The sequence below is a fragment of the Podarcis liolepis genome (genome assembly GCF_965112155.1).
Source record: "Podarcis liolepis genome assembly, chromosome: 13".
NCBI classification, from domain to species: Eukaryota; Metazoa; Chordata; class Lepidosauria; order Squamata; family Lacertidae; genus Podarcis; species Podarcis liolepis.
Genome location: NC_139573.1, coordinates 57,688,952 through 57,827,737, shown reverse-complemented (window position 1 = coordinate 57,827,737; position 138,786 = coordinate 57,688,952). Strand labels below are relative to the sequence as shown.

Here is a 138,786-nt window from a genome sequence, read left to right as displayed (position 1 = left end):
TGATCCTCTGTGAGCTAGGATCTTCAAGCAGCTCTGACAGACAGATTTTGCTCATCTCTTCCTGGAAGTGCTTAAATTTGGTGAGACCACCCTCAGAGCAAATGATAGATTTTTGGGCGCCTGCATCTCATTGGATGATTTTCTCTTGTTTAGGACCAAAATATTCATCCGTTTCCCAAGAACTCTGTTTGCCACAGAAGATGCCTTTGAATTCAGAAAAAATCGGCTAGGTATGTAATTTGCCCACTTTTGATCTTGCAAATCCCCCAAAGTCATTTTTAACTGAATATTTTGATGCCACCTTGTTTCTGTGAGGGTTTGCGCTAGGCGGCATCTGAGAAGACCACAGCCTTGCAGTTCACATGGCCTGCAGGAAATTTAGGATTTTGCAACTAGGAATGGAGGAGAATTTTATTTGGTCTGCAGCTTTACATGAGCTGATTTAATTTGCACAGATTCGAATGTAAACATCCTCCAGATTTTGCACTTCTTTGGATTTTTCAGTACAGCTCTTGGCTAAAGATATAAACAAAAATCCACTTAAAATGCATTTTTAGGATAAAGTGTGTTTAGAAATACATACCTTGACATACAATCCTTGTTTAGATAGGTATTTTGCAATGGAATATGTAAATTGATTTTTTTGTGCAGATTTTTTAGAAAGGAAATTTGTAGATTACTGCAGAAATTTATGGGGGTGTCTGTTCAAATCAGAGGCAGCAGCAGTGGAAGAGATGGGACCTTCATGGAGTCTAATGCTTTGAACACCTCCATCATAGGCTCAGGTTGCGTATATGTGTAAATTAACCATATATCATAAAGACAGCACAGTCTCTGCTGGGACTCATTGTCCAAAACGAAACACAGACCCGGCTAAGTGCCTGGAACTCCCTGGCATCCTGCTCTGCTGTGGAAATTGGAGATGGTGTGTGACAGTCTTCGTCTATCTACCAACTAATTGTGTGTGTGTGTTTCTTTGTGGCCGATTAGCTGTTCTCCCTGTGCAAAGGTCAGAGGGGGCAGGGTTTCTGTTGAGGAAGGTGATTAGCTGTGGGAGGAGCTTATCAGAGGTAGCAGGGCAGCAGTTGAAGAAGGAGCAAAAAGGGTTTTCTTGTGTGTGTGTTTCTTTGTGGCTGATTAGCTGTTCTCCCTGTGCAAAGGTCAGAGGGGGCAGGGTTTCTGTTGAGGCAGGTGATTAGCTGTGGGAGGAGCTTATCAGAGCTTGCAGGGCAGCAGTTTGATCCATCTTTTAGATTTAGGGGCGCTAGTCTCAAACGTTTGTTGGGGGAGACCTAGGTTTTTTGTGGGGGGAGTTATTTGTCCTCTCTTCACGCTTTTTATGATGGAGGACCGCTGTAGCCACCCCAACGACGTTCTTAAGATGGAGGGGGAGGGAACAGCTGCAGTCGCCTGCGGTTCCTGCGCAATGTTTGCCATCTTGCCAAAGGTTGCAGGCAGCTTTACCTGCAGCAATTGCATGTTGATTGCCCTCTTAAAAGACAAAGTCCAGCAACTGGAGGAACGTGTAGCTACGCTCCAAAGAATTAGAGATCTGGAGCTCTTCTTGGAAGCAACAGAGCACACCATCTCCACCAAGGAGGAGACAGGGGACTCCCCTGAGAAGGAGGCTAGTTCATCAACACAGGAGCCAGATATATGGAGAAACGTGACTCAAAGAAGTAGGAGGCCCAGGGTTCGTTCTGATTGTTTAGAAATACACAATCGCTTTGAGGTCCTCTCCCCTAGCATGGAAGACGAAGAGCAGACTCCATTTGAGGATCTCTCCCTCATTTCAGTCAATCAGGTATATGAAGACGAGCAGCAAAGTCAGTCCTCAGGGAATGTGCAGGCGACCTTGGAACGGACAGCTCATGGAAGAACCCCAACCAAACCTAAGAGGAGGCGTGTAGTGGTGATAGGGGATTCCCTACTGAGGGGAACAGAAGCAGTGATCTGTGGGCCTGACAAGATGTCTCGGGAGGTGTGCTGTCTCCCCGGGGCTAAGATCCAAGATGTAACTGAACGACTGCAAGGAATCATAAAACCCACTGACAAATACCCCTTCCTCTTGGTTCATGTGGGAACCAATGACACTGCAAGCAATAGCCTCCAGAAGATCAAAAGAGACTACGAGGCTCTGGGCAGGAAATTGAAGCAATTAAATGCACAAATTGTCATCTCATCTGTCCTCCCAGTTGAATGACGTGGCCCAGGGAGAGAGGGAAAAATAGTGGAAGTGAACAGCTGGCTTCGCAAATGGTGTAAACAGGAACGGTTTGGATTCTTAGATCACGGACTCCAGTTTCTTGAAGATGGACTTCTGGCAAGCGATGGGCTGCACCTCACAACGGTTGGGAGAAATGTTTTTGCCCAAAATCTCAGAAACCTCATCAGGAGGGCTTTAAACTGACTAATGTGGGGGAGGGAGACAGTGCTCCTGAAGGTAGGAGTCTATCAATTGATGAAGATGATCATCCAAATGTCATAGACCAAATGGAGCAAACAGCACGCAGACCTAGTGGTGGGAGGAAAAAATCCTTAAATAAGAGACACGGGGGAATGATTAATGGACTTCAATGTCTGTACACTAATGCGCAAAGCATGGGAAATAAACAAGATGAGCTTGAGCTCTTGGTACAGCAAACTAAATATGACATAATAGGCATCACTGAAACCTGGTGGGATAAGTCCCACGATTGGAATGTAATAATGGGGGGATACAATCTATTTCGGAGAAACAGACCAGACAAGAAAGGAGGAGGAGTGGCGTTATATGTCAGGGATGTGTATACCTGTGAAGAAATCCAAGATTTAGAACCTCAAAGCCAAAGTGAGAGCATTTGGGTCAAAATTAAGGGAGAGAAGAGTAACAGAGACCTCATTGTGGGAGTTTACTATAGATCCCCAAGCCAAACGGAGGACATAGATGATGCCTTCCTGGAACAGATGGCCAAGCATGCAAAAGGAAGGGAGATAGTAGTAATGGGGGACTTCAATTACCCGGATATTTGTTGGAGGTCAAACTCAGCCAAGAGCATAAGGTCAAACAGATTCCTCACTGGCCTTGCAGACAACTTCATTGTCCAGAAAGTGGGAGAAGCAACAAGAGGAACAGCCATTTTAGATCTGGTCCTAACCAATGTTGATGACCTGGTTAATGGGGTAGAAGTGGAAGGATCATTAGGCGCGAGTGATCATGCTCTTCTGAAGTTTACTATACAGCGGAAAGGAGCAGCCAAGCATACTAGGACTCAATTTCTTGACTTTAAGAAAGCCGACTTCATAAAACTTAGGGAAGTGCTGGGTGAGATCCCATGGACAGTAATACTAAAAGGAAAGGGAGTTCATGATGGCTGGGAGTTTGTTAAGAGGGAGATAGTAAAAGCACAACATCAGGCAATACCAATGAGACGGAAAATGGAAGGTGCCTAAAGAAGCCAGGGTGGCTATCTAAAGAACTTTTAACTGAGTTAAGATTAAAAAAGGATGTGTACAAAAAATGGAAAAGGGGGGAAACCACCAAAGAGGAATTCAAACAAATAGCCAGCACGTGTAGACACAAAGTCAGAAAAGCTAAAGCACAGAATGAACTCAGGCTTGCTAGAGAGGTTAAAAGCAACAAAAAAGGCTTTTATGGGTATGTTCGTAGCAAAAGGAAGAACAAAGAAACAGTGGGGTCACTCAGAGGAGAAGATGGTGAAATGCAAACAGGGGACACAGAAAGGGCTGAACTCCTCAATGCCTTCTTTGCCTCAGTCTTCTCCGATAAAGAAAACAATGCCCGACCTGAAGAATTTGGAGCAAATGATCCAGCAAAGGAAACACAGCCCAGAATAACTAAGGAGATAGTACAAGAATACTTGGCTAGTTTAGATGTATTCAAGTCTCCAGGGCCAGATGAACTGCATCCAAGAGTATTAAAAGAACTGGCAGATGTGATCTCAGAACCACTGGCAGTCATCTTTGAGAATTCCTGGAGAACAGGTGAAGTCCCAGCAGACTGGAGGAGGGCAAATGTTGTCCCTATTTTCAAAAAGGGGAAAAGAGAGGACCCAAATAATTACCGCCCAGTCAGTCTGACATCAATACCAGGGAAGATTCTGGAGCAGATCATTAAGCAAACAGTCTGTGAGCACCTAGAAAGGAATGCTGTGATCACCAACAGTCAGCATGGATTTCTGAAAAATAAGTCATGTCAGACTAACCTGATCTCGTTTTTTGACAGAATTACAAGCCTGGTAGATGAAGGGAACGCAGTGGATGTAGCCTACCTTGATTTCAGCAAGGCATTTGACAAGGTGCCCCATGATATTCTTGTAAAGAAGCTGGTAAAATGCGGTCTTGACTATGCTACCACTCAGTGGATTTGTAACTGGCTGACTGACCGAACCCAAAGGGTGCTCATCAATGGTTCCTCTTCATCCTGGAGAAGAGTGACTAGTGGGGTGCCACAGGGTTCTGTCTTGGGCCCGGTCTTATTCAACATCTTTATCAACGACTTGGATGATGGACTCAAGGGCATCCTGATCAAATTTGCAGATGACACCAAACTGGGAGGGGTGGCTAACACCCCAGAGGACAGGATCACACTTCAAAACGACCTTGACAGATTAGAGAACTGGGCAAAAGCAAACAAGATGAATTTTAACAGGGAGAAATGTAAAGTATTGCACTTGGGCAAAAAAAATGAGAGGCACAAATACAAGATGGGTGACACCTGGCTTGAGAGCAGTACATGTGAAAAGGATCTAGGAGTCTTGGTTGACCACAAACTTGACATGAGCCAACAGTGTGACGCGGCAGCTAAAAAAGCCAATGCAATTCTGGGCTGCATCAATAGGAGCATAGCATCTAGATCAAGGGAAGTAATAGTGCCACTGTATTCTGCTCTGGTCAGACCTCACCTGGAATACTGTGTCCAGTTCTGGGCACCACAATTCAAGAAGGACACTGACAAACTGGAACGTGTCCAGAGGAGGGCAACCAAAATGGTCAAAGGCCTGGAAACAATGCCTTATGAGGAACGGCTAAGGGAGCTGGGCATGTTTAGCCTGGAGAAGAGGAGGTTAAGGGGTGATATGATAGCCATGTTCAAATATATAAAAGGATGTCACATAGAGGAGGGAGAACGGTTGTTTTCTGCTGCTCCAGAGAAGCGGACACGGAGCAATGGATCCAAACTACAAGAAAGAAGATTCCACCTAAACATTAGGAAGAACTTCCTGACAGTAAGAGCTGTTCGACAGTGGAATTTGCTGCCAAGGAGTGTGGTGGAATCTCCTACTTTGGAGGTCTTTAAGCAGAGGCTTGACAACCATATGTCAGGAGTGCTCTGATGGTGTTTCCTGCTTGGCAGGGGGTTGGACTTGATGGCCCTTGTGGTCTCTTCCAACTCTATGATTCTATGATTCTATGATTCTAATTGTTTTGTTCACCTCCTCAGCCTTGCATTGGCATAGCCAACCTTGTGCCCACCAGAAGCATTTTAGCCTTCTGCCCTTCAGGGGTGGGAAGCGAGTGGCTGGACTCCTGCTCTCATCCTGCCCCTGACCATTGTCTGCGCTGGCTGCCAGGGCGGAGGGGAGATGGGAGCCCAGCAGCATCTGAGCGGCCGTAGCAGGTTGCCTGTCCCAGGTTTAAAGCTAGACTTGGAATGTGGACTTTCACCTCACAAATATATTTTCAGGGAAATTTAAGCTCTGGATTCCTGCGGAAGGTGGCAGACTCTCCTTCCTTGGAGGACGGCCAATGGATGGCCACCTGTGATGGATTCTTTAGCTGAGGTTCCTGCATTGCAGGCGGCTGGACTAGATGACTCTTGGGGATCCCTTCCAACTCTACCATTCTCTAATTCCCAGTTGCTTTTCCTTTTCAGTTTCCAGAATACAAGCCAAATACAAAGGATGCTTAGGGAAGCGTGAGTTCCAAAAGATGAGGGAAGCAGGTAAGTAGCAGATCTTGGCTGCAAAAACCCCAGGGGGACCTTGCTTGGTTTTGTACTAATTCAGGATTTTTAAATAAAAAATGCATCATTTGGAATTGAGACCCAAAACGTCTTTATTTCAAATGCTGGTTTCTAACATTCAGCTTCTTGCTGCAATTCTGGATGTTACTAACGAACATTAAATTGCTGCATATTTATTGATTTGGTGTAAACAATGGTTAGCCCCCTCTTCAGCTAGAAAGTGTCCCAGACTGCAGAGGCGTAGCAAGGTCAAGTGGTACCCAGCGTGGATTTTTTTTTATCACGCCCCCCCCCCATTGATGGCTCGGGCGTTGTGGGTGGGTGGCACACCGAGAGTCACCCCCCTCAGCGATAACACCCAGGGGGTCCGCCTCCCGCGCCCCCTTCCTATGCCTCTGCTAGAATGTAGCAGAAACAAGGTGGTCCCTGCTCTCAGGCTTACAGTTTAATAAAATAAAACTTGGGCCTCTGTTCTTAGTTACAAGTTCTTTTAGTGCCTAGATGGATTGGAAACGGGTCAAGGAGGGGGTGGGTAACTTTCCTTTCCTTTACAGATTCCCATTTCAGCTGGGACATGAGCACTGGAGAACATACTTGAGGTCTATTCTCCTGAATTAATTTCTTTCTTCAGCTTCTCTGTCTCCTAGATTTCAGAATAGTGCAGCTGAACAAAGAAATTAATTCAGTGTTTACTTGGGTCTTCAGCAAGAACAGCGCATTGTTGCCCTCTGCTGTCTGTTCTCTGCCACAATTATGTGACATTATTATTCATTGATATAACTTACAAGCAGCTTCACAATAAAATATTTAAAACTATAAGATAACTGTTATGTTGAAGTGGGAAGGGAGGAACCTTTGGCCCTCCAGGCAGTGGCATAGGAAGGGGGGAGCGGTGGGGGTGGGCTGCCCCAGGTTTCATCACTGAGGCGGGTGACAAAATGGCAAAAATATATGTTTCTAAAATAAATAAAATTTGGGCTCCCAACACTTTTTTTTTGAAAAAATAACTCCTGCACCCCACTTCCTACGCCACTGGTAGCCAGGTGAGGCGGGGGCACTGGGCTTCCTACCACGGGGCCTGCAGCGTGCCTGAGCCAGGCATCTCTCCTGAGGGGGAGGCGGTGGGCGGACTACCTGCAATCTGCACGCTGCTTTTTTGAGCAGCGTGGGGCTTGCGTCTGCCCACCCCCTCAGCCGCCCTACAGCTGATGGGGAGGCTGCGGAGAGGCTCCACGCAGCGCACCCTCCCTTGGCTTGCCCCACCCCCATGGGCAGCTTGCCCTGCCCCTGGCTGCAGGATGCGTGCATCGCACCCGAGCAGCTAAGCTATGCTGCTGCCTCCAGGGGTTTCTGAACCGTGCCTCCCAGCATGGGGACTCCAAAACCCTGATGTTGGCCCTCGCACGTACTTCAGAAAACTTTATTTTTTAGAAAAGATAGGGGGAAAGCAGGCAGAAGGTTGAAGTGGACCTCACAATGAACCAGAGCACTGTGGCTCTAAAGCTGGACTAAACGTAGCCTGATAGTAGATAGGTAGCCGTGTTGGTCTGCCATAGTCAAAATAAAAAATTCCTTCCAGTAGCACCTTAAAGACCAACTAAGTTAGTTCTTGGTATGAGCTTTCGTGTGCATGCACACTTCTTCAGATACACAGAAGTGTGTATCTGAAGAAGTGTGCATGCACACGAAAGCTCATACCAAGAACTAACTTAGTTGGTCTTTAAGGTGCTACTGGAAGGAATTTTTTATTTAAACGTAGCCTATTTGCCACACTGTGGTTGTTTGGTTTACTTACAAGTAGTCAACAAGGATGGTCAATTTTATAGAAAGTCCAGTCTGGATCCCTGATGGTGGGAAGGCAGCTCAGCCTTTTAAAGTCTCTCTCCTGGGAGGGAGTGACTTCTGTCCCTTCCTGACCCGTGAGAACTGGAGTCAGTGCTCAGGTCCCTCCGTCTCTCAGGTACTTATGACCCCTCTTTGGCTTGGGATGAGGAAAAAAGGATCGTATTTTTCTGTGTATAAGACTATGGTTTTTTAATTGGAAATATATGTTAAAAATGGGGGGTCGTCTTGCACACGGATAGTGCAGAAGGGGGATGGGTGATTGTTGGCAGCTGTGAGCCGCAAGGCCTGCTGTTGATTGGCTGCTGCAGCAATTGGGCGGTCATTTAGTGTTTGCTGGTGGCGAGCGGACAGATGATTGGTGGGTTCGGCAAGGCATGCGATTGGCAGTGGTGTTCAGGAGGGTGAGCAATTGTCGGCAATCCCCCCCACAAAGCTTAACCATTCTGGGCAATCTCCCCCCATTTCCTTAATTTGGAGTCCCCAAAAATAGTGGTCGTGGCAGCTTGACTTGGAGGAATCATGGGGCAGGTCAGGGCTTTCGCATCCCTCTTGGCAGCCCCTCTTTCTTCTTGCTCTGGCCTTGTGCAAAAGGGTCCTCTTCCCCTCCATGGTGACTCTCTCTGTTTCGCAGCCATTAAACTGGAGTCCTGCTGGAGAGGAGTCCTGGCCCGGAAGCTGGCCAAAAAGAGGATGTGGGCAGCCCAGACCATCCGGAAGTAAGCTGGCTTGTTTGTTTGTTTGTTTCATTCAATTTACATTGGATTGCTGAATTGTAAAGCAAAGCAGAACCTCAGAGTGGTTTACAAGAAGACTAAAACAGTGAAATTATCAGTAAAATGGACCACTCCTGTAGGTACATCAGAGGCTTCATCCACCGGAAGCAACCCTTGAACCGCAATAACAAGGACTTTGTGAGGCTTGTGCAGTACACCTACCTTATGAAACTCAGAGATCACGTCCCAAAGAACGTCCTGGACAAAAGCTGGCTTAAGCCTCCAGAGATCATGCAAGAGGTGAGAGCTGTTAGAACCTCCGTGTTCAGAGCTACTGTACCTGTGAATGCCGGTTGCTGGGGAACAAGAGTGGGAGGGGGGCAGCTGCCTTTCAAGCCCTGCTTGCAGGTGTCCTGCAGTGCCTGGCTGGCCACTCTGAGGTGCTGGGCAAGAGGGGCCTTTGGTCTGATCCAGCCCTTCTCGTGTTAGCTGAGGGCACTGATGAGGGGCAGGAATTTGAACCAAAGCTCAGCTGTCCTTTGGAATCCGCACTTCTCCAAAGCCAAGGCACATGTAGGGAAATAGGCATATGCTAAAGTTTGGTGTACACAAAGATGCCTCTCTCACTGAAAATAGCACCCCATATTATGTTAGATGTGTATGTGTGTATGTATATATATTTAACAGAAAACACGATATGTACATATTTTGGCCAAATTGCTTGTATATGTTGGGAGAAATTTGCACTAAAATGCCGAGGGATTGTCACAAGGACTTTCCTGGAAGGAATGTCACACGCTGAGGAGGGAAAGAGGAGAGTGGCTGGGAAAATGCAAAACAGAGAAACCAAGATTGGCAGATTTGCCCATTCTCAGGGCAGGCTGAGACCAAGCTGAAGGGCCTTGCGGAGCTGAAATTCAGTGCTCTTTGCAGTCCCAATATGGCATGGAAGGTCACAGGTCCCCCATCGCTGCTAAAAGCTTGCCTTATCCCCATCTTGCCTGGTGCCACCTGCTCTGACTGGCAGCTGCTCTCTCAAGCTGAAGTCTTCACTAGCCAGAAACCAGGACTCGAACCTGAGGCCTTCTGCATGCTGCGTTAAGGCCCCTTCCCAAACATTCACCTTGTCCCACTTCAAATGACAGATTACACTCCCCCCCCTCTCAACCTAGACATCTGAGTTCCTGAGAAAGATCTGCACAAGAAACCTTGTCCGGAAATATTGCCGTGGCATCACAGCACAGAAGAAGGCACAGGTAAAGTCTGGGCTTTTGAGTTTTTGTGGAGCTCAATTCTTAAAATGAACGGTTTTGGGAGCTGGAATCTGCCCTGGGTACGTCCCCCTGGCTCCTAGTTGCATCTACTGTTGTTGTGCTGACAGTGCACTCTGCAAAGGCTCAGAGGTCCGGAGGCTTGGGAGCTCTCAGAAGGGCCAAAGACCTCTACTGCAGCTCTCTCACATCATCATCATCATCATAATTTATTTATACATACATACATACATACATACATACATACATACATACATACCCATCTGGCTGGGTTTACCCAGCCATTCTGGGTGGCTTCCAACAAAATATAAAAAATACAATAAAACATCAGACATTAAAAACTTCCCTCAACGGGGCTTCCTTCAGGTATCTTCTAAAAGTCAGATGGTCGTTTATTTCCTTGACATCTGATGGGAGGGCGTTCCACAGTGCGGGCACCACTACCGAAAAGGCCCTCTGCTTGGTTCCCTGTAACTTAGCTTCTCACAGTGAGGGAACCACCAGAAGGCCCTGGTTTCCTTGTGGGGAAAGACCAGGACAGTTAAAGGCAATTCTGTTCATGGAAAATCAAATACACTTGTGACGAGAGCTGCCTATATAACGCTCATTCCTAAGCAAGGGATGGATTTACAGCAGGGGTCAGCAAACCTTTTTTGGAGGGGGCTGGTTCACCGTCCCCCTGACTTAGTGGTGGGCCGGAGTGCGCACACGCGGCGGAGGGGGCTTCTCTCTCTCCCCTGCCCTGCCTACCGCCTCTGCTGCTCTGCCTGTGCTTGGAGGCCGGCGGCAGCGGCACCTCTCCTTTTCGGGCCAGCTTTCCCGGGCGCCAGGCTTCCTATTAAAGCCCAACCCCCTTCCTCCCCAGGACGGGGAGAAGCCAGGAAGAGGGAGGGAGGAGGGAGGCCACCATAGTGAGGGAGGGAGGGCAAAAAAATGGCGCCCAATTTTTTTTTGAAAAAAAATGGTGATCGTGTCCATCCAAGCGGTGATTGCAGAACCGTTCACGGGCCAGATTCAGAGGGCAATTGGGCCGAATCTGGCCCGTGAACCTTAGTTTGCCGACCCCTGATTTAAAACTTTCCGCCAATTTCATTACTTAATAGCGACTACAAGATCATTGTGGATATCTTAGCAGAAAGACTAAAAAAGATTCTGAAGGAAATAATACACGAAGATCAGGCTGGTTGCCAAATGCAAAGTTATATAAGAAACATCATTAACATCTTAGAATACTTGCAATCCAGAAACAATAGGCAAGCAGCATTAATGCTGGTTGACACAGAAAAGGCGTTCAATAATATTTCCTGGAGGTCAATGGGTTTTGGAGAAACCTTTGTCAGGGGAATACTGTAGAGGCAGTATATTCTGGAAAACAGTCCAGACTTACAATAAACGGAAGGGAAGTAGACAAGGGTTTCCTTTTAAAAAAATAATAATATATTTATTACTTTTATAGATTACAAAAAGGGAAAAGAAAAACAGAAAAGAAGACAAAGGAGGAAAAACAAAAAGGGAAAAAAACAATACAATACAGTATATAGACAATGCAAAACACAACCTAAACTCAAGACTAAACACATTAAACTAAACTAAACAAACCCCACTCCCTAACCTTAACCCTAAATAAAACAAAACAAAAGCAATTTAAAAACATACATCATCCCTTTTCCGTACTCTATCTTTCATTCCCTTGTTTCCTCAACCTCCTCTCACCTCCCTTTTTGTATTCCATTTCTATTAATTGTTTCAGCAAATCCTTACCATCTTTCTCCATTTTCTATCATATTGTAAATAACGTATTTTTTAACCTTATTTTCCATTAAAACTAAAATACTTATATATGCTTAACTCCTTATAACATTTCTGCTAAGCCCATAAAAAAATCATTCCACCATTTTTCTATCACTCATTAGTTTTACCATATGTCTATATATAAACTTTAAATTTTCCAATCTTCTTCCACCATCTCCTCTCCCTGGTTTCGGATTCTGCCAGTCCTTTCCGTCAAGTCCATAAAGTCCATCAACCTGGTGATCTTATGTCCGAGGCTCTTAACTCTTTTCCAAGAGGCTGCAGGGCAGAGTTGAAGAAGGAGCAAAAAGGGTTTTCTTGTGTGTGTGTGTTTCTTTGTGGCTGATTAGCTGTTTTCCCTGTGTAAAGGTCAGAGGGGGCAGGGTTATACCCATCTTTTAGATTTAGGGGAGCTAGTCTCAAACGTTTGTGGGGGAGACCTAGGTGTTTTTTGTGTGTGTGTGTGTGGAGGGGAAGTTATTTGTCCTGTCCTCAAGCTTTTTATGATGGAGGACCTCTGTAGCCACCTCCAACGACACGATCTCAAGATGGAAGGGGAGGGAACAGCTGCAGTCGCCTGCGATTCCTGCGCAATGTTTGCCATCTTGCCAAAGGTTGCAGGCAGCTTTACCTGCAGCAATTGCATGTTGATTGCCCTTTTAAAAGACAAAGTTCAGCAACTGGAGGAACGTGTAGCTACGCTCCAAAGAATTAGAGAGCTGGAGCTCTTCTTGGAAGCAACAGAGCACACCGTCTCCACCAGAGAGGAGACAGGGGACTCCCCTGAGAAGGAGGATAGTTCAGCAACACAGGAGCCAGATATATGGAGAAACGTGACTCAAAGAAGTAGGAGGCCCAGGGTTCACTCTGATTGTTTAGAAATACACAATCGCTTTGAGGTCCTCTCCCCTAGCATGGAAGACGAAGAGCAGACTCCATTTGAGGATCTCTCCCTCATTACAGTCGATCAGGTATATGAAGACGAGCAGCAAAGTCAGTCCTCAGGGAATGTGCAGGCGACCTTGGAACAGACAGCTCACAGAAGAACCCCGACCAAACCCAAGAGGAGGCGTGTAGTGGTGATAGGGGATTCCCTACTGAGGGGAACAGAAGCAGTGATCTGTGGGCCTGACAAGATGTCTCGGGAAGTGTGCTGTCTCCCCGGGGCTAAGATCCAAGATGTAACTGAACGACTGCAAAAAATCATAAAACCCACTGACGAATACCCCTTCCTCTTGGTTCATGTGGGAACCAATGACACTGCAAACAATAGCCTCCAGAAGATCAAAAGAGACTACGAGGCTCTCGGCAGGAAATTGAAGCAACTAAATGCACAAATTGTCATCTCGTCTGTCCTCCCAGTTGAACGACGTGGCCCAGGGAGAGAGGGGAAAATAGTGGAAGTGAACAGCTGGCTTCGCAAATGGTGTAAACAGGAACGGTTTGGATTCTTAGATCACGGACTGCAGTTTCTTGAAGATGGACTTCTGGCAAGTGATGGGCTGCACCTCACAACGGTTGGGAGAAATGTTTTTGCCAAAAATCTCAGAAACCTCATCAGGAGGGCTTTAAACTGACTAATGTGGGGGAGGGAGACAGTGCTCCTGAAGGTAGGAGTCTATCAATTAATGAAGATGATCATCCAAATGTCATAGACCAAATGGAGCAAACAGCACGCGGACCTAGTGGAGGGAGGAAAAAATCCTTAAATAAGAGACACGGGGGAATGATTAATGGACTTCAATGTCTGTACACTAATGCGCAAAGCATGGGAAATAAACAAGATGAGCTTGAGCTCTTGGTACAGCAAACTAAATATGACATAATAGGCATCACTGAAACCTGGTGGGATAAGTCCCACGATTGGAATGTAATAATGGGGGGATACAATCTATTTCAGAGAAACAGACCAGACAAGAAAGGAGGAGGAGTGGCGTTATATGTCAGGGATGTGTATACCTGTGAAGAGATCCAAGATTTAGAACCTCAAAGCCAAAGTGAGAGCATTTGGGTCAAAATTAAGGGAGAGAAGAATAACAGAGACCTCATTGTGGGAGTTTACTATAGATCCCCAAGCCAAACGGAGGACATAGATGCTGCCTTCCTGGAACAGATGGCCAAGCATGCAAAAGGAAGGGAGATAGTAGTAATGGGGGACTTCAATTACCCGGATATTTGTTGGACGTCAAACTCAGCCAAGAGCATAAGGTCAAACAGATTCCTCACTGGCCTTGCAGACAACTTCATTGTCCAGAAAGTGGGAGAAGCAACAAGAGGAACAGCCATTTTAGATCTGGTCCTAACCAATGTTGATGACCTGGTTAGTGGGGTAGATGTGGAAGGATCATTAGGCGCGAGTGATCATGCTCTTCTGAAGTTTACTATACAGCGGAAAGTAGCAGCCAAGCATACTAGGACTCAATTTCTTGACTTTAAGAAAGCCGACTTCATAAAACTTAGGGAAGTGCTGGGTGAGATCCCATGGACAGCAATACTAAAAGGAAAGGGAGTTCATGATGGCTGGGAGTTTGTTAAGAGGGAGATAGTAAAAGCACAACGTCAGGCAATACCAATGAGACGAAAACATGGAAGGTGCCTAAAGAAACCAGGGTGGCTATCTAAAGAACTTTTAACTGAATTAAGATTAAAAAAGGATGTGTACAAAAAATGGAAAAGGGGGGAAACCACCAAAGAGGAATTCAAACAAATAGCCAGCACGTGTAGACACAAAGTCAGAAAAGCTAAAGCACAGAATGAACTCAGGCTTGCTAGAGAGGTTAAAAGCAACAAAAAAGGCTTTTATGGGTATGTTCGTAGCAAAAGGAAGAACAAAGAAACAGTGGGGTCACTCAGAGGAGAAGATGGTGAAATGCAAACAGGGGACACAGAAAGGGCTGAACTCCTCAATGCCTTCTTTGCCTCAGTCTTCTCCGATAAAGAAAACAATGCCCGACCTGAAGAATTTGGAGCAAATGATTCAGCAAAGGAAACACAGCCCAGAATAACTAAGGAGATAGTACAAGAATATTTGGCTAGATTAGATGTATTCAAGTCTCCAGGGCCAGATGAACTGCATCCAAGAGTATTAAAAGAACTGGCAGATGTGATCTCAGAACCACTGGCAGTCATCTTTGAGAATTCCTGGAGAACAGGCGAAGTCCCGGCAGACTGGAGGAGGGCAAATGTTGTCCCTATTTTCAAAAAGGGGAAAAGAGAGGACCCAAATAATTACCGCCCAGTCAGTCTGACATCAATAGCAGGGAAGATTCTGGAACAGATCATTAAGCAAACAGTCTGTGAGCACCTAGAAAGGAATGCTGTGATCACCAATAGTCAGCATGGATTTCTGAAAAATAAGTCATGTCAGACTAACCTGATCTCGTTTTTTGACAGAATTACAAGCCTGGTAGATGAAGGGAACGCAGTGGATGTAGCCTACCTTGATTTCAGCAAGGCATTTGACAAGGTGCCCCATGATATTCTTGTAAAGAAGCTGGTAAAATGCGGTCTTGACTATGCTACCACTCAGTGGATTTGTAACTGGCTGACTGACCGAACCCAAAGGGTGCTCATCAATGGTTCCTCTTCATCCTGGAGAAAAGTGACTAGTGGGGTGCCACAGGGTTCTGTCTTGGGCCCGGTCTTATTCAACATCTTTATCAATGACTTGGATGATGGACTCAAGGGCATCCTGATCAAATTTGCAGATGACACCAAACTGGGAGGGGTGGCTAACACCCCAGAGGACAGGATCACACTTCAAAACGACCTTGACAGATTAGAGAACTGGGCAAAAGCAAACAAGATGAATTTTAACAGGGAGAAATGTAAAGTATTGCACTTGGGCAAAAAAAATGAGAGGCACAAATACAAGATGGGTGACACCTGGCTTGAGAGCAGTACATGTGAAAAGGATCTAGGAGTCTTGGTTGACCACAAACTTGACATGAGCCAACAGTGTGACGCGGCAGCTAAAAAAGCCAATGCAATTCTGGGCTGCATCAATAGGAGTATAGCATCTAGATCAAGGGAAGTAATAGTGCCACTGTATTCTGCTCTGGTCAGACCACACCTGGAGTACTGTGTCCAGTTCTGGGCACCACAATTCAAGAAGGACACTGACAAACTGGAACTTGTCCAGAGGAGGGCAACCAAAATGGTCAAAGGCCTGGAAACGATGCCTTATGAGGAACGGCTAAGGGAGCTGGGCATGTTTAGCCTGGAGAAGAGGAGGTTAAGGGGTGATATGATAGCCATGTTCAAATATATAAAAGGATGTCACATAGAGGAGGGAGAAAGGTTGTTTTCTGCTGCTCCAGAGAAGCGGACACGGAGCAATGGATCCAAACTACAAGAAAGAAGATTCCACCTAAACATTAGGAAGAACTTCCTGACAGTAAGAGCTGTTCGACAGTGGAATTTGCTGCCAAGGAGTGTGGTGGAGTCTCCTACTTTGGAGGTCTTTAAGCAGAGGCTTGACAACCATATGTCAGGAGTGCTCTGATGGTGTTTCCTGTTTGGCAGGGGGTTGGACTCGATGGCCCTTGGGGTCTCTTCCAAATCTATGATTCTATGATTCTATGATTCTATGATTCTAAGTCCCTTCTGCAGGTCTTCTTCATTTTCTTTAATGCTAAAGAGCAAATCTCGGGGAAACTCCAACCTATCAATACTTTTCTTCCTTCTGAACAGATCAGCCAAATTTCCATAGTTGAAGCTACAGTCCATAAAGTATTTCAGGGCATATTTCAAGATTCCTCCAAATCCAAAGGCCCCCAAAACTTCAATCTCCTCCAAGCCCAAGTCCATGTCCCAAATGTCAGTTAATCCCTGCATAGAGGGATCTTTCCAACTTTCCTTCTTTAGTCCATTCCTCAAAGTCTGACTTTTCCTAGATTCAATCATAAAAGGCCTCAACTTATAGTCCTCAATTTGCTTCTGTAAAGCCACGGATCCCGCTTGTATTACTTTATGTTCAACAACAGCAGCTTTCTCCTTCTCCTTCTCCTCCTTCTCCTCCACCATTTGTTCTGCAAAAATGGATTCCTGTACCAAGTCCTGAATTATTTCTGTGTTGGTGTTCGCTTTTTGACTCAAATTAGTCACTTTCTGTTCCAAATTATCAACTTTAAAAGTCATGTCATCCATCTTCTTGTGAAGCTGTCCCAGCGAACAGCTTATCTTACATAAAACAGTCACAATGGCCTCTCCTGTCAACATTTTTAAATGGTCCAAGGTCAATCTCTGGTTCTCAGAATCCTTATCCGCAGCTGGAAATCCCCCAGTTACACTCCTGTAACAGTTTCAAAAGCTCCCTCTAGAGGGAAACAGTCTCCACTTGTATCAGTTGTTTCAGGCACAACTCAAGCATTAAAGATATTTTCAATTTTCAGTTACTTTTCCTCCTTTATAAACGCAGAAGAGGACAATGGAAACAGTATCTTGCTCTTATTTAGCTAGCTGTCAAATCCGTTCTGTCAATGCACTCTCTCCAAATGTCATCTGGCAGCCCGTTCCCAGGTTCAGAGCAGTGGTAATTTGATTTTTCACTCTCTCCTGCAGGCTCACTAGGTCCAAAATTTCCCCCTCTTCTCCTGCTTCCAAGGGGGGCTTTGTATTTTAAACTGATGGAAATTTAATCCTTTGCCAAGAGCTTTCAAAGACTTTAGCTTGTAACGTCTTTGCTTCAGTCTATTTACAAAGCGGAAGGCGGACTTCCTGTTTATGACCTTCCCGCTTCAGTGCCAAATTAAGGTATTTAAAAATCCAATTTTCCGTTCTACTCACGGGTAATTGTTTAAAATCCAATTGTCCACAGGAAAAAGTCAGCGCTCTCCGGCAACAGCAATGCGGCTTCACTCCGTGAAAGAAGCAGTCGATTCAAAGCACCGCGCCACTCACCCCACGTCACTCCGGATCCCCAAAACAGGGTTTTCCCGTGAGTAGGGGAGGCGCAAAAGGTGCCAGCCGAATCCCAGGTTCACAAGCTTCTCCCGCTTGTGATTTCAATGGGTCTCCACCTTCGCCGTGGCGGTCAGACCCTGTTTTTCATTGAGCAAGTTCCTCCCGAACGGAGGAGCTCCGCCATTGCCGGAGGCGCCAACCCGAAAGTCCCTAGACAAGGGTTTTCTCTATCCCCATAACTATGTATCTTGGTGTTGGAAATTCTGAACAGGAAAATAAGGAATGATGTAGGTATAAGAGGTATAGTATTGGGAGGAAAATCTTACAAATTGAGAGCCTACGCTGATGACCCTATTGTTACTATGGAAAATCCCAAAGAAAGTTTTCCGAAAGTGATTGAAGTTGATGAAAGAATTTGGACAGGTGGCTGGTTTTAAAATTAACTGTAAAAAAACAAATTTGTTAGTTAAAAATATGGAGTTACAGGGGAAAAAATGAAATTTAAAAAATCACTGGATTAGAGGTGAAGAAGAAAGTCAAGTGCTTAGGGATTTGGCTAACGGCAAAGAATATCAACCTATATGAGGGAAATTACATAAAGACTTGGAATGAGATAAAAAGAAATTTGGAAATTTGGGATAGACTACAAATTTCTTTTGGGGGAAGAATCTCCACAATTAAGATGAATGTCCTTCCGATAATTATTATTTTTTGTTTCAGACTATTCTGGTGTTAGGGGGAATACACTGCTTTAAGGACTGGCAACGAGACATTTCGAAATTCATATGGCAAAGGAAAAGACCTAGGATTAAGCATGAACTATTAATTGATGTTAAGGGGAGAGGGTTTTTCCCCCTTACCTGATCTCAAATTGTATCACGATGCAGCGTGCCTAACTTGGATTCGTGAATGGGTAGTACTGCAAAACACAGACCTGTTGGACATAGAGGGGTTTGACAACCGTTATGGTTGGCACGTATATCTGGTTTATGACAGGGTGAAAGTCCACAAGGGTTCTTTGAATCATATGATAAGAGAATCCCTTTATAAAGTATAGGCTAAATATAAAGATTTACTCAAACCGAAAACCCCTTGGTGGCTTTCCCCTACAGAAGCTTTCACAGTTAAGGAAAAAAAATCTGGGACATTATATATAATGAACTTTAAAAAATCTTTATATGTTCATTTCAAAAAACCCCAGAAGTCTTCCTGTTGGGAATCATGTTTAATGAAATCCCGAAAATGTTTAGAAGAATTTTCATGTAGGCAACAATGGTGGCTAGAATTTTGATAGCAAAAAATTGGAAAGGAGAAGTGATACCCACCAAATTAGACTGGCAGGTGAAGATGACAGAATATATAGAACTAGCCAAAATGACTGGCAGCTTAAGAGCTGATTCAAAACAGAGCTTAAATAAAGAATGGAATGTCTTTAAAGAATATTGTCAGGTGGTGGTGTGGTTGCTCGAGAGCAAACAAGCAAGACTCCAACCCTTCTTTTCCAGGCTTTATTATTAATACAAACTATTTACAGTGCAGAGCATCGCAAGTCCATGTACCTCCCCCAGCATAACAGTTGTGTGACCCCCATCCTTCTCCTCCCCTCTGTGCCCAAACCTACTGCGCAGAGGACTTCCGGGTTAGCGCCTCCGGCAATGGCGGATTTCCTCTGATCGGGAGGAATCCGCTTCGTGGAAATTAGGGTCTGGACCGCCACGGCGAGGCGGAGACCCATCAAAAACCACAGGCGGGAGAAGCCTGTGGACGTGGGATTCGGCAGGCACCTTTTGCGCCTCCCCTACTCGCGGGGAAACCCGGTTTTGGGGATCCGGAGCGACGTGGGGTGAGCGGCGCGGTGCTTCAAATCGACTGCTCTTTTCACGGAGTGAAGCCGCATTGCTGTTGCCGGAGAGTGCTGACTTTTTCCTGTGGACAATTGGACTTTAAACAACTACCCGTGAGTAGAACGGAAAATTGGACTATGAAACATCTTAATTTGGCACCGAAGCGGGAAGGCTCTAAACAGGAAGTCCGCCTTCCGCTTTTGTAAATAGATTGAAGCAAAGACATTGCAAGCTAAAGTCTGGAAAGACTTTTGTAAATAACTAAATCTCCATCGGCTGAAACTACTAAACCCCCCTTGGAAGCAGGAGAAGAGGGGGGAAATCTTAGATTGTTCAAGCCTGCAGGAGAGAGAGAGTAAAGAAAGATAAATTTCCACCGCCTTGAACCTGGGAACGGGTTGCTAGGAAGACAGACGTTTTGGGACATCCATTGACTGTGAATAAAACGTTTGCTGATAGATAGTTTAAAAAGAGAAACATATTGATTCCAATGTTTCCTTTTGCATTTAAAAGGAACAAAATATTTGAAAAACGAAAGTAATTTTGTTGCTGGATCTGCTTTTAAAAGGACGGATACAAACAGAAATTGTTTCCCCTAGAGGGAGCTTTGAAAACTGTTGTTGGAGTCGATCTGGGGAATTCTCCAGCTGTAGAGATTAAAGATTGTGAGAACCAGACATTGTAGGTTGGAGTCTCCCCGAGATCTACTCCTCAGCGATAAAGGAAGGAAACTAAGAACAAGATCAGCAGAAGACAAAGTAAGGTGCAGGTATAAATAAATAAAGACCTGCAGAAGGGACATGGAAAAGAGTTAAGAGCCTCGGATAGAAGATTACCAGGTTGATGGACTAAATGGAATGGATAGAAAGGACTGACAGAACCCGAGACCAGGAAGAAGAGACGGTGGATGAAGATTGGAAGAAAGTTTAAAAATTCATTTAGAGAAATATTGTAAAATTAATGAGTGTTATAAAAAATGTTGGAATGAAACTATTTGGCTTTAGTAGAAATGCTATAAGGAGTTATGTACAAATAAGTTTTAAGCTTTGGGGCTTTTTATGGCAAGATAAGGTTAAAATAAATTAAGATAATTTAATGACAGAACATAGTGAAAGATGGAAAGGATTTGCTGAGATAATTAATAACTAGAATACAAAAAAGGGAGGTGTGAGGAGGTCGATGAAACAAGATAACGAAAGATAAAGATTTGGGAATATTGGATTTGTTTTTAATTTTTTGTTTGCCTTTGTTTTTGGCTCTGATGTATTGTGTGTTTTGCTCTCTTTTTTCTTTTTATTGACTTGTATTGTTTAATTTCTTTTTTTTCTTTTTTCTTTTTCTTTTTTCTCTCTGTAATTTTAAATTCTCAATAAATATCATTAAAAAAAACAAAAACAAACCTACTGCGCAGAAGGGGCGCTGGCAAAGGGGGACTTGCCTCCCCTCCGCTTGGCTCAGGCTCAGTTTTGGGGCTCTCCCTAGCATCTCCTGGTCCCTGCACCCCCTCCCACTGGAGGCGGGGCTTTCCTCCTCGCCAGAGGAGGAACTGCTTCGTCAGGCTCCCTGTAACACAACTGCCCTTCCACCTCTCGCCTCTGAGCTGATGGTAGTTCCCTGACAAATATTTACAGCTACATTGTAAAAATGCTTTGACGAGTCTAGGCTGAACCTTGCTGGACAATTTGAAACATGAATAAATTAAGTGATAATTAAAATTAAGTGATAATACAAAGTGTGAAATCGAAAGGGAAGCCTAGAAAACATAGTGGGATGAATGGAGTCAAAGGAATATGTGATGCTTTTTCTTGTTTGTTTGTTCTTTAGTGTTGTTACTGTTGTGTTTTGTGGTTTGTTTTTAAAGTATTGTTTCAATAAAGTATTAAAACAACAACAACAAACAAATGAATGCATCACCTGGAGTGCTGGATAGCTTCCTGCCGGTGCGTTTGCACCACGCTGGTCTTCACATCCCCTTGCCCCGCTGCCTACAACGGGAAGTCAGTGGTGCCGGTGATACTGTGGACTTAGGTCAGCTACCTGAGAGACCCCGTTCCTCATGCAAACCTGCCTGGGCTCAGATCTTTGGGGGAGGCCCATCTCTCAGTCCTGCCCCCCTGACAGCCCCGCTTGGTGGATGGAGGTGTGGGAGAGGGTCTTCTCTGGGGGGGCTGCTCCCAGACTCTGGAACGCCTCCCTGGAGAAGCCAGAATGGCTTCCTCCTGGCTGTCCTTTTGACAGCTGGTGAAGAACTGGATGTTTTTGAGGAAAGGGCTGGTGCTGTGATTTGTTGTTGTGATAATTATCTGTATTTTTAATAGATCTTTTATATTATTTTAAATCTATTTGTGTTTAATTGCATCTTAATGATTTTATTTTCTGTTTTTAGCTTGTTCAATATATCTGTGTAAGTCACCTTGAGGCAGGATATTATTGTTGTTGTTGTTGTTGTTGTTGTTAACAACAACAACAACAACAACAACAACAAATACATGAATGAATGAATAAAACTGAGCCCATGGCTTGCAGGAGGGATCTTATGCCTCTTAGTAACATAAGTACAACTCCCCACATCAGCCTGAAGTAAGAGTTTTAATGTGGTTTCCTTCTTGCAAAATACTGGTCTAGTCTCTTTCTTTTGCTCCAAAACAGATGGAGGAAAAAGTGATTGCTAGTGGCATCTTCTGCGGTAAGAAGGCTGGCTATGCCCAGAGCCTGAATGAACCGTTTCTTGAGACCAGGCTAAGTGAGTAGACCAGAAAGGGCAAGGCTGGTTGAGGATTTGGTTCACAGGAGGCACAAGGCCTGACACACACATTGTGGGCTCCTCCTTTGCAAGGAAATGCAAATATGTAAGGCTACACAAGCAGAGGAGAATGAAAGCTTAAAAGCCTGATTTCCCAACCAAACTTTTGCATAGCTAAGGCATCTCTTAGGAAGAGTCGCCCTGGAAACAGAAGAGAACTTGGAGCTAGCCTACCTGAGCAGACAAACCCCAAATCACACACTTACCAAGGAGACGACGATATGGCTGTACAATATCTGAGCAGGGAGGTAATCCAGGGGTTCCAGGCACTTTCCCAGGGTCCAGGGTCCTTGGAATGAAGGTTGGCAGAGACTGGTGTCTTTAGAATCATAGAATCATAGAATCATAGAATCATAGAGTTGGAAGAGACCACAAGGACCATCGAGTCCAACCCCCTGCCAAGCAGGAAACACCATCAGAGCACTCCTGACATATGGTTGTCAAGCCTCTGCTTAAAGACCTCCAAAGTAGGAGACTCCACCACACTCCTTGGCAGCAAATTCCACTGTCGAACAGCTCTTACTGTCAGGAAGTTCTTCCTAATGTTTAGGCTATATGGTTTAGGCTATATGGTTTTATTTGCCCATATATACAACCCGATCAGAGGATGGAGGGGCTCCCAGCATTAACACCCTAACAGATCTTGCTTCCCCATTAGTCACAGCTTGGGGTCCAGCACAGAGCAAGCAGGTCTCTGTGTCTCCAAACGGCTTCCGGCTCTCCCACACAACTCTGCCTTTTGTTCTCCTCCCTAGCAGTTTGTGGGGCAGAGGAAAGACCCACCCATTTGTTTGATGGCACGGAGCAACTTATTTGGTTGTGCTTCACATTTTCTTCACATGTAGTCAGCCACAACCACTGCCTAGGCAGAGGGACTGGTTTAGCAGGCTTGCTCTTATACCTTCTACCCCCACAGATACAGAACCCAAAACATCAGTCTAGCTGGGTTACAGACATTTAACTTTAACTGGTACACAATTAAAGTGTTTGATACATATTTTAAAAGCTTTATATGTACAGTGGTACTTAATTCGTTCCGGAGGTCCGTTCTTAACCTGAAACTGTTCTTAACCTGAAGCACCACTTTAGCTAATGGGGCCTCCTGCCGCCGCCGTGCGATTTCTGTTCTCATCCTGAAGCAAAGTTCGTAAGCCGAAGTAATATTTTTGGGTTAGCGGAGTCTGTAACCTGAAGCGTTTGTAACCTGAAGCATATGTAACCCGAGGTACCACTGTAATAAGATTAATGTAACAAAGAATATCACAAGCATAAATGTGTCAACAATCATTGACTTAATAGGTTTGTGGGCTCTTGTATTTCAGCCCCTTACTTGAACCGTGCATTTTAATTGTGCCAGGGGAGGGTTGAGGGGATGCTGAATTCAGAGATGGAGCAGCTGATCAAGGCGCAAGTTGTTTTGTCACTGAGGCAAAAATTAATCCCAGAAGCACCTCTCCTTCCTGCCTTCAGCAGTATAAATATTACAATATGTAAATAAATAGCAATTTCTGCCCTTCCATAACAATCAAGATCAACAGCCTCCTCACTTTGCCTAATGGTAGAGCTGGTACTGACTGGGATATGTGTTTTGTTGTGCCAGAGGCAGCCTAAAATCTCTCCCCGAGATCAGTTTCCTTTTGTGCATGTCTCCTTGGGGCTCCCCACTTTTGTGTCGGGATGTGACCCTTGCTCTTTCCTGTGTTCCTAGATGAGAGCGAGTTGAGCCCCAAAGTCCTGCAGCTGATCCGCCACGAGAGAGTGAAGGTGAGGGCTGGGGTGCGTGGGGCAAGGGCAGGCCAACCTGCCCAGTGGTCCTTGAATGGTGTGTGGGTAAAGCTGCGACTCCCAGGCGAAGCTGCCTCTGCTTCTAAGACTCGCCTCGTGGTTGGTTTTCAGTATGTGACGCCGGTGGTGAAGTATGACCGGAATGGCTTCAAGCCCCGAGAGCGGCTGCTGGTTCTGACGCGTGTGGCCGCTTATGTGGTGGAGATGGCCAAGATCAAGCAGAGGATTGAGTACGCCACCCTCAGAGGTAACATCCCTGCTGTCCGTGGGCAACCCTTTCCCTTCCCAGGCATCCAGCCAAGTGAGATGGGGAGAGACCCACCCATTTGCCTCCTTGGCAACAGAGCAACCTGTTTGGATAGCCTAAATGGCCTGGTCAGCCAAGGCCATCCCTCTGGCAAAGGAACTGGTTGGGCTGGTTCAGCAGTCTCTTCTAGCAAAGAGCCTGAAAGGGACCCAGGTTGACCGCCCCTCCCCCACCTCAAAACAGTCCTTTCTTGCAGTCTGTCAAATGGCCCATGTGAGGGAGAGGAAGCAGTAAAGTATGAAACTCAGTTCTGCAACCAAGCACACAATAAAATCTATCTGCCAGGCTTCTTTGCAGCTTGGCAAAGAAAGGCAGTCCTTCTTAATTTTTCTAGTAAGTGACTTTGTTTTGCATTCTTTTTCCAAGGCCTTTCTGCCAGCAGCTTGGGCGACCATATCTTAGTCATCCATGTTTCAGAAGACAGCAAACAAGAGAAGGTAGCAGTTTTCCTTTACCCGCCCATGATGTGTGTTTGCGTGTGTGAAATGCATGGAAATAAAACAAGCTAAGGAGCAAAAGGAACGCCTTACTTTCAGACAATGGATGCCTGTGATATAGCTAATCATTATCAGAAGAGAAAGGCATGACTTTGAATAAGTGTGGGGAGAGCACTCGCGTCTTGCTCTTATTATTATCAGGGGGGCCACTGTGAAAACAAGATGCTGGGCTAGAGGGGGCCCCTTTGGCCTAATTCAGCCCAGGCCTCCTCTTCTGTACTTGTGAAAAGTTGGCTTACCAGTTTTTATTTTCCTTAGTGGTAGGATATGGGGCTGCACAGCAAACCCCATGAGATTAATGAATTGTTTAAGATAGCTAGGAAAAATGGCTTTGCAGAACAAAAGTATGTTTTCCAAAGTCCTATTAGATACAAATATAAAAGTATTATAAAAAATGTACAAACTGCTGTTGGAGCGAGAAACTAAAGAGGAATTTGTGAAATCGAGCATGATTAAATGGACCCAAGATGTGGGTCACAGTATTGATTATGAATTATGGGGAAAGTTGTGGAAAATAAATATGAATTTTATGGCATGTTATGTGCTAAAAGAAAATGTGATGAAAATGTCCCACAGGTGGTATTTAACACCCATCAGATTGGCAGAACTGTCTAAAAAAGAAGAAGGTATTGTTGAAGTGTAATGAAATTGAGGGATCTTTTTTCACATGTGGTGGTCCTGTAAAATAATTAAAGAATATTGGGGAACTATGTAATGAATTTAAAAAGATACTTAAAAAACTTTTCCCCAAACACCTGAGATTTTCCTCTTGAGGATGGTAAAAAAAAAGCAAGAGCGTTTACTACTCAACACGACGGCTGCAGCTAGAATCTTATTGGCACAAAGGGGGAGAACAAGTCTAGTACCCACTAAGGAAGAAAATGTTTGAATGTGCTGAACTGGTTGGTCTGACAAACAGGATAAGAGAAAACAAAGATCAGGAATAGAAGGAGGAATGGATAAAGTTTATTGACTATTTCAAAAACCAGTATAGACAAATGCATAGTTTGCAGGTCTCTAGTAAATCCAGCAGATTTGAAATAGAGTATTTGACAGATAACAAATTGGATGATTAAAAATATGTGGATTACACGGAGTAGTAGAAAAGCAAAAGGAACCAGGAAAAGTGTGGAAGAGAAGTCATATGGTATATGTATAAATGTGGTATTTAGTACGAAGTTGTAAGTGGGACGGGGGGCGGGGCGGCGTTAAATATGCTCTATGTTCCTGTTTTAGAAAATGCAAAAAATAAAAATAAAATAAAAGAATTTTCCTGCCACACCCTTTGAGAACCACTGGTATAGAGTCTACATGTTTAGCCCAAGTGCATTTTTTTATTTTATATTTTGCTTTTGAAAAGTGTTATTAACCTCTTTGTATTCAATTTTCAAATGCAGCTGTCTGATCATAACACAGTGGTGAAAAGGGTGTTTCTCTGTGAATGGAGAGCCCTGCCTGACTCCGTTTCTTGCTTCCAGGGAGACGCCATTCTGCAGTGTGAGCACTTTTTTGAGACGGCCACAAAACTCTGCATTCTGGCCCACAAGAAGAATGTCTCGGTGGTCCAGGGAAGGTGGGTCCCTCACTCTTCTGAGGCCTTTGCATTTGCAAATGAATGAAATCATGGGATTGATGGTTCTTAAGCATCACCCACATCTGATGACATAGGAAGCACAGGCCTGCTTATCAGCCTGAATTTCACACTCCATGTATTTAAAGCAAAAACCCAGGGGACTATTTTGAAGAGGCTGTTCTGATGCCACATTGGGAAGGATACACCACTGAATTGGGAAGGGCAGGAGAGGCCTGGCGCCTTCACAGTCTGTAAGTGGGCTTCTGGGAAACATCTGAACAGCCACTGGGGGGATTCTGGCCTGATGCCTCTGACATCCTTGTCCCAGTGCAGTTGGCTCAGAAAACCACTTGGGTCCCAAATGAAATATCTGAGACTGCCTCCTTCCCTTGAGGCCCTTTCGGGTCCCTCTTGGTAGTTCTGCTGCCCTCAGAACTGCAAGGGAGGGGGTTGCAACCCCAGGAGAGGGCCTTTTCTGTGTCAGCCCCCAAACTGCAGAACTCCCATCCCATTGAAGTGCAACTGGTCCCTTAATTGTACAGCTTTCCATGACTGTTGAAGACACACCTGTGTTTTTGGGACCCACTTCAATTCCTGTGGCTGTCATTTCTTTTAACTGTTTTTTAATACTGAACTTTGAATTGCTGTGACCTGCCTGAGACCTGCTGCTGAAGGACAGGTAATGAGTTTAATAACAAAAGCAACAACCACCACCACCATCATCATCATAATCACCTAGGAACAGTCCAATTGCAACCAGTGAGCAGTTGTGATTTCATCTTTATGCACTTAAAGTCTGGCCAGCTGAAATGACACAAATCAAATGTGCAGAAGGTGGAAAGCTTAAAAGCTCTTTTTGCGCCAGGGTTTTCCTGGCATCAAAAGAGCTTTTAAGCTCTCACTTGCTTACTGGGCTCTGGGAGCCTCTTGCAGGAACACCGACAGCCACACGAGAGCCTGGAAAGCACAGCGGACAGCTTAGAAACACTCTGCTTTGCCTGGGGTGGGGGTAGGATCTGGTGGGCTTGCTGGCTTCAGAAGGTAAGATTGCTCGCATGAGGATGGTTCAACTATATACATTTTTGCATATATGTGCCATTCCAGGAATGTAACCCCCAGGTGGTTGCTTCCAGCCAACTAAGACACATGTTGGTGCTGGTATTGAAATGCCTCCCAAAGCCTGAGTGAAGGGCCAGGGATTCAACTGGCTTGTAAAGGTTTAAAAGAGTTGGCAACATCTCCCTCAGGGATTGGAGTTCCTAAACTGGGGCACTATTATTCATTTATTATTGGTCTGTCCAACTGGCAGTGGTTCTCCAGGGACTTCACTATCAGCCTTCTTATTTCTGCATGGAGAGCAGGTCTTCTTTCCCTGAGTTCCCGGACCCTTCCCTAGAGGCCAGGATGGTGGTTTTGCACCTAAGCCTGGTGGGCTTGTGAATGTCATTGCTGGTGTTTCTTTTTGTAGCCTCCAGTTCCAAATCAGTTCAGGGAAAGAAGGAACAATGGTTTTCACCACCGGGCAGGATGCTCAGGTCTACAAAGCCAAAAATGGACAACTGACAGTGGTAAGTCCTTTGCAATGACTGTGGCCCTTTTTCTACAGGCAAAGAACTGGATGCTGAAGGAATGACTGGCAGAGCAGATTTAGGGGCCTAAATGTTGTAGCTGGAGTGAGGTTTTTGCAGGTAACTTGGGGTGGTGAGCAGACCAGTGTAGGAACATTGCAAGTGAGTGTCTAGATAACCAAGAGGAATCCAATTAAACCCAGGTATAGTGTCAGACCAGACTATCATGAAGCCAAGCAAACTTTCAAAAGTCCCTTGGGTATGTTTAAGTTGGCCTTGCTTGAATAATTGCATGTGAAGCTGCCCCCTAGGCCAGATGGTGAGGCTGCTTGTCCACCTAGCCTAGGCGACAAGGGCTGGAAATGTCAGGTGCTGAGCCTTCTACCTCCCAGGCAGGTGTGCTGCCCCCTTATTTCTCTATATTGATAATCTGTTTGTGATTTTCCATGCTGATGAGCTGTAACCTTTGTGCCCATCCCTCTTTGGAGTCTGAGGCTCAAACTACAGCTTCTTCCCTTGAAGAAGGGAACAGCTTCTCTTTCTCTCACCCCACTGTTTTGCTGGACATCCAGCAAAGCTGAATGTTGGAAGATTTAGGAGACAGTTAAAAGAAAGGACTTCTACATGCAGCACATAGTTAGACTGGGTCAAATTCTTGGAGTAGAGGGCTATCAATAGCCATGAATCATGATGTCTGCGCACTATGTCCAGAATCAGAGGGGACAGTCCTCTGAATGCCAGTTGCTGGGGGTCGTCAGTGGGGAGGAGGCTGCTATTGCCTTCATGTCCTGCTTGGGGGCTTCTTCCCTTTGGGGCAGCTGGTTGATCCCTCTGAGAGCAGGAAGCTGGATAAAATGGGCCACCTGATCTAGCAGGCTCTTAGATTTTCCTTCCTCATCGTGCGACACAGTGGATGATTTATAATAGGCAACATTGTCAAAACATGCTTTTATTTCAAGGCAGGTGCTTTCTAAAGAGAAACATCAAAAATAGATAAATCAGATCAAAGGTCCAGCCCAGCCCAGCCCCCTGTTGCTCGTAAAGAAGTTTTTTAAAATTAATTTTCATCTTTAAACTGTTTAATATGCTTGTATTGAGATATATATCTGCTTACATTAGAACATATGACATGCAACAATTATATAATGTTAAATATTAAATATTAAAAATAAAACTGCAATAAACACTTGGATAAATGTTTCTGAATATAATAACAAAGCTGTGTCAAAGTGTCTATACCAAAATTATTGCAGATATGATGTATAGCAGTACGTATTGCTTTGATTGGTGACCATAAGTAAAATGTACCGGTATTTTATATCAACAACAATTAGAATTTATAGGAATTTATAGGGCATGAATTTCCTTTTAAAAAGCCGGATCCCTTAGTTGCCTGTCAGCTCCCCTTTGACCTTTTGGTGGGAATCACAGAATTGTAGAGTTGAAGGGGACCCTGAGGATCATCTAGTCTAACATCTTGCAGTGCAGGACTCTCAAGTAACAATGCTTCTGTTTAGGCAGGGGCTGCAAAATGAGAAGAGAGGCATTAATTTTTTTAAAAAAAATCTTTCTATGTTTAAATCCAACAGGTATCACCCAGAATAACATCCTGATGGAAGCACATGTTCCACCTTTGGCTGTTAACTGCTGATGTTCAAAAGAGAAAGTAGCCCAAACTCCTCTGTGGAGAGGAGCAGAGCCCATATTATAATTCTGATGCTTACAAAGAGTGTTTTGATGCCATAGGACTGTTGCAGATCCCATGACTGACTGTATGAATACTACCAATAACTGGCTATATTTTTGTGATAACTTGCCTCTAATCTAAGTCAACAGTTACAGATTTCCTTAGATTTCCTTAATAGGTCCAAGTGGGGAAAGCCTCAGAAAAAAATTGCACCTTAGAAGTGAAGGAGGAAGTTCTACGCTCTGGAAAAAGTATTCTTCCCATTACAGGGCTGGAAGCGTAATGGCAATCTGTAAAGCTGAATCCTGTAAAGCCTGGAGAAATGCGAGGCAGGCAGCTGTTGTCCCTTAGGGTTTTGGAACACAACTCTCCTCATTTTTCTCTGGCACTGTTTTTTGGGGGAACCTTGAGATCCCCGCTGCTGCTTGGGCAGCCACAGGCCCACCGAAGGGAGATGGGGTGGGGTGGGGGGAAGGTTCTGCAGTCGAAATCGTGCCTCCGTGTTCCTCTCTATACTAGCAACATGTGACTGTAAGTGGCAATGTGAATTAAAAAGACTAGAGAAACATGGCTTTGAAATGATCTTGTAGGGTTTTGTCCCCCCTCCCCAAAAAAACAAATAATAATAGAACTAGTTCCTGACTGGTTTTAAAGTCTCCTTCTAGCTCTGTCTGAAAGCCAAGTATGGTGGCCAGCTGAGGCTTCTTCTGGACCAGTCAGCTTTTTGTTACATGTGGAGCAGGAATGGGGAGAAAGGCACACTTGCCAAATTTGCAGCTCCTAAACCAGTATGTAAACTGAAACCCTCTTTGCCTTTGAAATCCACACTTCCCTGAATGTTGATCTGCAGTTCTTCAATCAATCAAGGAATGTGTATAAAAATGCATATTGGTGAAATTAACGTACAAAATGCATTCTGTAAGGGGAAATTGCTTGCAAAGCTGCATGCAAATGGTGTATTAGGGGAACAATGCACAAAAGTGTGCATTAATTTTAATGTGTCTTTTTAAAAAATGCAAATGTTTGTGGAAATGAGGCAAACTGAACTTAAGAGCAGGAAAATGAGAAACAGAATAAATCCAGAATCCATTTGTCCAGCTCTGCTGAGGAAGCCCTAGAAGATCCTCAGGGGTGACTTCCGGGTTAGCGCCTCCGGTAATGGCTGAATTCCTCTGATCGGGAGGAATTTGCTTCGTGGAAATTAGGGTCTGGCCGGCACGGCGAAGGCGGGGACCCACAAAAAAAAACAGGCGGGAGAAGCCTGTGAACGTGGGATTCGGCTGGCACCTTTTGCGCCTCCCCTACTCGCGGGGAAACCCGGTTTCGGGGATCTGGAGCGACGTGGGGTGAGTGGCGCGGTGCTTCAAATTGACTGCTTCTTTCACGGAGTGAAGCCACATTGCTGTTGCCGGAGAGCGCTGACTTTTTCCTGTGGACAAGTTGATCTTAAAACAACTACCCGTGAGTAGAACGGAAAATTGGATTTTTTAAACGTCTTAATTTGGCACCGAAACGGGGAGGTTTCAAACAGGAAGTCCGCCTTCCCCTTTTGTAAATAGACTGAAGCAAAGAGGCTGCAAGCTAAAGTCTTGGAAAGCTTTTCATAAAGGATTAAACTTCCATCGGCTAAAATCATCAAACCCCCCTTGGAAGCAGGAGAAGAGGGGGGAAATTGTAGACCGCGTAAGCCTGCAGGAGAGAGTGAAGAAAGTCAAATTATCACTGCTCTGAACCTGGAAACGGGCTGCTAGTAAGACTGAAGTTTTGGATATGCTCATTGACTGTGAATAGATCGTTTGTTGACAGTAAGTTAAAGAAGAGAAATACATTGTTTCCATTGTCTCCTTCTGCGTTTAAAAAGGAGTAAAAGTAATTGAAAATTGAAACTAACTTTATTGCTTGAACTGTGCTTAAAAGGATTGATACAAATAGAAATTGTTTCCCCCTAGAGGAAGCCTTTGAAATTGTTACATGAGCTGAGCTGGGGGAATTTCCAGCTGCAAGATAAGACTGAGAGAATCTGGGATTGACCTTGGACCGTTAAAAATGTTGACAGAAGACGCCTTAGTGGTTGCATTATGTAAGATTAATGACTCACTGGAACAGCTCCATAAGAAGACGGATGTGATGATTATAAAAATTGATAACTTGGAACAAAAAGTGACTAATTTGGGACAAAAAGTGAATATTAATACAGAAACTATTCAGGAATCGATACAGGGATCTTCTTTGACATGGCAAATTGAGGAGAAGGCGGGGGAGAAAGTTGTTGTTGTTGTGGAACCTAAAGTAGCACAAGTGGAGAGGGAGAGAGCCCCAGCCTCACAGATGCAATTTGATGACTATAAGTTGATGCCTTTTATGACTGAATTTAGAGAGAGTCAGACTTTGAGGATTGGAGCCCCGCTTGGACTGGAGAAGGAAAGTTGGATAGATCCCTTCATGCAGGGACTTATTGACCTTTGGGACATGGACTTGGGTGAGGAGACTGGAGTTGTGGGGACCGCCAGACTTGGAGGAACTTTGAAATATGACTAGAAATATCTTTTGAATTTTAGTTTTAACTATGGAGATTTGGCTGACTTGTCAAGAAGGAATAAAAACATTGCTAGGTGGGAATTTCCCCGAGATCTACTTTTCAGCATCAAAGGAAGGAAAATAAGAACAAGATCAGGAGAAGACAAAGTAAAGTGCATGTATAAATATGAAGAAGACTCGCAGAAGGGACTTGGAAAAGAGTTAAGAGCCTCGGACAGAAGATCACCAGGTTGATGGACTATATGGAATTGACGGAAATGACTGGCAGAATCCAAGACCAGGGAGAAGAGACGGTGGAAGAATATTGGAAAAAGTTTAAAATCTATATATGGAAATAATGTAAAATTAATGAGTGTTAGGAAAATGTTGGAAGGGAATTATACGGCTTTAGTAGAAATGTTTTAAGGAATTAAGCATAAATAAGTATTATAGTATTAATGAAAAATAAGGTTAAAATATGTTAAGATAATCATATGACAGAAAATAGAGAAAGATGGAAAGGATTTGCTGAAATAATTAATAGAAATGGAATACAAAAAGGGAGGTGAGAGGAGGTCGATGAAACAAGGGAATGAAAGGGAGGATATTGAGATGGTATGATGTGTGTTTTTTTGAACTGTTTTTGTTTTTGTTTTGTTTAATGTGTTAATGTTGTGTTGTGTATTGTTTATATATTGTACTGTATTGTTTCTTTTGTTTTTTTCTTTTTTTTCTTTTCTCCTTTTTGTAAGGTTTAAAAGTAATAAATATTATTAAAAAAAATAAATAAATAGAAGATCCTCAGGGGTTCAGCAATGACAGGCTGGTTGCTCTGATTGGCAAAGGCGAAGCACACCTTCCCCGCCAGCAGCCAGCCGCTGCCACAAGTGGGGATTCCCTTGTATCCCCCAGGGCTTGGTCACAGGAGACATGGGCTCAAAAATTTTGAAAACCACTGCCCTAGTGACTGCAGTTACCAAATGGAGACTTCAGTGTGTGAATGTTACAAGTTCAGCTGCTGAACGGAGTCTTGCATCTCCCAGCCACAAAGCTCTCCCAATGCTACACAGATTCCGATGGATTGAACCAGCAGGTGTGGAGCAGCCCTGAATTGGAACGGTCTTCTGGTGCTATCTGCCAAAAAATTAGGGCCTGCTTGTGTAACTGCATTTGAGTCGTCTCTCAAGTGTGTGCTTGCTTGCTTCTCGCATGGGAGGGAGATCTCCCCACCTCCTGGCACGTCTGGCAAACTTTGGCCCGGCAGCCCAAACCATTTTTGATCCACCTTCCTGCAAAAAGTATTGGGCTACATTTGTTAGCTGCCTGCAAGAGAAACAAAGGAACAGCCAACAAGTTGGAAACTGGCAAAACACCTATTTATTTTGCATATTTTCAGACCTGCATAAAATACATACATACAGACTTGTTCAAATATAGCCATGTTCAAATATATAAAAGGATGTCACATAGAGGAGGGAGAAAGGTTGTTTTCTGCTGCTCCAGAGAAGCAGGCACGGAGCAATGGATCCAAACTACAAGAAAGAAGATTCCACCTAAACATTAGGAAGAACTTCCTGACAGTAAGAGCTGTTCGACAGTGGAATTTGCTGCCCAGGAGTGTGGTGGAGTCTCCTTCTTTGGAGGTCTTTAAGCAGAGGCTTGACAACCATATGTCAGGAGTGCTCTGATGGTGTTTCCTGCTTGGCAGGGGGTTGGACTCGATGGCCCTTGGGGTCTCTTCCAAATCTATGATTCTATGACTTAAATATAGAAACTTTGCTCTGCAAATATTACCTTGTAGCATTGGAATGAAGGCTGTGAAACTGAAGCTGTGGGGGAGAATTTCTGCTGCTGCTGCTCACAGAGGAAGGGTCCACTGCTGCTCTTAAAAGTGTTTGTCACTGGATGCAGCTGGCAAATTGTTCCCGCAGCCAGGGGGGGAGGAAGGGGGGTGCAGTGGGTGTGGAGCGCCCCTGGGTGTCACCACTGAGGGGGGTGACAAAATGCTGGGCAGCACTCACCGCAGGGCCTGGGAGAGACACGGTGGCTTGGGTGCATGCAGGCTCTGCGCTGTCCTAATGGTCTGCCTGCTGCCTCCCCGCCCCCCCAAGTTGTAGGGCAGCAGAGTGGGAGGGGGCAGGTAGACTCCGGAGGCCCTGCGGTGCACCCTGCCCCTATGGACGGCTCACCCCATCCTGGGCACACCACCCCAGGTGCCCGAGTGGCTTCCTCCACCGCTGTCAGTCATGGCCTCTAACCTCGCTGCAGGAGACTGCTTCCCCACACAGATGGGCACTTGAATGCCCCTTCGCCACAGCAAGGCTTCATTTCAGGGGACAAAATCCAATGCTCAGGCAGCTGAAGTGTTTCACGTAAGGTACAGCCACCCATTCTGCTGCCCCTTCACCTTCCACTTATATCTTAGGAAGGGTGGATGGTGTGGAAGGAGGAGGGCCTTTACGGCTGCACATGACTTGGGGGCAGCTGGGCTACTTTTTCCTTGCACCTCTAGCTCATGCTCTATAGTTTGTGTCTGGAAGTTAACACCCTGCTGGCACGGTTATAGGAATCTGCCTTGTGCCGAGTCAGGCCATCAGCCCACCTCCATATGTCTACACTGACTGGTGGCAGCTCTCCAGGGTCCCAGACGTGGACATTCCCAGCGATGCCTGGAGATACTGCAGGGACTGACCCTGGGGCCTTGTGCTCTGCAACTGAGCTGCAGCCCTTCCCCAAGATCTCATTCTGAAAGCAGTAAAAGTAGCAAGACTGTCAGGCTTCTACTTTAAAGGAAACAAGTCTGCAGGATTGGCAGGATGCTTCCTGGTTGCAGGTGGGAGAATGAAAAAAGCGCCTCTCACTGTGCCCCCACATGGGAACAATCAAGGAGAAGGGACCACCTTTGGCCTACAGGGAACCTGGGGCAGCAAATACTACAGCTAGGTTTAACCACCTAAATCTTCCATGGCCACAGGTGTCTTGTTTGTACCAAGGAGAAGTACCTTATTCCTTGTTATGATACTGAACAGTGCAGAATTCATTGGCAGCTGATGTGCAGCCTCCCTTCTTCACTGATCCCACCTTTTCCTGAAAACAAAGTCTCACCAAAGAAATGGATTATCTTGAAAGATGCACTCAGCCCCAGGACATTGAAACAAAGAGCACTTCCCTCTATTGAAGAGCATTTTTTAAAAGGCTCAGAGAACTGAACAGGGAGAGGAAGGCAACTGCACCCCACCCCTTCCTCTGGCTCCAGGAAGCTAAAACCACTGGCACTCACTTGCTTATTTCCAAACCTTCAAACTAAAAGACGGGCAAGGAAAGGTGATCCAGAGCACCATCATGACACACCATTTTGTTCCGCAATGTTTTATGCTGCACAAGTGACAGGCATGAAATGGGATAAATAAGACCACCAACCAGTGCCTTTCTTTTCTCCTGCAAAGGGAGAAAGTTGCAGCTGAGGGGCTGCATCAACTGCGGGAGGATGAGACAGAGACCCAAACACACAAAAAGGAATGAGCCAAGTGAGACTTTTAATACGCTGAATATCATACTTCAGCCTTCTCTGGCCTGGCACCCTCCAAATGGGTTTGACTACAACTCCCATAAGTCCCAACCAGGATAGCCATGTGATCCTGGGGCTGATGGGAGTTGTGGTCCACCCCTTTGGAGGGTGCCAGGCCAGAGAGGGCTCCTCTAAGCTTCAGCAAACAGCTTGATGCTTTGGCTTTCCTGCTACTTCAGTCCCAAACACAACATTACAGGTTTCTGGTTAATCTGCTTCCTAATGGAAGTAAAAGAGAAATTGTGCAGAGGTAGATTAAAAAGGGGTGATAATCGTGCATCCTGCCTCAACACACACAGAATGTATTCTTGTATGTGGAAGGTGCTCCTCTAAACTGCCTCCCACCTCCCGAGTAGTAAGACTGAGGCTTTACATATGCACATGAGCCTACATGACCTGGGAGAAAATCTGGTGGGGTATGGCTTTTGCAAAAGCTGCATCTGATATTTTGGGGCTGGGGCTGGAGGGATACATAGGACAGCCCCTTGCTCTCCCCACCCTGTGCTGTAGGTTCTCTCACTTTTGAGACATGCCTTGGGTTACAAAAGAAGCAAGCAGGGCACAGCAAAGACAGTGGCATGGCAAGTTCACATTTTTGTTTCTGTCCCACCTACAAAACAGGCAAGAGCAACTTGCACACCCAAGATGGGACGGATGGAAGGAGAAACAGATGTGCTCCCAAAATCAGCAGGGTTTGTCTGCATGGAAGTGGGTGGGAAAACGAGAATTGTAAAAGCCTGTCTAAAATGGGAAGAGGCATTGATGGACTTTTGTTGTGGAAAAACTGTCACAGCATGAAAAAACAAACAAACACCAAATGTTAACTTGGGAAGAGGCAAGATAACACTTTGGCCCTGCTGCAGGTGCATTTCCCTAAAGAGCGGCCAAGAGAGGACCACCTCTCCTCTGCCCATGTCCAAAAAGAAAGAGGGAAGCGGAAGGATTATCCTTCCATCCAAGAAGTATGTTGTGTCCTTTTCCTCATACAAAGTGCCCCTGTCTCTGTTCACAGACAAGTTACACCTGCACTTAGGAAATTAGCAACCTGGTGCCAAAGCAAGCAAAGAGGTTTCTACTGTAGATTTTGTCCCAGTGCATGAATTGAGAGGCAGCTCATCTCTCCCATTTTAACTTTCAGGAAGAGAAAGTGGGAGGTGTGTGGAAGTTGAGCTGCCTTTCTTGAACCCTGGACTTGAGTGAGATGGAGAGGGCAGGCAACATCTTTGTTTTGCTAGCACAGCCACCCCCAGCAACATAGCCCTTTCCGAAGGGCTTTGGACTACAACTCCATTAGGATGGGAGCTGTGAGTCCAGAGCTCCCAGAGAGCACCAGGTGGGGGGAGGCTGCCTTTGCAAAATGCCCCTGCAGAAGGAAGATTCCTCAAGGCACGAGAGCAGGAACAAGAAGTGCTGGATAAACCAAGACAGGCATTGATTCCCAGAGGCTGGAGCGAGTCTACAGGATTGCTGTGAAGCTGGACACCTCGTGGATTTTCATAATAAAACTACTGTGTTCCATTCCAAAAATACTCTAACTTGTTTATAAAATAACAGTTTATAGACCGCATGGAATATAAGTTAGGTGCCTGGCAGCCACTGGAGTGAGCCTGGGCGGAGATTTTGCCCCAACAGGACTGGGCTGAGGCTGGTTTCTCTGTCTCTCTCTCACTGGTGCAGGTGGGTGCGGTCGTCCGGGCGCTTGATGTGGATCCTGCGGACCCGCTCAATGCGCTCCCGCTCCTCGTCCTCCTCCAGGTGGTGCGAGCGGCCGGCTGCCCCTCCAGTCGCTTCCAGCAGCGCGTTGTCAGGGCCTCGTCCATCTTGGGCTTCATAAAGCAGAATGTTTAATGTCTCCTCGTAGATCCGGGCTTCTGGGAATTCAACCTGGACACCCCAAGCAGAGGGAGGTTAAGAGGAATTCCTTTCTCCCAAGCTGGAATTCAGGGCAACTTACATTTTAAAACATCATTATAAAATACAAAGGAAAACAAATTAGTTAAAAACCAACAGTTAAAATACACCAGACCCTGTTTAGAGCCAGCAGTTAAACTACAGTTTGCCCTGACATCTGCCCAGCCTGAGCCCCGTCCGCACCTCCATTTCCAGAGGCCCGTTGGAACAGGAAGCTCTGAGCCTGCCAGTGGAAGGATGACAAAGAAGGAGCCCATCTAGCCTCTTTTGGGAGGGAATTCTGCAATATGGGAGCAACCACTCCTGGGTCACCACCAGTGTGCCTGTGATGGAGATGGGACCAAGAGAAGGTGCTCACCTGAGGATCTTAGCACTTGATAAGTGATGATATTTCAGGTAGCCTGGGCCCAACCATAGAGGGCTTTATAAGTTATCACCAGCACCGTATTGTGCCTAGAAATAGACTAGTGACGTTGTTTTAACTGTGGCCCAACATGTTCCCTGAAACCATCCTCAGTCAGCAGTCTGGCAGGAAGCTTCTTCCCCCGGGCCCTCTTGCCTAGGCATGGAAGAACTTTGCAACCCGGCTATGTTGGGGGTGGGGGGTGGGGCAGAGGGGAGAGAAGAAGAGGGTTGCAGGGACAAGCTCAAATACTTGCTTCTACATATCATTTTGGGGAGCGGATGGGTGTTGTCAAGGAAGCAACAGCAACAAGACTCACCTTGGTCTGTTTCTTTTCCGTGGCGTACACAATGGACGTGCAGCAGACTTCCGCTATCTTGCGCCCCTGTCCGTAGAAAGACCAGCAGCAAATCTCGTCCCCAATGACATCCTTGATGAAGAGGACCCTCCCATTGAAGCGCAGCGAAAGCTTGTCAAACAGCTCAATGTTCTTCAGCATGTTGTCATCGGAGTTGCTGAGCCAACAGGACAGGAATGAGGGCACCTTCCAGTTTCCAGGGGCCTCTTTTAAACCCCTGCCCCCCTAACTCTACTTTTAGTCAAAACTCCATTCCCCGCCTCCTCACTTTGTTTCATCAGCTCCCACAGGGCATTGAAAATGGCCTTATAAACCTTCCCTGGGTGCAGAAGGTGAAAGCTTTTACCTGGTGTAGGAGTACTTGTTGTTACTTCTGTTGTACAGCAATTTTACTGCTGGCTGCGGGGAAAGCACAAACAGTAGGGATAAATGTCACAGTTTGATGCTTTTGTTATAGAGCTGACCTTGAAAAGGGAACTCTCCCTTCAGCTGTCAACTGGGGGAAGCCATTCCAGGTGGGACAGGAGAGATAGGAAGCCCAGCTCCATCTGGTGCCTCCTGCCCCTGAACTGTGCATTCTAAAGAATGACTCTTTAGAAACTGGCACCCAAGTTTTACTTTTCCTCTTCCCTCCCTGTCTCTTTTCCCTTGCGTATCCTGTTTTTTTTAGACTGCAAGCTTGCAGGTAGAGACTGTCTTGTTTTGACTATATGCCAGTCTCTTTGGCTGAACAGTGGGGTACAAATTCAATCAATCAATCAGTCATAAACTTTGCAGGATGCAGAGTGGGAGGGCAAAGCCACGGTGGAGGGTTAAGACTCGGAACTGCCTCCTGCACATGAGCTCTGGTAGAGAATGCAGCTGCTTTAGAATATCAGAAGAGCCCTGCAGGAGCATCAGATCAAAGCTCCATCTAGTCTGGCATTGTGTTTCTCACCAAGGCCCTCTTCCCTTTGTTGCCAGCAAGTGATATCCACAGGTAGACTGCCTCTGTACACAGAGGTTCCATTCATGGCCATGTACAACCATGAACAGACCTGCCCATTATGATAGGTCCATCTTTCTGTCAAGGGATGGCTGAGCTGTGTCCTTCCAGTTATTACTGGACTACAACTCCCATCTTCCCCGATCACGAAGTCATGCAGGCTGGGGCTGATGGGAGTTGGGATCCCAACATCCAGAGGGTCACAGTTAGCCACCCCTTTGCTATGTTTCTACTGAAGTGTTTATATTCTGGCCCCATATAAATGTCAGGGTGCTGTAATATGATTCTGCCCTTGCAGGTTTAACAATCTAAGTTTCAAAGACAGAATACAGGTGAAGATAAAGGTCTGGTGGGAACCAGTGAGGAGAAAGAAAGAGTAAAGAGGCAGGTAATTCTCCACTGCACCCCCAACCCAGTTCCTAAGGGAAGGCAGAGATGCCCAACACTTAATCACAGAGGTGGAAGGGACCTAAAGGTCATCTAGTGCAACCCTAAGCAATACAGGAATCACAGCCAAATTGTACAGGTATTGAAGTGAAAACCAGGCGGGAATGTGTAGTTTGTGAACATGCCAAGCTTAAAACACAGCTCTTCTCATCCAAAGAGCTGCTCACCTTGTTTGATGTGGCTATAAGTTTCTGCTCTTCTTTGGAGGATGTGATGATGGGCACCTTGCAGAAGGGCTCGTAGACCTCTTTGTTCTGCTGAAACGAGAGACCCAATCAGAACACAAGCAAGAGGTGGAAGAGAAGTCAGGCGCTCACCGGGAAGAACCTACTAGCCCAGCTGAAGACCCACCAGGAACTGAGGTACACCAGGCAGTGACTCAAGACAGGGCCTTTTCTGTGGTGGCACCCTCACTATGGGATTTGCATTGCACAAGTTTTGATGCCAACTGAAGACACCTCTCTTCACCAAGGCAAACAACAAAAGGGCTTTTGTAGCCACTGTGGGTTCTCAAGTGCCTGATGCATGGCCTGCTTACCTGTAGGGCAGCCTGGCACTCATCCACCAGACCTTGGACCAAATAATATTTGGCTTCTGCCAGCAGCTCTTCTATCTCCCGCCGGCTCTCTGGAAGGGGTACAGCACCGTCACGCAGGTAGTTTAAGATGGTCCCAAAATGTTTACCGCAGCGGTCAATCAAAATCCAGCCTGAGACAACAGCAGATGAAAATTAATGGCGGAAGAGGCGAAGGAGGAGAGCAGAACAAAACCACTGTCTCCCTGTTACCAGTGAGAGGACCACCAGCAGGCCAAGGTTTGGGGTGCCTAAATACCTTGCAGCGGAGATGGGGAACATCTGTGGCCAAGCAGATTCCCACTGGGAGGCTAGTCTGCAATCCTGGGGCCGCCACAAAAAGGGGTCACCTCTTGCACCTGCTTATAGCATCTCGTGTAACGACAGGGCAGAGAGTAGAGCCTCTTGGGCTGATCTCAAGTCCCAAGCAGGATTTTGGGTGTGGGCAATGGAAGATCTATAAAGCTTTAGAAAAGGAGGTGCCCTGTGAACATTTTGGAATGCTAATGCAAGTTTACTACTTGACTGGACCAAATAGGAATCAGCTGCAGGAAACCGGGAAAGGAAGCCCCTCCCCACTCATTTCAGGTTCACTGAAGGGCCATGATCAGCAGCCAAGAAATAAACACCCGTCAGTTTAGTAAAAATATTTGTGGGTTGTCATTTTGGATGGCTCATTTGCAATGCTGGGCTTACATGCCCCCAAGTGGTCTCCTGGTTACCTTGAGCAAGTGACCCAACAAAATAACAGAATCATAGAGTTGGAAGGGACCTGAAGGGCCATGGAGCTCCACTCCTTGCTATGTTCAACCCCCCTGCAAGGCAGGAATCACAGGTAAAGAATCCCTGAAAGCTAGCGAATCATTTCTCTAATCCCCCCCTAATATTAAAGAAAGGGGCAAAAGGGCCAGCTAAGGGCATCTAGGAGGTAAGAGGGCTCCCTAGAAAATCTCCTGCTGCCGGCATATTCTGTTTATTAGGGTGCGATCAGTGAAAATGAAAAAGCAGTGAAATGGAACAGGGTGTCTCCTCTTTCTTCCCCCCTCAGCTCCCTCTCCTAGCCCTTGACTGAACACAGCCAGAGAAGCAGAAGCTTCCTGCGCAATCGTCAGCAAGGCACAGCCAGCCATAAACAGACCAAAGGCTTTGGTTTATGGGCAGAGAGGCAAGAATGCATTTGAGGAGGGTGGCGGGGGGGGGGGAGCTTATGCAGGACAGACGCTTGCCTTCAACAAATAAGGGCAATGCAGGCCAAAGGATTTGATGGGTGCCTTGAATTAATGGCCTTACAGTGAAAATCTGATTATGCTCTTAGTTCTCCAAGCCACAAGTTTTACATAACAGCTCCAAATGGAACAAGGGACAGTCTTTCTTTCCAGCCCTGCTATCTTGCTCTACTTTGCCCTTACGGTGATTAAACCTGCAAGTTTTCTTAAAACCAGGGTGCAAAAGTCTGTATTGCTCTTACTCGCTCCCACATGAGGCCGGGATGGCCACCAACTTGCATAAGAAGAAGAAATAATAATTTTATTATTTATACCCCCCAATTTGTCTGGGTCTCCCTAGCCACTCTGGATGGCTGGATGGCCTTAAGAGAGGATGGAACAAATTCCTAGAGGATCAAGGCTATTAGCCATGGGGATGGGGCTTTGCCTGGCAATCAAAAGCAGCCATGCTTCTGAATGCGGGAAGCTGCAGGAGGGGAGGGGGCTCTGGGGTCGGATCCTGCCTGTGGGCTTCCCTTGGGGGCGTCTGGTTCCCTGTGAGAACAGGAGGCTGGACTAGATAGAGCAGTGTTTCCCAACCTTTTTTGGGCAAAGGCACACTTGTTTCATGAAAAAAATCTCGAGGCACACCACCATGCCAGATGGGGAAAGGTCACTTTTTACTTATGTAAAAAAATAATAATAAAATAGTAACAGCATAGAAGGTAATGGTTAGGCTAGCATCCCTCTTCCAAATATGCTAGGTTTTTATTTGCAGGGACTGTTCTACATGGGAAAGCATTCAGCACTGTCATTCTCCCATCTGCCATCTGAATTGGTACTATTCTGGGTCAACTTACTCTGCTTCATGTGTAGATGAAAATGGCACCAAGTGTGGGGGAGGGGGCAGAACAGGTTTCAGATACAGGATATTAAGCATACACGTACTTCAGATTGAACTGGTTGCTTGCTTTGCAAGTTTTCATTTCCCAAATGACTGCCTTGGCAAGCGCAATACCTATCAGGCTCAACGCCGGTCTCGCGCTGCCGCTTCCCGCGCTCTCAAGGACCCGGGAGGAGGAAGGCGTGAAGGGAATCCCGAAGGCGCGAAAACCTCGCGCATGCGCAGGCCTTCCGCCTGCGACAGCCCAGTAGGCCGGCCGAAGCGAGCGGCGATGGGATGTGGGAGGGAGCTTGCTCGCCACCCCGCGTGTGCCTATGTGGGGCACGTTACAAACCCGTGACGTCAGCGCCACGCAGGCAGCCAGGCAGGCAGACGGCGAGAGCCCCGCGCTGGGCAGCCTCTCCTCGCCGCCGCCGCCCCGCCTCTCGCCGCCCGACTCGCCCGCCCCCCTCCCACGGCACACCAGGCAACGTCTTGCGGCACACTAGTGTGCCGCGGAACACCGGTTGGGAAACACTGAGATAGAGCAGCTTCCATGATAGACCTCATCTATCCCATTGTTTGGTTCCTCCCTGACCAACCTTCAGAGACTCTTAGGAAAACTTTGCTTCAAGTCAATTATTGTTATGTTGTTAGTGTGTGTTTGCTGTGTTTTTTGTGTGTATTGTTCTCTTTGTTTTTGTTTGGTTAATTGAAATTAATAAAAAGAATTTTTTAAAAAAGGAAAGCTTTGCTTCAGGGCTCCGACAAGTCCATCACAGAACAAGTGGCAAATTTTTTGAATATCATCATCATCATCATCATACTATATACATTTGAGTCTAGCGTTATAATTCTATTTTTTCCAGTTGTCAGCATGTAAGTGGAGCCTGCTGCATCTGGCCGTCTCAGTGGCCTCTTTTGGGAAACCCGCAAGCCAGAACTGAGGACAAGAGCTCTCTTCTCCCCTCCTGTGGTTTCCAGGAACTGGGATTCAGAAGCAGTGCTGCCTCTGACCAGAGAGGCAGAGAATAGCCATCAGGCCTGGTAGCCATCGACAGCCTTTCCTCCATGGATTTGTCCAATCTTATTTTGAAGCCATCTGAGTTAGTGGCTACCCACTGCCTCCTGTGGCAGGGAGTTCCATAGTTTAACTATGTGCTGCATAGTGCATTTTTGTTAATGCAAAGAGATTGAGTGAGGCTAATGGGAGCCTCAAACGGCCCCCTGCCCATCTTGGCCCTGCCGTCCCTCCTGGCCAGGAGGCCTCCATTACCTTCGCTGTCGGTGAGGACCTCCATCCGACCACTGAACATGGCCTTGAGCATGGTGTCCTGCTTGGTCAGCGTCTGCATGGTGGTGTAGTACAGGCCCCCGCCGATGTTCAGCTTCACATACTTGGAGCTGGGGCTGGCGCCTTTGAAGGACATGGTGCGGGTTGCGGCTGCTGGCACTGCAGTGCTCACCACCGTTTCTCCAGACATCTCTTCCTGCAAGAGCAAAGGAGCCTTCGGTGAGGACCCTCATGCCCCTCTGGCCACCTGTGCATCTTAAACAGGTCGGACCAAGAGGAGCCCAGCTGGACTGGAGCCAAGGCCCTTTGGGTCCAGCTTCCTGCTGCTCAGGGGCCATCTCTGGCCTCAGGCACTGGACACAGAGGCAGCAGCCCACCTGGGCTGGGAAGAACGTAAGCAGAGCCTGGCACTGACAAACAGCCCCCTCCAGATGCCTGCCTGCCTGCAGGCTGGGCTTCATAGGCGGCCCCGTGAAGAAGCAAACGGGGTGGCGCCAAGTTGTGGAAGGGGAGTCGAGGCATGGGGGCCAGCGGTTAGTGTTGGACTAGGCCCTGGGAGACCAGGGTTCAAATCCCCACTTGGTGACTTTGGGTGCCAGCCACAGTCTCTCAGCCTAACCTACCTCACAGGGTTGTCATGGGGATTAAATGAGGGAGGGAACAGTGTATGTCACCCTTAAGAGAAAAGGCTGGGAGTTGCAAGAAAGGTTCAGAAAAGGGCGACTGAACGATAAAGGGGATGTAGAAATGCCCCTAGGTGGAAAGGGTGCTGCGTTTGGGACTTTGTAGTAGAGAGAAAAGGCAAGTAGGAGGCAACAGGATAGTTTTATTGAATGATACCTGGCATGGAGAAAGTGGGTCGAGAAGTGTTTCTCTCTCTCAGAACATTAGAACTCATGGGCACCCAATGATGCTGAACGCTGGAAGACTCCAGAGGTACTTCTTCAGGCAGTGCATAGGAGGCAGGGATAGCCACGAACTTAGATGGCTTCAAAAGAAGCACCTGGTTAGCCACCGTGGGAACAGAATGAGGGACCACTGGCCTGATCCAGCAGGCTCTTCTTACGTTGTTGCTAGTTATGGGGCTCTCACATGGGTGCAGTGTGGGTACACAGTGCGAGGCAGCAGGAAGAGTCTTGGCAAAACTCAATAAGGAAACTAGTGTCAGGACTTCTCAGAGAAACGTCAGGATTTTTGCATAATTTCATCACTCAGTTGCTCTCATTGGCCTTTTGAAATACTTTTGAGAGTGTGTAAGAACTGAATTGCAAGCAAAAGATGAGCTGCTTCAGGCTGGGGGGGGGGGAGGTTGATGATTCACCTCCAGCTAGTGTCCTGGTCAGGTTATGTGTGTGCTTATCATCTTCATGGCTGACTCCTGAGTGACTCCCTCCCCACCAAAGCCAGTTCACAAGGCTGCCTTTCTCTGCAGTAAGGGCTTGGCTTATTTTGAATTCAGCCAAGGAATTTCAGCTTCAGTCCCAAGAAGCTCTTCGGTCAGCTTTTCCACAGTGCAAGCAGTACAGACAATGGAGCAATCTCTTTTGTTCTTCCTACCTGCCCCTCCTTTCCCTAAACATCAGCCAGAGAGCTATTCTACAGACGCCTTCTCACCCTCCTGCATTTAAGACTGTCAAAAGGATTCCAACCTCAAGCGACACAGCCCTGGTGTTAGATAAAGTTCTTCCTAATAGCTGCCAACCTGTGATCTACAAGAGCCTAAGCTTGGGGTCCCCAACAGCACCCTTCCATGGCCCTTGCCAAGTCCTCCGCTCTGTTTTTTAAAATTGCTTGGGGAGGGAGTTGTTTGGTTGGAGGGGGCACATATTTTGGGGAGGGGGGTTCCTTTGTCTATTGGTGTGGGTGGGTGTAGGATTTTCCTGCCATTTTGGAAATGGGTGGAGTTCCGAGAACTGCTGGTTTATTTTCTGTGGAATTGGCATTTTGTGGTCCCCTTTATCGTTTCTTTCCAAAGGTGCCCCGTAAGCTTCTGAATAAGCCCAGAATAAGCAGTATGAAAACAGCTGTGCTACACCCCACCCCACCCATGGTGAGTGAGAGCCTATCAAAACAAACACATGAGGTCTTTAGAGGTACCACAAAACAGCAAAGTTATCCCTCTGCAATGGACAAAGCAGGCATGAGTCACCAGCTAGAAGGAGCCCTTCTCTGACCTTATCAAGGGGCTGCATTGGAGACCTATCAGGTTTGGAAATCTCCTGGGGCAGTGACAAAGCCACTTCCGGGCCTGCCCCAAGGAGGTGGTGTTGCGGGCATCACGCCCTTCCCCACGTGAGCGGGGGCTGGTTTCAGCCCCCGCGAGAGCAGGGGAATCCCATCCGGCCACGCCTCCCGGCCAGCCAATCGGCTGGCTGGAGGGGGCGTGGCTTGCCCTATTTAGGGCCGGAGCGGAGGGGGCTCGCCCTCTCTTCTCCGGCTAGCCCCGCGTTTCTCCGACGACCAGCTGATCGCCCGTCGTTACCACGTGGAAGCCTTGCAGGAGCCCTTCGGAGCGCGCCTTTGCAGCAATCGGGAAACCATCTCAGCAGGCATCAGCCTTGGGAAGCGGTTACCGCTGCTTTTCTCCCTAGCGAAATCACTCTCAAGGAAGTCTTTACTCCCTATCTGCTTGCGTGCTCCATCGCACAGCAAGTCAAAAAGAGCTGAAATCGTCTGGGGGGAGGGTTTCTGCTCGCAGATCTCCGGCAGCTACAGGAAGGATCGCTCGTCGTGTCGGCAGCCCTCCGCAAGTCGGGGCAAGTTCAGCGCATCTGTGGTTCCTGCAAGGTCGCCGCTGCGGCGAGGTACGCTTCCGCCTTTATCCCCACGTGTCCGCTCCGCTTCAGCAGCCGCCGGCCAGCTGATTGATTCCTCGAGCAGCCTCCCTCCTGTGGTTATTCTCTGCAGCCTCCCCCTGGCAATTTCTCCTTCTGCAATTTCCTCCATCTCTCCAGCTCCGTTGCGATTCCCGGGAACGGGTTTTCACCGGATCAGGTTGTATCTGCTTCAGTTTGCTAGGGGCTTAGCTGCTGGTATTAGGAGGGGGGTCCGTAGCCTGTTGCAGGGGTATTTCCCCGTTGTCCCGGGTGCTCCTTCTCACTGTGAGTTTTCGCCTTGGGAGCAGTCACATTTGGGGGTTGCTGGCTGGTCTTTGGAAGGGGGGTCCGTTGCCTGTTGTTGCTTAGGGAGCGGTTGCTTTTGGGGTTGCTGGCTTTCGCTTCTCAGGGCTGCAACTGGGGGAGCCTACGCCGTTGCTAGGCAACGGGATAGCTTTGCGGCCGCCATTTTGGGTGACCACGTGGCCCTTCTGGCGGCGGCCATTTTGGGTGAGGCACGACACGTGGGGAAATAAGCCTCCTTTGTGCCTAATAGCTATTCAAAGTAGGCAAGGCTTTGGTAGAAGGGCTGGCCTGTTAGATCCATTGCTTTAGGGCAACAGCCTGTGGTGATTGATCAACAGGAACTAGGTTGACTTTGCTACCACGTTTAAACATAATTAAATTAATCGACAGTACTATTTAAAGTGCTTGAAGTGGGAAACAATTTATTCGAGGTACTTGGTTGTGATCTATTATTTCATTATTATTGTTTTCTTCAGTTCTTATTGGTTTTTTCCAGCATTTCATTCACAAGGCACCTCATCTCCTTTAAATAATAATTTAATAGTTTAATTCAACTCAGGCGAGCCACCTCCGAGCGTTTATTGATATTCTAATTTGATTCTAATTTAGCGCAGGGGGATCTCATTAGCAAGTTAAAGAGTGTATCAATTTGGCTGGTTGGTTTAAATTCGGAAAGATTCATAGGGATTTAATTGCATAACTGAATTAATTGCTGGGTTTTTAACTGCATAAGGTGCTGCATAAATTAAGGTTCTGCATAAGGTAGGGGCCATTGTAATTACGGTTATTGCTTCTTTAAGGTCAGTTCATATTAATTTGGTGATTGCTTGAAATTCATTCGGTGAACCAGGTGCAACAGCAGTTTAAGTAAAGTGCTTTAGCATCTCACGGTCATACTCAACATATAGATATATTAACTTGATTAGGTGCTTGCATTGAAAATCAACTCATTTGGCTTTCACAAGACAATTTACCTACCTGCTCTAATTTAAATAGAAGTCAAGGATATAAGAAGCAGGAGCCTTAAGTTCCAATATTTTTCATTGCTTTACTTGCTCTTAACGATTTCCAATCGCGACATAGTTGCAATCTATCTATTCGTCAATACATTGAAAAACAAATAAATAAATAGTATACATATATAGTAAAGCGCTCTTTGGTGGGTACCCAGGGAAGACAGTTCTGAGCAATTGGGTTGAGTGCGGACAATACTGAGCTAAAGTCATTGTCTGGTGTTACTGGTGTGCACAGTATTGAACAGGAGTGGTTGGGTGTGTTAACTATCATTCCATTAAGGTTTGCTAGTGCAGACGATACCGAGCTACGCGCATTGGCCGTACTACGTGGTTGGTTTCTCATTGATCAAGATAAGCAAGCATCTAGATCGCATCATGTCCGGTCAAGGTAACCAAGTAAACTCCACCGCGGCTGGAGGGCCTCAGGGGAATCTCGAGGAGCCCCAACCTTTCATAATCCCAAGTAACCCTCAAGCCTTGGCAGATTTTTTCACAGCATTTCAAGATTTCTATAGGCATAGATCTGCAGGACAAGGGGCAGCGACACCGGCAGCTCAAGTGACAGCGGCACCAGGACTGGCGCCAGGGGCACCATCGACAGCGGCACCGGTGGTGGCGGTACCTGTGGCCGAGGCACCAAGAGCGTTCACACAGGATTTCATTCCAGACACACAACTTAACGAGGTGCAACTTCCCGGCACTTCCGCAGCCGCGGTGGCAGCGCTGAAAGCAGCCAAGGAGTCAGCACCACGACCCAAAAGGAATACCCGGGCACAGTCAACCGGCCCAGGCAAGGCAAAAGGGGCCCCGAGGGGAGGCAAAAAGGGTAAGGCTTGCGTTCATTGTCCTGGGGCTACTAATCTGCAAAAGGATCCAGGCGTTCCAAGTCTCTTTCAGAGCCCACCGCTGCAGTCAGCACCAGCCGAGGGTGCCTCAAGTTCTTCTTCCGATGAGGAAGCCCAGGGGACGCAAGCAGCGCAGGCGGTAGCCGCTCCGGATCAAGCCATTCCTGAGAGCCACTCGGGGAAGAGGAAAGAGAAGAGGAAGCACACCTCAAAGAAGAAGAAGAAGTGCAGGCATTCGGATTCAGAAGATGATTCAGGTACCTCTTCTTCTTCCGATTCAGACAGCGATGCTCCTAGGGTGGAGTACTGGGGCCACGGGGAGGACGTTATGGGCCTTCCTTTATGGGTGCATGAGAGGAGGGCCAATTCCTACAGGAAATCCTTTAACGGGACCCTCGAGTGGAGGGATGGCGCATTGCTGCAGGATGTTAAAACGTCCACTAATCTCTCTACTGATTTTATCGTAGGCTCTCATTTATCTCCGAGAAAGAGGAATAAGATCCTCAGTGGTGAATTTATAGATATTTTCAGACTGATACCACCAGCTAAGCTTATGGGTAGAGGGGAGAAAAAACGCAAGTATGGTAATCGCAAGTACAGGACACCCAGACCCGAACGTACTTTTGACAACTGGCTTGACGGGTTCCAGGTGTTTATGGGCGTCGTCAGCGCGGCTTATCCGAAGCGGGCGATGCATTTGGTTGCGTATTTGGCTCATGTCAGGAGGGCGCGGGATTTAGCGGGGGATGTTGCTGCCCTAAATTATGATGAAGATTTCCGCAGAAATGCATCACAGCTGTCTTCCACGCGCTGGGACCTGAGGGACCAGAATTACTGGTCAGAACACGTGGGTCCCTTCGTTGAAAAGAAGCCCCAGGATTCGTCAAGAGCTTGGAAGACCGCTCCAAAGCAGAGGCGGCTGTGCTGGGAGTACAACAAGGGGGTTTGTGCACGGGCTGTCTGTAAGTACAGCCACGAGTGCGAAAAATGCCTCGGTAACCACCCGGCCACTGCCTGCACCAAAGGAAGGCAGCCCTTTCGGGGTGGGAGAGGCGCCTATAACCAGGGACCGAGAGGTGGCCATGGGGCACCATTTGGACCCCACGGTGGCAGACAGTAATTTCAGCCTGGGCTTAGCCTGGTCCCCTATCAAGTTGTCCCCGCTAAAAAACCTCTTAGACCTTTACCCTAACAAGACAGCAGCACGATACCTATGGGAGGGCTTTAGTATCGGTTTCAGGATCCCAGTAGCCTATCCCCCCAATTCAAGCGATCCTCCAAACCAAAAATCGGTGAGGGAAATGCCCGAGGTTGCCCAAAAGAAAATTAGTAAGGAAATAAAAGCAGGAAGGGTAGCCGGCCCCTTTTTAGTACCCCCAATTGAAGGACTCCATATATCCCCGCTAGGCATAGTCCCCAAAAAAACGCCCGGTGAGTATCGCATGATCCACAACCTCTCTTACCCAAAAGGGGGGTCCGTCAATGATGCAATACCACAGGAACTCTGCACAGTTAGATATGCCACTTTTGACCAAGCTGTACAGCTCATACGCAAGTTCGGTAAAGGTGCACTGCTGGCAAAATGTGACATTGAGTCGGCCTTTAGACTCTTGCCAGTTCATCCGGAAGATTTCCGGTGGCTTGGATTCAAATTTGAGGGGGCGTATTTTGTAGACAAAGCAATGCCCATGGGCTGCTCTGTGGCCTGCGCAGCCTTTGAGGCATTCAGCACCTTCCTGGACTGGGCGCTTCGCTTTAGAACCGGCGCCGAGGGCGTGTCGCACTACCTGGACGACTTTATCCTCGTGGCCAATAGCAGGGTTAAGTGCTCAGAGCTCCTTGAAGCCTTCATATCACTAGCAGGAGAATTGGGGGTTCCTCTGGCCGCCGACAAAACTGAGGGTCCGGCTACGACCATGGTTTACTTAGGTATCGAGTTGGACACTGTCGCTCAGACCTCAAAACTTCCCAAGGAAAAACTCATCGCGCTTGGCGACTTGATTCGCCAGCTGCTCCCCCTAAGAAAAGTTACACTCAGGCAAATCCAGTCACTGTTAGGCCACTTAAATTTTGCTTGCCGCGTGGTTTCCCCTGGCCGCCCATTTTGTGGCCGCCTTGCGAAGTTGTCAGCAGGGCTGCGTTCCCCTCACCATAGGGTACGGCTATCTAAGGAAGTGAAATCCGACCTGGAGGTCTGGTTGAAGTTCTTGCAGAACTACAACGGCATTTCTTTATGGCAGGACAACCTGTCACTGCAGGTTGACTTCCAGGTCCATTCGGATGCGTCGGGCTCACAGGGGTTTGGCGTTTACTTTAGGGGCCAATGGTGTGCTCAGCGCTGGCCCGCAGACTGGCAAGGGGGCCCCATTACCAGAGATTTAACATTCCTGGAATTCTTTCCGATAGTAGTGGCGGTGCACCTGTGGCCGGAAACCTTTAGTAACCATAGGGTGTGCTTCCACACCGACAATCAGGCCGTGGTGGCAGTACTCTCCAGGCAGGCCGCGCGGTCACCAAGGGTAGGCGTCCTCCTGCGTTCCTTCGTTCTCCGGTGTTTAGAGCTCAACATCCACTTCTCTGCAAAATTTGTGCCTGGTGTAAATAATGACATCGCGGATGCCCTATCTCGCTTTCAGATGGACCGCTTCCGCTCGTTGGCACCGGATGCACAGCTTCTGCCGCAGCCATTCCCGGAACATCTGTGGAGTCTTGGGGACCTGAGGCATGGGGACCAGAGGCCTGGGAGCCAGAAGTGATTCAGGGAGTAATGGCCTCATTGGCACCTTCCACTTTGAGATCGTATAAGAAGGCTTGGTCAGATTTTTTAAAATTCCGTGACAAAACCCGAACCACCAAGGGCAATGCCCCTCCCGTCAAGCCTGAGGTGCTATCTTACCTAGTTTACCTAAGACGCTTGGGCCGCGCCCCCAGAACCCTCAACCTTCAAGCCGCAGCAATTTCATTCTTTTGCAAGGCGGTATTTTCCACTGACCCTTGTGACGATTTTGTTATACGAAGGACTTTAGAGGGTTGGCGCAGGCTACAGCCCCCAAACTGCGATACAAGAAGGCCGATATCATTCGACATCCTTTCCCAAATCCATAAAAAATTGCGTGCATTATGCTGGTCAAAGTACGAGGCCCGCCTATTTTCAGCAGCGTATTCCATTGCCTTTTTCGGAGCGCTGCGCGTAGGTGAGGTAGTTTATGAAGCAGGTTGGCACGGTTCCTCCCGGGGCTTGCTTTTAAGTGATGTTACCCTGTCACGGGAGGACCTGGTAATACGAATACGCAGCTCCAAAACAGACCAGCACGGGAGGGGGGCTCTGGTTCAGCTGATGGCCACAGCCAGGCCTGGCCCATGTCCAGTAAAAGACACGAGGCGCTTCTTATCCCTGAGGGTCACCTCGGCAGGGCCTCTATTGATTCACGCAGATGGTTTACCTTTGACGCGTCACCAGTTCACGCGGGTCATGCGCTTAGCGCTAGCAGCATGCGGCATCCCCGCAGCAGAATTTGCAGCACACTCCTTCAGGATTGGAGCAGCCACCACGGCAATGCACCTGGGTCTTACAACAGAAAGGATTAGGGATTTAGGTCGTTGGAAGTCTGATGCGTACAAACGTTACTTGAGAAAGAATTTGTGATAGTGATTGACCATGGCCTTTTATCTCAATTTCCTACAGGTGACATGGGGGCGCGCGTCTGGATTATCGGGCACAGTATTGTGCATTGGGCCAGGGTCCGCGCCATTAATTCCGGTCTCGGGCCATGCCTGGGCTTCCCACCTGACATCACCATTTCCTGGGTCTCCCGGAGGGGAATGCGCTGGGCCGAGATGCTTCCGGCAGTTATGGCCAGAGCGGCAGTAGAGGGCCCCCCAGACGCTTTACTTATACAATTAGGGGAAAACGACCTAGCCTACAGGAAGGCAATTGATTTGCAGTGGCACATTTTTAGCGACTTCGAGGAGCTGAAGGCAGCTTACCCGAATGTCACAATTATTTGGGCCTCGCTGATGGAGAGGCGGGTTTGGAGAGATTGCAGGTGCCCGATAGCTATAAATAGGGCTAGGAAAGCCTTGGATCGGGCGGTGGCGCGTAGAGTGGCAGCCCTGGGGGGGATGGTCATTGGCCACCCAGGCATTCGTTTCAACCTTGAGGCCCTCTACCGGTATGATGGCGTGCATCTTTCGGATGCTGGTAATGATGTTTGGCTGATGGATATTGCTAAGGGGATAAGGGAGTGGATTCAGGCATGAGAGTATTGGCGGCGAGCGGCTGCTCGGTGGCGGTAGGCATTGGTAAGAAGGGGTTAAGAGGATGTGTGGGGGGGAGGAACGCCATCACCTCCCCCCAGTGAACGAAGGGTGGTCCGTTAGAGGACTCCGGGGGGGCGTGGCCCTGTCCGAAGCCTATGGAGGTGTGGGCCAAAGGCACGCCCCAGAGCGGTGACCCGGGGGAGCTCTTAGCCGACGTGCCTCAGCGGGAGACTCCCCCGATCAGTGTTAACCCTTCACCGTGTCTCCAGCAAATGGGCTGGAGCCGGATAGTCGTTAGGACCAATGCCTAAGCCAATGCCTCTCATTCCTGAATTCAATAAAGTTGTGGCCTAATTCGCCCAATTAACCTTAATCATGGTGTCTCGTGTGTTTATTTATCTTGGTGGGGGGCGGGAACTCGCCACGCAAAGCCACTTCCGGGCCTGCCCCAAGGAGGTGGTGTTGCGGGCATCACGCCCTTCCCCACGTGAGCGGGGGCTGGTTTCAGCCCCCGCGAGAGCAGGGGAATCCCATCCGGCCACGCCTCCCGGCCAGCCAATCGGCTGGCTGGAGGGGGCGTGGCTTGCCCTATTTAGGGCCGGAGCGGAGGGGGCTCGCCCTCTCTTCTCCGGCTAGCCCCGCGTTTCCCCACCCTCCCTCCCTTTAGTTGGGATTTAGGTAGGCTGACTTTGCTATGGGCTTCGGCCTGTCGCCGCAAGGGGCATGGTAGGAATTTTTCCCAATCGGCACTTTCCAGCCTTTTGGTTTTTCGCCTACCTCGTAGCAACTCGTCACAACTCTTCGGCATTGGCGGTAGGCATTGGTAAGAAGGGGTTAAGAGGATGTGTGGGGGGGAGGAACGCCATCACCTCCCCCCAGTGAACGAAGGGTGGTCCGTTAGAGGACTCCGGGGGGGCGTGGCCCTGTCCGAAGCCTATGGAGGTGTGGGCCAAAGGCACGCCCCAGAGCGGTGACCCGGGGGAGCTCTTAGCCGACGTGCCTCAGCGGGAGACTCCCCCGATCAGTGTTAACCCTTCACCGTGTCTCCAGCAAATGGGCTGGAGCCGGATAGTCGTTAGGACCAATGCCTAAGCCAATGCCTCTCATTCCTGAATTCAATAAAGTTGTGGCCTAATTCGCCCAATTAACCTTAATCATGGTGTCTCGTGTGTTTATTTATCTTGGTGGGGGGCGGGAACTCGCCACGCAAATGGCATAAAGGTTCTTTTTCACTTTATCAGGCCTGGCCAGGCTTCTGTGCTAACAATAAACTTAGATCATCAGCCACCTCAGAACAATGAGTTTATCAGGGCCTCAAGCTTTGCACAGAGGGGAAATTAAAGTCCCACTCACCATCACAAAGCCAAAGAAAGAGCTTTGTCAGAGGGGAGAGCTTTAAGGCCTTGGTTAAATTAATAGGCTGCCTGAAGGCAGGGGAGAAAATCAATTAATATTGAAACAGAGTGCTGAATGTTTCATGCAGCATCTTGTTACCAGTCAAGGGGAGCTCCAATTCCCACCTTATCTCAGGGACGCATTAGATAAAACCTGACAAGTCAGGATTGAAAACAACCCAGCTAGGAAAGGAAGAGCCAAGAGGAAAAAGGATAGCAACATTTCTGTGGCTGGGGGAGAATCTGACTTAGATATTCCTGGTACACTTCTGGGGTGAGCTGAGCAGGCACTGTGCTTAACAGCAGCCCAAAGCCTAATTCAAGTAAATTCCAAGTGAACAAGACTGACTTAATAATACATGTTGTGCTGCTGCTGCTGCAATGTCTAAGCTTACCGAGATGGTATGATTAAGAGAAGAGAGACAGAGCAGAGAGAACCCAGTTGCCCTTTATGGAGTAGGTAAAACACAAGTATAATTTGGAACCATTTAAAGACTTTTCGCAGCCGATATAAAGGCGAGACATTAGTTGAATTATGCTTGGATAGTTTATGACACGATGGATTTGTAAGTTAAAGGTCTTACCTTCCATCTTGTTGCGATCCTTAACGGAGCACAAGTAAATCAGTTCATATGTTTATAATAACATGAAATAAAGAGAAGGGATGGGTGGGGGGTTTGAAAGACTTTCCTCATATCTTCATGCCCTTCAGAGGATCCCTAAGTGGCTCACAATAACACAAATTTACTAAAAAACACTCATCCGTCTAAAAATACAAACCGGAAGCAGAGCAGTCAGATAGAATCATAGAATTGTACATTGGAAGGGACCCCAAGGCTCATGTAGTCCAACACCCTGCAGTGCAGATCAACACTTGAATACACTCTATGGCAGTGGGGCCCAAACTTTTTTCAAGGAGGGCCAGATTTGATGAAGTGAAGGGCCGTGAGGGCCAACCAAAGTTGTTGCGCTTTTTTTAGGATTGAAATTGTTGAGGGGATTTTTGAGGATTTTACCCTATAAACTGCCGAAGGGGCCGGATTAGGCCCCCGAAACGGACTTTGGACATGTCTGTGGTAGAGCCTTTGGCCAACAAGGGAATCAAAGGTGTGCTAAAGGTGGGAAAGGAGATTGCAGAGGAGCTGAACGGATTATTTGCATCTGTCTTCAGAGCGGAAGACTCGCGAATAACATAAAAGTAATAAGGTGAAACAGGAGAGATGCGAGCCGGAAAGGGCGACGGAAGGGCCTGGCCAGGTAGCGACTCACCTCGCAGGCAGTGCGCCATCCCTTTGGCCCAGGCGAGGCGGCGGCGGCTGCTCGGCGACCTCCTCGCCCGTCTCCTTCGCCTTCCCCCCCACCTTCCTCCTTTTTGCCGCACCGCCTGCGCCTCCGCTGCCTCCCGCTCTCGGCGGGCCCTCCCGAGCGTCGGGCTCCGAGGGTGAAGGCGCCCCTCCTCGGCCCCACTCCACCATGCCCATCTGCAGCACGGGCCCCACCGCCACGCTCCTGCCAGCTGCCCTGGCCGCTTCGCTTGCCTCTTCCTTGGGCTCGAAGCCCGGGTTGTCCCGGCTCCAGGCCTGCCTCGAGCAAGACGAGAGCAGCGGCGACGGTGAGCAAGACGAAGGAGGAGGAGAAGGAGAAGCTGCCTGGCGGGTCCCGCAGCCGCCCCAGCTCCAGATGCTCCAGGCCGCCAGGATGGCAAAGTCCCGCCATGGCCCCCCGACCCTGGTCAAAGGCCGCCGCCGCCTCAGAAATTTTCTCTCAGGCCGGCCGAGTAACGGCGCGGGAAGGGAGCGCCTTCGCTTTCTCCACCGCCCGCCTTCCAGCCCCCCACCCCCACCCACAGCGCGCCGCCTCGCAGGGGGAAGCGGGCAGGCCGGGCTGCGTGTGTCTCTTGGCCGGGAAGCTGCGGGGAGGGGAAGAGTGGTGCTCCCCACACAGCCAGGAGCTCCTGCGGCTCCTTCCAAATCTAATAGGGTTTTGTTTTGTTTTGGTCTCTCTTTGCAGCTTCAGCTGCCGACACAACTGTCCTAGGCTTCGATTAGGATGGTAGACTTGGAAAGGGATCCCCGGGGTTCCTCTAGTGACTAGAGAATAAAAGGTGAAAGCTGGCGGCCGGCGGCGGCTACACAGGCCACATGACGAGGTCTGGTGGGCCGGATTCGGCCCGCGGGCCTTGTGTTTGACACCCGTGCTCTATGTCAAACTGGCACTCTTCAGATATCTTGGGACTACAAATCCCATGGTTGTGCTGGTTAAGGCTGGCAGGAGTTGTCGTCCAAAGCCCCTGGAGAGCACTAAGGTATGGGAAAGGCTGTTGTAATAGAGCACCCTAAACTGATCCCCTATTCTCAAAAACCTGGTGGGAGAGAATGGTCTTGACTGTGATACGGAACGGAAGGGGGGGGGCTCCTTTCCCCCTTCCTTCTAGGAACATCCGAGGCCCCGCTTATTCCTATGGCCCCGCTTTAGCCAATCACAGCCATGCATTCGTCCTGCAGAAGCATGGATCCGAAACCAGGTACCTCCTGTTACAATGTATCCATTCTGTTTCTGCTTTTGCCCTATAGTACAGAATGGGTTTGAAATCATTGAAATCTTTAGAAATTGATATAAAATCAACCGTAACTCCGATTTCTTCGCTCTCAGTGTCATTCAACTCAGTTCCCCGTGGACTCCATGATGCTATCCCTACTTCCATAATCCCTGAAGCGGCAGGTCACGTACGCAGGAACTTCTTAATTCGCCAAACCTTCCCTCTAGGCAATATTAGGTGGCAGACGATGCATATCTCTGACCCATTGTCTTGCCACCACCGGTACTCAATAAATGTGTATCTATGTATATTTCCCGCTCCGCATATCCCCCCTCCCTCATCCGAAAATGCTAATTAATGTAATCCCACCTTTTCATAATGTATTCATGACGTGTAAAGTATATTCATGATGTAACTTGTGAAACCCAACCTTCCCATAATGTATTCGTGACGTTTCATGCACTGTATTCTGGGATATGGAGGAAAATTTCAAAAGTTCATGTCACCCCTTTCTCTGGGTTCAATCTCGCCTTGAACCTGTTGCGCAATAAACTTGGATCTTCTGCAGTTTGCTCCTGCGTCCGGCTGAGCTCATTTTCTTCCGCAGGGACCCACGGACTTAGTCCGATGAGCTGGGTGGCAGAGTAACACTGCACCCAGATTTTTCCGTAACAGTTGGCGCCGCAACGTGGGGCTTGCGGTTCTCCCAAGCTGCTGACTGGGGGCCCCGAAATCTTCAGCCGGCTCCGGGCCATTTTGCCTGGGAAGATCCTTTTGGACCCCCAGCCATCTTCTGGGCGGTAATCGAAAGCCCTAGGAGTTCAGCCGGGGAGCAAAAGAGGGATCCAGCCGGCTTATTCATCGATCCCGGGATCATCATAGAAGACGCGTGAGTATAAGGAAAAAGGAAAATCCAGTGCACTGGTGGGAAGGGGGTGGAATCTCCTGGCAACTGAATTCTCTGCCCTCCTCTCTATCGCTCCTTCTTGCCTTTCTCTTGGTCCGGTTAGTGAGAGAGACCGTGGACCGCTGCTCAACCCGAAAGGGGGGTTCTGAGCTCTATCTCTTTTCCTTAAAATCTCCAGCCAGCCGCACCAATTGGGAGCCCGAAAGTAAGACAGAGAGACCCGACTTGAAAGACAGCCGACTCTCTGCAACGGACATCCCAGTTGAAAGCAAGGGGTTGGAGCTCTCTTTCCGAACTTCTCTAGCGCCCGGCAAGGGGGCGGGAAGTGGTCTTGCTTTCTATCCCAATCCCAGCCGCACTGGTCGGTAACACGTGTATCGTGCGTGAGCCCGCTTCCAAAAGCAAGGGGGATTTTCAGTTCGAAATTCTATCCAGGGATCACCCGATCTGGCACCGCATGGCGCGGGCGTCCAGTAGGGCCCCTTTTCCTGAGATGTGACGATAGGTAGGAGGTTGCCAGGAGGGATAGCCCATGAGGAATTGGGCAGGACCGGCAGAGTGGAAAGAGACCCCAGGTTATAGGAAATAAGGAAATAGGAAATAAGGAAATAGGAAAGGGAACGCAAGGAACCGGATAGCTAGAGCTCTCTAAAACCCACTAAGGAAGTTGCCAGGCAACTAGAAGCCCCTTCTCCTCTTTACTATACGTCCCTGTACTAAGTATACCAAACCCCTAGACATACCAATCCTAATCAACCCCTCTCTTTCCCCCTTCTCTATCCCAGACACCCCCCCCCAAAAAAAAGCAAAAAGCAAAAAAAGCAACAACAGCAACGCATGCATCTATAAAGGGGTACCCAGTCGACCAAGCGTTATGAGCCCTACCAGTTTGATTAACTGGTGGTGTGTTTGAAGAGGCAAGGAGGCTCATAAAACCATGTGGGACCTTCCTACTAATTTCACTTAATGAAGCCAGAGGTAGTGGCCCAACTCCTTGCAATAACCAACTAAAGGATGAGAATATATCTGTTTATATGTTACATGTTGTCTGTTATGTGTGTTGTCTGTTAATACATATATGAGAATATGTATGTTTACATGTTGTCTGTTATGTGTGTTGTCTGTTCCTTCTGTCTCTGGCAGACTGCTTTTCTTAAGTGTGCATAGTTTAAACTGCAAGCTTGCTTCAAAATTTAAATCTAAGGAAGCCATGCTGGATCTTAGCAGTCCTAAATAAGACAAGATGAGAATGAAGTGTGCAAATGTTTACCCCACCTCTTGCTTTGCCCCAACTTTTGAGATTGTGAGTCTACAGTCTTATTTTGGAAGGTGATGATAACCTAATGTTTCTGCTGCAAAAGCCTAGTTGAGCACAACTGCTCGCTCAAGCTAAAATACAGTGTATGTATTTCATTAAGCGCATGCCTATAAAAGTATGGTGTTCATTCTAAGAAAAAATATTTGAGTCCAGTTTCAACTTTGATTTGGTTGGACAGAAGAGTTATTGTAAGGCTCCTGATATCAGTCTCTATAAGACTTCATGGCCTCTTTTGTTAGAAAATGCCCCCCCCCTCCCCCTTGTTTCACTCTGCCTCTTTCAGTTGGTTTCTCCCTTCTTACTTCTGTGCTAGGTAAATTTACTCCCGAGTAAGCTTCCTTTAAAGGAAACTGCAAAGAGGGGAGGGGGCAACACTTGTGTATTCCCTTTAAAAAAATCAAATCTAGGGCTGCTTTAACTGTGCTTTATAAGAGATCCTCTCAGGAGTATAGATGTTTCCTTTCCCAGCTGTAAATCTGTACTTAAATGTGTATGCCTCTTTGGTAGTACAAATCTTGCTGTGAAATCTTGCTGTGAACCCTATATTTTGGAGGGTTGGACTAGATGACCCCAGGGTCCCTTTCAACTCTCCCCATTTGTGGCTGTGTGGAAGACCATGTGTCTGCAAGCATTGGAGGGTAATTCTTAAATTCTGGTGTGGTAATGGAGTTGAAATTCAGCCTAGCTTTGCTCTTTAGTTTTAAAAGGTGAGAGGTGAAGCCCAACTGGTAATACCAAGCATTTGAGTGATTACAGTGTTTATCATTTTGTCTACTATTTAAAAATCAGACTTAAAAGTCTACTCAAAGTTTAAGCACATACAAATGAATAATCAAGTAGAATTAGCCTTGACCATTCCTGTAAATAAGGGGCAGGAAATAATAATAATATTAATAATAATAATAATATTTTTTTGTCTGCAAATGGTAAGGCTGAAATGGCTGAGAAGTTAAAAAAAAAATAAATCCTATGAATTCTAACTCTGGCCATTTTTACTCGTAAATAAGAGAGCGGTTGATTGTTCCGCGAATGGCCAGAGGGATATTAGCCCTTTCCTGTACATAAAGGAAGCAGTCTCAGTTTGCTTGGGCTGAAATCGCTAGCTTTGGTGAATACTTAAATTGCTGAGTTTCTTTTTTTTTTGTTTAAAATCAAACCCTGTTTTCAAAATCTACTCCTTACCCTTCCTTTCCCTTATTCAAATGGTAATTTAGCCAAAGGATGCAACATTTTCAATAGTATAAAAGGTTTGCTGAGACATGAACTCTGCACATGCACAGAGGCTAGATCAGCTAAACAAGAGAGAGAGAGGAAGGGGGGAACTGGAAGGGGGGAGAGGAGGTTTCTTCCAAAAAAAAAAAAAAAAAAAGAAAGAAAGAAAAGAAAACTTGGAACCATTGAGGAACCATTGAGGGAAATCACCCTTAATCTGTCTTTGCTCCAGGGGCTACAAGACAAAAGGCTAAAAAAAAACAAAAACAAAAAAAAAAACAAAAAACCACAATAGAAAAAAAAAACACCAAAAAAAACTAGCCCATCGAAAGTCAAGAGCTTTCCAGGTTCCAAATCTTAACATGCCAAATTCTTTTCACAGGTAAATATCAAAGCATTCCCCCCCTCAATGGGAATTTTAGGAACAGCATTTCCTGACAAGCTTCTCACATGAAATAATTTTCCCTTTTAACAGGATATGTGAACCCCGATAACAAAGTGTTTGTCCCTTTTTCCTCCCACAGCAACTTTCTTTCTGTTCTGTGAAACAAGTCTGAATCCCTGCTATATTAGTAACTCCAATCTCTTTGTGGCCTTGACACTTTTTTTTTAACTTACAAATAATCTGTTTTCATTTATTTAATCCGTTTCTCCATGATGTCTATGAAGTTAATCGAAGCACAACCAAACATTGTTTGTGGAATGGTACTTGTTTACCTTCGGCCTGAGCATCTCTTATTAATTCTGTCATTTTGGCTAGTGCAAGGTACTTACACAACTTTAAATTGCCATTCATTTTTTCTTCGTATTAACTCATTTCCCAGTATTAACATTACAGCTGATGATGTCACATCAAGAAACATTTTTATTTTCATTTGGGATGTTAGAATGCCAAAACAGATTACTTATTAATTGTGTGTCTTAGCATTTATTTATTTTTGGTTCCTCATAGCTCATTTTGTGTGTTTGTGTTTTACTTTGGGGACATGTTCATCACATGTTGAAAGCCAGTCTCATGAAGTTCTTTTATTGGATAGCACATGGTGAATTTTAAGTTTTCCCCATTGTTTTCCCTTTTTTTCAGTCCAGTAGTAATATGTGTGATTTTGATAATATCTTTGTACTATTTAATAATAGTTATTTTCTGAATCTGATGTCTTTGTGTCAAGTCCATTTTCATCTAACTGGTAATCTAATTTTTTTTGCTTCCTTTTTATTTTTTAACCTTTGTATTTTTACAGTTCTCTTTCTATACATGTGGAGTAATTTTTTTATTTTATAATATGAAAAGAACAACAACAACAAAAACTAAGTGAAGAAAAGCAAACAAACTTGGCAGATAATAACAGTAGTTATAGGAAAATGTGATAATAATATTGGAATGAATGAAACGCTTAATTCGCTAAGATTTTATTATTTTCAACTTCCAACAGAAACCGAAGGACATCACATCCTTTTCGCCTTTTGCCCCCTCCCTTTTCTAACTGTCTTTAAGCCCCAAAACCCTGCCCCTTACAGGATATCACTTCTACAGATGTGCAATGATGAAAAGCAGCAACAACCCCTCATGGCTAAGGGGAGGAGTTGAATTGCAAGGACATTTTCTCACTTTTGAACCTTAAGACTGTGCTCCAGGATTCAAAAGATACATGCATAAAAGATCACAATTGTGTCAAGATATGTAACTGATATTTAATTAGTTTGTTTTGTATTATGTGTTATTATGTAAGAATGTTGAAATGTGTCTGACAGTGTGATTTCCACAAAGGGGGGCAATTTTTGTGTGTAATTGTTTTTATGTTTAATGTCTTATTACTTACACACCAATGGAGAATTCTCATGCATTTTATACTTTCTAATAGCTCACACTATTGTGTAGTCCAATGTTTAGATCAACTTGTAACCACATTTAATTGTTCCACCGCCAACTTTCCCTATCCATTTTAAAATGTGTTAAACCTCGTTTTGCCAAGGACAAGCTCCTGGATCCATAAAACACCAGGTACATGAAGGTGCGTATGCTTTGGTTTAGCAGGAATGATCCCTTATAGAGTTAAATTGACTTATTTGGACAACTGCCCTTGTTAAGAATGGTTTTCTTTTAACAGATTGGTTTGAAGAGTTGAGAACCATGGGGCAAGATAAATTCAAATTGGACTCAGTTTGAATTGGGCAAGTGTATCCAGGCTGCAATTAGCCTTTTGGTCCTTTAAGTGCAAGTGAGCAACCCCCATGCGTGCAAAACCACAGCCTATAATAGAATCCCATAGCTAAAGGCCAAGGCGAAGACCTCTCCCTCACGAGATGCCCAAACCTGTGCCAGCTATGGTGAATGCCAGGCGACATGGTTAAATGAAAGCCCTGAGGGGATTCAACAGACAGGATGTGTTGCTGTAGCACTATGTCAGTGTGAGACCACAGAAGAGCTACCTTGACACCTGAGAACACACAAATGGCGGGGGGGAAGCCAACTGCATTTTTCAGTCAATTAGACCTTCCTGCTAGGTGTAAAGCATAAAACACTATTGAGAATGCCACAACTAATTTAGCAACAAAATACAAGAGGTGTTCTTTATATAATACCCTATATGCAGCTACCTGCACTGCTATACTTGCAAATGACCGTAAGAGGCATGGCTTGCAAGTCCCTTTCAGGTTTGCATAAAGCCACACATCCCATTCACCGAGATTTAGGGTGCGGAGAAAAGATTTGCAAGTTCTTACAGAACTTTAATGCAAATCTATCTCCGAATGGGGGACTGATACGGAACGGAAGGGGGGGGGCTCCTTTCCCCCTTCCTTCTAGGAACATCCGAGGCCCCGCTTATTCCTATGGCCCCGCTTTAGCCAATCACAGCCATGCATTCGTCCTGCAGAAGCATGGATCCGAAACCAGGTACCTCCTGTTACAATGTATCCATTCTGTTTCTGCTTTTGCCCTATAGTACAGAATGGGTTTGAAATCATTGAAATCTTTAGAAATTGATATAAAATCAACCGTAACTCCGATTTCTTCGCTCTCAGTGTCATTCAACTCAGTTCCCCGTGGACTCCATGATGCTATCCCTACTTCCATAATCCCTGAAGCGGCAGGTCACGTACGCAGGAACTTCTTAATTCGCCAAACCTTCCCTCTAGGCAATATTAGGTGGCAGACGATGCATATCTCTGACCCATTGTCTTGCCACCACCGGTACTCAATAAATGTGTATCTATGTATATTTCCCGCTCCGCATATCCCCCCTCCCTCATCCGAAAATGCTAATTAATGTAATCCCACCTTTTCATAATGTATTCATGACGTGTAAAGTATATTCATGATGTAACTTGTGAAACCCAACCTTCCCATAATGTATTCGTGACGTTTCATGCACTGTATTCTGGGATATGGAGGAAAATTTCAAAAGTTCATGTCACCCCTTTCTCTGGGTTCAATCTCGCCTTGAACCTGTTGCGCAATAAACTTGGATCTTCTGCAGTTTGCTCCTGCGTCCGGCTGAGCTCATTTTCTTCCGCAGGGACCCACGGACTTAGTCCGATGAGCTGGGTGGCAGAGTAACACTGCACCCAGATTTTTCCGTAACAACTGGTTTTCTAAAGACTCCAGTGCAGAATGTTTGGTGGACTTTCCCTACAGAGGGAGAGTCCCCATGCAAAGTGTCCACATGGAACAAACTAAAATATTCAACAGTCCACCCGCTTCTTAAACCTTTCTTGTATGCCCCATCTTTGCCTGGCCTCCCCCAATTCCTTCTTCTCACCTTCCCAGAACCCTCACGACCCATTAACAGCAATTCCCACATCTTCTTGCAGTGAGTTCCATAGGACAATGGTGTGTTGAGTGAAGAAGTCCTTCTTTTGGTCCAACAGTTTCATCTGATGAATTCACTCCCTGCCTCACGTATGCACTCCCCGTTGGTGACCCACAAGACCGTCTCATGGCACCCCATTTGCTATCCTATCTCCTGCCCCCAGGGACCATCCAAGGTGTGGATCACTTCTGAGTAAACCTGCATAGGATTTGCACTGAAAGAACAGTCTGTCTCCCTCCAGATGACTTGGGACTACTTAAGAAGACACCTGAAGGCTTATAGGAGGTTTTCAATGTTTAGTGTTCTGTTCTTGTTTTAGTATATGTTGGAAGCTGTCCACAGTTGCTGGGACAACCCAGTCAAGGGGGCGGGGTAGAAAAAAAATATTATTACAACTCTCAAGTTGGGCTGATGAGAACTGATGGGCGTTGTCATCTGGAGGGCACCAGGTTGGAGAAGGGGGGGCTGGGCATTCAATGCTGCACAGTTTCTCCCTTCCTAAGCCCCGCCTCCCTTCCGGGCCCCGCAGAACAGATCATCATCATCATCGGAACTGATTTTATGGATGTTGGGTTTCATCCTCAGGCTCACCGGGGGGGGGCAGACTGAGGGAGGCCGGGGGGGTGGGGCCCACTCGGAACTGCTCCCCGCTGAAGGACGCGGGGTCTCGGAAGCCAGAGAGGAGGAGGAGGAGGAGGAGAAGAAGAAGAGGTCGCCCCCTCCCCCTGGGCTCTGCCCCAAAGGGCCCCAAGAGGCCCCCCCGCCCCAAGGGCTCCCTCCCCAGACCCCCCTCCTTCTCCCCCCCCCTTGCTCACCATGAACAGCCCCTCGCGAGGCCTCCCTCAGCCAACCAGGTCCCGAGGCGAAGACGAGGAAGAAGCAGCGGGTGACGCGCGCGAGGAAGGGGCGGGGCGACCCCCAAAAACTTTTCTGCCGAGCCCCACCCCGATTCTACCCATGCTCCTTTGCGTTCCTCTCCGGCTTTTTCCACAAGGAGGTGGGCGGAACCCAAATCCCAAGGACCTGAGTTTCCGGACGGAGGAATGAAAGCGACGGGCAGGGCCAGCTCCTGGGATCGCCGGTCGCGACTGGGCCAGTCTAGCCCTCCTTCCATCTCGATGCCTCTTTGCGCTCCGGCTGCGGGAGGAGAGGCGGGACTTCCGGGCCAGCGGCCGGTTTCTTCCCAAGGGCCGGAAGCGCCGGTGTTTTCCTTGACTCTATGGTCCGTTTCTGGCGGTCCTCCTTGGAGTTCTTGGGGGGGGAAGGGGGGGAGGCTGCCGTTATCGAGGCGACGGAGGAGGAGGAGGAGGAGGAGGAAGGGCAAAGGCAAAGCCGAACGGCGCCTAACTACTAGCGGGTCAGACATACATAAATACACACACACACACACACACACACACACACTCTGTCTCTCCCCTTGGAGCTCCCGACGACCCTGGCAGGGAGGACGCGGCGTTGGCGCGGAGCCGGAGGGTCGTGAGGCGAGATTCCAGGGGCTGACCTCCGCCTCTCCCCGCAGAGCCCGCGAGGGCCTCCTCGACTCCCGAATGGCGCAGCCGCTGCGCACGGAAGCGGCCCGAGAGCTCCTCTGCCTCGGCTAGAGAGAGAGGTGAGGAGGGAAGCCCTGGGTGGGGCAGGGGAGACCGGGCAGGAGGCGCGCCCTAGATCCGTTTGGGAGCCCCGCTTTGCGGTCTGCTAGCCGTAAGCCTTTGCCTGGGTCTCTGAATGCGGCGCGCTCGAGCCCCATGCCAGCCAGCCACTTCCGCTTCATCCCAAAGACCTCACCTGTCCAGGTAGGGAAAGGCTGAGGGAGATCGTTTTCATTCAATGTTCGGGAAAGTGCTCCGTGTAGTTGTGAAGGAGCAGCTCTCCGCCTAAAAGCTCACCATCTGAATCAAACATGAATAGAGAAGGTTCAAGGGTTCAATTTGCAGGATGCTGGGCTAGGTGGACCCTTTCCTTTTGGAAAAACAGAACTCCGGGTGATGCTAGAAAAGGGGTGCCCAAAATAAAGGTTGCCTGTTCAGTAGCTAACCTGACGGTAAGTGAGTAAAGGGATCTCGGCAGAACCCAAGAGGAGTTCTGTTCCATATTGTGGTAGTGTCGTAGGCAATGCAAGCAGGTGTGGCACAGCTTTCCCAGCTTGTCCTTCCCCTCTCCTCCTGTTGCCAGAGACCTCCAAAATGTTCAGCGCAGCCCAGTTGTCTAAGGCCCAGTTCCTTGACAAGGCGCGCCAGGCGCGTGAGGAGCGCCGGGAGCTGAAGGAGCGCGAGCGAGCGGCAGTGCAGATCCAGGCCCTTGTCCGAAGGTTCTTGTGCCGCTGTCGTTTGCAGCGGGAAATCAGGTGCGTGCAATGCGTGTGCAGGTGCTGGGTGGATTTGGCTTTTGGCCTCTGGGACTGAAGCCTTTTGCCAGTGGCTATGCCAGTGCTGGCTCCCAGGGTCCCTTGTCTTCAATGAGGGGGGTGCTGCAAGATCCAAATCCTCTCCTGCTGCCTTTGAACTTTTTGGATCCTCTGAGCAAAGTGAGCGTGGCATTGCTCTTGGGGCATTGGTGGGCCCTTTGACTCTCTAGGGCGCTGGCAAATTCCTGAACTTCCTACCCAGTGTAGCAAGGGAAATATCTTAAGTCAGTCATTGTGTGTGGGTATCTTGGCCTGTTCTGCCATGTATGCTCTGAGCCGATTTGTAGCTCCTTCTGCTGCCTCTATCCAGAGGAAAGACCTGAACAGTGTCGCCATTTGTCATGGAAGGGGGGGGGACCTACCTCACCTGCACGCACCAGCCTTTCTCAAATTACATTGTACCTTTTCTTTTGGACTTTCCTTTGTGCTCCCCAGGAGAGAAGTGGATGACTTTTTTGATGCAAACGGGCCTGGCAAGAAGACAGCACTTTCGATCTTCAAAATATCCCGGAAGCTGCTCTTTGTTTTCAGGTGCCAAGATGATAAAGAGGTACTACTGCTTTGCTGAAGGTCTCCTCGTTGCATGCTATTTATTCTTGATGCTAGGGGTGGGGCAGCTGCTTTGTTGGAAGTATCAGGGTGGCTGTTCCAGTCACAGAATGGGGATTGAGAATTTTCTGGAACAATGTGAGCTTGGACAGAAACCACTTACTGCAGCAGCAGATTCTGCCTACTTCCCGGCTTGCCCAAATTCTGAAAATGATCTTGAGCCCCAGAGTCTCTGCAGGGGCAAATATGTGTTCCATAGAACTGTTGCATTTTTCAAGAGGTAAGCTGAGCCCAAAACACATATCCATAGAAAGAACTGCTGCTGTCCCTTTGTGTGAGTTTTGCCACTTGGGATGTATCTCCTTTTGTAGGAGTCCTGGGCCATTCTGCTATGTTTTTATGTTCCAAATGATTGAGTGAACCAACTGACACAATGCAGAATGCCCTATCCTTGGAGCAGGGATGTCCCCACCTGTGATCCTCCAGAGGCTGCTGGACTCCCAGCTCCCATAATTCCTGACCATCAGCCATGCTGGTGGGAGTTGGAGTCCAGCAACATCTTGAGGGTCACAGATTCCCCATCCCTAATCTAGAGGGAGGATGCTGCTCTGAAAGAGTAACTGCACTGGAGACCAGTCAGTGCCTGAGCCTCATGCTCTGCTTAGGGACTGTACAGCAGCTTTAGACTGGCCATGAGGAGAAGAGGATGCCGGACTGGGTGGGCCATTGGCCTCCATCCAGCAGGGCTGCTCTTAACATCTTGAGCAAAAGACAACCTTTGGATTGTAAGAGTGAAGTCTGTTTACTGGAAATAATGGAAAGCACTGCTTTGCAGGAAGCATTGGATTGAGGCAACAAAATGATTATAATTTTGTATTGACTCACCTGCTTTTCATTACAGAGATTTGAAAAGTTGTGCCGCTGTATCCTTAACAGTATGGATGCTGAAAATGACCCTAAGGTGAGCTAAAGTCACTTTTCATAGACTTTAACATGAGAGTATGTGCATATTTCCCCCCATAAAATATCCCCAAGAGCAGGTGGAGAATTTTTTTAATTCCATAAGCATATACTGGAGCATTGCAGGCCAGTGTTTCCTGAGTAACATGAATATTTGTGGTTGTTCTAAAACAACCTGCCACATACACACTGCAGCTCTGAATTATGGGGTGACAGTGCTTTGTTCTGCATTTTCCCAGTCCAGCGACTGAATGATGGCATCTCCCTCCCCTCCCGCAGTTATCATGGTCTTCTGTCACTTCCCCACAGGTGTGGTATGTGTCCCTTGCACTTTCGAAGGAGCTCACGCTTATGTGGATTAAGCAGGTCAAGGATGTGCTGTGGCTTTGCTGTGAGTTTCTGAAGCTGCTTAAGGTATGGACTGACTTGGCTGTCTGTTTTGTGTGTGTTTTCACTGGTCTGTGACCATTCCAGACTTCCATTTCATGTCTCTGGCGGTTCTTTCCCCCAGCCAGACATATTGCAAGACTCTAAGCTGGTGAATCTGCACCTCACAATGCTGGTGACATTTACGGACACTTCCACTTGGAGAATCCTGAGGGGGAAAGGTAGGTGTGTCGAGTTCCATTTTTCTAGGGCTTTCTACTAGCCAAAATGACAAGGCTTTTTTATACTTGCTGTGGAATCTTGCCAGCTTCTCAAAGAAGAGTGATGGATGGCCCTGTTTCTGCCTTGCCTGCAGAAGAAAGTGCCTGCTCAGCATCTGTTTTGTTCACAAAGTATATAGTACAGAGATAGAGATACTTGAAGTAACTTTCAAGGTTTTGGGCTTTAAGGTTGGCATCAGATGCCCACTTAATTTTGAATTATAAGACCAGCCCGTTCTCTGGAGAGCAGTTTGCCCCATAGTGTACGATTTAGCCGCAATTGCCAGCTGTCTCCTTCTGTGGCCTTCCTCTTGCAGGAGAAAGTCTACGGCCTGCCATGAACCACATCTGTGCAAATATCATGGGACACCTGAATCAAAAGGGATTTTATTCCGTGCTCCAGGTTTGTTGTGCTTGGTGTAGGGGGGTCTTAGTTTTTGTGTGAGATTATGTATATTTGTATCTGCTCAAAGAGAAAATAAATGATGGTTAACAGTGTATATGTTTTGTTTTAATATTCACCTCAGCTTGTGAAACTATGTTCTATAAAACAAGTTCTGTTTGCTACTCCCCTAGTTGCCTTTTTAAGTATTTCTGAGAGCTCATGGTAGATCATGGCATGGTGTCTCCAACAACAGCTCCTACCTGGGCTGAGAGAGGTGAACGTCTCTAAAACCTCAGGGCTGAGCCAAAGTTTTAACCTGTGTGCTCCCCATCCAGTGCCTGCTGTGTCTGCAGCGCTGTCCTGGCTCTGAGTGCTCCACAGTAGGCTTTGAAACGGATGCTGCTCATTGGTGAAGGGCAAGAACAGCTCATAATCTTTGTGCGCTGATCTGTGAGTTTGCTCCATAAACATTTTTTTCTGAGAAAGCGTTCAGTACAATTTTCCACTTGGTGACAGTGATGTGCTTTATCCTGCTTTCTAGAGTAGCTCTTTTAACTCACATAATTGGTCTCCAGGCAAAGCGATCCCAGTGGCTGCATTGGGGCTGAGCTCTGTCTGCCATGTTTTTATTAGTTACGTTAGGGTATCATCTTCAGGGGACTGTTGGAGAGCCATAAGCTACTCCTGTCAGAAGTCTGGAATCTAAGTTGTGCTTTCTAACAGTTGCCCCTCATATAGACACCTATATGGAGCTCCCTCCCGCAGGAGGCAGTGATTGCCAGCAGCTTGGCTTTAAAAAGGATTAACAGATTCATGGAGGAGAGGGCTGTCGATGGCTCCTAGCCACAGTGGCTAAGCTCTGCCTCTACAGCTGGAGGCAGCAATGCTTCTGAATCCCAGTTTCTGGAAACAGTAGGAGGGGAGAGGACTCGTTGGCTTGGGTCCTGTTTCCCATAATGAAGATATGCTTGGCCACTGTGAGAACAGGACGCTGGTCTAGATTTCCCTCTCTTTCAAATCAGAACCAGTGAAGGTCCTGTGTGAGTGTCTGGAGGGGGTTGGAGGAGGGATGGTGGCTAACAGATTGAGGCTGAATCCTGACAACACAGAAGTACTGTTTTGGGGGGCGGGGCGGGTGGGTGGGTGGGGACTCCCTGGTCCTGAATGGGGTAACGGTGCCCCTGAAGGACCAGGTGCACAGCCTGGGAGTCATTTTGGACTCACAGCTGTCCATGGAAGTGCAAGTCAATTCTGTGTCCAGGGCAGCTGTCTACCAGCTCCACCTGGTACGCAGGCTGAGACCCTCCCTGCCCGCAGACTGTCTCGCCAGAGTGGTGCATGCTCTGGTTATCTCCCGCTTGGACTACTGCAATGCGCTCCACGTGGGGCTACCTTTGAAGGTGACTCGGAAACTACAACTAATCCAGAATGCGGCAGCAAGACTGGTGACCAGGAGCGGCCACCAAGACCATATAACACCTGTCTTGAAAGACCGACATTGGCTCCCAGTACGTTTCCGAGCACAATTCAAAGTGTTGGTGCTGGCCTTTAAAGCCCTAATTGGTCTCGTCCCAGTATACTTGAAGGAGCGTCTCCACTCCCCTCATCCACCCTGGACATTGAGGTCCATCTCTGAGGGCCTTCTGGTGGTTCCCTCACTGCGAGAAGTGAAGCTACAGGGAACCAGGCAGAGGGCCTTCTCGGTAGTGGCGCCTGCCCTGTGGAATGCTCTCCCATCAGATGTCAAGAAAATAAACAACCAGCTGACTTTTAGAAGACATCTGAAGGCAGCCCTGTTTAGGAAAGCTTTTAATGTTTAACAGACCACTGAATTTTAATATTTTGTTGGAAGCTGCCCAGAGTGGCTGGGGAAACCCAGCCAGATGGGCGGGGTATAAATAAATTATTATTATTATTATTAGATGAGGAATTGGCCTGATCCAACAGACTTTTTGTATGTTGTTGAATCTTGGCTGCACCTTCTGACTTCCGGAGCTTTTGGCAGGGTTGGGGTTGGAGATAAATGACAACCAACACCAGCAACTTAAAAGGGAGGCTCTTCTCTCTCTCTCCCTCTCTCCCCCTCTCCCCCTCTCCTCTAACATACAGTGGTACCTTGGTTCTCAAACTTAATCAGTTCTGGAAGTCTGTTCCAAAACCAAGGCGCACTTTCCCATAGAACGTAATTCAAAATGAATTAATCCGTTCCAGACAATTAAAAACAACTCCTAGAACTGCAATTTAACATGAATTTTACTATCTAATGAGACCATTGATCCATAAAATGAAAGCAATAGACTCGGCTGCAATCTACTACCCTGTATAAAAAACTGGCAGTGATCTACCCATTGTCATTGGAGGGATGAGCGTGTGGGGTGCGTGAAGAGGGAGTTCAAGTGGGGGGAAAGGAAAGGGAGGCAAAAGTTCTCTCTCTGAGGAGCAAGGTGACTTCTCTCCTCCCCCCCAGCTTTTGGGGATCCCTTCCCCCCCACACCCAGTGCCCCTTCCTCACCTTCTTCAGGGCTGGCACAAGCAGCCCCCGCCACTTGGGCGCGTTCTCCTCACTGAAGAACTCTTACTGCAGCAGTGGCACCTGCATCCTGCCCGCCAGGCTGTCCCGCGCCCGGTGAGGGGATGCTACGGCAGTCACTTCTGGGGCCGAGCCGCTTGGCATTCCCTAACTCAGTGCCAGCTGCAGCAGCAAAATCCGGAAGCCGAGGGGGTCGTTGATGTGGCGGCCCCCTTCTCGGCTTCCAGATTTTGCTGCCGTGGCCGGCCCTGACTAAGGGAAGCCCAGGTCGGGCAGCAAGTGAGCGGGCAGCAGAAGTATGGCACTCAGGACGGAAGTGCACCCCCAAACTGAGTACGTTCAGGTTCCAAAAAAAGTTCGAAAACCGGAACACTCATTTCTGGTTTTGAAGCATTCAGGTTCCAAATAGTTTGTGAAGTAAGCTGTTTGAAAACTGAGGTACCACTGTGTTGCAGCACACTGACAATTCTTGACAATCCTTTCAGCTTCTTCGTTCTTCTTTTTCAGATTTTGCTGACAAATGGCTTGGCGAGGTCAAGACCTTCCCTCTCCAAAGGCACTTTAACGGCAGTCTTTTCTCTTGCGTTGCGGTAAGTCAATAGGCCAAGTTATTACTCTTCAGTAAAGCAGCTTTAAATAAATGCATTTGTGGGTATTTCTTCCCCATTGCATCACCCTGAATTTACAAGTGAGTAGTCCCTTCCTCTGGATTTTATTTTTATTATGGCAGTCAGGGAGGCATTATTTCATCAATTCTGTTGTAAACCCACAACTTTCCCCATTTCAAGAAAGACTTGAATAACTTGCCAGCGCAAGAGTAACTTGCTAAGCAGGGAGCTGGTTCCAAGGTGAACTTGTTCTTTGGAACAGGCCAGCAATCTGGAGTTAAAAATTAAATTCATAAAATATGTTGAGAGAGAAAAATGAAGCACACATTTGAGTCATCAGAAGAGCCCTGCAGCAGGATCAAGCCAAAGGATCAAGCCCATCCATCTAGTCTACCATTTTCTTCCCCACAGTGGCCAGAGATGCCTCTTTGGGGAAGTCCACAAACACCCCCCAAAAGGTACTTCCAGAGTCGTTGTCTTTCTTGCTAAGACTTTGCTTTCCTTGCTACAGGAGTAGCCGTTCTTGTCTCCGTGTGCAGAAAACGTATGCTTCCTCTTCTCTCCTCCCTTACGGTATTTTTCTCTCCCCAGCCCTGTGGTTGCGGCTCAGTTTTCCGACAATCTCTTACGATCCTTTTTGATCCACATCATATCCGTGCCTGCTATAGTCACCCATCTTGCTACGCTTACTCCTGAGGTAGGCGATCCCTCAAATGGCGCGAGTGAGAGACAGACTATTGGAGGGGACACATTTGTTTTGCTTTGCTAAGATCTCGCAGTGCTGCTGTGCTAGACGGGGAGGAGGTGTCCAATTTAGGCAGAGGGTCAGTAGACCATTGAAAGTGGCTTTGTGAGCCAGAATTGGCCCACCGGCCACAGATTCATCTACCCTTGATTTCTATTACCTCTGTCATTCTTACAACGTACCTGTAACATGAGGCCAATATTATTATTATCCTGTTTAGATGGAGGTGCTGAGGATGGCAGAATATTATAGTGTAGTGTTGGTGGGAAAATGGGTACTTTGCTGTGGAGAGAAAATAGAACTTTATTTGCCTCTTCCTAACTTGGGCATAGGTGAAACTACTTGCATGCATCACAACACTGTTTTACTGACTGAATCAAAGCAAAGATGCTTTGGGAACTGTGTTTGACTGATAAGCTGAGGTACAAGTGTATTTATATAAAGGAAGCTATAAAAAGTTTGCTTTCCTTTCAGCGTTTGGCAGTGATAGAATCGCAGGACCTCCTGCGCAAATTCATACTGTTCTTGAGCCGCGAAGAGCTGTGCAGGGACGTCTGTGTGTGTTTAGAAGGGAGCCACACGCTCTGCCTTCTAGGTAAGCAAAGCTGCTTCCTATCTCAGTGCTGCCCCTGGCCAAGGATATGTGAATAAAGCTGTGTGGCTAGAGCGTCTCTGTGGGGGAGGCCACACAGAAGGATGCACCTGACCTCTGCAGTGTTGGCACAAGGCCACCTGAAATGTGGCTGTAAAATGATGCTTCCTGAGAATTTTCAAAAATATTTTTAGAAATCAAATTTCTGTTCCTTTATGGCAGTGAAGATATGCCATGTGGGCAATGTGTTGGTGAGCTATCAAAAGCTAGAGGTGTAGCTCCAAAGGTACTGCCACGGTCAGAGGGCAGAGGAGTAATGACAATTTTATTTGCTCAGATGTGAGCCATAAAAGACAGTCAAATGTGAGCCACAAATCTGGCTTTTAATTTCCCAGCATCCAATGCAAATAAAGAAACAGGCAAGGGAAAATAGTTTTTCTTATCCTCCGAACTCACATGATGTAACAAAACTTTCCATGTGGCTAAACTCGGGTACATTTTTTTCACGAGGATCTTTATAGAGAGGACCCTGGGGAGCATAGTGAACAACGTCCTCTGTCACCTTTTTACACAGAGGCACTTGGCATAGCACGAAGAAGAACAAAACATGCAAATTTGTTTAGAAATTACAGAAACAAGAGTCACTGGCAACCAGCTATTCCCTGCTAAGGATTGCAGCCACTTCATTTGATTCCCCCCCCCGCCTGCCCCCCTCCCGTTTGTCAGCATTCGATGGTCACTGAGTATCCTCTGTCCTTCCTGGGTTGTTTGGAGTTGTCTCCCAGCTCTTGAGGCTCCCCTTCCTTGCTATTTCCCTCTTCCGTCAGTTGAAGCGCTGCTGCTGCTGCTCTTTTCCAGGCAACCTTGTCTACTTGGGCTCCTTGAATGACAAGGTGTTGGAGGAGGAGACAGCCCATTTTGTGAGCGTCCTGATTCAGATGCTCTCCTACTGCCAGAAGTACGTTTCTCAGAAGAAGTCCAACCTCACACACTGGCACCCTGTGCTTGGCTGGTTCTCCCAGACAGTGGATTACGGGTAAGCGTCACTCTTGGTGGGCAGGGGCGGGGGGGGGGGGGAGAGGGTCTGTAGATCAATGGGAGGAGACCCACCCTATGCACCAGCTCTCCTACAGCAAAGGATCGCACCACAGCTGATAGGAAAGATCTCTCTCTGCCTGAAATCCCCACCCTAGCCCAGACAGTTCTGCTTGCTGGTCACCTAGACCATGAAGCCCTCCCTGCCGTGTGTCCTGTGCCTCATTTCCGTGCTCTGCCCTCCCCTGTCCTAGCTTGAACGAGTCGATGCCTCTCCTCACAAAGCAGCTGCAGCACCTCTGGGGCGCCCACCTGATCCGCATCCTCTTCAGTGACGTCCTGAGCAAGAAGCTTCCGGAGAACCAGGACGCAGCTCGCCTGCCAGTGCCGACCACATCTCCGCAAAACAGCCTGCCCATGAAGAGTGAGTGGCTGCAGAGCCCAGCGGCCCTCTCAGGCTTCGATCCTGGACCCTTATTCTGGAGAAAGTTGGGCGGGGTTTTTTATTTTTTGCCCCATTTAATTTTAGTTTTGCATCTAGAATAGTTTAGAAAAGCCTCTGACCCTGGGGAGGCCTAGCAGACCTCTGGCTCCTGCTGAGGGCCTTTTCCTCTGCTACACCCAACCAGCAGGGTTTCCCCAGTGCAGAGAAGGTTGTCTTTTTGCACAGGCCTCTCTGGGTCAGGGAACCACTTCCTGGAGGATCCCTACTGGTGAGAGCTGCGCCTCACTGTTCTCATGGAATCCTAGAATTGTATGTAGAGTTGGAAGGGACCCAAGGGGTCTTCTAGTCCAACGAGTCCTGCATTGCAGGAGTTCCTGACAGATGGCCGTCCTGTGTAAAGGCCTCTAATGAAGGAGAGCAAGCCACCTTCTGAGGGAGTCTGTTCCAGTGTCAAACAGCTCTTACCCACAGAAAGTTATTTCTAATGTTTAGTTGGAATTTCCTTTCTTGCAATTTGAATCCATTGGTTCAGGGCCTCCCCTCTGGAGCAGCAGAAAGCAAACTTGCTCCATCTTCCATGTGACACTCCTTCTGGTACTGGAATACGGGCATTGTATCCCCTCTCAGTTTTGGGACAAGGCTGTGCCCACAACACAACAGGGCAGAAGCGTAGGACAAAAATAGTTCCCTTCCTGCCATCACTTGCATATGCGAGCCTATCTTTTTTCTTTTTCTTTTTACCTATTTCCCTCTCTCCCTTCAAACAGTTCCTAGAGGTGATTCAGAGTAAAATAGAAAAACAATAAAATCAACTCAGAATAAAAATCAAGCATAAAACAATAGAAAAAAGAGCAATTTTAAAAGCATATGATTAAAAAAACAATTTAAGCACAGAACTGGTTTTAAAAGCAAAAAAAATTAAGTCAGTGAGGAAAGGGCCAGGCAAGCCTCTCTAGGCACAGAATTCCATAGATCTGAGCTCTGGAAAATTTGGAGCTACAGGTGGAAAGATGCTTGTGAAGGAGGTCTTTACTTCACAACATTTATACGCTGTTTAATAGTAATAAAGCCTCCAAGTGGTTTGCTATATATTCCTAAAGGTTTATATACTGCTTAACAGTAAAGAAAAACCTCAAAGTCAGTTTAAAAAAAAAAAAATTGTCAGAAAAGACAGTTGAAAATAGCTATTAAAAATATTCAAATAATAATTAAAATCAGCCATAAGCTGAAGACATATTAAAACAGTGTTCCACATACCTGGGTAAGCTTGTCTAAACAGTAATGCTTTTCGCAGGTATCAAAAAGAGCACCCTGAAGGCAGCTGCCTGATGGCAGGGAGTTTCAGAGTGTGGGTGCACACAGTAAAAGTTCGACTTCTTGCAAAGGCAGAAGGAGCGTTATGTCATTACGTGGCACCTCCAACAGTGGGCATATGTGGGATGAGGCAAGCTACATCCATAGGGAGAGAGGTTTTGAGGGAGAGGTTAAAGATGAGAACATGGTCTATGCTTGCCTGCCCCAAGCTGCTGTGCTCCAGATGTTGCTGGACTCCAACTCACATCAGCCACCACAACATGAGGGCCAGGGATCAAGGGCAGTTATTGTCTGACAACATTGGGCAAGTGGCTGGGCCTAGATTGAGGTAGATCTCAGGATGACTTTCAGTAGTTTAGGAAGGGCTTCCAATTCCTCATCATTTAATAGCAGCAGCAGCAGCAGCAAAAGGACCTTTGCCCCGGTGATGCTCTTAAGCATGGATCAAAGTCACAGGTGTAGATTTGTGCTTGTATTTACAGGGAACTCCTGGCTCTGCTAGTGGAGCCGCCATTTTGCATTTGGCTTCACTCCCACTCTGGCCACTTTAATATATATTTTTTAAAAATCCCTGGATCCCACAAGCCTTAAAGTTTGCCCCCCCCATTCTAGTAGGTAAGATGCGTTTGACCATTTTGGGATCTTTCCAGCATGAAAATTGTTTGCAGTGTTAGAATCTGAGATATGAAAGCTAGGAGCTAAATGGCACCTTAAACCTAGGTTATGGGTGCAACAACGGAATGTGTAGGCACACTTTTTTATAACAAGAATACAAAGCTGAAAATGAATGAACTGCAGCTAAAATATTATGTTCATTTTTCACATTACCTGGTCCTCCCACTGCCTACCCACCCCCTAATATTCTTAAGAGGGTCTCTTCTCCAGTCTTCAGAGAGTAGCTAAAAGTGGGGAGGCAGAAAAAGTCCCCCTTTCCTTCCACTCTGCAGTTTTAATCTCAACTCTTAGGCACAATACTGCGCCCAGACCTCAGAAACTGCCCATGCTAATGAAATTCCCTGTTGCAAAATGCACCTAGAACAATGGGAGTTTCGAACACTGGTTATCCAAATCTGAACAATGGGAGGAGGGGGCTGTTAGGAGGGAGGGAGTCGTTTGAGTGGGAAGGTCCCCTTCAACACGGTTCCTTGGGGTGCCTCCGTCTGACTGTCACCCTCTCCATTTCCCATTAGACCTTTTCAAGCGTGCCTTCCAGAAATCCGCATCTGTCCGCAACATCCTTAAGCCCGTCGGGGGCAAGAGGGTGGATTCGGCAGAGGTGCAGAAGGTCTGCAGCATCTGTGTCCTGTATCAGATGGCCCTCACCACCCTGACGCAGATCCGGCTGCAGATTCTCACAGGTTGGTTGAGGGGGCAATGGAGGGGATGGGGAAGCAGGGAGAGTTTGGGGGTTCCTGACGGAAGTGGGGACCTGGTCGTCAGGTAAAGCTAATTTGAAAGAGTCCTCCCTGCTAAGGCTGGCTTTACTAGGACCAGTGTTCCCCAACCTGGCGCCCTCCAGATGTCTGGGGGCACAACTCCATCAGCCCCAGCCAGCGCAGCCTGTTGAGTGCCCCTTCTCACCTGTCCACCCTGCTTTTTTATAGTTAAATTGAACCAAGCGTCCAGTCCTAATCAGGCTGAACATTAATGTTGAACATTAATCTCATCACAGTCAATACAGCTCACTTCAGAGCAAACATAGAATCGTGGAATTGTAGAGTTGGAAGGGACCCTGAGGGTCATCTAGTCCAACCCCTGCAATGCAGGGATCCCAGTTAAGGAATCTTTGATAGGCAGCCATCTGACACTACCTCCCAAGAGGGTCCATTCCACTGTCTTAACGGCTTTTAGCTTCAGAAAGTTCTTCCTAATCTTTAGTTGGAACCTCCTTGTCCTTTGAATCCACTGGCTCGAGTCCTACCCTCTGGGGATCGCCTTGGCCTGTTTAGGATGGGAATGTTCTGAAATATACAGTCCTCTCTCTTTCGGATACCTGGTGTGGGACAAATTCCCACCCCCATCTGCTTTTTCTCCTGGTGCAAGTTCTAGAAGAGCAGATAATGAACTTTGCTAGGCAGCGGCTGAAACTGCCATGGTGGGCAGGGTCAGAAGGCCAGAGGAAAGGCGCAGGTCCCCTTTCGGCCTTACCTGCTGTACCTGCCTGCTTCCCGCCCTCTCCCCACATCCTCCTCCTCATGGTTGATTTTCTACTAGGCTTCCCCAGAGCCTTGAGGACTAGAAGCTTGTGTTTCATTGCCGCTCTGTGTGTGTGTGTGTGTGTGTGTGTGTTTAATGAGAGGTATTGTTTATAATAATAAACAATTAATGGAGAACTGTTTGGCCTCCTGGGGCCGGTTCCCTTGTGGATTTCCCCTCTCCTAGGCTTGACCTACCTGGACGACCTGCTGCCCAAGCTGTGGGCCTTTATCTGTGAGCTGGGCCCCCAGGGTGGCTTGAAACTCTTCCTGGAGTGCTTGAGCAACGACACCGAGGAGTCCAAGCGGCTGCTGGCCATGCTGATGCTTTTCTGTGACTGCTCCCGGCATCTCATCACGTAGGCTATTTTATTTTATGTGTGTGTGTGTGTGTGTGTGTGTGTATACACACACACACATATATTGCTCACATCATGCCAGCTCAAATTTCCTGCAGACGGCAAAGGCAGAAGGCAGGCAGAAGGGGCCTAAGAAGGTTCCACGTGAGGATTTTCTTGGGCTCTGCCTGCCTGCTTGCCTGTGCCTTTGAGAAAGCCTCCACCCTCCCCCAGCAGTTTTTGCAAGCTGGAGAAGGATGGGGGCCACCTCAGCTGAGCAGTGGGAGGCTTCCCACCCCCCAGCTCAGCAGTTTAAGGAAGCCCCAATGCTCCTCTGGCTCACACAAGCCAGAGAGGTATGGGAGCATGGACTGGGCGAAGTGTCTTGGCTGCTTCTTCCTCCCCTACTCCACAGTGAGACAAAGGAAAACTGTTCCTTTTCTCCCCCTCTCCCACTTCTAGAATTCTTGACGACATTGAAGTCTACGAAGAGCAGATCTCTTTCAAACTGGAAGAGCTGATCACAATCTCATCTTTCCTGAATTCTTTTGTGTTTAAGATGATTTGGGATGGAATTGTGGGTAAGTGATTTTGGTTAACTACCTATTCCTTGAGATTTTCTAGGCTTTCATCCATCTATTAAGACAGACCCAAAGATTATTAAGACCCAAAAAGTACTCATTAATGGTTCCTCGTCATCCTGGGGAAAAGCGACAAGTGGGGTTCTGCAGGGTTCTGTCCTGGGTCTGTTCAATGTCTTTATAAATGACTTGAATGAAGGAATTGAGGGGTTGCTCATGCAATTTGCAGATGACACCAAACTGGGAGGCTGGGCTAATGCTGCAGAAGACAGACTTCAGAATGACCTTAACAGATTGGAGAACTGGGCGCAAGCTAACAAAATGAATTCTATAAGACCATCAGAAATCAAACTATTTGGAGTCAGTTCCTTTGGCTCCACATAGAATTGCTTTCACAGAACAAAAACTTGGTGTTATGCCCTCTGCCTTTCTGCTCTAAGAAATTGCTTTTGGAACAGCATTTCTGTGTGTTTTGTAAAATCAGGCCCTCCAGATGTTTTTTGAGACTACAATTCCCATCATCCCTGACCACTGGTCCTGTTAGCTAGGGATGATGGGAATTGTAGTTCCAAAACATCTGGAGGGCCGGAGTTTGCCTATGCCTGGTAAAATGGTTATAGAGGACGTTACAGTGTCTGTATAAAGATCATCATGAAAATCATCTGTCTGAGTTTAGCTGCAGGGGAAATTTTCTTTATATCAAGTGAGGTTGTGTGGTTTTCACTGTTGGACAAAGAAAATAATGTAACCTTGCGTATTTCTTTTTTTGTGCTTGCTGCCGAGAAATTAAGAGCCAAATTCGTGGCTCTGCTCTGAATGTTGTATTCTCTTTGTTGTGGCATGTAGCTATACAAATACAATGATTACTACAAAAATGTTTTAGTGCCAGTCAGAGGCAGGGGCCAGTTTTCATTTGCTCGTGGGGGGCCGGGGGGGGGTGGACTTGTGGCCCTCTAGATGTTACTGGTCTCGCCTTCCTCCCTGCTCATTGGACATGCTGGCTGCCTTGTAACATCTGGAGGGCCACAGCTGTCCCGCTTTCTATTGTTGAGTTTTCCGCTGTGGGTTACAATGTTTTCGGCTTTATTGCAGGGTATGTTTTCTCTCCCCCTCCTTGTTACAGAGAGTGCCAAAGGAGAGACCCTGGAGCTCTTCCATTCGGTGCACGGTTGGTTGATGGTCTTGTACGAAAGAGACTGCCGCCGGCGTTTTGCTCCAGATGACCACTGGCTGCGCAAGTAAGCACCTGCTTCCTAACGGAATAATCCAGATTCCTAGCCACCCTGTCATAATCTGAGTCAAGGGTGTTTGGTGCCTTTTTCTGGTCTGTTTGCCCTTACAACATTTTTTCAAGTTTACTGTTATGCCTCCCCCTTTTAAAAACACTTTCGGGACTGCAAGTGACTTGACCAAGGCAGGCAAGTGAGTCCTTGGCAGAGGTATGAGCAGAACCAGCTCAGCCTAGCTCTGGGCCTTGGTCTGCTGCAGGATGGATTCTTCCAAGAGCTGTCCTGTTAGAAGTTGCCCACTTCACAACTGGCTGGTCCTGTTTCTTTCAGGACTTTCAAACCTCCTGCCACATTTATGTTTGTTTTATTTTTTAGGGACCTTAAACCGAGTTTGCTCTTCCAGGAGCTTGATAAAGACCGGAAACGGGCCCAGCTGGTCCTGCAGTATATTCCCCACATCATCCCGCACAAAAATGTGAGTGGAGACTGAGCCCGGAGCCTGGAAAGGAGGAGCTTGCTGAATTGTGGGAATGATGCTCCAAGGCAGAATTGTGTGGCCCCGTTTTAGAATCAAAATATGAATGAAGCACAGGTCTTCTCACCCAGATGCTCTTCTCTTGCGAATTCATAGGAGCACAGGATTGTAAGGGGTGGAAGGTACCCTAAGGGTCATCTAGTCCCACCCCCAGTAATGCAGGGATCGCAACTGAAGAATCCCTGACAGGTGGCCACGCAACCTCCGTTTAAAGGCCTCCAGTGCAGGAGAGTCCACCACCTTCCAAAGGAGTCCGTTCCCCCGTCCAGCAGATCTGACCACCAGGAAGTTATTACTATAGTCTAGTCAGAACCTTTCTTTTCCTTTGAATTCATGCACACCCATCTGGTTTGATGGTTCTGTTCGTTGCACAGAACTGCAGCCCACCTTCTCCATAACCTGGCCTGGTTTTGTCTGCCCTCTGGCCTTTCTCTCTGGGGTCTTGGGAAGAGGGAGGGTCTTTCTCATCACCCTGCAGAGCAGGCCCTGTGGGCCACTGAGCTACAGACCGTCCCCAAGTACACTAGTGGCCAAAAGTGTGGAAACCTTTTGGAGAAAGTGTATTTCTGAGGTTTGATGGAATATAACACCCCCCCTTTTTAGCAATACCTTAAAATTATACATCAATGGAAAGATAATTTAATAAATGAAGAATGTAATGCAATAACTTTTATAAAGGATTATTTATTACAACATAAATAAGGAGAAGATTTGTCAGTGTGTTGTGTGATTGCTATCAAGTTGGTTGGGTTGTTTTTTTTTTTGTTCTTTCATTTAGTGAGCTTGTAAAAAGTAATAAAATTAAAGAAATGGTGCAAAGAGTTGACTGGTCTCCCAGAAAGTGAAGTAAAATTGTACTATTAAGTGAACAAGGCTACAGTTATGAAGAAATTAGAAGAAAAATTGATGGAAACTTAACAAAAGGTGGCATTTCTAAATTTTTGAAGAAGCAGGTAAAGGCAGGAAAAGTGATGATAGAAGAATTGAGAGACTGTGCCTGCGTGACAGAATAAAACCATCTGGGTGTATAAAAGATGACATGGTGCATTGTATTGTGAAGTTGAGTGCAAGGACTGTTTGGTGCTGTAATGGTTCTAGGGGTTGCTCGTGCGTAAGCCGGTGCTTATCTCCCCGGCTGGGTGCAAACACCTGGCTGGGTTGCCTAAGTGAACCTTTTCTGTCCGGACAGCCACTTACCCATGGCTGACTCAATCGCTGGCAGAATCCGTCAATGGGCGTTTCTTAAACTTCTTCCAGCAAAGAAGCTCTTTGACGCCTAGTCTCCTCCTACTCTCTCTGCGCGAAAGCCTTCTGCGCAAGGAGGGCGTGGGCAACGGAGGACCCCTACTCTCCCCGCTGGTCCCAGGCAAGGAGTCATGGGACCGCCTCGCCACTTCCCCCATCTGCCCCCCTTCTCCACTGGTGCTACGCTGATTCTCTTCCCCAGAAGATGGGCTGCCTCTCCCACTCCCGGGACGCTCTCTGGAATCCCTCTGGATTTTGCTCTCTCCCTCCGGCACTGATGGCAGTTCCCTGACAGGTGCAGACTGCAGGAATATGGTCTAAATGTTAGAATTCCAAAGAAAAAGCCATTGTTATCTCTCAAACAAAGGATAAAAAGGTTAAACATGTCTAAAACCCATGTTAACAGGACAGCGGAACAATGGGACAGTGTTATTTGGAGTGATGAGACCAAAATCCCCTTGCTTGGTAGTGATGGCATGAAATAGGTGAGGAGGAGTATTGGAGAAGATTTACATCCTACTTGTGAAACACCCAGTTAGTGCTATGATTTGGAGTTGTATGACAGCAAAAGGCGTGGGCAGAATTTGTGTAATTAATGGGAATGTACCATACTTTTCTGTGTATAAGACTAGGTTTTTTTTACTCTAAAATAATGTTTAAAAGGGGGGGGTCGTCAGATGGGGGGGCGACAGGTGATTGGTTGCAGCCGTGAGCAGGAACGGCCATTTTGTTGGTGATTGGTGGCTGCGTCAAGTGCTGTTTCGGATTGGCTGCTGCTGCGTTTGTCATTTGGGTTAGTGATCCCCTCTCCCGAAAAAAAACTAAACAACCTTGTGCAATCCCCGCTAAAAAAGCTCAAGAACTCTGGGCAATCCTCCCCAAAACAATGCTCAACAACTCTGGGTCATCTCTCCCCCCCCCCCATTTTCTTAAATTTGAGTCCTCAAAAATAGGGGGCACCTTATACATGGGGGCGTGTACATAGCCCAGACCTTAACCCAATTGAAAATTTATGGAGCCGACTAAAGAAACATGTTAGTCAGAAGCAACCCAGTAATAAAACCCAATTAATAGAGGCAATAATTCAATCTTGGTTGCATGTTATTACAGCTACAAAACTAAAAAACTTGGTTCAATTCATGGGAAGGCTAGGTTACCCTACTAAGTATTAACTGACGTGAGAATTTTTGTATATCTTATTTTTTCACGTTTCTTCTTTAGACTGCTGTTGTAATAAATAAGACTTCATAAAAGTTATTGCATTACATTCTTCATTAAATTATCTTTACATTGATATATAATTTTATGATACTCCTCCAAAAAAAAGTGGTGTTATGAGCCATCATTGCCAGAACAAGATGGCACCAGATTGGCTCTCTAAACACTCCTTTTTCTGGTTATTTGGCTATCACTTTTGATGGAATACAGATAATTGAACAAACATGGTAGCAGTGCATTCTTCATTAAATTATATTTCCATTGATACATAATTTTATGGTATTACTAAAAAAATGGGGGGTGTTATGAGCCATCAAACCTCAGAAATACACTTTCTCCAAAAGGTTTCCACAATTTTGGCCCCTAGTGTAGTGTGTTCCCCTTGGGCCTGCCCAGTGTGGCCTAGTGATTAGAGTGGCAGGCCAGGACCTGCATGACCAGGCAGTGCCAGATTAAACCCTGTGGAGGCCCCTATGCAGTCGAAATCTCGGGGACTCCTTGTAAATCTTTCAAGATAAAATCCATATTATTTTGATCCATTGTCACGGGGCCCCTGAAAGGCATGGGGCCCATAGGCCAGTGCCCACTCTGCCTATTTGGTCGTCCAGCGCTGAGACCAGGGTTCAACTCCCCACTCGGCCATGAAGCTCCCAGGGTGACCTTGGGGGCCGGTCACTGCCTCTCAGCCTGACCTACCTCACAGGGTTGTTGTGAGGAGGGGCAGAATAGTGTATGTATGACACCTTTTGCTCCCTGTAGGAACAGTGGGATATAAATGTAATAAAGTGGTTGAGATGAAATGTGTTCAAGTCCGCCTTGCTCAGTCTGTTGCCCTCAGGATGCTGCTGAACTCCAGCTCCTCTTATTCTACAAGCCAGTGGGACTGAAGCAGTAAAACAGCATTTGGAGGGCACTAGGTTGGGGAAGGCTTGTTGAAACACTATCTGTAATGAAGTAAAAAAAACTGCAGCAGCTGCTATTTTGTTATCAAAACATATATATCCTGCGTCTCTTTAGCATCTTTGAGGTGGGTTGCAATCCAGAAATAACAATAAAGCAGGGCCCTGTGACCCTACAGGGAAAGAACGGCTACAGGGAAAAGCAGTAGCTGAATGTTGACCCAAGGAAGAGGCTCCTGAGCGTCTGCCCTGGAGGCTCAGGCTGGCGTTCTGGTGACCCTCCAGGGAAGGAGAATCCTCCCTCTGGCCCTGCAGCTGTTTCCCTTCCAGATGTTGCTGGGACTCCCACCTGCCAGCAGTGGGCCTGGCCAGTGGCCAAGGATGACGTCTCTTGAGGGGGGAACGGCAGGTTCCCCAGGTGGGGGAAGGCTGACCTTGCACTTAGGCAACATGGCTTTTGAACAAGCGCCTTCTTTTGGAACATTTTCAGAGGGCTCTTCTCTTCCGGAACATGGTGACAAAAGAGAAGGAGAAGCTGGGGCTGGTGGAGACCAGCTCCGCGTCGCCTCATGTCACGCACATCACCATCCGCCGGTCACGCATGCTGGAGGTGAGTGGCGTAGCTTCTTCTAGAAGGTGGTGCAAAGAAAACCACCTCTTTCTCTGCTAGCCTTTCTGTGAAGCCTCTTGATTTGCCTCTTCCTGAAAACAAGGTTCAGGATTCTTGGCCTTGACTGGCCTTAGCTCCCCAGGGTTTGAGACAAGTGGCTCCCAGCCCTGTTTGGACTGAGGCAGTTAATGAAGCCTTCTCATGCCCACATTTCACTTTGAGCCAGCCTAGTTGCAAACTATCGCAGGTTTCAAAGGGAGTTCTGCCACAGTCCATACCAATGAACTGTTCTCCCACCCACACCTGTTAGGAGCCAGAGTCTGGAGCAGGCCTAGTGGTCACAGCAACTCTTCCCAGTAGGTCTTGCCCCAGTGAGGCAGTTGCAAGGCCCTGCCTTCCCAGTGCCCTCTAAGGCTCCTCCCCTGGGTCCTTCTCCAGCAACCTGAGGCTTCTTTGCCTTGTCTTTCTTTGCTCTGCCCTATTCATTCCTTTCCGTGTTCTGGGAGACTCGAGGGAGGGGAGCTGCTCACAGCAGGGTGGAGGGAACTCCTTGGCTTCTTCTGCAGTTGCCCCCCCTCCTCTCCAGCCTCCACGTCAGCCTCTGAACCTGGACTGCCCTCTGACACAGCCTCTTCCTGCTCACCAAACCTGTTACCGTCTCTGCTTCCAAGACTTCCTCCCCATGGTTTTCTCCCTCTGACCCCCATTGTCGTGCAACCCCCACTCCCCGGGCTCTCAGCCTTCTTCCTTTGAGGGTTCCCCAGCTGGTGCCCCCCCCCACTCCTCTGCATCCAACCAGTCCATAACACCACCTTTCTGGCCTTGTGGCACTTGCCACCTCTCCCCAGGATGGGTACGAACAGTTGCGCCAGCTGTCTCAGAACGCCATGAAGGGAGTCATCCGGGTGAAGTTCGTGAATGACCTGGGAGTGGATGAGGCCGGCATTGACCAGGACGGCGTCTTCAAGGAGTTCCTTGAGGAAATAATCAAGAAGGTCTTTGACCCTGCACTCAACCTCTTTAAGGTGCCAGAACCCTGTCCCAAGCCCTGTCTTGTCAGACAGCCCCAGCTGGCCATGCAGCCAGCCATAGGCTTATGTTGCTCTCTCTTGTCTCTGCTGCTATGTGCCGGGTAGACCACCAGCGGCGATGAGAGGCTGTATCCCTCCCCAACGTCCTACATCCATGAGAACTATCTCCAGCTCTTTGAGTTTGTTGGGAAGATGCTTGGAAAAGCCGTCTATGAGGTAGGAGGGGCGTGGCAGCTGCCTTTGGCACAACCAGTGCCAGCCCTCTGTGGGTGGTTTGGCTCTTGTACGGGACCCCAAGCATCTTTCCTAAAGAGAAACATTTTTGCCCATTGGGTCGGGGGCGGGGAGGCAGGGAGGCTAGCAGGAGATGGAGCTGGAATAATGGAGCCAACTAATTCTTGTTTTATCCTCCTCTTACCTCCTGAGTTTGACAGGAATAAAGCTGAGACTCGGAGGAAGATGCAGGAAGACCGTGTTGCCACACACTAGACTGGAGGCAAATAGCAAAGGGGGCGGGGCGCTGCCTGAGGGCAGGCTGAGTCTGGTGGGGCAGTGCCCCCTTCTCCCAATGGACCACCCAGGATTTTTGTTATGGGATATAGATCGCCTCTTCCAGTGTTCAGGCTCTGATTACTTGGTGGCTGGTGATGGTGAAAGGCAGCTCTCTCTGAGCCCTTTTCCTTCTCCCCCTTTGCAGGGGATTGTGGTGGACGTTCCTTTTGCCTCTTTCTTCCTGAGTCAGCTGCTGGGACATCATCACAGCATCTTCTACAGCTCTGTGGATGAACTTCCCTCACTGGATTCAGAGTTCTATAAAAACCTGACCTCCATCAAGGTTCGTTTGCCATCCTTTTGGCTTTCTCTCAGAGCCTCGTTCAGCGGGCACCGTCTCCTGATGGGTGCCCGGCCACTTGTCTGTCCTTATCTTCCTTTAATTATAGCCAGCACAAGGGGATTTGGGCTTGCAGCTGATTGCCCTAAATGCAGTTCTGATAACTGAGTGAGACGTCTGCCATTGTGTTTCTCCCAGTTATTGACTAGGCCCAGTCTCCTTGCGCTTGGCCCAGGGAGCAGAAACTAACTGCTAAACCAACAGTGTGCCAGGCTGTCTCCTTCTGCAGTCAGACATTGTAAGCACACATTAAGCAACATGTATTAACATTAAATTGAATGAAAAATTCAGCATCTAGAGAAGATTGGGTTTCGCTTTTTTAATGAAATTGTGAATGCCAGAGAAGTTTCTAGACTCTGTGAATGTCTAGTGGGAATTGACAGTGAGTGGCTGATGCCTATTGCAGTGTTGGAAGTAAGAGGAATTGGTGAGTCAGAGCTGCCAGTGGTGGCTGGGATTCTGCGTAGCCAGACTCATCACATACAGCATTGCACATTAATGTATTTGGCTGAGCTTGGACACGTGCAGCAGAATTCTGAGAGAGTGCTAGGAAGTGAAGCCCAGCCAGTTAGGGTGGAAACTGAGCAGCCTCAGCACTTAAACTCTCCCCTTCTTTCTTTCTCCCCCTTCTCAGCGTTACGATGGAGATATCAGTGACTTGGGCCTGACGCTTTCCTATGACGAAGACGTGATGGGCCAGGTGGGGCTCCCTCCCAGTCTCCCCATCTTTTTTGTCACATTTTCTGCTTTTCCGGGTCCTGTAGGGAGTGACACCCCCTTGGGACTCTGAGTCCAGCTCTCTTGGCCAAATGCTCCATGAATTGCCCTGTGCCAGGCAGGGCTGACACTTCCCATTTTTCCACTCAGACTTTTTTGCTCGCTGTCTCCTAAAAAGCTTAGCTCTTCATTCTTTATTGATTTGAATCCTTCCCCCATCCCCCTCAGCACCCACAGTTCTGCCACACACATAAAGTATACACTCAACATGAACATGTACAAACCTTCCCACAGGAGCTGGCCCACCTCCGCCCTCCCCCAAAAGAACAACTCAGCCACCCACCTGTGATTGGGGGGGGGCTGGACCTCTGTGTCATAGGGCCATTCTCTCTAGAAGGTGTGACACCCCCAGCCGCCCCACCCCTCCTGGCCTGAACTTCCCATGGTATATTACAAGCAATAAGTAATGTCTCTCTCTCCCTCCCAACCCCACCATTTTTCTAGCTTGTTTGCCACGAACTTATTCCAGGAGGGAAAACCATCCCTGTAACCAACGAAAACAAGTAAGTGAGCACTTATCAGCCCTGATCCCCCGGGGGCTGCATTCTGTCCCCTTCCCAAAGGGTGGCTGACTTCAACATGTTGAGGCGGAAAGGGTACCCCCAGTGCCCAAGTGACTCCCACACCAGGCAAGACGTTGGAACGAGGTGCTTGTGTCACCCTAGGTATCTAGAATGCCAGAAGAACTTTTGGAAATGGAATATTTCCAGGATGTGGTGGGAGTTTTACCTGCTAGCACTTTGACCTACTAACATTTGTAACTCAGGAGGTGGAAACCTTGACTTTTTGTTAGATATAAAAAATTCAAAGCAGTGTTCCAACCTTTCTTTTTCAATATCAGGTTGTGGGAGTTCCATTGCCCCATCACACGCTTGAATCAGCCCTGGCGGGTGGGGTTTCCTGCAGCAGCTGCCTTGTGTTTGCACCTAATGGCCCTGTTGTATGTGACTGGAAGGATCCTGCGCTCCTTGTGCTGCAGTTGGACTGCTGCCATTTTTCACAGGAAGCCGTCCTTGGGAAGCATAAGCTGCGGCAGCATCCAGAGCGCTGCATTTGCTTTGCCCCAAGTGCTTCTGTGTGGCCCGTGGGATCTTCCTTTTGACCTTGTGGCTCAGCTGATCTCAAACTCCTTTGGAAACTGTTTCAAAAGTGGCATACTCGGAGAAGAAGGAGAACTTGGAGGCAGAAGTTTGACTTCCAGTCCTTGTTGGGGAAAGTTGCTCACTGGGAGCTCCCCATGGTCTGTCTTGCCACATGGGCTGCTCTGTGGAATGAGAACAGGATGGGGAATCCTCTTGAGCCTTTCTGAACTAATCCTAACCGCTCTGCCCTGCGATGAGGGGGCCATTCCTCCCCCACCCCTAGGATGGGAATGGTGTGCTAGCCATGTCCACCCTCTCTCTGAAATGCACACCAGGGACTGCCACCCTGACCACATTGCTCACCAACACCCCCCCAAACCTCCACTCCATTTACCAGTCCCCCACCCCATTCCTTTTCACCTCATCCAAACCCCGTCTTGCAGCTTCTCTGTGTCCCTTTGTCCCTGCGTTATTTAAACCTAAACCTGCCATTCTGAAACCTGCTTTCTCTACTGCTACCTTCCTGTGCCCTGACTTCATGCCAATACAGGATTGGGATGAGGCACTGCAGGTCCTCTTATGGGGGCTGCGTGATGACAGCCTTACATTTTATGTATATAGGGATGGAAGGATGGATGGCTAGATAGATATGGGTGCCTTTCTGTCCCCCACGCCAGGATCAGCTACATCCACCTTATGGCCCACTTCCGGATGCACACGCAGATCAAAAGCCAGGCGGCCGCCTTCATCAGCGGCTTCCGCTCAATCATCAAGCCCGAGTGGATCCGTGTCTTCTCTGCCCCTGAGTTGCAAAGGCTGATATCGGGTGACAACGCTGAGATAGACCTCGAAGACTTGAAGTAAGGGAGGAGGAGGGGGGGTGTCTCTTTCCACATTCTGCTTCATTGGATGTCCACAAGTTCTATTATTAAGAAAGAGGGAGGCAGACTTCTCTCTCTCCCCTCTGTCCATGCCATGTGTGAGTTCATAAAGCCCAAAAACTTTGAGGAGGGATTTGAAAAGGCTGGAGAGGAGAGGGAGTGTGTGTGTCTCCATCCACCCATCCATGCAGGGTGGGGGAGCCCCACACATCAGGGGCAACAAAGGGCAAGTCCTTTCAGGTTTATCTGCGGCAGAGTGTCCGGTTTTGGCCATGGGTGTGGGGCACATTTGGAAGAGGTAATCATGGGAATATCAAAGCTCATTAGGGTGCTGAAGGTTAACGCTGACCTCCTTCTCTTCTGGCTTGAGTCACCATACAGTGAAGTTTCAGTGTTTCCAGTTGAAAGTAGTCATTGGTGGGTGGGTGTCCCATGGGAAGTGAGCGAGGGGGGGGACCCCCTCTGCAATTCACCTTCCTTATTTGCATAATGGTCCCATCAGCAGCTTTCATGTGGCAACAGGAAGTTGGGGCAGAGCTATAGTCCTTCCTTTGATCTAGTGACTTCAGTGACCTATGAACTCCACTTGATTTTTTGTCTCTTCTTCCTTAGGAAGCACACTGTGTACTACGGGGGCTTCCATGGCAGTCACCGAGTCATCATTTGGCTTTGGGATATCCTAGCCAATGATTTTAACCCTGATGAAAGAGCCATGTTTCTTAAGGTAAGTGTGTGTGTGTGTGCGCGCGTGCGCACATGCGTGTAAAACAAGAGTGACCAACCAGGCCTGGGGCCCTCCAGATGTTGGGCTTCTAGCTCCCACTGGCCTCAGCCAGCATGACCAATAGTCATGGATAATGGGAGTTGGGAGTCCACCAGGTTGGTCATTCATGGACCTTAGTCACTTGTGTACATGTGGACAGCTCAGTCAGTAGAGCAGGAGACTCTTAATCTCAGGGTTGTGGGTTTGAGCCCCATCTTGGATGAAATATTCCTGCCTTGCAGGGGGTTGGACTAGATGATCCTTGTGGTCCCTTCCAACTCTGATTCCCGCAAGTGTAGTTTCTTGCTGGTCTTCTGAGTGCTTCTGACATGCACTGTGGTCTTTCCCCTAAAGAGAAAGCAAGATTTTGGTCTTCATGATCCACCATAAAGGGCTGCTGTAACATTGGAGCTGCCTTATACTGAGGTCTGCTCTTCTTACCTAGCTCTGTGTTGCCTGCACTGACTGGCAGTGGCTCGCCAGGTTTCAAAGTAGACTCTTTCCTACCCCCATCTGGGAATGCTGAGGATTGAACCCAGGAACGTAGGCACCCAAAGGCCTTGCTCTGGTACAAACTGGGGTCCCAGCTTGTTTAAATGCAGGCACATAAAGGCTGCTTCGGACAAAGAAAGGACTTTGATCAATCTAGACCAGGAATCCATTCCCCACTTGGACATGAAGCTCACTAGGTGACCTTGGCCCACTCTCACTCTCAGCCATACCTACCTCGCAGGGGTGTTGTGGGGCTCCAATGACGAGAGGGAGAACCATGGACATGCTGTCTTGAGCTCCTGGGGGGGGGAGGTTGGATTTAAATACAATAAAGTAATAATAATAAATGTGGGGCAGCCCCTCAACGCCACCCATGAGAATGGTGCTGCACCCCAGTTGAAGAGCCAGCCTGATCCAGTACATGTCTCCCCCTTCCCCTTGCTCTTTTTCCTCTCCTGTGCCAGTTTGTTACCAGCTGTTCTCGGCCGCCACTGCTGGGCTTTGCCTACCTCAAGCCCCCCTTCTCCATCCGCTGCGTGGAAGTCTCCGATGACCAGGTGTGTGCATGAGCCAAGCTGGCGAGCCTTGACCTCCTGTCTTCCCTGCAGGTGCCATGGTCTCCTTCCTGGCAGGGAAGTGTCTGCTGGCTCCACCCTCCCTTAAAGGAGTCACAGTTCACGGAATTAGAGAAATGCTTGGAGAAGAGAGCTGTCAGGGCCTACTAGGCACACCAGATACTTCCGAGCGCCATGAGGTGGTGGAGGGAAGTGCTCTTGTGCTCAGGTCCTGCTTGAGGGTTTCACATGGCGACATCGGGTTGGCCACTGCAGGAGCCACTGGCCTGGTTCAGCTGAAAGGAACCCAGCCACCCCCACGGAGGACCCCAGGCTTGTCTTGAGAGGACAGCCCTGGAACCTTGAGGAGGAGGATGGAGGGAGATCTTTCTCCCAATTCAGCTCCCCACCCCTCACCCCGGTTCAGGTTGTAAGCCCTTTTAGATTTACTTAACCGGATCATGTGTTTTGCGGAGAAATCAGCTGTGTGGGAGGAATCCAGGGTCTCAACAGTGAGGCTAATGGCAGAAGTGGAGGAACAGCCAAGGGCCAGGCAGCAACTGGGGAGTTTAAGGCCAGTTTAGGTGTTACTAGGGTAACACTTTAAACAGTCATGGCTTCCCCAAAATAATTATGGGGGTTACAATTTGTTCAGGGTGCCAGGAATTGATAGGAGACTCCCTATTCCCCTCACGGAGTTTCCGAGTTCTCTGTGAAGAGGGATGGATTGATCTATAGACTGCTCTAAGAACTGTAGCTCTTTGTGGGCAATAGGGGCCTCCTCACAGCTCCTCAGCACCCATCACAAACTACGGCTCCCAAAATTCCTGGGGGTGGAGAGCCATGACTGCAAAGTGGTGTGAATGTGACTTAGGCCACCAGCAGGCCTGTCTCAGCCATGATGCTCTGTAACCACCAAACACCAAAGGTGGTGCAAAGCAGCTCCCAGCTGAATCACGTACCATAAGGCAGGCCTGTCCTTTGGGGTTGGTCCCCTCGCTCTGCTCTAGAGAGAGCAGTTATTCTCTGATGTGGAAATAGTGAGGACCCTGCCTGGAACAGGCTGCTCTGTTGGGGTCCCAAGGGCCTTCTGGGCAGAGAGACCCAGATCTCATGCAAGATGCTTTGTTCAGCCTGCAGCGCTCGCCAGGCGCGTGTCTTTGTGGCACCCCAAGCCCTCTGTTTCTCTCCCCAGGACACGGGGGACACCCTGGGCAGCGTCCTGCGGGGCTTCTTCACCATCCGGAAGAAAGAGCCGGGTGGGCGACTGCCCACCTCCTCGACCTGCTTCAACCTCCTCAAGTTGCCCAACTACAGCAAGAAGAGCGTTCTGCGGGAGAAGCTGCGCTATGCCATCAGCATGAACACAGGCTTTGAGCTCTCCTAGCCCACGCTCTCAAGAGCTGGATGGGCTCTCAGGGTTATACCTTGGTAAATGGCCACCTGAGCAGGCTGCAGCTCTGGCCTGGGGTCCAGCATCGCTCTGATGCCGCTGGACGCAACTCTGCAAGGAGGACCTCCTTGGAAACGCAGCTGGCCTGCCATTAAATGTAGCATCAAGAGCCAAGCCTGTGCATTGTCCTTGGAGGGGAGCCATGCCTAATGCACACAGGGCAGGCCAGCCCTACTCACACAAACTACTCATGGGCCCAGGGGTGTGTGCCCTGTGGATAATTTTTATCTTGGTCTTGGGCAAATAGTTGGACCTTGCTGTGGGCCAGGCCAGGTCAGACTCTGGCAAAACGCTGTGGAACGAAGGTCGGGAGCTGGCTTTTCCCTCCCACTTTGGCTTCTGAAAAACAGGCTTGAGGCTGCTCAACTCAGGAGCGCCATGAGATTGCAGGAGCTTTCTCTTCATGTTTTTTGTGTTCCTCTCTCTGTGCCCAGGTTTTGTCGCCTGCGACTTTCCCACAGCTTGCCAAACTGCTTTGCATTGACTCTCGGTCTGAATACACGTTTGCCTGCAGGCCCCCAAATGAGCTTCCCGCTATGTGGGGAGCACAGGTTTGTGATGTGGAATTCCTCCCCCGTGGCAGATTTTTGCTAGTTGTGGGCCTGCAGCTTGTCAGATGTCAGAGAGCAGCCTTCACCAACCTGGTGCCCTCCTTTCTGACCATCGGCTGGGGATGGTGGAACTGGGAGGATGGGCCAAGGGCCCATTGGCTGGGAACTCCTCTTAGGGCCTCAGTTGGCAGAGCCCGCTGAAACATTTAGTGGCTGAGCTAATCTGCAGAGGCTCCTGTGCAGCTGAGAGCAGTTCCCTGCTCTAACCTCTCAGGGACTTTGCTATGCTGAATAGCTTCTCAATTTCCGTTCAGGAACTCCATTAAACTCTGTAATTGCAAAGGAGTTTATGCTTAGGTTGCTCGTTATTCATTGCTTGCTCTGTATTCACATTCATTTGTGCACTTGTGCTTCCCAAGCTCCCCTTCTTGGACATCTCCCACAATCCCCGATGTGCCCAAAGGGAAGAGAAAAAATGTCCCCACAAGGTGATATTTCTCCCCAGGGATCCACCTTTTGCTGAATCTGATTGGACCATGTGCAAAGCATAGGGCATCTTTCAGGGACTGGACTTGTCCTGGTCCTGGTCTCTGCTTTGCCACAAATGGGTGGATGTCTTTGGAATGAATAAACGCCAGGAAGCAAGGGAGAAAGGTCACCTTGTGCAGGGTCTTCCTTCTCTCCAAGTAGATTTGTGATCAGCTCAGTCTCCCACCCAAGGAATCCTGGGGATCTGAATACGAGTGGGAAGGAAGGGATTGAACTGTAATCAAATGCAAAATATTTTAAGAACGTTGGGTTTTACTGGTTTTATTGTTTTTCTTTTTGCAGAAGCCCCGTTTAATGCTTTCTAACCTTGATTATTCCACCATTGCGAATCTTTAGCCTTGAGGTGTAAAATAGTTGCTTGTTTTTTAAAATAATTCTAGTGAAGGGCTGGGCCCAGAGAACACTCTCAAGCATGAACCTGTTAACTGAAAACCCAAATCCCCACCTTTTCTTGATTTTACTTTGAATGTTGCAGAAGAATGTGTGTCTCATGTTTTAAATGCTAGACATTAAGCATTCTCTTAATGGATTTGGCAGTATTGCACTACAGAAGTTGCAGGATACTCTATGGCAACCTTTTGGATGTTTTGGACGACAGTTCCCAACAGCCCAGATCTCTGCTGGTTAGGGCGCATGGGAGCTATAGTGCAAAACATCTAGAGGATGCCAGTTGGTGAAGGAATGTTGGGGTGGCATGGGGCAAGCTCTCCAGTAGAGTAGGAATGGGGGGTGACACTATACAGCACCCCCTCCCAGTGGTCTCCTTGACCCTCTGATGAACTGCTTCCTCCATGTACAGTGGTGCCTCGCAAGACGAAAAGAATCTGTTCTGTGATTCTCTTCGTCTAGCGGTTTCTTCGTCTTGCGAAGCAAGCCCATTGAAGGATTAGCGCTATTAGCGGCTTTTAGTGGCTTATCTGTTGATCGGATCAGCTGATAAGCGGCTTAGCGGCTTAGAAAAAGGGGGGGGGGGAAACCAGCAGGAACTCGCAAGACATTGTCGTTTTGCGAAGCAAGCCCATAGGAAATTCGTTTTGCGAAGCACCTCCAAAACGGAAAACTCTTTCGTCTAGCGAGTTTTCCGTCTCGCGAGGCATTCGTCTTGCGGGGCACCACTGTATACATTTTCAGAACGGATGTGCAAATTGTGATTGTGTACTAAATATGTTGAAAGAGTTTGGCTGTTCTAGCCCACAACAGTTGGGCATGGTGTGGCTTTCCCAAACAAGGAAGGCTATGCAAGCTGTCAGGGGTCTAACATCACCCCCACCCCAAAACAATGCCTTGCATGTCTGTGTCATGAGGTGGGGAGAGGAAAGTTTGCCATAGGAGAGTAATAAAATATTTTATCTTGGCCCTCCTTGTATCCTAGCATTTTACAGCATATTCTCCATGTTGGAAATAAACTTGACAGAGTGGTTCAATATAGTCATAGGGAGGTGGGTTTCTCCCTCCCCACTTCGTAAAAATTGGCTTCTGTTTCAAAGAAACCTACAGCAGTGTGAGGAAACGTACAACAGAGACTCCCATGACTGAAGCGGAGGTATGTCTCTGAACAGTTCAACAGACCCTGAAGAGGAAGGGTCGGGTATGTTAAATGGCAGCCACTGAGAGGCAAATGAAAAATTGGGAGTCCTGCTGACAAAAGGAAAAATGCAGAAGCCCTCTGGCAGTTGAGCTGCACCCCAAAGCTCCAATCTGGTGATGCCCACTGCTGCCTCCCACCTCTCAACAGCCGTTTCCAGGACCTCTCTGCACAAAGGTTACAATGGCAGAACTTTGCTGTGCTTGAGATGCTGCGTCTCCTGCCAAAGTGTTGATGGATTCAACGATGACCGCAAAAAGAAAAAGAGGACAAGGAAGTGTAACAGAGGCTGTGGTCTGCAAGTCAATCTGAGACAAAGCGCCAAGTGCCTCTGGCAACAGAACACCTCTTGCGGAGAAGGGCTCTGCAACACATCAGGCGTGGCATGTGCTTCTCCCCTCTCCTTTTATCAGCACATGTCAATAAATGCAGCTGAAGTCTATTCAAAGTGAATGCTCCAGGTTCTCTTAGAAGCTGGTCTCAAAATGGAGCAAGACTGGAGCCGCAAGCTTTAAATAAGCTTTCAGGAGTAGATTTCAAGAGCTCAGTTTGAAACTGCAAGCAATCTTCCATCTTGTCCAGTCCTCTGTCTGAAAGCCTGGCAGTCCACCTCTTGCATCAGAGGGCCTCTGCTCCCTACTCCGTTCTGGTGTAGATCTTCTCCTGCTTCCCTTCCTTCACTGCAGCATAGCGGGCAAGAACAAATAAGTAGTCGCTCAGTCTAAGGAACGGGAGAAAAAAGCTGTTGTCCATCTCTGTACAGGATAAGAGCTTGTAATGGGCATGTCTACCCTAAGGGTGCGGCAGCATCTAGGGCTGGAAGGAGGAAGATATCCCTGCGCATGTAGCCAATCAAAAAGGTAGAGGAATGGATGTGCTCCCCCTCCCCCAACTGGATGTCCCCCAGGTGCTTCAGACTAAAATCTAAGGTAGCCAGTTGGGGAAGGCTGACAGGCAGTTGCCAGGTACCAAAGTAAAATCCAGCCCCCGTGAGGCCTGCAATTTCAGTGGAGGAGGCAGGCACTGAACGAGAACCAGCATCTATAGCAATGGGATATGGCAGAAGGCCACGTTTAGCCACGATAATCTGGCTGCTGCACGACCCCCTCCCCAAAACAGGGAGAACAGGAGTCAGACAGGCTGTGAGAAGTTACCTGTGCATGCTCCATGATGACACTACCTGCCTTAAAACGGGGCAGAGTATTTGTCCTTTCCAACCGGTTGCAGCAGCTCTCTGTCAGAGAAGGGTCCCTTCCCCATCACCTGCCAACAGCCCCTTTTACCTGAAGATGCCAGGGGCGAAACTTTGGACCTTCTGCATGTCAAGCCTGCATGGAACTACATACAGCCCTTCCCAAAACACCTTCCGCATGTGCAGCAGGGAAGCGCTAGCAATTTGGGTATGCTTACAGGGTGTGCACCTAGAGAAAGGACATCTCTTCCCCACCATCCTCTCTCAAAGACCAGCAGACTCCAGATGTCTCCTTCCACTGCCCCAAATCTCAGCTTCCACGCTTCCCAGCTTAAGCACAAAGTGATCCAGGTGGAGCCTTCCAGACGTCATTTGACTACGATTCCCATCACCCCCCCATCAGTGGCCATGCTGGCTGAGAATGCTGGGACCTGGAGTTCAACAACATGGACAGGGCATCATTTTGGCTACCCCTGCACTAATCTCCCACTCCCTTTCCTCCAAGTTGTTGGAAGAGAAAAGACAAGACTGTTTGGTCTCCGCAGGACAGTCAGCAAGGTCCATGTGAGTGCCCCAAGGTAGACCAGTAGTTCCCAAACTGGCATAAAATGACTATCAGACTCTGAAAAGCTGGTACCACTGGATCAAATTCATCAGTTGTGTTGAATTAATTAAACTAAATAGTTTCAACTGGATTTTGAATAAAGGGGCAATTAGTTGTTACTGTTTTGAATCTTCAGTGTTATCTTCTTTAGTGGGTTATGCAAACTGCTATTTTGAATAGTGCTTTCTATAGGGTTGGGGGGCACTAGGAACCAAGGGGCACTGTGGAACCAAAGGGGCAGGGCTCCCAAAATAGATGCAAAAAGGACTCTCATCCCATCCCCCTGTCTCAGTAGGAGATATCCAGCAAGAAGTACCCAGGGAAGAGCAGCCTTCCCCATCCTGCTCTCCACTAGATCAGCCCCAGAAACCAGCAGGGCCAGTGGCCAGGAAAGGAGGTGCAGAGAAGCCCTTATCTGGTGCCTTGACTGGGTGACCCACTAGAGTCTAGACGCATTCCCCCTGCCCCCCCCCCCCAATCCCAGCTTTGTCAGAAGGAACAGTTCCAAGTTACCTGTTCAAAAACTTGGCCACGTCTGCATCTGCTTCTCCCATTTTCACCAAAGGAATCACACTGCAGAAGAGAAAAGGAAGACCGTCATCACTACAGCTGATATAATTGGATCCAAAACCACCTTTCATGCCCCCCATCGGCATGAGTAAATTTTGCCTTGTTCTGCCAGATCCTAAGGTGTCAAAAACATTATTTGCTAAATGCACCAAATTCTCTGCTCCAAACCAACTGTGCATTTAAAGGGGGGGGGGAGTACCCACAATTAGTTTGCACTGGCCATTAACGGCTCCTGCAGAACTCAGGATCTCTTTCGGCAAACACTTCCTTGTCTTGCTGCACAGTACAAACTCTGATCCGTGCCCTCCCCCAGCATTGCTGGGGAGCACCTGTGGTCATTTCCAAACAATTTTCATGCAAGCCTTACAAGGTTGACATGCCAGCGAAGACTGAACAAGAGAGGTTGGCAGCCCAGACAGCTCACTCAGGGCAGCAGGGGGTTCTCATGGCTTTGTCAGGGCAGTTGCTCACTTACCACCTCTCGGCTCGGCGGCAGATGGCTCTGGAGAGATGGAGAGCAGTGCTGCTTTTGCCGCCAGACTGAAATGACATTAAACAAAACATCCAGATCTGCCTTATGCCAGGGTCAGGCCCATCCAACAGTTGGAAAACAAGCCCCCTTGGGAGAGGCTGGCCCCCCTTCTCTGCTCTCGGAGCTTGTTTACCGGTAATCTTCCTCTGGCTGACATCCCGGACAGACCAGGCAGATTTTGATATGTGACATTTCCCAGCGTGGAAAATGCACACCCCCTCCCTCCTTGCATATCAGCAAGAGAAAGGAGATAGTCAGAAATCTATTTACATCCTTTTATTTCTGACTTTACAGCACTACAGAAAACATGTCTGATCAGTTCAGACTTCATCTAGCAAGTGGCTAAGACTTCCTGTACATACGCAAGAGGAAGGTCTCATATTACACACTACACAAAGACTTTTCAAGCCTGTGAACTTCCGGGAAAATTCTTTCCCACAGCTAGTCACATCATGTGATGTAAACAAGCTACCAGTTTGCAGCTGCGTTGCTCTCATATCGTAACCGTCCATCTGCTCTGACTGATGAGAGCGCCCCGGGGTCCTCAGCAGAGAGCAGTCTTTCCCTGATACTTTTGAGACAGGGCAGGCTGGGGACTGAACCTGAGACCTGTGGAGCTGCAAGCCCTCGCCTGAAGCAGGAACAGGAGCGTTTGCAGCCAATGCAACCATTTTGGCTACCTTCCCACAGAAGTCAGGAGGAGTGTCTGTGAACATGCCCTAAGGAAAGTGCTGTGAACTAGCTGTTATCTGTGATTCCTGCCCAGCAGGGGTTTGGATTAGATTATCTTTGGGGTCCCCGCCAGCTCCACAATTCTATAATTCTGTGTGAGCCTGAGGGGAGCGATTAGCCCAGGGCCTTACATCAAGCTTGGGATTTAGGTAGCAGTTAAATCAAAGTGGTTTGTGATGGCTCCCAACTTAGATTGCTGTAAAAAAGAACTACAGAAACTCACGGGTGTCCACAAGTTCTAGCATCATGAGAGAGGGAGGAATACTTTTCTCTGGTGCAAAAGGGGAGGAATCTTGCTTGGTCCGGCTGCATCAAGTGTTCCCTGGCACACCCAGGGGCGAGCAGGATCATTCTCCCTTTGCATCAGCTGGTGTGTGTATTGGGGGGCAGGATCCATGCACCCGAACCCAGAACTAAGCAGCCTGATCAATGGCTCAGAGCTTCCCAAAGGCCCCAGCAGTATGCTTGCCAAGCAGGAACTCTGCACAAGAATCTGGGTGGCTGAGCCACCTGTCACTCACAGCCCTGTGACACTGTTCCTGATGGGAATCTGGCCAGTGGAAACCAAGAGTTGTCTGCCCCCCACCTTCTGTGCTGCAAGGCCTCTGCTTTGTGACCTCCTCACAGACGGAGCACAACGGAACACGCAAAATACCTACGGGTAAAATGAAAGCTGTGAGTGGTGGAAGCTGCTCAGAGTAGTGATCGATCCAGGCCTCCAGCTCCAGAATGGGCTTTTCACTGAACGACGTTCGCTCTGCAGAAGAAGAGACACGGCTGAGTGGACCAGCCAACCAAGGAGTCGCCCACAAAGCGAAGCCCTGGCTTCTTCATTCCCCTGCTTAAGTCGCAGGATAGGGGCTGCCAGCACATGACACATCAACCTTGCTAAAATGAAGGAGGCTTGAGCCTGGGTCTTGGGGCCTGTGTGGGTTCCAGTGCTGAGTCCTGGAATACCTCAAGCACCTCTGAGCATGCACAGAGCATTTCCCCCCAAAATGGTTAAAATGCCATCTTGCATTTTAAAACAGGGTTTAAGTAAGTGGGCAGCCCTAACAAGCAGAAGCACTATGGCCAACTTGTGCATTTGGCAACCTAGCAAGTCAACGTTTATTAGAGACATTTATACTTGGGATATATTCATATGCAATGCTTTTAAGGCATGCATCAAAATCTTTGCGGAAAAAGCATTCCCCCCCCCACTAAGAAACCACAATGGAGGCTTGTGTGTTTCTGTTCCAGGGCATGGTCTGAGGGAGCTTGACATGGCTGAAGCTTGGCAGGTCTGGGTCCAGTCAGACCCTTGCCTAGGGCCCTGCCAGGAAGAAAGAATGGAATGGGGTGTAAATGCAATAAAAAACCCAATTTAAATAAGCCACATAAACAAAGGTTTCATGGTCAGAGTACTTCCTTCAGTTGTCCAGCAAAACTGATCCCCAAAAGCAATGGCAGCAAAACCATTTCAAAAAGGTCAGCAGTTAGCTTATTTTTAAAAATGAAGATCTATACTAGGTTCCAATTACTTAAATGTGACTCCCTGGCTGAGGATATGGGAGTTGCCACGTTGGAGCCGGCATCCTGCAGCACACACTGGACCTGCGGAAACAAAACAGAGCAAAGGTGTTTGGGATGAGCACTATTTTTGCACAGATGGCGAGACATTCAGAAAGCAGTTTTAATTCTCGGTCTGGCCCGCCTTCATGTCTCTGAAGGTGCCAAAGAATGGGCAGAGTTCTCTGACCTAAATCGGAAGAGGCTTTGGAACGCCCACCACCACTGGCTCCATCGGGGGGTGGGAAACTGTGGTGGTCCTCCTCTGGCAGATGAAGCTGCACTCCAGCTCCTATCAGCCCGACCAGCATGGCCAATGGGCAGGGATGGTGGGAGGTGGGATCCAGCCACATATGCAAGAGGACGACAACTGCTGGCTCCCTGCCCTTGCCTTAACTTACACAAGCAGATGGACAAGAGTTAGGCCAACAGCTCTTAGGCAGAACACCTCCGCACAAGATGCTCAGTGATAGGATATCCCCAATGACCGAATGCTAGCAACTGTTGCCAGCCATCTCAATTTACTGAATTTATCGCTCCCATAGGAAGCATTGATGGCCCCCAACTTGGAGGGCTTTAAGAGAGGATAGGACAAATTGAGGGAGGAGAGGCTATCTGTGCTCTGCCTCTTCATTCAGTGAGCCTTCCAAATACCGGCTGTGGGACGCCTCAGGCAGGGAGGGGGAGGAGAGCACTTGTGTTTGGATTCTGCTTGAGAGTTTCCTACAAGCGACTGGTTGGCAACTGTGAGAACAGAATGCTGGCTGAGATGGGCCATTGGCAGGGCTCTTCTTCAATAAAAAGCTACTAGCAGAGTAGCAAATATATAAATTAAGCAACACACAGTAACAATACAACAACAACAACAACTTACAGTCATACCTCGGGTTAAATACGCTTCGAGTTGAGCGCGTTTGAGTTGCGCTCCTCAGCAACCCGGAAGTAACGGAGTGCGTTACTTCCGGGTTTCACTGCTTGCGCATGCGCAGATGCTCAAAATGGCGTCACGCGCATGCGCAGAAGCGGCGAAAAGCGACGCGTGCGTGCGTAGGTGTGCTGTCGCTAGTTACGTTTACCTCTAGATGCGAACGGGGCTCTGGAATGGATCCCGTTTGTATCTAGAGGTACCACTGTATTATTTATACCCCGCCCATACTGTATATAAAAAGAACACGAATGAAAAGTCTTAAAGTTTCTCTTGCTGTCTACTCTTAGCCCAAGAGTTGGACAAGAGGGTCCTTTGGTCTGATCCAGGAAGGCAGTCTTTGTATGCGGATGCTGTCAGTGACGGGGATACAGCTATTTCTTACCTGGTGAAGTTCCTGCACAAACGAGTGGCCTCCTTCACTGCCAAATTCAGCACTTAGCCTGCAGCAAAATAGGAGAGATTTTTACCCTGAGATATAGGTAACTGATGCTGTTCGTATGAGAGATTTACCTCTTGTGGAGGCACTACAAACAAGCCTGAAACCAGTTGAATTGGCAAGTTCCCCCAAAGAACTATTGTGATGTGAGAGCAAGAACATTTCTTCATGAGAGGTGCATGGCCTTCTCATGTTCAGGCAGACAGGAAATTGGTTCAGAGCAGACACAATCTGTTCCTGGCTCTTCATATGAGATGAGACCTGCAGGATTAGACCAGAACATCTGGTCTAGCATTGCTTGCCCTTAAGTGGCCAACCAAATGCTTCCAAGAAGCACAGAACAGGAAGGCAACAGCCACGCCCATTATTGCTCTCCAGCATGTGGAATTACTGAGGTAGACTGCCTCCCAACTTGAAGGTTCCATAGAGCCACCCTTGCCTAGCAGCCACTGAAAAAGGCCCCCCCCAAATTGTCCAATGTGGGGGTGAGGGAACATCTCTGACCCTCCAGGTGTGGTTGAACTGCAACTCCCCACAGCTGGAATCCAACATCTAGTAAACTACCACAGATTCCCTCCGGGAAAGCTCATTCCAGAGATGGGGTTTTTTTTTGGGGGGGGGGGTTGGAATAACCTCCTCCAACATCTGGCAAAAGACTGCAGCACTCTTGCAGGGCGAGATGATGTCCCCTGGAGCCATGCGCTTCAGCCTGTGGGCAGGGCAGCAGGGCCAGGCACAGCCTGCTCCTCTGACATCACCAAGGCAGGACACAAATGGCCAGTCAGGGCTGTGGGCAGCTGTCACAGGGCGAGGCCTCTACTCCAGTTCCAAGAGGCTCCTGTCACTCCTCTCTCCACCCTGGACCATGCTGCCTGGCAGGTTTCATTTCACTTAATAAAGGGTTTTGAAACTGCTCTTTGTTAATCAGGTAACAGGGTGGGGCTCAGAATAAGGTTATGCCAGGGAATAAGGTTGTGCAAGGAAATATGCTGCCTGCTGCCAACCAGCAAGAACAGCTGCTGGGGAAAAGGAGAGGCTTTCCTTGCTTCCCATGACAGAACTGCTTTCTTTCATATCAAATTGCCACTATTAAATTTTTTTATTACCCACCTTTCACCAGCAAGTCCCAGGGTGAAATTCAACAATTTAAAAATTCAGAGTTAAAAAGGTTAAAGCTTACTAATGTCACAGTAATTGGGTGGGTCCTAAAAACCATGTCTCAAGTGCCAAAGGTCCAAAGCCATAAAGTGAAGGTGCCAGACGCACCTGTGGGGAGGGAATTCAACAGCTGAGGGGCTGCCCAAGAAGGCCCTCTCCTCCTGGGCCACCACCAACATCCCAAGTGCCTGTGGATCTGAATATACGGAAGGGTTCAGAAAGGAGGGGGTCTTTCAGGAATCTGGGGCCCGAGTTGTTTAGGGCTTTGAACACAAATGTGATTACTTTGAATCAGACCCAGAAACAAACTGGCCGTCTATTATTCTCTGAAACATTCTTATAAATTGAAGAAATAATTTAGTCTTTTGGTTACCCTATGGCTGAACTCAGTTCATCGAGTGTTCCCAGGGCATCAAAGATCTGGTCATCTTTTGCTCTCCTCTCTCCAGTGAATGTGCTGGAAAACCCTTTTGAAAACCATGCAAGATGATAACAGTGAGAAAACTATGAAGCGGCTCACACCCAAGTGCCCAAAGCCCTGTTCACACGTGCATGTGCAACAACTGATTTCTGTAGCCCCAATGACTGGCAGCTGAATGTGGCAACTGACTCCAATGAAAGACCACGGAATTTCTCTGCAGTGACTCATTCGCCCAGGCAAGGAATCACTTGGGACAGTAGGCTTCACAGTATTTGCACTAAGACAGTAAAGGTAAAGGGACCCCTGACCATTAGGTCCAGTCGTGACCGACTCTGGGGTTGCGGCGCTCATCTCGCTTTACTGGCCGAGGGAGCCGGCGTACAGCTTCTGGGTCATGTGGCCAGCATGACTAAGCCGCTTCTGGCGAACCAGAGCAGTGCACGGAAACGCCATTTACCTTCCCGCCGGAGCAGTACCTATTTATCTACTTGCACTTTGATGTGCTTTCGAACTGCTAGGTTGGGAGCTCACAATGTCGCGGGGATTCGAACTGCCGACCTTCTGATTGGCAAGCCCTAGGCTCTGTGGTTTAACCCACAGCGCCACCCGCGTCCCTTACTAATACAGTATCCCCACTCAAATGTATTAGTATTATTAAAAAAGAATCTGAGCAAAGCATCTCATATTTTACAATCTCTTGTGTTTTCTTTTGTTAACAACATGTCACAGGTACATTATAAAATATTTTCCATTTGTTTCTGTGTGTAGATATATATTTGAAGCAGAGACAAGCAGCCGATTCCAGCAGTCATTCTAAGGCTGTCAAAAATGCCCCTTGTGGCACCAAGGTGCTCTCATGGGCCAAGGATTAGCCGGTGGGTCGGAGACCTGCCTCCGCGGGCAGGATGCTGCTACCTTGGTCTCCTGTTTTCGTGTATAACTTGGGGATCTGGGTTGTTTTCCTGGGCTTGGCATCCATACTGCAGAGGAAGAGGAGAGGGAAACGGTCCTTTACATTCATTCCCTTTGCATATCCCCATGAACTATTTAGTTAACCAAAATTAAGACACAACACATGATGCAATCGACTTTCAAACGAGGATCAATGCAACGTCCACCACGGGCGCCTTTTAAAAGCCAACCCTTAACGTTTCTGGTTTTAGAAGTAACAGAGGCGCCTCCCCGAATCACGCTTTTCTTCGCGTGCCTCGCCCCCCCCCCTTCCACGGCGCTTCCTCCCGGCCAAGCAAGGAAACGGGCCGCTTCACACGTGACGCCGCAACCCGTGCAAACCTGGGCGCCTCTCCGGCCCCGCTCGGCTCCCGGCTCAGGCGCCTCGCGCTCCCGCCCAGGGGCCAGGCCGCCCCCGCCGCCCGCCGCAGAGCGCGCCCCAGAAGCAGACCCGCCGCCATGGCGCCGCCGCCGCCGCCGCGCCTCCCTCCCCCCGACCCGGCCCGCCCCCCCGGAGGATGAAGGCGGCGCTTCCGGGGGCGGGGCCAAGCCGCGCCTCCCCCCCGCCCCGCCCCGCCCCCGGAGGATGAGGGCGGCGCTTCCGGGGGCGGGGCGGGGCCAAGGCGCGGCGCGGGGCTGGCGGGACTCGTGGTCGCGGGCTGCTCCGAGGGGCTGCGGGGCCCCGGCCGGGAGGAGATGCGCCGCTGGGTGGTCTCTGCTCCGGGGAAGGTGATCCTGCACGGGGAGCACGCCGTCGTCCACGGCAAGGTGAGCGCGGGGGGTGGGGGCGAAAGGGGCGCCCGGATCGGGGCCTCCCTCGGGCAGAGGCTGCAGCCGGAGGGCTGACCTCGCCAGCCGGGACCACTTTCAAGGCCTTTCTAGTATCCGCTGGGGCCCGGTTTCCCCGCCGGATCGCCTTCTGGCCCCGAAGGTGGCCCTCGGCTTCTCCCCCCCGGCCCTCCCCGCCTGCTCTTTCCCCGTCTTCGCTGCGCTCTTTTCGAGGTCTGCTAAAAACATGTTTTGTGGGACAGCCCTGCGCAGAGATGCAGAATGTTGGCGTGTGTTTTCACTTATCATTGATTTTAGCTATTTTTGAATGTTTTAAATAGTTGTTTTAAACTGTTTTTACTGATGATAATTCTATTTCTCTTTCCTTTTATAAACTGCTTTATTTTTATGTTTTACAAACAAGTGGTATATAAATTTTATGAAATAAATAAAAAGTAAGCAATGGCTATACGTATTGCAAAGCCTAATTTGGCTTGGGACCGCAGTTAGCTGCCGGAACTCCTCTGCTGCCCTCAGTCTCCCTGGACTCCAAAGTCTTCATCCCAGGCCCTGCTTTCAAGAGGGAGTTTCAGGGGGGGGCAACAGGGGGGAAGCGGTTGCAGGCCCCCATCTTTGCAGCACCCTCCCAAGCAAGGTCTGCTGGCACTGACTCTGACACTAACCTTTTTGGCAGCAGGTTAAGACTTCCTCTGTTCCCAGGCATTTGGTGGGCTATTGATTTTTGCCATTTTTGCAACCGGCCCTTTGTGTTGTTGATTTTTCAGGGCTTTGTGAGGGTTTAAGTATTGGACAGTCTTAAGTTTTATTTTGTGTGTGTTTTTATACTACTTATAAATTCTGAAACTGCATTGTAGGAGGCACTTTAATATAACAAATAATACAAACAGTGCACAGAATAAAAGCAATCCCAGAGGAGTGATGTGTAAAAACAGCATAACATGATTGGATGGGGATGAATTCAGATTTAGGTTGCCCATCAGAACCCCATCCACTAGAGAGGAAGCCCCATTGAATTAAATAGGATTTACTTCTGAGAAGATGTAGTTAGAATTGCCCAACAGAAAACCTGAAAAACAAGAAGGCCTTTGCCCAGTGCTGAAGAGACATGGAAGGAGGCGTGAGCCAAGCCTCTCCAGGGAATATGACGCATGATGTGAGGCACTCCACAAACAGCCTCAGGTGAAGATCTTCAACTCCGTTTCCCAACATGTTACGATGATTGATAATTATTATTTAATGAATGTCTACCCCGCCCTTCCTCCCCAAGGAGTCCAGGGTGACAAACAGGTACACAATTTAAAAACGAAAAGCAGAAACATTCTAAAAATATATTTTAAAAATTACAATAAAGAATGCCTAAAAGCAGTTACAGTTTATTTATTTCATAACATTTACATGCCATTTGCTTATTAAAAGAAAAAATCTCAAACCAGTTAAAATCAGAATTGTAGAGTTGGAAGGGATCCCTAAGGGTCATCTAGTCCAACCCCCTGCAATGCAGGAATCTCAGCTAAAGCATCCATGACAGATGGCCAGCCAACCCCTGTTTAAGAACCTCCAAGGAAGGAGAGTCCAGCACCTTCCTTCATGCTTCCGTCCAAAGATCTCGAGAATTCTTCAGCCATCAAATGCCCAAGTAAAGAAAAATGTTTCCAAATTCCTCCTTAAATCTAATAATGGTGGGCATTCCACAGTCGGGGAGCCACCACTGGAAAGGCCCTGTAAAAACGAAGAAGCTTTTTATGGCACCAGCTTTTCTAGACTACAGTCCACTTCATCAGAGGCATGGAGTGTTTTCCTGAGCTGCAGGGGTATGTTTGTGTGTAGATTAGTGAAGCTGGGAGGAAATAAAATGCAGACAAGTGCAGACAGTGATAATTAGGCTATTAACATTCACAAGACCACGGTGATAACGTATTGGTAGTGGACCTTAGTCCACAAAAACTTCTGCCATAGCAAATCTGCTTGTTTTTAAGGCACCACAAGACACATTTATTTCTCCTGTGCAAGTCTAGCATGACTACCCCACTGGGAATTGTAACATTGTGGGGAACGTTAATATTCATTTTTTTGCAAGAGTTAAATCCGTATTGAGAGTGGTTGTTTCTTTTTCTCCCTGTACCCGCAAAATGCACTTGGCAATGTTTCCTCTCAGGGCGGGGGGGGGGGGAGAACCTTTGTCAGCCACAGGTGCAGGCTCCCTTCTAGGCAGGCTTCTCCCCTGTCCCCTAACCCAGGCAGGCTTCCTGGGGCCAGTGGTGGGCGGAGCCAGAGGAAAATGGGTGGAGCAACGCTGCCTAGATTCCACACACTCACACATCCTCCCCGGGGTCAAGCAAGGGGCCAAGTTGGTCTGCGTTCACAGACCCATTCCAGCCTGGAAGACACTCTCAAGGAAGAGTGCAAACCAGGCCTGGTAAGGGTTGTGTCCTGGGGAGAGTCCCAAGGAGCAGGGGGGCGGGATCTGGAGGGCACCTGAAGTTCTCTGTGCTGGGGTTTTAGAAAAAGGCCTCCCCATGCCGATCTCTGTGTGTGGCGCCTTCCCTGTTGAAGGTGTGTGTGACTCCTGCATAGCAGGGGGTTGGACTAGATGACCCTCAGAGCCCCTTCCAACTCCACAATTCTGCAATTCTAGCTTGCCCTGGCCGTGGCTTTGAACCTGAGGACATTCCTTCAGATGACCCTTCGGAATGATGGGAAGGTCTTGATACATCTGCCAAATATTGGGACCAGGTTACACTGGGAAACATCTGAGCTGGAGCCCTTACTGGCAGCGTTCCCTGGTGAGCACTCTGGGTGCTTGGGTGTGTGTTGGGGGGGGGGGAGACTCCTGTTCTTTGCTTCAATCTGCAGAGAGCCACAGCTGCTTTGGGAGATCCGTTCCGGGGAGGCCTGAGATGAGGGTTCCCCTGCCCAATCTCCAGGCATCCTGTGTGGGCTGCCTGGGGCTGTGAAGCACAGCAGAGGGGCAGGAGCGCAATGGCAGAGCGTTGACTTTGCACGCAGAAGGTACCAGGCCGAATCTCCAGGTCAGGCTGGGAATGTCCTCTGCCCGAAACGCCGTTGCCAGTCCTGCCAGCCCTGAGCTCGATGGAGCAAGGCTCTGACTTGGGATGAGATAGCTTCCTGGGTTCCTGTGGTTGACCTAGTAAAGGCGTTTCTCTGATGTCCATCCTGGAATAAAGCAAAACGTGTCTGGTGGGTCCGTCATGGACCATTAAGATGCCTTCCTCTCCATTGGCTCTTTCTCCAGCTGGCCTGATTGACTCTCAGCCCCCCAGCCCAGAACAAGTGGAGAAGCTGAAGGAGTTTGTGGGGGCTGCAGAGGGGGGAGTGGCTGCAGCCACACACAGCCTGGCCGTCGTGGCCTTCCTCTACTTGTACTTGTCCGTTGCGTCCAAATGCGGGTAAGGCTCTTGGGCACCTCCCTCCACTTGTCGCTGCTTCACCTGTGATTTAATGCATTGATATTTCTCTCCCAGAGAGCCCTGTAGTGGGAATTATAGTGTGTGCCTTGACTGAAGGGCCTAAAAGAGAAGAGATGCAAAGCAAGAGTGCCTGAAATGATATGGTTAGGAGAAACTGCTCACGCAGACTGTGTTAAGAATGTGTCAAGGAAAAGCTCACATTGAGCAAGTCCTGTAAAGAGAGGCATCCTGATCTTCTTGCAGAATCAGGCCTCCAGCTCTGTTAAAGCAGGCATGCTTTTCATCAGAGAATGGGACATAATTTGTACGCATGTGGGTGGGTTCCCCAGTGGGGGCCGTTCTGCCCGAGTAAAGTTCCCTTAAACACCACAATGCTGTGTCTTTTGAAGAACTCCACCACAACCCTTTCGTGGTGTGGCTCTCTCAATTCTGAATCCTGGCTCTCTGCAGTGAAGTGTATGCTGTAAACTGCCCTGTGATTTTCAGGTGAAGGGTAGTACTGTATACACATTCAATAATAATAATAAAATAGTTGGAAGCTGTAGCTCATTTGGGGGTGAGGTGGGGAGCCGCTGACCCACAGACCAAATTGGGACACAGCACAGGTCCCAGTTTGGCCTAGGAGGCTGTTTTCCCCAAGCCACACTCCCTGCCCCCCCCCACCTAGCATCATAGTTGACATAAGGTGTGAGTTGTAGATAGAGACAGGGCTGGATCTATTGCAAAACCTGCCAAAAGCCACCTGGAAGTCACCGCTCCCCAGATTGTTGGCAGTGACCAGCTCTCCTGGAGCAGCCAATACCTGCAGAAAGCAGCTTTGAAGTACCTATGCTCAGCACTTGGTATAGGGTTGGCAAACTTGTTATGATGCCTGATGATGGACAGGTGGTAAAGCAGCTGGTTTATCATCTGACATCATAAGGTCCAGTAATGGCCTGGCTGGGTATCCTTGCAAGGTGACCCCCTTGCTTCAGGAGCTGCTCAGTGGGATAGCATCTGCGCTGCATTCAGAAGGCCCCAGGTTCCATCCCCTGCAGCATCCTGGATACAGCTGTTGCTGCCAGTCCTTGTAGACAATACTAGGCTAGGTGGACCCCAGGGTCTGGCTCAGTACCAGCGAGCCTCCTCTGTTGCCAGCTTCCTATGATCACCAGAGCCAGAGCAAACAGATTTGCTCTATTGTCTGTGTGACAGGATAATGCAACTCATTCCAGTTCTTCCGTGTTGGTCCTGCTCAGTAAATGATGGAATGACAGGTGATTTACTTTTTATTTTTGTAATGTTGTGTCTTTCAGGGTCCTTCCAAGCATGGACATCCTGGTGTGGTCTGAGCTGCCCACAGGTGCTGGGTTAGGTTCCAGCGCTGCTTATTCCGTCTGCCTCGCAGGGGCTTTGCTTTCTGGGTGTGGGATCATCAGCTACCCTCTGGGCGAGGGCCAGTCTGTAGCCAGGTAGGAGCCCCAGAGAGCTGGGCATCGTAGAATCACAGAGCTGTAGAGGCGGAAGGGTCCTCTGGTTCAACTACCTGCAGTGCAAGCATCTCGTCTGAGAGATGGCCATCCAACCGGGGGGGGGGGGCGTGAAATGCTGATGGATTCACTTCTACCTCATTCAGCTATTTTATCTGTTCAGTTATCTGTCGCAAACAGAAACAAATAGATATCAATAGATATTTTTCTTTGCCTAAGTATAAGAACCTGGAAGAACTGCTTCCAAATACAACCAGCCAACATTATTATTTATTAAATTTATATCACACCTTTCCTCCAAGGAGCTCAAGGTCCTCTCCCTCCCCTCACAGCAACCCTGCAAGGTAGGTCAGGCTGAGAGGCAGGGACCGGCCCCCAAGGTCAGCCCGCGAGCTTCGTGGCTGAGTGGGGATTTGAACCCCATCGTCCCAGGTCCCAGGCCACCACTTAACAACCACAATAGGCAATACTGGTCTGCATGGACAGACTCTCTGGCATGGTGTGAGGCTGTTTTCTGCCTTCCAGGTGGGCTGAGGATGAGCTGGACTTAATCAACAGGTGGGCCTTCCGAGGAGAGCAGGTGATCCATGGGAACCCCTCTGGAGTGGATAACGCCGTGGGGACCTGGGGTAAGTGCTTTCTCTCTTTGATTTAACACGAGAAGAGGCTTCTGGATCAGGCCTAAGGCGGGGCATGTAGTCCAGCAACCTGTTCTCACAGCGGCCAGCCAGAGGCCCCAAGTGGGACCTGCCTGCAGGACCTGAGCCCAAGAGCCCTCGCTGTGGTTTCTGGCAACTGGTATTCAGAAGCTTTGCTGCCTGCAGCTGAGGAGGCAGATGGCAGAGCCACCATGCCTAGGAGCCACCTCTAGCCTGCTCCATGAATTTGTCTGGTCCTCTTTTAAAGCTTCCAAGACCATCACTGCCTCCTGTGGGAGTGAGTTCCGTAGTTGAGCTACGCGCTGTGTAAACCATAGAATCACAGAGTTGGAAGGTACCCTGAGGGTCATCCAGTCCAACCCCCTGCAGTGCAGGAATCTCAAATAAAGCATCCATGACATTTAATATTTCCCCCCAGCTCAGTTCACAAGTGACAGCATTGAATGGCTTGCTGGATTTTAATTCCACTGGTATCACCACAGTCTCCATCTGCTACGCTTCTAGAAGCCATTGGGGGGGGGGCGTGCGTCCTGCATCACACGCTGGGGTCTCCCTCACGTCCTAGATGGAGCTGCCCCTTTGGAACTATCTGTAGTTATCTTTCTTCAAATATTCAGAATTCCTTTCCTTCTCTCCCTTGCTTTATGACAAAGGAGTGACTCAACGTTGCTCTGTATTGTTCATTGTGAATTGAGTTCTTTGTGCCAGATCATGGAAAACAAGACATCTTCTGAAACAGTGTTCCAGTGTTAAGGCTCTTCTTCTTCCCCTCCGTGGAAACTTTTAGGTGGAGCTTTGAGATACCAGTCAGGAAAAATCTTGCCGTTAAAAAGGTAAAAGTTCACTCTGAGCGTTAATGTTTATGCTGCATAAAAACTACTTTTAGTGTGATGAATGTGGTTAATGAGCTGCTCTGTGGGAAGGCTGACGGGCTTCAGACTATATTTGCCGGGGGTGAGGAGGTCTTCACACAGATGCCGGACAAGCCACCTCTTGGGGGTTGCTCTACCCCTGGGCTGTCTGCATGGGGTGGGGTGAGAGACGTGGTGAACTTACAGGGACACTCCACCCCCACCCCCACCAGCTCTTTGAAATAAATAGTTGAAAGCTCTTCGCGATGGCCTCCGCATGAGATGGCTGCAAAAGAGAAATTCATGCAGGAGGAGGCAAAGGCTCTCGGGGGCTCCTGGCCACGATGGCTGTGTTCACCCTCCACCTTCGAAGGTGTTACACCTCTGATTCCCGGCCGGGCAGGTGAGCAGAGTCCTGTGGCCTTCAGGTGCTGCTTGCAGACTCCCAACAGGCGTCTGGCTGCCCATTGTGAGAACAGGAGGGGGGACAAGGGGGCCACCACTGGCCAGACCCAGCAGCAGGGCTCTTCTGGCCTTGATGTTTGATGATTCTGCTTTCATCCCCTTTTTGTGGGAGGGACATTGAATAAGGTGATGCAGCTCTAGTGATGTTAAATTCGAGAATAATCTTTTGGAGAATATTCTCAAGAATATTCTTGGTTAATGAGAATATTAGAGAATTCCCATTTACAATAGGAGAATATTCATTTCCGTGCATTGCATATATAATTAGTTAATATACATGTTTATTCATGGGTAAACTTGTTCAGATGGTAACCCAAAACTACAGAAAACTTTCTTACTGGTCAGCAGTGTTGACATATAGGGAAACTTGTTGTTTGGCAAAGGAGCCACAGTGAAAATATGTAAGCACAAGTCTACTTGTCACTTGCAAGTATCAAATTAAAAAGTAAAACGTGTTTTATAGTTAAAGTTGAAGCACCAGTAATTGTCATGTTAAGGTTTGGTATATAGAAACTCGGTAGTTGAATCATATATCATTCTTCCAACAGAACATGCACATGTTATAGGACAAGTCAAAAAAATACAATTGGCATGTTAAGGTTTGATACAAGTAATTTCAGTAATAGGCTATCTTGTGCGTCTAATAGCTCTCACACTTAATAACTGTTTTGGTGACTAAAACACAGCTTGATAAACAAAACTATATGCATACATATAAAAAAGAAGCCATTAACATTAAATATATTATCATTATATGATAATATATTTTAGTATATCAATCTCTGGTAAATGGCACCTTGTACCTTTGAATAGCACTGCAAAAATCAGTTACTGGCACTAAATAAAACTATAGAAATGTCAACTGTTTAAATCAAGGCCACCTCACATGCTGTTACACATAATTGTATAGGCCTAGGTACTTTAAGTGTATTGAAGGTACATTAAAGCTACTTTCTGTAAAAAAAATAAATCACACTGTATGGCCAAGGGTATAGAATTGCTAAGAATAAGGTCACACCAAAATAGAAAAAAGGCTATTATATAGTTGAAATACATACGAATTCAAATGTTCATCAAATTAAATGATGAAGCTTTAAAAAAACAAAAAGTTTTCTGTAGCTCACATTTCAGAACTCCCAATGGTGAATGACGCAATGCCCAGTAATGTAACGATCAAAAAAATCATTATTCATTGCTTACACTGACAATTTCACAGCTTGACTGATTATTTACTAGATTTTTAAAATGTGGGTTGTAAAACTGGTTCTTACATTAGAATTTACAGTTTGTGGAGAATATTCTCTGGAGAATTTTCTAGCAGAGAATATTCTCTGGAGAATTTTCTAGCAGAGAATATTCTCTGGAGAATTTTCTAGCAGAGAATATTCTGGAGAATATTCTCACCTCACATCACTATGCAGCTCTGAGTTCGTTTCCCTCTCTGGCACCTAAAAAACCTCCACACACAAAGGATCGATATTAATTCCTCAGCCTTGCCAGATGCTTATAGGTGCTCTGACTTTTTGCAAACAAGTGGCATTTAAGGAATAACTTGCTTGCTTAAAATTACAAAGGGTTTGAGGACAGAATGCAAGGGGTTTCTTTTTCAGTCCTTGGCCACCCGGATCCCTTCTGCCAATGAACCATAATCAGACGCCATTAAAATCTTTCGTGGGGCGTGAAATTGCTCTATTAGCCGCTAACATCAGGCGCTGGTTCATTATCGCAGATGGTATTAGAAAGCAAAGTTATTTTGGTTCACAAGACACAGGCCCTTTGTCAGGCAGCTAAATGGCCTCTGGCGGCACGCTGAGGTAATTCTAACCACACCGTGGCTCCTAATGACGTTTAAGCTTTTGGGTCGAGGTCCCTGTCTGGTGTGAAGTCCTTAATGGCTGCGCAGTGGTCATATGAACAAAAGTGACTGGCATCGGGGGGGGGGCTGGTCCTGGCTCTGAGCCTGCAGAAGGGGCTCAGTCCGTTGGTGGGGCTGCAGGGACCCCTCCTTCCTTGAGAGGCACTGCCTGGCAGGATACACCCCACCAGGCTCAGAAGAGGAGGCTCCAGTAGCTCAACTAGTGTGTATTTCTACAAACCTTTAAGGCAGAGTTGTAACGGGGGAAGCTGCCTGATTTGGTTGACCTAGCTCAGTGATGTCTGCACTGATTGGCAGCGGCTCTCTGGGGTTTCAGGCAGAGAGTCTCTCCCAGCCCTGTTTGGGGATGAAGTCAGGGATTGGGCCTCAGACCTTCTTGCCAGGCAGATGCCCTCCCTACCCTGAGCTCAGGCCTTTCCCCCCTTTCTACCCTGGCATCTTGGAGGGAGAGCCTAGGAATACCCTAGAGAAGATGGGCAACCTAATAATAATAATAATAATAATAATAATAATAATAATAATAATAGTAAAAATACTTAATATAAGGGTGTTATTTCTACCCTACCCATCTGGCTGGGTGGCCCCAGCCACTCTATAAGAACAGAAGGGTCTGCTGGATCCGGCCAATGGCCCACCCAGTCCAGCCTCCTGTTCTCACCGTGGCCAACCAGATGCCCAACATGGGAAACCCACAAGTGGGGTCCAAGCACAAGAGCAGATCTCCCCTCCAGAGGATCCCAGCAACTGGGATTCAGAAACATGGCTGCCTCCGATGGGGGGGAGGGCAGAGCACAGCCCCCGGGGCTGGGAACCACCCATAGTTCCTGCTCCTTCACAACATTTGGCGTCTCCTTCACTTGCGAAGGATTAAAGTGAAGTGGAAAAACATGGAGTGAATTGGCTTGCTTGCCCACGTTGGAGAGGAGACAACATTTTTTGACTCTGTTCTCCTTTTTTTCTTAGAGTCCCCACTCTACGGATTTTATTGACCAACACCAAGGTCCCTCGGAGCACCAAGGTCCTGGTTGCAGGGGTTAAAGACAAGGTGCTGAAGGTATTGCTTCTGATACAAAACCAGTATGGCCTAGTTGTTAGAGTGTTGGATTACTAGGCCTGGGAGACCAGGGTTCAAGTCCCACTTGGCCATGACCTTGGGCCAGTCACTGCCTCTCAGCCTAACCTACCTTGCAGGGTTGTTGTGGACGGCTAGAAATGAGGGGAAGATCTATCTATTGGGTGCTCCTTGATGGAAGAAAGCTGGGATATAAATACAATAAATAAAATAACTGCCCTTCCATTAATTGGGACTCTGAGTCCCCCCATGATATCTTGGTTGGAAAACTGGTTAAATGCCGGCTGCATGAGAAAACTGAACTCCAAAGTGTGGTTGTCAGTTAAACTGGAGGGAGGTTTGGAGTGGTGTGCCATTCTTAGGTGCAGGAAATCCCTTTTTTCCTCCTGCAGTTTCCTGCCATAATGGAGCCGGTGCTGGCTTCGATTGACGCCATTTCCCAGGAGTGCGAAGATGTCCTCAAAGCAATGGCCGATCATCCATCTCAGGAGCACTACCTTGTGCTGGAGGTAAGGAGCCCTTTGTTTCCTCCTCTTTGAAACCAGCCAGGAGAGGCAGGACATCACCGGGAAGAGGCAAAAGCAGATGGGGCAGTTCCAGCTTGCTAAATCCAGTGCGTGTGACTACAGAGTGAGGCTGCAGGTGCAGAGCGGTCACAGCGAAGCAACCTGAGCCAGCTGTGTCTTCCCCGTGTCCTAATGTCCCTTCAGGTAGCCTGCCACCCTCCCTTGGGTGCAGTGGGCAAGGGTGGTGCCCCAGCCCGGGAGTCAGATTCAGCCACTCGTCTGGTCAGCTGCTGAGCATGGGATGTTGGCAAGGGTGTCACCATCTTGGGTTCCACCTCTGGCTGTGCCATGTTTGGGGCTGGCCCCGTGGGTGGGATCTTGCTGTTGGCCAAATCCTGTCCCCTCCCACTTCCCATGTTAATGTAAGGCCAGAAGAAGATCCTACTGGATCAGCCCAGGGGGCCATGTAGCCCAGCCTACTGTTCTTACAGTCGCCAGCCAGATGCTCTGAAGGGAAGCCCACAAGCAGAACTCTCCCTTTCTGTGGCCTCGAGAAACGGATCTGCAGAAGCACTGCTGCCTCTGACTGCGGAGGCAGAGCATAGACCTCATGTGAATTTGTCCATTCCTCTTTTAAAGCTATTCATGTTGGTGGCCATCCCTGCCTCCTGTGGCAGCAAGTTCCACAGGTCAACAATGTGCTGGTCTCTTTCTCCTTCTGAACAGGAACTCATTGACATTAACCAGCACCACCTGGATGTGATTGGAGTTGGCCATTCCTCCCTGGACAGAGTCTGCCAAGTCACCGCCTCTCACGGGCTGCACAGCAAGCTGACGGGCGCAGGGGGAGGCGGCTGCGCCATCACTTTGCTACGGCCAGGTCAGGAGATGCTGCGCATCCTGGGGACACTTATTTATTTGCTTACAAACTTTCATCTGGGGAGTGCATAAGCCCGAGTGTGGGCCAGGGAGTCTTGCCCTCGGTTGTGGAGTCACAAGGCTGCCCTTAGGGATGACCCTCATGCTGTTTTCTCATCTGTTACATGGGGATAACCACAGTGGCCTACTTTACAGGGGTGGTGTCCTTGATGCAGCTTCATTGATGTGCACAGCGCTTTCCAGAGTGAGATAAGTGAAGAAAGCAAGTCTTTAATAAGGACTCCTGTGCTGAGTGGTGGAAGTTCTGCTTTGCTGGTCCAAAGTCCACTACCAGCTATCTCTCGCCCTGACCTTTTACAGGTTGAGGCTCTGGAGAGCTGCTGCCAGTCAGAGTCGACAACACTGGCTCGAGTTCCTCCCAGCTGTACAGTCCTCTGATTTTGTGTCTCTAGCCCAGCCATAACGCCTGATTCTGTGCCTTTTCTTGGCAGACACTCCTCCTACAATAGTGGCAGCTGCCACCCAAGACCTGGACGCCTGTGGGTTCGAGTGCTGGGAGACGGACATTGGGGCCCCGGGTGTGTGTGTGCACTCGCCCTCTTCCCTGAAAGCAGAAGTGCAGGCGGTTCTTAGCGGGGTGTAAAGGCGATGGCAGAGGCTCCTCTTCCTGCTGAGAATTGGTTCCTGGTGCCGCGAGTTCATCACCCTCAGCCGTTGCTCAGATTTGACCGCAGAGGCCTCGCTCAAAATTGTGGGACCCCGGGAGATTTTGGGTTTACTTGGCCTATTGGACCCTGGAGAATGCAGTGCAGGGCCTGTTTGCTGGAAGCGGTGGTGTCCCCACAAGTTGCTTTGCTGGGCCTGGTTACGCAGCTTGGAAGGGCTGTCACTGGGTGCTAAGGGTGCTGGGTGCTGGCTGTCTTCTGCTTGACTCTCTTCTGTCCTCCTAACTTCAGCAGGGAAGTCCTTTTCCACCCTGTTGAGACTTTGCCAGGGCACGGCTGCTTTGCTCCCCTGTGCGGATAAGGTGGAGCTTCTCTCATATTCCCTTGCAGGGGGGCTGGAACTACATGCGCTCTGGCATATGTGGAGTTGGGGAAGCACTTGTTTGTAAAGCGGGTGGGGGGGTTGATTTTGTTCTGTCTTTTTGCAAGGGACAAGTGACAACTTTTGGGGAGGCTCAATCCATCACTCCCCCCCCCCCCGCAGCCCCCTTCCTAGCTGTTCTCCCGCCCCCCAAAATGCAGTTGATATGTGCACTGGGACCTCAGTTGGCAGAAGAAGGCTCAAGCTCCACTCGCCCCAAATCGCAGCTTTGCAGCTCTTCTGAGGAAGGGGGAATTGGGGGCCCAACCATGAATGCCTTGCGGGACCAAAAGGAGCCAGCATTCTCTCCTCCGTACTTGTCGGCACTACTTCCGTCTTCCATTGGTTTCAGCATTTCCCATAACTTTCCCAGACTTTGGCTCAATTTCCCAGCCTTACTTGGCATTGGGAGATCTGATTGCCTGGTCTCTGGAAGAGTCAGCTGTCTCAGGTAGACAGCCCTGTGGACTCCCAGCTCCCGGCAGCCAGCAGGACCCTGCACACTCAGGGATGCTGGGAGTTGGGAGTCCAGCAAGGCCTCGAGGAGACCCACAGGTCCCCCCACCTTGGTCCTAGGCACAAAAGCTTGATGGGTGGGGTGGAGGAGGAGGAGGAGGTGCCCTTGTTCCTAACAAAATGTCCGGCAGTTTGAAATGGAATGGGGGGGGGGAGTGACCTCCTTAGTCTGTTGGTTCTGTATTGCTTCCTAAGGATGTGTACACACAGAAAGAGAAAGAGAGAGGTAAATTGCAACTTACACAGATTTACCATGTGCGATTTCAACTTTATGTGGTTGCAGGCTGGCCAGTTGAAATTGCTACAATTAAAGTCACGGAAGAGAGAGAGGTTAAAAGTTCTTTTTGCACAGGGTTTTCCTGGCCCGAAAATAGCTTTTAAATTCTCTGCCTTGTTCTGGGAGGCTCTTGTGAGATTTCATGGTACCATCCGAGACCTCGCAAGACCTTCCCAGAGTCTGGTGAGCAAGGCAGAGAGCTTAAAAGCCCTGCTTGGAGGAGACAACCTGCACAGGGGCAGTTCAAGGGGCTGGTTTGAGAATGTGCTTTTTTGCAAATATCCACCATCCCAGAAATGTAGCCCCCGTGGAAGACGCAAGTTACCTGTGGGCGTGTATGCATATGTGTGTGTGAACACTCACCAGGGCTGCAAGTTTTGATCTGGGGGGCCTGTGGTGAGTTTTCTCCAAATATTGCTGGACTACAACTCTCATTAACATCCCTGTCCACTGGCCATGCATGCTGCAGAGGATGATGGGGAATTGATTCCAGTGACACCTGAGGGGGTTGCCCCCCTCCTTTAATGAATAGATTAATCAACTAATATATGGTTCTTTTTGAAGGGAGGGGAGACTCTGCAAGTTGAGGGCACACTTTGAAGAGACAGTTTTGATTCTGGTATGTTCCTGCAGTGGAGAATGAAAAATAAAACACTGCAGAGCTATCCATTGTAATTTGAAATGGTGACTATTTTGTTAGTTTGTGGGTTGTTTGTATTGGGGGGGGGGAATAACCTGCCCAGCAAAAAACAATGGGGAGGAAACAAACACCATCCAGACAGGGATCTGCAGCAGGTGGGCTCTGCCCTGCTGCCCCATAGCTTTTTGCCCAGATAAAGAGACGGGTCTGTGACAGGTTACACTCACTTCCCAGAAGATGGAAGAAGCACCCCGGGGGTCCTCTGTCTTGGACCCGGTCCTCGCCCACAGAGAGGAACCGATCCATGAAGTGGAAGTCCTGGGAAGCTTGGAAGGAAGTGATCATGTCCTCCTGGGTTTCATGATACAGTGGCAAGGGAAAGCTGATTGTAGTCAAACATGCACTCACTCCGGACTTTAAGAAGGCCAGTTTCAAAAACTTAAGGAGCTACAGGGTGAGATCCCACGGTCAGAAATACTCAGAAGGGAGTCCAAGATGGATGGGAGTTTCTAAAAGGAGAAATATTGGGTGTCCAAATGCAGGCAATTCCAGCGAGAAAGAAAAGTGGGAGGCATTTAAGGAAACCGGTGTGGCTGCCTAAGGAGCTTACAGATGAGCTGAGATTGTGGAGAATCACAAAGGAGGAGTAGACACAAGTAGCCAACAGTTGCAGGACGAATGTCAGGCGGGCTGAAGCTCAGAATGAGCATAGCCTTGCAAGAGAGCCAAATAAACTTCTTATTTTTAACCTATGTTCAAAGCAAGAAGAGGAGCAAACAAGTGGTGGGTCCTCTTCGTGGAGAAGACTGAGATATGCTGTTGGGTGACAGAGAAGGCGGAACTGCTCAACACCTGCTTTGCCTCTGTCTTCACCGAAAAGGAGAGCAATGCCCAACCTGGGGATAAGAGAATAATTGACGTAAGGAAGGAGCCTGCAGCCCAAGATAGGAAGAGAGCTGGTCAGGGAACACCTAACTACTTGAAATGAATTCAGATCTCCAGGGCCTGATGAGTTGATGAGGGACTAAGGGAGCTTGTAGATGTAATCTCAAAGCCTCTGCCAATAATCTCTGATAATTCTTGGAGAACAAGTGAGGTTTTTGCAGATGGGAGGCAGGCAAATGTTGCCGCCATCTTGAAAAAGGGAGGAGAAGACCCAGGGAACTGTTGACCGGTGGACTTGACATCGATACCAGGAAAGGTCCTAGAACAGATATGTTAACAGTTGGTCTGTGAGTACTTAGAATAGGAAGCTGTAATTTGAGCATGGGTTCCTCAAAAAACAAGTCATGCCAGATAAATCTCATTTTTTTTTAATTTCAGTACAGCTTTTGACAAAGGCCCCCATGGTATTATTGAGAGGAAGCCGGTAAAATGTGGGCTGGATGAGGTGGATTTGTTGGGTGGATTTGTAGCTGGTTGACTACCAGCCAGGGTTGCTCTGCTCTGCCTCCAGTGTGGGAGGCAGCCGTGCTTCTGAATGCCAGTTGCTGGAAGCCAGAGGAGGGCAGGATGTTCTCGTCCTCAGGTTCTGCTTCTGGGCATCCCCTGGTCCACCATGGTGAGAGCAGGATGTTGGCCAGGTGGGCCCCCTTTGGTCTGATACAGCAGGCACTTCTTATGTTTCTTATGAGTTAACTTGCCCTTCAATGGTGCACAAAGGCTCCAATGCACAAACTGGGCTTTGATCCGCACACAGATTGTTTTCCAGCAGTGGTAAGTCCAGGCATTGGCACAGGCAGCTGTAATAATCTCCCCTCCCTGCCTCCACCGTTCATCTGTGGCCACATCTGCTCCCTACCTTTTAAGCACTATGATGTCTCTTTAAGCAGCCATGGCTTCCCCCAGTGAATTCTGGGAGCTGCAGTTTGTTAAGGGCTCTGCCAGTTGTTGAGATCCCCTTTTCCCCTCAGCTGCAACTCCCAGAGTTCCCTGTGAGAGCAGCATTGGGAACTGTTGCTCTGTGAGGGGAATTGGGGTGGGGGGTCTCCTAGCGGCTCTCACAGCCTTGGCAAAGTGCATCCCCAAGGAGTCTTTGGGAGACTGCTTCAAGGGGTCTGATACTGCTTTAAAGGCCCAGTCAGGTCAGATGCCTTGGTCTGCCCCTGGTGTTGGGCCCTGGCTGGACACCAGAGGGCGGCAGGGACCCACCTTTCGGAAGAAGTCCCCTCAAATCTTAAAGAGGCTGAGAAATCCCTGCCCACCTTTTTGCCCTGACGTGAGCACTCCTGCAAATGGGGGGGGGGGGTGACAGAAGTCAGCAACCTATTTCTTCCCTTGTAGCTAGAATCTGCCGTTACCTGTTTGCTTTCAAATACTGCTATCAATGTACATTGGTGCTTACATAATTTATTTATTGCATTTCTGTCCCACCTTTTCCTCCGAGGAGCTCCAGGTGGTGTGCATGGTTCTCCCCCACCTCGTTTAACCCCCACAACAACCCTGTGAGGTAGGGGAGGCTGAGAGGCCGGGACCAGCCCAAGGTCACCCAGGGAGCTTCACCACTGAGTGGGATTTTGAACCCTGGTCGCCCAGGTCCTAACCTGACACTCTGGCGACTCTTACAGCATGCTGACTCTCCGGTTAAGCAGTGTAGGCAGGCCCCTGCCCCATGGAGCTTACAGTATCAGTTTTGACAGAGTGAGGAGAGAAGGAAAGGTGAAGGAGAGGTGAACTTGTTGATTGAAAGGGATTCTAGAGAGCGCAGGAGGGGAGGCTGCTCTTGCACTCGTGTCTTGCTCAGGGGTTTCCCATTGAGGCATCCCATGGGCCACTGAAATAGCAGGTTTGTGCACTAGATGGGCCCTCATGGACCTGATCCAGCAGGCTTTTTGGATGTTCTTACACTCCAGCAGCCTCGTTCAGACAGTGACGTGCTGTCCCTCGTTGGTCCAGGCAGCAGTGGAAGCTGCCGCTGTCCATTAAAGCACGCAGCATTTTGCAGAATAAGAAGCCAAAGAGACAGACCCCTGCCGCATCTGTCGCCCATCACTTTTCTTTTGTGACCTTCCCAAAAGGGGCAGCCCCCTTGGAGAACAGAGCATCTACCTCTGGACCCATCCTCTGTGGGTGTAGATTTTGCCTCCATCCATTGTCAGCTGTGTGGATTTCATCTGCCCCTTTGCAGAGAAGCCGCAAACAGGCCTGGGAGGAGCTTTTCCTACTAATGCTCAGCCCAAACATGGCAGATAAATGACCTTTCGCTGCCACTTCTCTTCTTGTAATTATGGCGCACTTTCTTCTACCTCTTGCCCAATTAGCTCTGTTTCATGCACTCTAGCGGCCCAGGTGGGGGCTTCCTGCCTTGCACGGGAGAGGGAAGGTCTGTAGCTTAGGGATGGAGCCAGCTGCTTGGCACACAGAAAGGCTCACCTAAAAAGTTTTAAAGGAAAGAGGACCTCTCCTGTTGAGACCCCAAGGGAGCAGATGTTTGGGGCTTCCTCTGCACCACACTCTAAAAGCACGACGATTCTGCTTTCGGAACAACATATCCACACTACAGATTTAAGGCACTTACAATGCATATTTACAACACATGTCTTGCCCCTAAAGAATTCTGGGAATTGTGATTCGCAGAGTCTTGGGAACTGTAGCACTGCAGGGTGAAACTACAGCTCTTTGGGTGAAGTCAGGTGATTTAAATGTGTGTTGGACGTGTGGTGTGGATCTGCCCCCTACGAGCGCCCCCCAGCACACACAAAGAAGGCACCAAGAAGAGTCCTTGTTCCAGTAGCACATTGAAAGTGCCATGGTGCCCCTTTAAGAAGCCATGGTTTTCCCCAAAAGCATTCTGGGAGCTGTAGTTTCTTCAAGGCACTGAGAGTTGTTGAGCATGGCCTCCATCTTGGCTAGGAGCCACCAATAGCCGCCTCCCCTTCTGTGAACTGGTCAGATCCACTTTTAAAGCCACCCAAGTGGGTGCCTGTCACTGCCTCTTGTGGAAGGGAGTTCCACAGTTCAACTATGTGCATGCAGAGAATTCTGTGCTGGTGTGGAATCGCAGGATGCCCCCTCAGCTTGGCGCTGTCGTTCTCTGGGCTGCCCCTCTTCCCCCGCCCGCCCGCCCGCCCTTGGTGCAAAAAACTCCCCCTCTGGATTGTGCTGGCACAGAGGCAAGGAAGGCAGGAGGGGCATCGCCCTCCCCCAACTCCCATTCCTGAGCCTTTCTTGGCTTCCAGGCCGTGATTTTATAGATGTGCATTAATGGAGCTACCGATTTCCACTGAAGGATTGGACTGGTAATTTGGCTAATTTTTCTTAAGCTTCATTTTTCACATTATGAGCATCACGGAGAGAAGACGAATGATCTTCCACGTTGCCTCTTAATGACCGGAGGAGGAGGAGGGGCCTGGCTGAGAGGCACCAACGAAGGTTCAAGATCTTTTGGAAGGCTTTGGGGCTGGATCCTGCGGAGCCCTTTGGAGCAGAGTGGCCTTGAACTGGCAGAGAGCGATGGGGGTGGGGACAGCAACCCCCTGTTCTTCTCCCACTCACCAGAACTCTTGGACATCCCATGAATCAGAAGGTTGGGCGATCCAGGACAGAGAAAGGAAGGGCTTTCTGTTGGCGTAATAATAGAGTATTGGACTAGGACCTGGGAGAGCAGGGTTCAAATCCCCACTTGGCCATGAAGCGCATTGGGTGACATCCTATGCCCTTTTAAAATGTGTTGGGGTGGTGGTATTGGGTGGTTCTTTTTATTTTGATTGTGTACTTTATGGTTTTATATTCCGACTTCATCCTGTGAACCACCCTAAGGTCTGTGGGTATTATTATTATTATTTGGGGCCTGTGACGGCCTCTCAACCTCACAGGGTTGTTTTGAGCATAACACGGGGAGTTGGAGAACCATGTGCAGCACCTTGAGCTTCTTTGAGGGAAAAGGTGGTATAGAAATGTAAGAATTCCAGCTTCTGGAAGCGGCTGGAGGGGAGGGGCTCTTGCCGTCTGGCCCTGCACCCAGTGGGCTGGGTGGGCCATTGGCAGGGTCTTTTCACGCTCCTTTAGCCAACGCCAGCCAAAGAATAGTGCATGGCCATAAACCAGGGCAAGGGACAGATTTCTGGCATGGGGACTCCAGTTGGGGGCAGAGTGGAAGGTGACATTTCTCGCTGGGGTCCGTGGGAGCCATGCTTCAGGAGAACGTGAGCCCACCGCCAGAACGTTCTCCAGTGTTCCCCACCGCCATGCTTCACATCCCGATTCCTTGGTTCAGCAGGGCCAAGGCAGCATGCTTGCAGGAAAGGGCAGGTATTAGAGAAAGGCCCCAAAGGCTTCCATGGCTGCTGCCACCACTTCTTTTTTTAAAAAAAGAGGCCACCACAGATTGGTTTGGAGGCAGGGAACAAAGAGGGGATTAAATGATCTGAAGGGGAAATCAAGCCCTTTAACCTGCTTGAGAAGGTATCCTTATTTCTAACACTGGCAGCATTAAGATAAATTCAGCAGTGTAAATAAGTAATAATGGAATATTGAATGATTTGCAGGGATTTATGTTATGCAAAATGAACCATAGAAAGAGAAGGGAAGTCATTCATATCGTAAGGATGTGAAAATGAGTACTTTAAATTGTAAAACAGAAAATTTAATTTTGTGTGTGTATATATATAACATCATATATATTATATATAAAAAATAAAAAATAATGCAGAAGGCCCCAGGTTCATCTTTGTTTGATGGCTGACAAGAAAACCGTGAAATATCTCATTGCACACCAAACTGGGAGAGGTGAGCTGATTCTGGTGTCCTTTGCGACCTGCACCAGCCATGCTGTTTTCCTGCCTAACCTTGATAGGAAGTTAAAAATAAATAAAAAACCCTTCTCCGGCTTTCCTATGGAAATGGCAGGTGCAAGGAGAGATGGGGGATTTGAGATAAGAAGGCAGCAGTGTCGACTGTGAGGGCGCTTGCTTGCTTCCCCCACCCGCCCTCTGCTGCCCAAGGCACAGATGGGGATGGATATATAATATATATATATAAAATCAATGTCTGCAGTAGCTTCTTTCTGCTCTGATGAATAGATTCTAAAGAGGCAGTGACATTATTTGAGATAAGAGAGGAGAGAAAAAGGGTCAGTGATAGAAAATGTCAGAGCGCAGAGATGAAACGCAGCGGCAAGATGGGGGGGCACGGGGGGGGTGTTGGGCCTTGCGCTCCCTATCCCACACACACATCCCCCTTGGAGGAGGAAGGGAGAGAGAGAAAGGGTTTGAAAACTTTGAAATTCTAATATAGTTGAGGGGAATCAAGTCACCATACTGAGCCCCCCCTCCAAATGAATCTCCTCTGCCTCCAATTGTTCCTCAGGTTGAAGGCTTGTTTCTGTGTTGTTTGCTTCACCCCCCAAATTGTTTACAAATAATAACATGGAAATGAGTGCTAAACTTGTCTTACATTCCACTATATTTCTGAAAGTGACTTTTATGTTGTGTGAAACCTCAAATCCAATTTGGAAATTAAAAGGAAAACATTGGGAAAACAGAATAAATGGTTCTTTTTTTTAAAAAAAACACATATTTATTAAAGTTTAAGTATTACAAAAAGAAGAGAAAAAAGAAATACGTACAATGAACAGCTACAAAGCCTCAAAGACAAAGGAAAATACAATAAAACAAAACATCAACTGTACATCAAAACATTAAGAAGAATAAAAAAGATGATAAAAAAGCAAAAAGGAAACCCCGTATTTTCATATCCATCTCTTTCATTTGCTTATTTCCTCGACTTCCTCACACCTCCTTTTTTGTATTCTAGTTCGATTAATTGTTCCAGCAAGTCCTTTCCCTCTTTCTCAAATTTATCTTAACGCAATTTAGCCTTAAATTTACACCTTTACCCAATGTCAATCTATTCATACTTAATTCTTTATAATATTTCTACTAAAGTCATATAACTTCTTTCCAGCATCCTTCTAACATTCATTAATTTTACAATATTTCTGTAAATATACTTTAAATTTTTTCCAATCTTCTTCCACCGACTCTTCTCCCTGGTCTCAGATTCTGCCAGTCATTTCCGCCAATTCCATATAATCCATCAGCTTCATCTGCCATTCTTCCCTGGTAGGTAGATCTTGTGTCTTCCAGTGCTTTGCGAGAAGTATTCTTGCTGCTGTTGTGGCATACATGAAAAAAGCTCTGTCCTTCTTTGGCACCAATTGGTCCACCATGCCCAGGAGAAAGGCCTCTGGTTTCTTTAGAAAGGTATATTTAAATACCTTTTTCATTTCATTATAGATCATCTCCCAGAATGCCTTAAATTGACCAAATCTGGATAACTAGAGGACTGGCACCTAAGACTCGAAAAGTGGAAATTTGCCCTAAAACTTGCTCCGACCATAATGCTGTGAAAATGGAGATGAAACTAACACCTGCCGGTTCCTTCAGATGGAGGATGAATGACACCTTGTTTAGAGATCAAGAAGTTACTAAGAAGGCCCAAAAAACATTGAGAGACTATTTTGAGATAAACATGAACACTGCTATTGAAAAAAGAGTAATCTGGGATGCAAGTAAAGCAGTTATGAGGGGGTTTCTCTTCTAATCATATTTAACAGAACCTCCAGGGCCGAAATAAAAAGCAATGGAGAGATTGGGCAGCCTTGTTGTGTCAGCGCCAGCGTCCGGGGTCAGCGCCAGCGGCTAATGGCGGAGCTCCTCTAAGCGGAGGAACCGGCTCCGTGAAAACTGGGTCGCCCGCCACGGCAAAGGTGGGGACCCGCTAGAAATCTCAGGTGGAGAAAGCCTGGGAATGTGGGGGTTCAGCAGGGCACCTGGAGCGCCCCCTACTCATGGGGAATCCCTTTTAAGGGCTCCGGAGTAAAGTGGGGTAAGTGGCGCGGTGCTGCGAACTGACTGCTACTTTCACGGAGTGAAGCCGCACAGCCATTGCCGGGGAGCGCTGACTTTTTTCCTGTGGACATTCGGATCTAAAGTAATTACCTGTGAGTAAATTGAAGAAATTGGACTTTTAAAAAGTTGAATTTGGCTACGAACGGGGGAGGCGCAAAACAGGAAGTCCGCCTTCCTCTTTTTGTAAATAGTTGGAAGCAAAGAGGTTTAAACTAAAGCCTGAAAGACTGCTTTTGACATCTAAATCTCCAGTATAAAAATAGCGAACCCCCCCCCCCCCTTGGCTGCAGGGGAAAAGGGGGAGGACTTTTAGACATTATTTGCCTGCAGAAAAAGAGGGTAAAGCTAACTTTTCACCACTCGGAACCTGGGAACGGCAGCCATTAAAATCGCTGCATTGTGGAGATCCGCAGTGACTGTGAATAGACTATTTGACTGTCAGTGAGTGAAACATTGTTTCAACTATTTTCTCTTGGCTTAAAAGTTTCAACTATGTTTCTGAACTAAAGTTAAGGCTTGATACTAATTATATTGGCGTAACTTGCTATAGTAATTTTTAAAAAGAAAAAGAAAAAGAAAAAGGATACTTTGGATTAATACAAGATAAACAATAACTACCTTCTAGAGGAGGATTTTGAAACTGTTACAAGGAGTGGAATTTTCCAGTTTTAAAGATAAAACCCTGGGACTGTACCTGACCTTGAGGGCCTTGAGTGTTATGGCAGATGGGAAAGAAAAAATAGACTCATTAGAAGAAAAAACAACTAGATCTGGAAGGACCTTTCGGAGAGCTTCTACATATGGCCCTCCTGCTCCCTCTGCAGCTGTGTTAATGTATACTAAACCAAAAGGAGGAATGCCCTCGGAAGAAGATTGGGCTCTTGTTTTAAGTAAAATTAACAACTCTTTGGAACAAATGAATAAAAAATTGGACCAAAATTCACAAAAATTGGACCAAAATTGTAATGTGTATGGGTTGCTCGTGCGTAAGGTGCCGCCTCTCCAGGCTTTGTTGCCTTGCTAAACCTTTCAGTCTGGGCAGCCCTTCACTTCGTGGCTGCCTCAGTCGCTAGCAGAATCAATCAGTGGGCGTTTCTTAAATCTTTTCCAACATAAAAGTTGTTTGACACCCAGTCTCCTCCTACTCTCTCTGCGCGGAAGTCTTCTGCGCAGGGTGGGCGTGGGTAGCGGAGGACCCGTGCTCTCCCCGCTGGTGTCCGGTGAAGAGTCCTGGAGCCCTCTCGCCGATTCCCCCATCAGCCCCTCTATATCCCTGGTGTTGCGCTGATTTGCTTCCCCATCTGCGGAGCTGCCTCTCTCCCTGCTGGGCCCTTCTCCAGCATCATTTGAGAGCCTTCCCTCCGCCTCTAGCTCCGATGTCAGTTCCCTGACATCCACCTCCCCCCCAGGACCCCCTCCACCCCCGGCCCGACCTGTTGACCCAACTTCGTCCCTTTCTTCGGCCAATGATGCCGGGAACCCCTGAAGGAGCTGTCATCATCCTCTGAGGATTCAAAACCAGCCTCCCACCCGCTCCGATCTCTCCCCGCAGGGTGGACCTCCCAGTCTGATTCTTCTCCCTCTGACACCTCTCTTCCCTCCTCTTCGGAAGCAGGAAAACCCACAAAGTCCCCTTTGTCGTCTGTGGTTCCAAATTCTTCCTCCCAGAATCTCGCTAGTGGTTTGGGTTTGTCCGGGAACAGGCGGTGGAATTCCTCCACCAGATACCCGTCAGTGATTGCCTCCGTGGGGACCCACGTGTTTTCCAACCCGGGTTCTCCCTCCCAAGCCACCAAGTACTCCACCTGGCGCCCTCGCCACGTTGAATCAAGCATTTCCGTGACCAAGTTGTGGTGCCCCCTCTCTTCTACCTGCGAGTGTGTGGTGACTTCTCCCTCTCGCCCCGGGAATCCCCTTCCTTCCCTGTACGGTGAGAGTAGGGACCTATGGAACACCGGGTGTATCTTCATGCTGTCTGGCAATTTGAGCTTGAATGCCACGGGGTTCACCTGCTGTGTTACTTCAAACGGTCCCAGCCGCCTGGGTTGCAACTTCTTGCACCCCCCTTAAAAGGTAACCCTTGGGTTGACAACCACACCCGATCTCCCACCTGTATGGTCTCCCCTTCCCTACGGCACTTGTCTGCCTGCCTCTTGTAAATTTCCTTGGCCCGCTCCAAGTTCATCTTAAGTTGCTGGTGCAGGGCTTCCATTTCTTCCACAAACTGCTCTGCTGCCGGTACACTCAAACCTTCCTCCCCACTCCCCGGGAAGGCCCTGGGGTGACACCCATAATTGGCCATGAACGGGCTCATTCCCGTTGACACATGTTCAGCGTTATTGTACGCAAATTCAGCCAGCGCTAGTTTTTCTACCCAATCGTTCTGCCTCTCACTGACGTAGCAGCGTAGGTATTGCTGGAGAATACTGTTCGCTCTTTCTGCTTGCCCGTTGGTTTCCGGGTGTCTCGCCGTTGAGAAGCCCACTTCGACCTGCAGCAAGCTCATGAGCTTCCTCCAGAAACGGGAAGTAAATTGTTTCCCGCAGTCGGAGATGACCCTCGAAGGAGCCCCATGCAACCGGAAGATGTGATCTACAAACAACCTGGCTGTTTCCTCTGCCGTGACCGCATGTGAGCAAGCTATAAAATGGCACATTTTTGTTAGTAGATCGACCACTACCATGACCGCTGTCTTCCCCCGGCAAATCGGTCATAAAATCAATGGATACCATCTCCCAAGGTTTCCCCGGCGTGGGTAAGGGTTCCAGTAATCCTGCTGGGGCGGTCCGCTCCCCCTTTGTCCTTTGGCAGCGGTCGCAACCCCGTACATATTCCTGTACATCCTCCCTCACCCTGGGCCACCAGAACTGCCTGGTGACGAGCATCATGGTTTTGTGCTGTCCAAAGTGCCCTGCTGTGGGGTTGTCGTGGAGTTGTTTGAGTACCTTCCCCTGTAGGATTGGAGCAAAGAGTACGGGAGAGAGCATCAACAAAAAAAGATACCTTGGATACCTTGGACATTTCAGCATTGTCTTTTGGACTGGGCCCCCCTGATAAGGAGCCAACGTTACCACCAACAGAAGAGGAGCAAAATCTGGGGGCAGTTGGGGGAGTATCAAAGTAGCCACAGGATGGCGCGGCAGGCCCTGAGCTGGAATGTGAATGGCCTCAACACTTCGGAAAAAAGGCGACGAGTGTTTCATTTATTGAAAAAAGAGCAATTGGACTTGATTTGTTTACAAGAAACGCATGTGACAAGGTTACACAGGAAATTATTAAGCAACAAAAAATTAGGCCAAGAATTCATCTCATCGGACAAAGTTAAAAAAAGAGGAGTGGTTCTTTATGCAAAGGAGAACCTATCACCTAAATTTATTTTTAAAGATGAACAAGGAAGTCTTGTAGCAATTGAAATCCAATCACAAGGAGGCAAGTTTTTGGTGATAGGTATCTATGCACCAAATGAAGGGAAATCGGAATTCTTCAAAAAGCTACATGAAATTTTGATGGACTATTTGGATTATAATATGATTTTGATGGGAGACATGAATGGCGTTGTATCTACAAACATGGATAAGGTGCAAAGACAAATAATCACTAAGGATGGAAGACTACCAAAAACATTTTTTGACATGATTGAAAATATGGATTTAATTGACATTTGGAGAATGAAGAATCCTCTGGGAAGACAGGGAACTTTCTTCTCCGAGGCAAAAATGACATGGACAAGAATTGACCAAATCTGGGTAACTAGAGGATTGGCTCCAAAGATCAGTAAGGTTGAAATTTGCCCCAAGAACAGCTCTGATCATAATGCTGTGAAGATGGAAATGAAATTAATGCCAACTGGTTCCTTCAGATGGAGGATGAATGACTCTTTGTTCAGGAATGATGAATTCATTAAAAAGGCCCAAAAAACTTTGAAAGATTATTTTGAGATAAATATGAACACTACAGTGGAAAAAAGAGTAATCTGGGACGCAAGTAAAGCCGTAATGAGAGGTTTCTTGATACAACAGAACACAATTAAGAAGAGAATGCAAAATGAGAAAAAAGATAAAATTTTGGAAAAAATAAAGGAAGGAGAGAAGAAACTGAGGGCGAAACCAAAGTCTCAGGAAATTTTAAAAGAAATAAAGCTATATCAAGTACAATATATGAAAATGGTGAATCAGGAAATAGAATGGAAAATTAAACAGATGAGACAAAAGACATTTGAATCGGCAAATAAGTGTGGGAAATTGCTGGCTTGGCAATTGAAAAAAAGACAAAAATTCAATACTATTACGAATCTGGAAGTGGAAGGAAAGAATATACAGAATCCAGTTGAAATTAGTGCTTCCAGAGGTATTTCAAACAACTATATACACAAGAAAAGCAGAATGAAATGGACATTGATAAATTTTTTCAAACAAATGGATTACAAACAATTTCCCAAGAAAATAAATTAATGCTCGATTACAAAATAACGGATCAGGAAGTAGAAGGGGCCATTCAGAATATGCAATTAGGTAAATCTCCAGGACCGGATGGACTGACTTCTAGATACTACAGAACTTTGAAAGAATGGTTAATACAACCATTAAAGGAAGTCTGTAATGAAATATTGGAAGGGAAAATGGCACCTGAGTTGTGGAAAGAAGCATACATTACACTTATACCAAAATCAGAGTCTGTAAAGACGCAACTTAAAAACTACCGTCCCATATCACTGCTTAACGTGGATTACAAAATTTTTGCAGATATTTGCAGATATTTTGGCTAAAAGATTAAAAAAGTTGCTAGCAGAAGAAAATCATAAAGACCAAGCGGGCTTTCTCCCGGGCAGGCATTTGTCTGATAATACAAGGAATATAATTAATATTCTAGAAAAGCTACAAGTGAAGATCAATACTAAAGCAGTTTTGATTTTTGTGGATGCAGAGAAAGCCTTTGACAATATTTCTTGGAGTTTTATGAAGAAGAATTTATCGGGGATGGGGGTTGGTAAAGGTTTTGGAAATGGCATAGGTGCAATTTACTCAGAACAAAAGGCTAAATTAATTGTGAATAATGTAGTGACGGAAGAATTCAAGATTGAGAAAGGAACAGAATAAATGGTTCTGTGGATGCAGCCTCTCTCTTCCAACAAATTAACTACCACAGCATTTATTCAGGATGTTCTTTCTGGTTTTCAGAGCTAGCAAACTAAACTTGTGCCAGTTGCTGGAGACGTCAGGAGGGAAGAAGAAGAAGAAGAGTTTGGATTTGATATCCCGCTTTATCACTACCCGAAGGAGTCTCAAAGTGGCTAACAATCTCCTTTCCCTTCCTCCCCCACAACAAACACTCTGTGAGGTGAGTGGGGCTGAGAGACTTCAGAGACGTGTGACTGGCCCAAGGTCACCCAGCAGCTGCAGGTGGAGGAGCGGAGACACGAACCCAGTTCCCCAGATTACGAGTCCACTGCTCTTAACCACTACATCACACTGAGCCCTGGCGCTCAGGTCCTGCTTGCAGGTTTTGCATGGAGGCGCCTGGGTGTCCCTGTGAGGACAGGAGGCTGGCCACTTCTCTACCCAACAAACTCACGCTGTCGTAGGGTCTGATGTTATGCACACACCTGTGAGGATGGCCCCGTGTCCAGTCTTGCCCTGCTTTGGCTTGGCAGCTCTGCCCCCTGTCCCTGCTCTGGGTCCTTCATGGGTGGGTGGAGGTGAGAGGGCAGTTCACAGGATGGCAGGAGAGACAGAGCTGTGCCCAGGACGGAGGGGCACCTGAGAGAGCAGTGCTGGACATGACTGCAAGTGAGTGGCAAGGCTGAGGAAAAGCAGACATGGGGTCTCACAACCCTCCCGGGTGCAGTCCCTTGAAAATGGAAGGTCACAGTTCATCACCCTGAGCAACCAAGGAGCGTTTTCCTGAACTCCTCCTCTTCAGGGGCTCTGGTCACACCACCTCCCCCCTGGCAGCACCATCCCAGAAGGGCAGCATTTGGGGGCAGTTCTTGCTCACCTCACCTCAGGGAGGATACTGTACAGTTAGAAAAGGATCAGAAAGGGGCATCCAAAATGATTAAGGGGGTGGAGCGACTCCCCTATGAGGAAATGACATTTGGGACTTTTTAGTTTAGAGAAAAGGCAAGGAACAGGAGACATAACAGAAGGTTTATTATTTTTGATTAAATTTCCACAAAAAAATCCAATACTTATACATGACAGAAGTTTATGGCTAGAGTAAAGTAATTCTCTCAAAATGCTTGAACTTGTGGACATCCAGTGAACATTGGAAGATTCAGGACAGAGAAAAGAAAGTCCTCCAAGCAGCACCTAGTCAAACTATGGAACTCCCTCCCACAGGAGGCAGGGAGGGCCACCAAAGTGAGCGTGCCAGGCCTTGTCTTTAAAAACTTGGCAGGTGGGACGTAAAAAGTTGTTGGGACAGCTTCCTTGCTTCCTTTCTGTTCTGGACTTCTTGCCCTGCTTCTGAACCCCCGGACCAGGACTCCTGAGCCTTGTGCCTGAGGGAAGAACTCTCTCTTACTTACAAGTAGGAGCCTCTGCTTGAGTGCTTCAGAGTGGAAGCCGGGACCGTTTCATTGTGTTAGGCGGAATCATCTTGCCAAACTTTGCCTGCTTGCCTGATGCAGGATAAGCAACGACAGGTTCCTGGGCAGATTGCTGCCCAGCCTCCGCTTTGCCAAGGACTTATTCATATGCCCGCCAGCTTTCACCCATTTTGGTCATGGTTAGTCTGTTAGGTGCCACAAGACTCTTGGTTCCTTTTGCCGCAACAGACTTAACTTGGCTTCTCTGTTGGAAATTGTGCCATACTAATTTCACATGGTGACAAGAACTGATGTTTCTGTGCCAGAGAAACAGATAGAGCTAAGAATGCAAGAGCTGCTTTGCAGGATCTGGCTAAAATCCACCCACCACCATTCAGCTGCCGTCAGGATGTCCTGGGCAGCTGTCACGAAGGAGCAGCTAGTCCATGTTGACTGTCTCCACATCTACCACTCTCAGGTATACAAGAAAGGAGATTCCGACTAAATATTAGGAAGGATTTTCTGACAGTAAGAACTGCCTGGCAGTAGAATGGACTCTTTGGAAGGTGACGGACTCTCCTTCGTTTGTGGTTGGAAGGCCATAAAGCCATGATTCCTACATTTCGGGGTGGACTAGAAGACCCTTTGGGTGCCCTTCCAATTCTACAATTCTGCCTTTGCACACAACAGTTCCACTTTGCTAGCACAGCTGCTGGACGCCAGTGGTCCTCTGTGAATCTGTCTATAAACCTTTTTCAAATCCTTATTACCACTAGGCTCTGTTTCCACATCCTTTCCACTTGAGGGGAGTGAGAACTGTGAACCCTAGGACGCTCATTGAAGGATTTAAGGCGTGAAATCCCCCACCACCACCTCATGGCACAGTGAAGGTTTTGAAAGTTAAGTATTACTGTTGGGCTTTGTTGTTGCCTAACTGCGACAGACAAATTGAGAACTAGTTGTCAAAATGTCAGAGCACAACAAATCAACATTCAAAATGAGTCTCTGTGCAATGTGGTGTATAATTAAAAAAAAATCCTTTTTAGAAATTTCAGCAAGCGTTGGCTTGGCTTTATATTTGTCTGCGTGATTAATAAAGGCAGCTAATTTTCAGACTTTAAAAACAGCTAGAAAATAGCTCCTAATTACATATTAGGCCCCTAACGTCCCCCGCTGAGCTCGGCTGGTATTGGTGGGCCACGGATTTTGGCAGGGGTTTAATTACATTCTGAGCTTCATCTAATTTTAGTTAAATGTAATGTAATCAGCAGCAGATGTCTTGAAATAAAATATGAATTATGAATATGAGGATATTTCTTTAAATAATTCTTTAAAAAACGATTTGCTGTTTCGTTCCCTGAAGCAGCACAGCACTCATTAGGAAACAGGTATGAGGCTGCGTTGAGAAAAGGAGTTTGGGAAAAGAAAGGAAGTTCTGCTGGAGCAGCTTTCAAAGGGCAATCGGAATACTACAAAAGCAAGACAAATCATCATTTCAGGTGAAGGTATCAAATAGAGCTTAAGTGTATTTGCTCTACAAGGTCAGCTGGATTTTGAAACTGGATATTAGGGTTGGATTTCCCTTGCTGAAATGTGAATGCTGATGCCTGCACTCCTTGCAGCATCCACCCAGAGAATTATTGACCCTTCCAAATGGCTTGGGGCGGGGGGGGGCTGCATCCCTCAGGGACCAGCTCCTTCCCTCTGACTCTTCAACACCCCTGGATTGGCTCTTGCAAAAGACACTTAGATTATGGTTTCTATTACCCACATGGATGTGCTGACCAGCTTGCCCCCTTCCCAGAGCCAGAGGAGCGGTGATAGGCTGCACAAGGACATAGTCTCTGATGGCTTGGGGAAAGCCCTGGAGAGGAGGAGACTTAGATGGCTGTGGGGAGGCAGGGACTTTCAGTCCTGGCAAGTGATTCATGGGACCAGATCTCCTGGGGCTAAGCTGCTGTGCTCATCAGGCCTGACACCAAGTCTGTGGAGATCCTGCTTTTGCTAATAAAGAGTTAACTCCAACTTTGAACAGTGTGATTTACTGCCAGCTCGCTCTGTGACACCACTGCACACGCACACAATTTTGGTGTAGGAGAGGCCGTGAAAGTAAGCCTATGGAAGATGCTGTTACTCAGACTCAGTGGCAGAGCTTCATGCTCTGGCACTGGGGGGGGGGCGGAGAGCAGGCAGGGGAGCGGCTGGCGTGCGTCTGGGGGGGGCATGCCACCTGCAGGGGCATGGCGGGGGGGGGGGGAGCTGCGATGGCACCCTACCAGGATCGCGCTGCCGGGGGCGCTGCGCTCCCCCCGCACTCCTCTTCCTCCGCCAGTGCTCAGACTATAATGGTGGCTGACCAATCATGTGTGTCTTTAATAAGATTGGTGCTGAGAACCGGGGTAGAGTACTGGATTGACTGTGCAATCTAGGCTGTGGATTTAGATGGCCTTTTCTGCCTTGAAGCTCACCTTTGGTAAATCATGGCCCCACTGCCTAGCCTACCTCACAGGCTGGTTGTGAAGATAAAATGGAATAATCTCCATGTATGCTATCAGAACTGCTCAGAGGAAAGCTGCTCCATTCCTCTTCCTGCCAAGGTCCTTTTCCTTTTGTGACATATCTTTTAGATTTATTTATTTATTTCCTCATATTTATATACCACTTGATTATAAAAAGCCTCAAAGCAGTTTGCAAAAATAATTTTAAGGCAGGAACCATCATTTTGTAAGCTACTCAAGGAGTGCCTTTAGACTAAAAGCAGGATAAAAGTATTTGAAACAAAGGTGGTGACGGATCTCCATGTTCATGGTAAACCATGCAGGTGAAATATTGTACAGCTCTTACTTCTGTTTTCATGGCATCACAACCATTGTCAGAGGAGCGCAAGTCGGAAAGAACACATGCGTATCCTGCCAAGCCTGTGATCTTCCAGGCAGAGGGGGGTTTGAATTTGGGTTTCCCAGGACCAAATCCAGCGCTCTGTTGCCCTCCAGGTGTTAGACTACAACTCCCATCATGGCGGACCAGTGACCTAGCTGGCTGAGAACTGGAGCCCAACAGGGCGGCAAGGAAGGCCGTGGCAGCCTAGCCACCCTTGCTTTAGAGAGAGTCGTTTTTTGTGCTTTGTTATGTCACAAGGATACCTGCCTCTGGGAATGTGGGGGAAATTGCCTTGCATTTCAGTGTCAAACTGCTTAATGTCCACATTCCAAAACAAGGCGCAAGATGAATGTTGTTCAAAGGATGCCTGCGCCTCACTCTCAATATACGCTGGACTATGGACCTTCTGAATTATCTCTTCATCATGATACCCAGTAAAGAAAACCCTGTGAAGAAAATATAAAGGTGGAATAAAGTATTAAGATTATTGGTATGTATAGTTATTGAGTTTAGTAAATAATTTTAAAAATCAACCCCAAACTGAACTTCAGTTCTTCTTCCAAACCTTTATGAATTTTGTGATACAATTCTTCAACCAAAAAAATGCAAATATTATGGGAAAGTGTTGCACACCAAGCAAATATAGTGAATAAAACATATAAAAATATGTCATGTAAGGTGAGATTACTTGCAAAATTTGTGGATTAGGCAAAAGGCCCATGAAAGCTAATACGAAAATTCTGATGGATTGTTGTGAGGACTTTTTTTTAAAACTGACGCAGAAATGTGAACCAACCCAGACCCTGTGATCGTAATCAGATCACTTCTCCATGTGCCTCCTCCACGTGGGGCCCAGAGAGTGGCAACACAAGAACGGGGCCTTTCCAGTGGTGGCTCCCTGTTTGCGGAATGCTCTCCCTAGGGAGACTCACCTGGCGCCTCTCATTACACATCTTTAGGTGCCAGGCAAAAAACATTTCTCTTCCAGGCTTTGACTTCTGATTATCTGTCGTTTCTTTTAGTAGGTGGGATGTTTTAATCCTACTTTTTAAAAATATGAATGTGCTTTAGATTTTTCCCTCTGTTTTGTTTTACTCTGTTTTTAATGTGAATGTTATTGTAAGTCACTTTGAGTTTCCTTTTTTTAAAAGTGACCAATAAGTTTAATAAAAATAATAACAATTTTTAAGAATAGTTTGTTTAATTTGAGCCAGTGTGGTGTAGTAGTTAAAGTGTCGGACTCGGACCTGGAAGACCAGAGTTCAAATCCGCACTTTGCTATGAAGTTCACTTGGTGAGACCTCTGGCCAATCACAGCCTCTTAGCCTGGCCCACCTCACAGGGTTGATGTGGGAATGAAATGAGGAAGGGAAGAACAGTGCATCCCATCTTGAGCTCCTTGGAGAAGAAGCTGAGATATAAATGCGGTTGTTGATGGTGATGATAATGATGATAATGATAATGGGGCAACGGAAGCTGAGAGAAATGTGTAGATCTGCCCCTTCCTCGCCCTTTGCCAGCCCCCCCCCCGCAGCTTCAGCTGGGCTGCCTCGCTAGCCAAGGACAGCCCCCCCCCCACGGCTTCTCTTCCTCTTCCACCCCCCTGACACTTTGGTATATTTTAATCGGGTTTCGCCTGGATCCCCCGCCCCCCGCAGCCACAGAGACACGCTTCCCTGCCTGGGTTAGCAGCCCTCGCTGTTCAATTCATCAAGGGAGTGACAGCTAAAATTCATTTGAAGATGAAGAAAGTGCAGCCTAATCCTTTCTGGGAGACATTGATAGACTAGCAACCAAGGAAGAATTGCAGAGCAGTAATGAAATTAGGCTAAAACTGCTGGCGGATAGCAGATAATTGCCCTTGTCTGTCACTAGGAATAACATCTCCCCAAATCCAACACAATGATTGGGGAAACTTGGAGGAATTGTATTTATTTATTTTATCCCCCCTTCTACCACCTTCCTTTTCTAGAAGAGACCCCCCCCCCCCCCGGCTGCCACAATTGGGATTAGCTGTGCAGTTCTCTCTGCCGGATTCTCAGCTGCACAAAGATCACTCTCCCTGACATTTCTGATCCTATCAAACAGAAGGAATTGGCGCTTAGATAGGAATCTAACAAACCACAAGGTGAACAGAGAAGGTTA

General features: G+C 48.0%; 5 protein-coding genes and 2 long non-coding RNA genes across 17 annotated transcripts in view; 5 read left to right on the top strand and 2 right to left on the bottom strand.

Moving 5' to 3' along the window:
- The window catches only part of MYO1H (myosin IH), an 83,068-nt gene extending 52,949 nt beyond the window's left edge, over window positions 1-30,119 (top strand). The window contains 7 exon segments of the mRNA XM_083471012.1: window positions 21,983-22,076; window positions 23,845-23,900; window positions 24,033-24,168; window positions 24,595-24,665; window positions 26,204-26,298; window positions 27,767-27,866; window positions 29,456-30,119. Of these exon segments, the coding sequence (XP_083327138.1) occupies window positions 21,983-22,076; window positions 23,845-23,900; window positions 24,033-24,168; window positions 24,595-24,665; window positions 26,204-26,298; window positions 27,767-27,866; window positions 29,456-29,479 (576 nt within the window). The 3' untranslated portion in view covers window positions 29,480-30,119.
- Window positions 195-6,565, top strand: LOC310691283. The gene is made up of 3 exons (XR_014518447.1): window positions 195-230; window positions 5,876-5,944; window positions 6,520-6,565. It is a non-coding gene; the product is annotated as an uncharacterized lncRNA (long non-coding RNA).
- Window positions 30,120-35,423: 5,304 nt separating the features above from the next.
- KCTD10 (potassium channel tetramerization domain containing 10) lies at window positions 35,424-65,098 on the bottom strand. 4 transcript variants are annotated; one of them, XM_083470989.1, is made up of 7 exons: window positions 64,939-65,098; window positions 43,681-43,894; window positions 40,281-40,450; window positions 39,910-39,999; window positions 38,657-38,709; window positions 38,272-38,467; window positions 35,424-37,522 (listed from the first exon to the last, which is right to left on the bottom strand). In XM_083470989.1, the coding sequence occupies exons 1-7, from the start codon at window positions 64,939-64,941 to the stop codon at window positions 37,304-37,306; spliced, it is 945 nt and encodes a 314-aa protein (XP_083327115.1). In that variant the 5' UTR covers window positions 64,942-65,098; the 3' UTR covers window positions 35,424-37,303. The 4 variants fall into 4 exon arrangements, with proteins under 4 accessions (XP_083327115.1, XP_083327116.1, XP_083327114.1 ...); XM_083470990.1 differs by having other exon boundaries at window positions 39,910-39,996; window positions 64,939-65,096; XM_083470988.1 differs by lacking the exon at window positions 64,939-65,098 and adding an exon at window positions 64,073-64,554 and having other exon boundaries at window positions 39,910-39,996.
- Window positions 65,099-65,244: 146 nt separating this feature from the next.
- On the top strand, window positions 65,245-94,007 carry UBE3B (ubiquitin protein ligase E3B). Of its 6 annotated transcripts, none has more exons than XM_083470915.1 (27): window positions 65,245-65,345; window positions 66,296-66,467; window positions 66,963-67,077; window positions 67,978-68,037; window positions 68,346-68,450; window positions 68,548-68,644; window positions 69,001-69,086; window positions 72,106-72,188; window positions 72,798-72,903; window positions 73,426-73,546; window positions 74,402-74,579; window positions 74,833-75,002; window positions 77,528-77,695; window positions 78,720-78,891; window positions 79,333-79,451; window positions 80,575-80,689; window positions 81,056-81,155; window positions 85,068-85,187; window positions 86,036-86,212; window positions 86,324-86,434; window positions 86,916-87,053; window positions 87,745-87,810; window positions 88,332-88,390; window positions 89,647-89,829; window positions 90,463-90,574; window positions 91,570-91,662; window positions 92,855-94,007. In XM_083470915.1, exons 2-27 carry the CDS (start codon window positions 66,307-66,309, stop codon window positions 93,044-93,046), a joined length of 3,207 nt encoding a protein of 1,068 aa, XP_083327041.1. In that variant the 5' UTR covers window positions 65,245-65,345; window positions 66,296-66,306; the 3' UTR covers window positions 93,047-94,007. The 6 variants fall into 6 exon arrangements, with proteins under 6 accessions (XP_083327041.1, XP_083327039.1, XP_083327040.1 ...); XM_083470913.1 differs by having other exon boundaries at window positions 65,333-65,744; XM_083470914.1 differs by having other exon boundaries at window positions 65,337-65,751.
- Window positions 94,008-95,540: 1,533 nt separating this feature from the next.
- MMAB (metabolism of cobalamin associated B) lies at window positions 95,541-105,339 on the bottom strand. Of its 2 annotated transcripts, XM_083471008.1 has the most exons (9): window positions 105,215-105,339; window positions 104,837-104,901; window positions 103,874-103,967; window positions 102,289-102,346; window positions 100,951-101,023; window positions 100,087-100,184; window positions 98,639-98,703; window positions 98,107-98,166; window positions 95,541-96,518 (listed from the first exon to the last, which is right to left on the bottom strand). In XM_083471008.1, exons 1-9 carry the CDS (start codon window positions 105,331-105,333, stop codon window positions 96,434-96,436), a joined length of 717 nt encoding a protein of 238 aa, XP_083327134.1. In that variant the 5' UTR covers window positions 105,334-105,339; the 3' UTR covers window positions 95,541-96,433. The 2 variants fall into 2 exon arrangements, with proteins under 2 accessions (XP_083327134.1, XP_083327133.1); XM_083471007.1 differs by lacking the exon at window positions 98,639-98,703.
- A 74-nt stretch (window positions 105,340-105,413) lies between these two features.
- Window positions 105,414-119,427, top strand: MVK (mevalonate kinase). 2 transcript variants are annotated; one of them, XM_083470983.1, is made up of 11 exons: window positions 105,414-105,426; window positions 105,496-105,640; window positions 108,297-108,444; window positions 108,915-109,068; window positions 110,385-110,540; window positions 111,084-111,187; window positions 112,005-112,050; window positions 115,373-115,463; window positions 115,874-115,990; window positions 116,714-116,867; window positions 117,358-119,427. In XM_083470983.1, the coding sequence occupies exons 2-11, from the start codon at window positions 105,569-105,571 to the stop codon at window positions 117,507-117,509; spliced, it is 1,194 nt and encodes a 397-aa protein (XP_083327109.1). In that variant the 5' UTR covers window positions 105,414-105,426; window positions 105,496-105,568; the 3' UTR covers window positions 117,510-119,427. The 2 variants fall into 2 exon arrangements, with proteins under 2 accessions (XP_083327109.1, XP_083327108.1); XM_083470982.1 differs by lacking the exon at window positions 105,414-105,426 and having other exon boundaries at window positions 105,482-105,640.
- Window positions 119,428-124,158: 4,731 nt separating this feature from the next.
- LOC310691284 lies at window positions 124,159-125,872 on the top strand. The gene is made up of 2 exons (XR_014518448.1): window positions 124,159-124,913; window positions 124,945-125,872. It is a non-coding gene; the product is annotated as an uncharacterized lncRNA (long non-coding RNA).
- The last annotated feature ends 12,914 nt before the right edge of the window (window positions 125,873-138,786 follow it).

Excerpts from the sequence above, each read along its gene's own strand:
- UBE3B (XM_083470915.1), top strand. The coding sequence starts at position 66,307 with ATGTTCAGCGCAGCCCAGTTGTCTAAGGCCCAGTTCCTTGACAAGGCG. Across the intron at positions 68,645-69,000 it reads GAGAATCCTGAGGGGGAAAG|GAGAAAGTCTACGGCCTGCC; the intron begins GTAGGTGTGTCG and ends TTCCTCTTGCAG. Across the intron at positions 75,003-77,527 it reads AAACAGCCTGCCCATGAAGA|ACCTTTTCAAGCGTGCCTTC; the intron begins GTGAGTGGCTGC and ends ATTTCCCATTAG.
- MVK (XM_083470983.1), top strand. The coding sequence starts at position 105,569 with ATGCGCCGCTGGGTGGTCTCTGCTCCGGGGAAGGTGATCCTGCACGGG. Across the intron at positions 109,069-110,384 it reads TCCGTTGCGTCCAAATGCGG|GGTCCTTCCAAGCATGGACA; the intron begins GTAAGGCTCTTG and ends TGTGTCTTTCAG. Across the intron at positions 115,991-116,713 it reads AGCACTACCTTGTGCTGGAG|GAACTCATTGACATTAACCA; the intron begins GTAAGGAGCCCT and ends CCTTCTGAACAG.
- MMAB (XM_083471007.1), bottom strand. The coding sequence starts at position 105,333 with ATGGCGGCGGGTCTGCTTCTGGGGCGCGCTCTGCGGCGGGCGGCGGGG. Across the intron at positions 102,347-103,873 it reads GAACTGAGTTCAGCCATAGG|GCTAAGTGCTGAATTTGGCA; the intron begins GTAACCAAAAGA and ends ATTTTGCTGCAG. Across the intron at positions 96,519-98,106 it reads GTGGCCAAGTTTTTGAACAG|ACTGAGCGACTACTTATTTG; the intron begins GTAACTTGGAAC and ends CCCGTTCCTTAG.
- KCTD10 (XM_083470988.1), bottom strand. The coding sequence starts at position 64,114 with ATGTGGGAATTGCTGTTAATGGGTCGTGAGGGTTCTGGGAAG. Across the intron at positions 40,451-43,680 it reads GGTCCTCACCGACAGCGAAG|GCTGGATTTTGATTGACCGC; the intron begins GTAATGGAGGCC and ends CTGTTGTCTCAG. Across the intron at positions 38,468-38,656 it reads AACAAGTACTCCTACACCAG|CAACTCCGATGACAACATGC; the intron begins GTAAAAGCTTTC and ends CTGTTGGCTCAG.